Here is a 144,179-nt window from a genome sequence, read left to right on the forward strand (position 1 = left end):
AAAGCTGATGGATGACAATTCGCTGTTTGGGGGATGTTTTCCTGCTGGAGATTTTTGGAAACAAATATATTTATATTCATTCAAAAATGAAACACAACCCCCCATCCTGAATGATTCACCCCATGAGTCAGGGCACAACAGCAGCGTGGCCGGACAGAGCCTGCAGCGCGGCGAGGAGTGATGCCAGCCTGTGCCATGGAAGGATGAGCTGGACCAGGCAGAGGAGCCGGGGCACAAGGCTCCTCAAATGCTCCCTGGATTTAAGTGGTTAAAATAATTTGCCCATTTTGCCTTTAGGATGGAACCTCCTGAGCCTCCAGGCTGGCTATTGAAGCAACAGGTCCCTCTTTGCCAGAAACGGTGCCCAGGAAGTACATCATGCCATGGCTTTGGGCAAAACCCCCCAAACTGGAGGGAGGGCAGTTCTTTGCGGGGGGGTCCTGGGCAGCCCTGGGTGCAGTGAGGATGGAGACCCCCCCTGCCCCCAGCAGCACCATAGGCATGTGCTGCTGGAGGGTGACTCTGGTCCAGATCAGAACCTATGGAAAATGTGTTGGCGTTACCCATTTACTTAGTCAAATACATTTAGAGTGACAGAGCATGACCATCACGAGAGCATAGGCTGATCCTGAAATTGTGACTTCAGAGATGTTTTCCCAGACTGGGATCTTTTACTGATGTCTGGCAGAGTAGAAAAGAACTCATTTAACTAAAAATCACTTTTTTTCAGAGCGCATCCCATACCTTTAAATCTCCCCTGTGAAAAAAATACAACCTCCAGCCCATACGAGCATCCTGGTGAGTGGCAATCTGTTTTAAATTTCAAAGAAGCAATTTCAGGTAAAACAAGAAATGCTGCTGTGGAGACCAGGTAAAAAAAAAAAACCCTCCCAGCAGAAGCAAAGCTCCCTGGCCCCAGCATACCCAAAGCATGATCCCTGCAACAGCCTGCAGTCAGCTGGAGCTACAGCAGCAACCCACACTGGCTGGCTGGGTCTTCAATTTAGCATGTCCCCGAAATAGCTATAGATGGCGATTTGTATTAAGTTGTACAATTGAAAGCTACTTGTGTAAGAGGATTGCTTTCGGATACATGCATTGAAAGATTTGCTTTAAGCACAAGGCAATTCAAGTGTAATTGCAGGAGCGAATCCTGCCCAAATTGCTCTCAGAGCAGCTTCCAGATGTCAGATGGACCCAGGAGGGACAAGCAGGCAGGATGCAGCCCTGGTTACCATCCTGCCTGGTATTCGGGGGCTGTTTTCCCTCTAGCTGCTGAGCAGGGGAAATCATGATTTTTCTAAGACATCTCAGCTGCCAATCCCCATGGGGATGCCGCAGCATTGGCCTCAGTGCAGGTCACCCACCTTGTCCCTCCTCCAAGCCCCACTGGTGGTGGCCCCATCAGCCCTATCTCCAGGGCTGCAAATCAGCCACCAGCACCTGCTCAGGACAGACTCACTGCGGAGCCCTGGAACACAATGGGGAAGATCAGGGAGAAGGATGGAGGGAACGTGGGGACACAGGGAGGATCAGGGAGGGACCACTTAGAACACCAAGTTATTTCAGCTGAGCCAAATGGCCCGTGGAGAGGCACCGCATAATGGGGACAGCAGCAATTTGTGTGCCCCAAGGGGGGCTGGGAGAAGAAATAGTGCTAATGCTACAACGCAGAGAAAACACACAGACAGTTTTCTTTAGGGCTCCCCTAGGATTTCCAAGGGAAGACACTGTCAGGGTTTTATGGAGCATTTTACATGAAATGGTAGTCACCACAGCAGCCGTTAAAGGCAGCAGCCCCAGGGCTCCTCCGGCACAGGGGCCACCTCTCCCAGGGCAGCACCAGCTGCTACCAGGACTCACCACGGATGAGCAAGGGATTGGGGTGAACACTAGTGATTTATGGCTGCTTCATCTATCAGGGAGGTAGATGCAGGATAGAGGTATCTAGCCCAGAAAGGTGGAATAGGTGTAGAAGAGCTGGCATCCGTTGCGGGGAATGTAGTGGGTTATGATGGACACCAAACATGCCAGCCCAGAACTCCACCTGCGCCCATATGCAACTGATGCTCCAGGGTTAACAACAGTCCCACAAAAAGTTCGTCTTGCCTAAGCTGCTAATGACCTCAGTTAACCTAACCCACAGGAGCTTGGTAATGAGGAGGCAGTGAAATACTTGTGGACCTTTATTTCTTACGGCATGAACAACTTCCCTAGGACTTGGCTATAGGAAGGCCCCCCATGCTCTACTTATAAGAGGTCACACAGAGGAACAAGGATGACAGTAAACCCATAGCTGATCAGAAGACAGGGAAGACCACTACCTAAACACACAGCTTGTGGCTTGGGAGATGCCCTGGGACAACTGCTTGGGCTGGCAGATGTGAGCCAGGTCTTCCAAGAGTCTTGCAGAGCAGAGCTGGTGGCTGGAGAGGTCTTTGCACCTACTAAACATCTGTGTTCAGGTAGCTGCATCTCAACCCTGATATTTTTACTCAAACTGCATTAGTTCTGCAAAATAAGCCCAGAACACATCAGTTTTTAACTCAGAGGTGGTCCAACACTGGGAATTTCTGAGAAGGCACCTTCTCCACATAGCATCCCTCCCATCAGAAGCAGGAGTCAGAGCACAGGTCTCACTAATAAATGTATTTTTTCCTGTTAACAGCTTCAAATCTTTCAGCACGGAGCATCTGAACTTTCCAGTGCTGCTAACCTTCACCCCAAAGCCCAGATGGGAGTTAAATGGTGTCAAACATGACCAAGAGAACAGAGGAGTGACTGAGCAGAGGATGGGATCACCCCTGGTGAAGCCGTGGTGGGAACAGGACAAATCCTTCTCCCCAAGGGGAAAGGAGAGCATCCTTTCTTTAGCCTGTTTCTTAAGGAAATCAAATCCCTAAGACTAACCTCCCATGAGGATTTAGGAGGTATTTTTTGAAAATATGGTCAGGAAAGGAAGGAAAAAAGTCATTCTGGAGACCTTGCTTGAAGACAGATGCCCACCACTGACCCAGATAAAAAAAAATCCTCACCCAGAGTTTCCAATGCCTTAATGAATCCATGTCTTTCCTCCACCATTCACTGAACAGCAAAATGTATCACCAAGAACACACACACGAAAAAAAAAACCCACCACATTTTCTGGTGGAAGAAAGCAACAAGCAGGTGCCCTCTCAGCTCAGCTTGGTACTCACCAGCTCCCATGAATAGGGCTGTAAAGGATGAAACACATGGACATGTCTTAGCTAAGAAGCAGCATTAGCAGCCCAGATCAAATCTCACCATGACAATGGCCTGGCTCACCCCAATGGCAGCTTTCAAGACAGGCCACAACATATGGTGGCATGGGCACAGGATCTCACCAGCCTGGCTGGGACACCCAGCACACCAAGCTCAACCTCCAGCCAGATGCAATCACACAGCGTGGACACCTTGAGAGTCCCACGGTTGGACTTTGGTGATGCGATGCACACAAAGCAGCAACACTGTCATGTCAGGTTTCTGTTACAGGAAGACCAACAGATGGCTTGAAAACATCCTGTCCCTCCCCAGGGCTTGCTGGTGCCACGTGCGTCGGTCTTGGCATTGGCCTGAGGAAGCTTGGTGACCTCTCACCACTTCCAACCTCCATTCAGTGCTTTAGGGAGAGGAGCCAGGTGACTGACCTGTTAGAGCAGCCTCCCATCAGCCAAGCCCTCTCTATCGTCCATGGATACACAGATGCTCTCCCTTCCACTCCACATGCTATCAAGAAAAAAGATATTCTGCAATGTTTGTGCTTTTGATCTCCTTAAAATCCCTTTAGCATCCCCTCTTACAAAGTCTCACACAGCAATGACAACAAAGGTGCTCTAGGGAAAACTACTTTATTTTCTTTCTTCTTTGGAAACACATTTTGCAGTTTAAGAAATGAGGTTCTTTTTCAAAAAATAATCACAACCTCAGGAACAGTCCTATCCACAGTGCTGCAGGTGCTGGGCATCGCAGGCTTATGGACCTCGCCATTAAGGTGGGACTATTGTGAACACCTCTGATCTGTGTTCCTGGAGTTCAACAGAAGAAAAAAAACACTCAAGCATCACTGTGTTTTAATTCCCACCAGCGTCTGACACCTCTGGGTCTAAATTAAAGCTCTTTCTGCAGCAGATTTGGTCAGGCTCCTCAGACTTCAGCTGGAGCAGGTCAAGCCACCATGCAGCAGACTGAGGTAATGGGGGAGCCCCATTGTCCACTGCTCTCCCACACAACAGCCTGTTCACCCCAAAAGGCTGGCTGGGCACAGGGAGAGAGGAGGAGAGCGGCCAGCACTGCCCCGTGCCTCAGGGGCCGCCAAAGCATGGAAGCCATTGGCAGAGGTGTGGGAGGCTAGCTGAGAAGCAGTAGCATTGTAGCCTAGTTCAGCCATTTTGCAACTGAAGGCACAGCTGGACATCGGGGGTCTCCCCCGGGTGTTTGCACACTGATCTTCTGCAACTCATCAGGGACTGCAGCCGATACAGATGTTGCATAAACAGGTTGTCAGCATGTGAAAGTGGGCATTTTCCCAACAGAAAACAACTCACTCCTCTCTCATTTAAATGCAATTTTCCAGCCAGGTTGCAATACCCCCAGAGTGCCAGGCACAGCCCAGGGTCTCCGAGAGCAACATCCAGGGACATGTCACTGGACCTCGTGCCTAGACGTCATTTCTCCAAACTATAAGAGTTTGCTTCTTGACAAGAGATCTCAACCAGATTCAGTTTTCATTTACATCAGATTACCACCTCCACCCAAACCAGCAGCGACACTGTTGACTTGCCTGTGTGGAGCGAAGGGAGCCATCCACGTACACCCAAGCCCGTACAGGTGGGAAACCTGTACACCCCACAGCACATCCTCACCATCAGCAGGACACTGGACACACACAGCAAGAGCATAACAGGGCTTTGAAGAACTGTATGCGTTGTTTAGGGCTGCTGGGGGAGTAGGATAAAACTACTCGGAAAATATTCATTGCTAAACCCATGAAGCTGGAAAATATTTGGAGAGATATCAGAAGTTGCAGATGATATTAAGAGCAGTGCTATTACTTACACCATTCCCAAGCTTCAGCTTCTTGGGTTTGGGGTCTTTATAGGAATTGGCACCAGTGTTTAAAATACATAATTCTTTGTTACTGTCTGTACAATGACACTTCCAGAAGGGCTCAGGCTTTTAGATCTAGACCCTTCTGCAGTCCCACCTGCACAGATCCTGTGGTGTTGAAATCCCCTTGGCACTTATCCTTATGGATACAGAATGTTTTGCTGCAGAGTTGGATGCCACCAGGTGCCGGGCTCTCCTCGCAGCAGGGCACAGAAGGCAAACAAACACTCCTCCTCCACATCCAACTCCAAACACTCTCCGCTGCAGAGACCACAGCCACTGCCTCCCTCATCATGCCGCCAGTTCAATAAATTGCTGGCATGCACCATTTGTGATTTATCTTGAGATACAGAGCATTATAAATATTTTCATCCAAGAAGCCCTAAAAACAGGAGAGAAGGGTTAAATAAAGGCCTTACCCTCCTTGTCAATATCAATCAGAAAAATCTAGGTGATATTCAAAATCGGTGTTAGCCCAGAAATGGAGACCAAAAGTCAGCAGCCAGCCAGCCCAGAGTTCAGCGAGAACCAACATAACCTCAGCACCCAGAGATGTCTCTCACTTTATTCTTCCGCTGGTATCTTATGTCCACGGGATCAAATCCCCTTTCTCTGGACCCAAACAGCGCCCAGCGAGGAGTTCTGGCTGCATAATCGACTGCAGTGAAAGCCTTGGACCCGCCGCTCCTCTCGTGCTCTTGCACCAGCTCCTGGAAGCGGTCGTAGTTGATCCAGGTGCACCACTCACCATTGATCTTGAACTGGAAGGAAAAGAAAAATGTTACCAAGCCAGTGAGCAATGAGGAGTACCAAATACCACGTTTATGCTAAGACAAGCTGGGTGCATATTAAATTGGTTACCCAGCTGTAGTCTTTTTTAATTTTCTAGCCACATTAAGGTCCAGGGTAAAGCCATCCAGAAGCTAATGTAGAATAACTGCTTTAACAGAAAAAAAGAAATTCAGGTGGACAAATACCTAGAACTTACTGTTTCTGAGCCACATTTCATCCAGGGGTTTGACAACATACACAGATACAGGATGACCATTTTTCTTACAGCTTTAGTCATTTAGTGCTGTATACCAGCAGATAATCTCCATGAGGGTTTCACTGTTGTGTGCTTTGCCAGATCCTTCAAAGTACCAGATCCTACCACCACTTCAGCCCCACTTTGCCATGGTTCACCCTAAAGCCTTCCCAGGTGTGTTGGCACTTGCCAGGTGTCACTTACACCTGAAAGACCTTGGTTTGGGGAACTAGAAGAGCCCTGGAGGAAACATGTAAATTTGAGAACAATACCCAGGTACCCCTTGATGAAGGGACCTTTCCAAGGTCAACCAAAGCCCCTGTTCAGAGCGTGTGACACCAACTCCAGAGCAGCCACAGCCAGGCAAAATGGTACGGGAGCAACACCAGAGCAGTGCGCTGCAGAGATTGGGGTGATTCTTGAAAGGGGCAAGAGGACTGTGTTTGGGAATGGGGGAAAATAAAAAGGTTTAATGACACGAATCCGCTTTCCATGTGAGAATTTTAAGAACTGCTTATTTTGACAAGCTGAAGCTGCATTTGTCTAGCAGACCTGCTATGCTAATTTAGCAACAGACTTGACTGAATCCTCAATTAGGATTTATCTGAGCTAAGAGCTTCTTATGCACTTTATCAAAAAAAAACCCCAAACCCCCAAAAAAACCCCAAAACCAAACACCCAGGGAAAACAGACTGACTCCCTGTTTTTTTCAAAAACCTGATGGCTATGCATTTAAAATGGCACTTGACTCTCTGCCCAAGAGCTAAAAGCTTTTTTGGTTGGAAAAACTGCTGACACCTGCAAAATTTTGCAATCAAACATTGCTAATGCTGATCTATTGCTGCCTGCGTAATTACAGCGAATTCTTGCAGGAGTCGTCTTCCGCACAGAGTGGAGGTGTGAGACTGCAGAGTCCTAACAGTGGGGAACAAGTCTCACCATAAATAAACTCACCCAACGTTCATTCTTCATATGCTAAGGTGGAGGCCATGTTTCACCAAGGCGACACATCCTTTCCAGTGTGCGCGGCCACAAGTAAAGCAATAGCAGAGGAGACAACCTATCACCTGTAAAGCAGCAGGTCCCAAACAGGATCCAGGCTCAGGAGACCTGAACTTCCCTCCCAATGTGTGTGGAGGTGCTAGGTGACAAGTTCACACCATGCATAAGACTCCCTGCTCCCCCCAGATTTGATTCACTAACACCGAGCAAATTTTCACACAAATTAAGGGCAAAAAAAACCTAACCCACAGGATCCAGCAAAGCCTTTAACACACATGGCACATGGGAGAGTTGTTTAGCACACTAGCTGTTGAGCTTATTCCCATGATTGGTACGGAGCACTCCTAACATGTCAGACGGGTCCCTAGATAGCCTTGAGGACAACTAAGAGAAACCTAGCACGTGAAGAACAAAAAAGCCGCTGATACTGGAACACAACTGAATAGGCAATTCAGTAAAGCCTATTTCCTTGAAAACCAATGGGATGCTCTAACCTCAGGATGAAAGGGGGAGCTTGCAACAAACTGTTAACCCTGTGGTCAAGAGTGGCTCAGCAAGAGCACCAAAGCCACAGGAGATACTAGTGCCACCCAGACCAGCTGAAACAAGGGTATGGACTGCAGCCACCATGCCCAACCCAAACACTGGCATAAATATCTGCCTCTCCAGAATCTTAAAGCTAGAACTGTATGAAAACAGCCTATTATTACCTGCAGGAGATAGAGAACTATTTCTAGAGTATTTCTAGAAGAAGACGCGCTCAGACCGTTGCTGTGTCAAGCCAGTCAACAGTGATGCAGCTGCACTCACAACCGGTTTAACTGGCAATAGGTGGGTAAAAAACCACCATCCTGTGAATGGGCTGGCATCAGTGCTGGTGCTCTTATCATCCACAGCAGCTTCAACATCAGTATAACACTGTCACTACCCAGCCGAGGGCAGAAGCTGTCTCATACAGGGATGAGAGTCTGACATGAGTTTCTGGGACACAATCAGATGGTTTCTCTCTTTTTAGAGGCAAACTATTCTTTTTTCCCCCGCTCCATCATGACATGGCTGTATGTCACCACATCAGCTGTTCTTCCATGGAGTTAGTGACCTTTAACGTGGCTAGCAGCAGAAGGAAATAAAACCAAAGATCTCCCAACACCAATCCCAAAAAGTCCCCATCACCTGGAGTTGGGCATCAAAGCTTTCAGAGGCCACTGGACGAAGCGTGCAAGCACGCAGCTGGCCCGAAGGTAGCATCCCCAGACCTGCTGGCTTTTGGGTTGCGCTCCTGAGTAAGGTGGGATGCTGAGAGGTGGCTTGGTGAGTGGCTGGAAGGGACCTCTGCTCTCTCCTCCCCTCATCACTCACTCCCCTTAGCATAAAGCACTACGCACGCTTTCCTGGGGATAAAACCCTCCAGGGTTGCATAAACTACGTGCATCGCTCTGCATCCTGAACTTTGGCTAGGTCACCAAAGTGAGATTTTAAGCTATTTAATTTTGACTCCATCTGAACATGCAGCTCCTGACACAACAGAGCTATTAAGGCTGGGAGCCACCTGCTGCAGACTAAGGTGACAACACCATTCCCACCAGAACAATCAAATGAAGGCTGTCTGGAATTCATTAAAAAAGCAGATTAAATATTAAATATTGTTAATAGCACAACAATAGCACAGCTGTAAAACATGAAGAAATGGGAGCAATCCTTTAAGCGTGTCATGGAAAGCAATTACTTCTGCTGAGGAATAAAAACTAGACAAACATGGGGTCGGGGAGAACAGCCTCAATTGCCCACAAGATTTACAGATCGGATTTTGACAATTTTGTGATTATTCCATAGATAACAAAAGATTTAAGACTCAGAATACTTTCACAGCATCCATATAACAGGTGAGCCAATGTTAAACACCAGTGTTATTTCAGACTAATATGGTCAGGTTTTTTATTGAATTTTTCACTACCTGGTTTAAGTCTTAAGGTGATAAATTGATAAATACAGCAACAAAAGACAAATGGCTGAAACCTTGTTTTTTTTAAAGCTAGCATCATAAAAAAAGTAATAAAGCTCCTTTGGCTGGCTCTGAAGCCAGGCTGTGTTGTCTGGAGAGGCAAACTCGCCTCCCCAAGGGCCTTGCTCAAGCAGTGAGATGACACGGGAGCCACCACATGCCTTCCCCTCAGAGCTCATGCTCCCAGGGTCCCCAGGCTCCAGTCCCCACGGTCCCACCACAGATCACTCTCTACAGACGTGGCACCAGTCCACAGCAATGCAAAACATGCCTGATTTCTGCAGATCCTACAGCCAGGGCAAGGAGCACTGCCCTGAGCAGGCATTAATGCTGGGAAAACAAGAGGCAGAGGAAACAAGGAGAAACTCGTAATGGCCTTCAAGCCCAGAAAAGCAGATCTAAGTGTGTTGCTGGACCACCACTGGGGACATTTGTCAAGGGGTTACACACCTCTGACAGGAATGGCATGGCTTGACTAGGGGAGCCACAGGGCAATGGTGCAAAAGGACGGAGCTATCTGCATGGGGTTGTGTTGTCCATGGACATGGCCAATCCCTCAAACAGTCTATAGCAAAACTAACATATATACTGCAAAGACAATCAGAAGCCATGACTAAAATGGAGAGCCAAGTTACCTAGGAGCATCAATAGAGCATGGCTAACACCTCCTTCTTCTCTTATAACTCACAAGAGTGGATATGAACAGGAAATTTCTTTAAATTATCTTTTGCAGTAGGTTTACAGCTGCTCCAACTGCAGAGAGAATCTTCTTGCTACAGAAACCTATCAACATTCATGAAGAAGAGCCACGCTACATATTTCTTCTCTTATCAACATATTTGCATAAGCAATTTGGGGGGGGTAAAACCATATGCATATATTGAGGACAATATAGTAGTACAACTTACTACATTCCTCCAGACATGCATAACGGCCAAGAAAGAAACACAGGGTTTATATGAAGGGATAAAACATAGAAGAGAGGCAGAGATGGTGACACATGAAATGCTAACACTGAAAAATGGAAGTCAGCCAAAAATCAATTAGTTTGTCCTAACAAGGATAATGTTATATTTTCTTCAGAGAAAAACACACTGAAACAAGGAGGCTCCTCTTCATCCAATCCACTCTGGTCTTTCTCCAAAAAAAAAAAATAATGTATTTTCAGGAAAGGACTAAATAGTATGGGCTACATAAGAGAATAAAAGCAGAGCAGTAAGGCAAAGCCTTCTGTGGCTCCTTGCAGACCTCATCCTCACAGAGCAAAACTTGGGCTGGAAGGACAGAATCCATTCCTGATGGGGAGAGGACCCATGGGAAACCTTTCTCCGATGAGCTGTGTTGCAATGCAGCATCCCTGAGGAGCAGAGGGAAGACTGGGAAGAGAAATCAGGGCTTTGGGTCTTGCAACAGCTACTCTTTAATTACTCAAGGACACGAAGTCCAACAAATGGATTCTTCCCCAGGTAGATGCCTGAGGTTTAATAGTTACGTACAGCAGTTTTATGCATAGTTTTAAAAACCACACACACACACACAAAAAAAAATCAGTCAGTGGTAAGTAGGGAAAACAGCGCACACTTCAGTTGCAGGGAGGCACAGAAACTGGTGTAGCATCATACAGGAGAGCAAGGAGAGCCCACGGCTCCTTTGATGGCTTTTCTAGTTATAATTTCCAGCATTTTAAAACCTGGCGTTGCCAAACATTTCAGTCAACACTTATTTTGGTTTGCACATATCATGAGACATTAAAGGAGCATTTTGCAAAAGCAAGTCTCAGCAACTCAGCTTTTATAAGGCCAGCAGGTCCAATGCTTCCTAGTCCACACTTCTGTCCCATCCTGAAAAACAAGTTAAACCCAACTGCCAGCTCTGCTCTTAGACATTCAGAAATTAAGTATTCTCCCTGCCTGAGTGTTAAAATCCCATCCAAGCAACACAAGCTGATGGCTTGTGCAAGGGCTCTGTGCTGCCAGGGTGCCCCACTCCCCATCTCCTCTCCCCACCGAGTGGCTGGATCCAGCACTGTCTGCACAGCCCCTTCCCAGCTGCTACCTGCAAACCAACCCCCAAGTGCCAGTGGCAACGCTGCTGCCCGTGGCTTTGGTGACCCAGGGCTGCAAGACGCATTCAGTGTTGCAGGCAGGGGGTTGCTTCCCAAGAAAAAAAACCCCAAAAAAACACCAACCAAAAAAACCACCAAAACCCCCAAAAACACACCCCACCAAAACAAAAAAAACCCTAAACCCAACCAAAACCAAAATAATTTTGTGCACAAAGACTTTTTTTTTTTTAACAGGAAGTAATGCATTCAGAGCCTGCAAACATCACAGTCCCTGCACCACCTGAGCATTTAAACATACAGAGGGATTTAAAAAAAACTCACTACTATACTCCATTTACATTCTTTCCTGAGAAGAAAACTTATCTTTGAATTATCTTTGGAGAAGCCGTCAGGATATCCTCAGTCTTTTTTCAGTGGCTTTCCTTGAAATACTTTCTTTGCTGAGCTTAAATATAGTCTTTTGCTATTAAGAAAAAGCATTGTTCTGGGGAGATGGAGTATGGCTTTGCACACAGGTCTTAAGCAGATTTATTTATTTTTAATTCCATGCTTACATATCTATGGTCCTGAAACTCAAAAATTTGTTTTCAAGTATCTGTACAGCCTCCTGCCAGCTGGTCAGATGAGCTCACAGCCCACAGGGTCACTGAAGCCCACTTGACCCACACAGGCACACTACAGGGCTTATATTAAGAGTATTTTGAGAAAAAAAATCTGTAGTAGAAATGCTCCTCTCCTCAGAACCCCTGGCAGCAGCTGGAACAACTCAGCAGCATCAAAACACTGCAGGTTTCATCAGTCTGCAATGATATATGTGAATATATAAACAACAAAAAAAAATCAATCCGTCCTGGCTACTTTTTACACTGGGCACAACTGGTCATGTGACAGGGCAGGAGTTAACACCCATCATCCCTTTTATTTCCTCTTACATTTTCACCAAAGAGACCAGGGGACACTGACAGACCCCAGGTCTGGTGCAGCGTATCTGTCCTTAATGTAACAGCATAAAGCTTGCAGAGAATCGCTGTGATCCACATGCACACGTTTGGTGGGGTAATGTACACATCTGGATTTTCTACAATGGACAGACAGAAGTCTCAAGAACTGTCTAGATGGTGCAGCTGGGCTCTTGCAGGCTGCAGGAATTTAAATACCGCAGCAGCCGAGGCTGTGCGTGACGCCAGGACAGGTAGGTTCATCCCGCTCTTGCCATGGCTCACCTGCCAGTCTTTACCTTTATGATTCCCCTTCTGAAAAATAAAATCACATCTGCCCACTCCACTTCACTTCCCAAGGTTACTTGGCTTAGAAGCATTTAAGACTGCTGGTACCCAGAACAGGAGATGTCTGAGTAGCGGGTAATGCAGTGTCAAATGTGTTACTTGGGACTTAGTTACCACTCCAGATTTGCAATGCAGAACCTTTCAGCTACTGGTTTTCTATCATTGGTCTCCACCGTCAGTCACTTCTCTGGGCACAACATCAAAAAGGCCACTGGAAAAATGATCTTGATGGCTCCAATCCTGAGCTCCTTAATTTAAATTTGAAGACAGCCCATCACTGCAATAAACAAAACAGCTTTTGTACTTTCCCACAGGGTATTATTAAACAGATCATATATAACGGGAGCGCAAAGCACTTACAGTACCCAACTGCTCTGACTATTTCCACCACCTGCCAGTATGAAGCTCTCCAAGTCAAACAAATAATTCATTGAATTATTGCACCTAATAATTGTTTCTCAGCTAATTAAGGCTCACAATAATTTAAGGCTCCCTTTGTTTGACAGTGGAAGTGACTGAACGGGAGTCACTCAGGAAAAGCAGAAGAAATATTGTAGATAAATTAATCTTAACAGGGTCATATTGCCTGTTAAAAAGCTAAAAAAACTTTTCTTTTTAATTACCACTTGTAACCTCAGGCTTTAGGGGGAAGAAGTTAAGATTAAGCTGGTTATTAAGTTACAAATGCATGCAGTAGAAGGTAATAACCAATCCAACAGGACAACAGGCACGCAGAGGTGAGGGTCTCACTACATCCCATCTCTGCAGGGCTAAAAAGTCTGCACAGTGACACCGGGCCCTGGGAATAACCAAGCTTTAAACCCCTCAGCAACTTTGCAGACAGTATCTATGAACAGTTAACAGTACCAAAAGTTTCTATCAATTTTTAGATGGAAACAAAAAGTAGCCTTGTAGTTATACATTCAGTGACTTAAATAAGTGCTCATTAGCAATCAGACACGTTAAAGTAGATGAAATGCCTTCCAAAGCTGGCAACTAGAATGCCTGGAAATGGTATTTGCTATTTTGTTTTCCAAGAGAGTGGAAAAAAAAAGGTAACACCAAACCAACGCTGACCTGACCCATGAGGTGCTGGGCAGGCTCCGTCCCTCACCAGCGCTGTATCGCCCTATGGCTGTGGGACCGTTCCTCTGCAACTCGTTAGCTTCTATTTATTACATCTAATATTGTGTGAGTTATTCTAAAGAAAAGACTCATTGTTGCAGTTTTTTTTTAATCCCTACCTGCTGCAGAGCAGAACATCTCATCTTTTAATTAAGCCAGGACTACATCCAGACAGTTTTAATTCCGATGGATGAAAACCAGATTACTTTAGCACAGCTGTGATCTTCTTTTAATAACTAACAGATCAAGCACAGCAGAGCCACCTTCCTATTTGGAAGGAGGCAACGGAAAGAAAAAAACCTTCAGAAAACATACCATTTCATACTCACGCCTGCACTAAGGCTGTTCTTGGGCTACTGAGACACCTTGTCCTCAGCTGGGGAGTAACCTATCCCCTGCGTCTGCTGCAGACACAGGGATGTTGCACCTATTCGGTGACCTTCTGACACAAAGCAGCAACCCAAGTTTGTTTTTCCCCTTGCACTATATGGGGTAACTGATGGCTGAGCAGGCAGAGAACATGATCCAAATTCTGGATCTGGGATGCTGGATTGCAAGGACAGCTTACACTCTCCAAATGATTTGCAAGGCAGGAAGGAGATAAAATGTGATGGACTATTTTTCTCTAACACAACCCTTGTTAGTCAATCTGCAGCTGGTAGTTAAGTGCTTCCTTTTCCTCCCTAAATATAGATGAAATGCTCAGCATGGAACAACTTCAACGCCTTTCACCCAACCTCTTGAGCTTTCTGCAAGTGCAGCCAGGGCACACGTGAAGCCTTCACATCCCATCCAAGCCCCCCTGGTGCTGACATGGGCAGTGTTGGAAAACCCAGTGGGAAGGAAAAGGCTGATTCCCTCTTTGCTGGGAAGATTTCTTGGTTGATGGAGAGTGATGAGCACCAGGCTACTATCTCCCCAACTCATTTCAAACTACCCATGACACTTACCGTACCCTCAGCACCACATTCTGGTTAAGGGAAATGAAATGATTACAGGGACCTTCCTAAAAGCATCAGCCTTGGGTCACTTTGTGGATGCCAGGCTCACCCCGCCATGTTGCAGAATGTAATGCTAACCCAGACCACATCCACCAGGGAAATAATCCAACTGGTGAGACAAGGGAGGTCCGGGACACAGGGCTTCATTGGCACCACGAGGGAACATCTAGATCCAGGGTATGGACTCAGATCTGCTTGTAGAAGTCAGGTGCATCCATTTATTAAGGCAAAAAAGGATGATGCCAGCCACTTTTCTCAGCCCACCAGCCATTCATTTCACCCTGTTAACTGAGACATCCAAAGAGAGCAAAAAGTAATGGGATTTCAGGACTATTCCCTGTGCTATGCATGGCTAACTGACACAGAAATCAATCCCAGCATTACAGGGAAGAGGCAGGGATGCTCACACGTACTAGCAGACTTGGTAAGGACCAGACCGAGCAGCAGTGCACGATACAAACTGCACTAACAAGAAACTAACAGCTGTAAAGCAACAGGGAGAATGGGGCTGGAAAACAACCCCCTTGCAAAAGCAAGGTAGATATTTAAATGAACGTAATAGGAGATAATTGGCAGGCAAGCATTTCAGCACAATGGAGCAGGTGGTAAACACACATAAAGCAAATTCAACAAAGTGGGGCAGAGGGTTTTATTCTAGAAATTACAAAGATGCTAACTTTCATTAAAAAAAAAAAAATCTTTGCTGCAAGGCAGCTGCAGTACATTCTCCTTCTTGGGCACTTCTTATGGTCGTCTCGAGGATACATTCATTGTTGCAACCCAGGAAAAGCAGCCACCTAAGGTCTCTCTCTGGAAAAGGTTACTTGAATTAACTGTTAAATTATAAAGTTGCCGCTGTCTCAATATCTCAGCCAATTAGTTCAAAAGTGCTGTAATAAATTAGATTTTTTTGTACCATTATGTTTATAGGATTTGCTACAAAGCAAATATAATTAGTCAAGAATTTAGCACTATTGCTAAAGAAAAGAATCAAAGAGGATGGAGCCAAAGCACACCAGCACCTCTCAAGGAGAGATGGAAACCAGCACACAGCAGGGAACGGAAAGCTGGGAGGAGAATGCAGAAAAGACAGGGAAGAGGAGCTTTCCCACCCATGGGAACACAGATCAAGCCAAGGGAGGGCTGCACGCAACCCTGGCTGTCCTCACTTGTCCTTCAGGCTTAAGCAGCTGATACACAGTTGGCCCCCCAAAAAAGTGGAAATACCAGTAACTTATGTTTTTTTCAGGTTGTGATGAGCGGGGCACAGGTGTTCTCTGTGTTATTTTTTAGGGCTCTGTGAAGGGTAACTGGAAAACAAACATTTTGCTGTAAGGTTTAAATTTATGAGACTTTTTAAGCTGTCCTTGAATAGTGCAGGAGTGCCAGATCTAAAGCCTCCAAGGTTAAGTGGGACACATCTCAGTTCCCGAGACTCACCAAGTCCTGAAGGCTTTCACAAGCACCCCACCTGTAACTACAGAAATCAGGAACCCACTTCTGGTCAGCAGTGAAAAAAACACCCAAACCCCACAACCAGAAAAAAAAAAAACAACCCAGGGGTGTGTGTGTGTGGAAAAAGTCTACACTTGGAAGCCTAGTGGTAGATTTTTAAGACGCTGAAGTATCCCAAAAATGCAACAGCTCCTGTCTCTGTATCACCTCTTGATTTCCAGAGAAAAGAAAATAACACTAGACACACAAACTGCAGTTTCCTCTACCTAAAAATCCCTTTTTCTGCCTAAATCCCTGGCCTTAAGAGACTTCAGAGCCTAAGTCCTAAGCTATTTTTCATCAAGTAAGCAGGTGCCAATCAGCAATTCTGCATAAATCAAGGAGCAGAGGCTGCAAGCAACATGCATTATTTCTCTGACATTTCCAGACTCTCTTGTATGGGCTGGCATTTCAATACTGGCATTTAAAATTATTAATACGATCATTGTTTGAACACCTCAAAACTCAGACCTAGAAGAACACAGTGAAATAAATCACATTTCCTAAGGATTTTTATTACTGTCTTCCTGCAACTCCTTAACTTTTTAAATATACCTTTGATTTTGCAATTACTCACTACAGTTTGATTGTTCCCAGAGTACAGGTTTTCTGCAAATAATATACACTGACAAATTTTATTCTCCACTGGAGCCTGAAATTCAGAATTAAACATAAGAGAAATAAATTTATTTTTTATTAGTTATTTTAGTACCAAGTATGGATTGTTTCCAAAAGATGCCCTCTCCTAATGGCTTTGGAAAGCAAAGCAGCTGTTGAATTCCTCCTGGGCTGGTATCAATCTATTCTTGTTACTAACAGTGTTACTTAAATTATGCATCAATAAGTTAGGTGGCAATCTGTTTCCTTTCTTTCCCTGGGCCCTTCACCTTAGAATGGAAAAGAATATTTTGCATTCAAGGATTTGCTCAGGCACAGTCGCCAGTGGCAACAACCAAGACTGAGACGGTAAATAAAGCAACTTTAAGGTGAGTTAAAACAAAAATACTGCCAGGTATCCCATTTTTCTTTGTGTCTTAACAGCTGTTTCCATAAAACTGCAAACTGAAAAAGCAAGCAACAGTTTTGTAACTGTGCAAAAGTCTTCAACAATGAGATTCTAATAATTTTCAAACATGGATTTAAAATATTTTGCATCTTTTGCAAGTGGTGATTTTAATGAGTTATTCCCTGTGCATACTGTGAATCACCTTGCATGGTAAGCCCTACACCACCACTCACTAAAACCAGCTCCCATTTAAGCAAGGGACACGAGAGCACCCTTGACTTCAGCAAATGCAAGCAAAGAATATGCAAAGAGCAAAATCATCACAATTAGCATAATAAGTAGCTGCTCCATCAGTTGCCTAGCTAGCGCATTATTATACATTTCTGTTTTCTTTCTATTAAGCTTTTCTGAAGCTCAGAAAGCCAAATTGTACTTGATATTTTTCATATCCTGCATCATTTAAAATTAAATTTTGGGGTTTTTTTCATTTTACTTGTATTTCAAATTGTGTTAACAGTATTTACGAAGGAACCCAAGTTTCAAACAAAACCTTTTACGCACACACAGGCTGCTGAGACATGCTTGGCCTGCGAAGCACTCCAGTAGCATAAAGGGATGCTGGATTAGTGTCAGAAAGCAGCACCACTACCTCTTCTCCATCATTAGGATGGAGAACACGTATAATTGTTCTAGTTACTCCATTTGTCCTGCAAAACAGTTTTGCAGAAAGGCAGCTCCAGTTCAAAAGGAAAGCATCCTCTGTTAACATCCACATATCAATGTCTTTTGCCAAAATTATTTTTCCAAAGGAAGAAAAATACATTATCTTAACTCCAGTTGAAAGGAAGGAGGTCTACAGTTCTGGTAGGTATCACAAAGATCCAGAAGAGGAAAAACACAGCCCTAGCCTATTCTGCTGTAAATTCCTGAGCAAGCTGTCTATACCGCTGAAAACCGTCATGAAAATATAGAATCAAGACAAAGCCAGCTGACCCACCTAAACAAGACTTGTTCTTGCCTTTTGCAAAATGCAAAGCGAGCGTGACAAAGCACAGGAGATACTGCACTGAACTCCTCCTGGAGCCATTAAATGCTTCTTGCCTGGACTGCCACAGTAGTGATGTGAGTTATCACGACCGGCTGCAACCTGCAGCGGCTTCAGTAACTATTCCACAGCGCTCTCTGTAATACATGCTACACTTTTTTTTCCCCCAAAAAGGTATCCAGCTAACTAAAGACAAAATGCTTGGAACAAGGCAATTGTGCAACACTTCCAAGGAGAAGATATGGTGCCTGGTCTCACATCCTGGCACAGTCTCACCTTCTTGTGAGCTATTAGGAGACAGTTTGAGTGTTCGTGTTCACATGCGATTTCATAGTCGGGGATGAGGTCGGCCAGCTCCTGGACGAAGTGCACTACCTCCTCATGCCAGGGGACATTGGCCATGGTGAGGTTGCTGGCCGAACTTTCACCGCAGTACGTCACACCCTGAGAAGAAACACAGGAACAGTCACTGTCAGCTTAACCTTTCGCAAGCTCAGGCACATCAGCCACACCAAACCCTGAAAACAGTCTGTTTTGCCCCCACTTCACAGTGTATCTTATGGAAAGGTAACAAATTTGGAGATGGCATCGAAAATCGGTCTCTGTCTCAGTGACACATCACTAAACTACTGTGTGCCCAGGCTTCCCCAGCAGTAAAACACAGGTGTCCTGGTTTCAGCTAGGATAGAGTTAATTTTCTTCCTAGTAGTGGGCATAGTACTGTGTTTTGCTGATTCCAGGAATACGAAGAAAGTATCTCTTCCTCCCTAGGGGCCTGTGTCTTGGCTGTAGAGAAACTGTCCCAGAAGGTCCAGCAACTCAAATAGGATATATCCTACTCCCCACCTGTACAGACCAGTATCTCAGCCATTAGGAGTCAACGTCCTTATGCTCAAGAGAGAGGATATAGAGGATACACACCAAGGGGCACCCTGTGGTTTTACCTGCGTGATCACAGAGGGGACATGAGGAAGTGGGATGGAAAATCTACCTCGACCCTAGAGGCACGGGTGTGTGAGTTGCAAGGAAAAACTATTACAAAAAGCAGTTCTCCCAGGAAAATTGCAGCTCCAGTTTCCAGTGAGCAGTTCCCCACACAGAGTAAGAGGGCTAACTTTACTTCCGATCTTAATCAAGGAACTCTTGATTCACATTTACAAGAAGTGAACAACGAATACTACAATGAGTATTAGAGGGGCCCTGCCTCCAGCCAGGTGGAGGAAAGGGACAATTGGGTTTACTAGACTGTGTGGATTCGATGGCCTGGCACATCAGACCCACAGGAGTATAAGGCTCTAGTGGACACCAGTGCACAGTGTACCCTAATGCCATCAAGCTATGGAAGGGCAGAACCCATTTGTATTTCTGGAGTGACAGGGGGATCCCAACAGCTCACTGTATTGGAGGCTGAAGTGAGCCTAACTGGGAATAAGTGGCAAAAGCACCCCATTGTGACTGACCCAGAGGCTCCGTGCATCCTTGGCATAGATTACCTCAGGAGAGGGTATTTCAAGGACCCAAAAGGGTACCGGTGGGCTTTTGGTATAGCTGCCCTGGAAAGGGAGGAAATTAAACAGCTGTCCACCTTGCCCAGTCTCTCAGAGGACCCTTCTATTGTGGGGCTGCTGAGGGTCGAAGAACAACAGGTGCCGATGACTACCACAACAGTGCATTGGCGGCAATATTGCACCAACCAAGACTCCCTGATTCCCATCCATAAACTGATTCGTCGACCGGAGAGCCAAGGAGTGATCAGCAAGACTCGCTCACCCTTTAACAGTCCCATATGGCCAGCGCGAAAGTCTAATGGAGAGTGGAGACAGTAGACTATCGTGGCCTGAATGAAGTTACACCGCCAGTGAGTGCTGCCGTGCCAGACATGCTAGAACTTCAATACAAACTGGAGTCAAAGGCAGCCAAGTGATATGCCGCAATTGACATCGCTCATGCGTTTTTCTCAATCCCTTTGGCAGCAGAGTGCAGGCCCCAGTTTGCTTTCACTTGGAGGGGTGTTCAGTACACCTGGAATTGACTGCCCCAGGGGTGGAAGCACAGCCCCACCATTTGCCATGGACTGATCCAGATGACACTGGAACAGCGTGAAGCTCCAGAACATCTGCAGTATATTGATGACATCATTGTGTGGGGCAATACAGCAGAAGAAGTTTTTGAGAAGGGAAAGATAGTCCAAATCCTTCTGAAGGCTGGTTTTGCCATAAAACAAAGTAAGGTCAAGGGACCTGCACAGGAGATCCAGTTTTTAGGAATAAAATGGCAAGATGGACTTCATCAGATCCCAATGGATGTGATCAACAAAATAACAGCTATGTCCCCACCAACTAGCAAAAAGGAAACACAAGCTTTCTTAGGCGTTGTGGGTTTTTGGAGAATGCATATTCCAAATTACAGTCAGATCGTAAGCCCTCTCTATCAAGTGACCCGAAAGAAGAACAATTTCAAATGGGGCCCTGAGCAACAACAAGCCTTTGAACAAATTAAACGTGAGATAGTTCATGCAGTAGCCCTTGGGCCAGTCCAGACAGGGCAGGATATTAAAAATGTGCTCTACACTGCAGCCGGGGAGAATGGCCTTACCTGGAGCCTCTGGCAGAAAGCACCAGGGGAGACTCGAGGTCGACCCCTAGGGTTTTGGAGTTGGGGATACAGAGGATCTGAAGCCCGCTACACTCCAACTGAGAAAGAGATATTGGCAGCATATGAAGGGGTTTGAGCTGCTTCGGAAGTGGTTGGTACTGAAGCACAGCTCCTGATGGCACCCTGACTGCTGGTGCTGGGCTGGATGTTCAAAGGGAGGGTCCCCTCTACACATCATGCAACTGATGTTACGTGGAGTAAGCGGGTTGCACTAATCACACAACAGACTTGAAGAGGAAACCCCAGTCGCCCAGGAATCTTGGAAGCGATCATGAACTAGCCAGAAGGCAAAAATTTTGGAATATCACCAGAGGAGGAGGTGACATGCTAAGGAGACCCCACTGTATAATAAATTGCCAGAAAATGAAAAGCAATATGCCCTGTTCACTGATGGGTCCTGTCGTCTTGTGGGAAGGCATCGGAGGTGGAAAGCTGCTGTATGGAGACCTATACGACAAGTTGCAGAAACTGCTGAAGGAGAAGGGAAGTCGAGTCAGTTTGCAGAGGTGAAAGCCATCCAGCTGGCTTTAGATATTGCTGAACGAGAAAAGTGGCCAGTACTTTATCTCTGTACTGACTCACGGATGGTGGCAAATACCCTGTGGGGGTGATTGCAGCAATGGCAACTGGCAGCACAGAGGCAAACCCATCTAGGCTGCCGCACTGTGGCAAGATACTGCTGCCTGGATAGAGAACCTGGTTGTAAAAGTACATCACGTAGATGCTCATGTACCCAAGAGTTGGGCCACTGAAGAACATCAAAACAACCAGCAGGTGGATCAGGCTGCTAAGACTGAAGTGGCTCAGGTAGATCTGGACCGACAACATAAGGGTGAATTATTTATAGCTTGGTAGGTCCATGACACCTCAGGCCATCAAGGAAGACATGCAACATATAGATAGGCTCATGATCGAGGGGTGGACTTAACTATGAACAGCATTGCACAGGTTATTCATGAATGTGAAACATGCACTGCAATCAAGCAAGCCAAGCGGTTCAAACCTCTCTGGTATGGTGGGCTATGGCTGAAGTATAAATATGGAGACGCCTGGCAGATTGATTATATCACACTCCCACAAACTCACCAAGGCAAGCGCTATGTGCTCACCATGGTGGAAGCAACCACCAGACGGCTGGAAACATATCCCGTGCCCCATGCCACCGCCCGGAACACCATCCTGGGCCTTGAAAAGCCAGTCCTGTGGCAACATGGCACCCCAGAAAGAATCGAGTCAGACAACGGGACTCATTTCTGAAACAACCTCACAGACACCTGGGCCAAAGAGCATGGCATTGAGTGGGTATATCACATCCCCTATCATGCACCAGCCCCCGGGAAAATTGAACAATACAACTGTTAAAGACTACCCTGAAAGCAATGGATGGTGGGACATTCAAACATTGGGATACACATTCAGCGAAAGCCACCTGGTTAGTCAACACTAGGGGATCTGCCAATTGAGCTGGCCCTGCCCAATCAAAACTTTTACACACTGTAGAAGGAGATAAAGTCCCTGTAGTGCACATAAAAAAATATGCTGGGGAAGACAGTCTGGGTTACTTCCCCCTCGGGCAAAGGCAAACCCATTCATGGGACTGCTTTTGCTCAAGGACCTGGGTGCACTTGGTGGGTGATGCAAAAGAATGGGGAAGTCCGATGTGTACCTCAAGGGGATTTGATTTTGGGTGAAAACAGCCAATGAACTGAACTGTATGATGTTAATTCATATATAATACTGTATGTCATCTCTTTTATGGTTGCTATATGCCACATCAATGTTATTACAGTAAGAATCGCCCAGCTTAATGAAGATGAACTTTGATGAAACCGAGCAAAGTGCAGTAGTGTTGGAATGAGAACTGGCTTCAGCATGCAGCAATCCAACACCACACACCACCTCTCCTGCTCTGAAAGACTGTGATGACAGATGGAACCCAAAGTCATGGACTAAATGAATTCAATGGACATTTTAGAAGGATGGCCCATAGATAAAGGGAATGATATCTGTGTGTATGTATCAAGATAGGGAAAGTGGTGGTGATTAATTAGAATGCATTGGAAAGGTAGGACCTGGGCATGACATAGATGGTATAGAATAAGGGGTGCATACTGTCCTGGTTTCAGCTGGGATAGAGTTAATTTTCTTCCTAGTAGCAGGCATAGTGCTGTGTTTTGGATTTAGTATGAGAAGAATGCTGATAACACATTGATGTTTTAGTTGTTGCTAAGTACTGCTTATGCTAGTCAAGGACTTTTCAGCTTCCCATGCTCTGCCAGGTACACAAGAAACTGGGAGGGGGCACAGCCAGAATAGTTGATCCAAACTGACTAAAGGGCTATTCCATACCATATGACCTCATGCTCAGTGTATAAGCTGAGGGCAGCGATCATTGCTTGGGAACTGACTGGGTATGGGTTGGCAGGTAGTGAGCAATTGCATTGTGCATCATTTGCTTTGTATATTTTTATTATTGTATTGTTGTTATCATGACCATTTTACTTTATTTCAATTATTAAACTGTTCTTACCTCAACTCATGAGTTTTCTCACTCTTACTCCTGATTCTCTCCCCCATCCCACCAGGGCAGGGGGAGTGAGCAAGCAGCTGGGTGGTGCTTAGTTGCTGGCTGGGGCTAAACCATGACAACAGGTTAGTCTTTATCCTGGAAAATAGCTTTAAAAGCATTCAAATGGAGGATGCTTGTGCTCCTGAGCTACCAAGGGACCTTGGAGAAGTTCACTTCATTTTGAAACACAACATGCCTGGAAAAAATTCTCACAACCAACCAATGCAACAAGTCAGTGTGACACTTTTAGAAATAACTGTCTTATGTGCTGCAGAGGTAAGGACCCCTCCCCTTCCAAGGCAAGACTGTGATTTCTGCCATTGTCCTCTAGTATCCATACAAATAGCTCAGTTGGTTATAACATGGTGCTAATAACGCCAAGTTCACAGGTTCAATCCCTGCTCACTGCAGGGGGGTTGGGCTCGATGATCTCTCAAGGTCCCTTCCAACCCAAAGCATTCTAAATCTCATTCCAGGCCCTTGTAAAACCATCCTACATGCCCTCCTCCCTAACTGTGCCAGGGGAAGCTCCCCCAGCCATACAGTGCTGGCTCTCTCTCCTTCCAGCTGTTCAATTTAATTATGAGAGAATTAAAAGCATCTATTTTAGCTGCAGACAATTGCTGTTAAATGCCCCAGATCAAGAGCATTTTGGCAGTCAAGATGAAAAAACAGTCTGAACTGTCTGACAGTTCAGAACTGACACTCTGAAACCCATTTTTCTGTCTTCCCTGTGGTGTCCGTGCAACTGTAACCTGGGGTGCTATGAATTCAACAATGTTGGAGATTGAGTAAAACGCTCAGCTCTTTTCACATGATCATTTGGATCCAGAGATCTCAAGGATCTCTACTGGTCATTTTACAGGAAAAAATAAAATCCTCCCCATGTTGGTGTAAGAAATGGGCATTTGCAAAGCGTCACACATCCATGCACAGATAGGCTGGGCAGAGTCCCACCAGGCAGAGGTGCCCAGACCAAGCACTGGCAGAGATGTGGCTCATTAGGAGAAAGGTATAGATGCAGATGCTGGCAGGGTAGCAGCAGCTTGAGCCCAGAGAAACAGCAGGGGTGGAGGGGGGGGAGTTATCTTCAAGTGTGCAAATCACCCTTCTCTTCTGTGCATGCACAAAGTGTATGATTCTTGAGAGCACAAAGAGCAAATCACTAGAAAAAAAATTAAATAGTGCAAAAGTGGAACAAAGCAGAAGACGTTTGTGACCTTGAGGTCTTTTGGAGACAAGTGCTAATTTTAGGTTCAAACCAGAAGGATGGAATTGGGCTTTAAAGGTGCAGAAATGGTGAATTTGCACAGTCTGGTGCCACATCACCCATTCCATTCTCTAAGACCTTTGCTAAACCAGAAGCATCTCCATGGGGATGAAAGCATCTTCACTGGGGGCAAAAACAGAGTTCCCCCCAAAATAACAGGCTTTACTTCTGCCCCTCTGCTCTAAGCTGTTTTTCTGCAGTAGTCAGGAACCTAATGATCCTTAATGAAGCCAGCAAGTCAACATCTCTGGGAAGGATGTGCTCTTACCCTCCTTTTACAGCCTGGAAAAAAGGGAGACAAAGATTTGCATGGGGCCATGGGGGAAGCTGTGTGGGAGGAAGGATGGCCACCCTGGACAGCATCGTGGCACTGCTGAAACCTCATCTACCTAATCCAGCCTGCTTCAACCCTGGTCTGCTCCTCTCCATGGCAGCACTGTTCCTCCAGCTTCCAGTTAGGACAAGGCTTACAAAACTGTAAGAAAATGTCAAGGCTAGAGGAAGGTGCTGCTCCTTGTTGTTTATTCACTCCTTGGGAGGCACAAGTACCCCAGTTGCTCAGCAATGAGCTTGCTGTTTAGAGGTGACCATAGAGCAGACCATGAGAGCTGGTTTGCTGCTGGCTCTGCTGCTACCTCCAGCAATTTAAGGTTCCACCAAGACCCTCAATGCCAGCATGAAAGGATGAACACGAAGCCTCACATGGCCAAGTGCTTCTAGAAACCAGGCAGAAAACTCTGTTCAGCCTCCTCCATCTAGCTAAAGAAACACAAGTCACCAGTTTCTAGGATTATTCTTTAATTCTCTGTCTTGGTATCAGCAGCTCTGTTTGTATGGAGGTCTGCAGGCTGCTCACCAAATGCCTGTTGGGTGGGAGTGGCAGCTTTTCCCCCAAGACCTCAACTACAGGAAAAAGACAGCTACAGCAACTGCCAGGCATTCAGCGCTCCAGACCCTTGTTAAAAAACAAACAAACAAAAAAAGGAGATCAGGGGCACTTGACCAAACTGCTCAATATCCCCCCTGGATATTGAAGACCATGAACTAGATACGAAGATAACATTGGCACAGTAAAGCCAGTGCAAACACAGTCAGTAAACACACAGATTATTTTTCAGGGCTGAGTACATGAGCAAACACCCCAAAATATAAAGGCATTTGTAAAAACTCCCTCCAGCTCATCTCACTCTTACTATCTTTTGCTTAAATCAATTCAGTAAATACTGAGAACTGTTTGGAAAAGAGTCCATCTCTGCCTGCACCTTCCACACACACAGAGGGAGGGTGAAAATCCAGGCTTAAGTTGGTGCTGTAGAAAAATTCTTATTCTTATTTTTTTATTGAGTAGAATAGACTTGATGACATTAAAAAGCAGCTTGTGTTGTTTTGGTCAAAGGCTACCAGAACAATTGAGGAATTTCTATAATCCTACCACTCCACAAAAAGTCCGTGCTGCTTTGTGAAACACTGCGAGCTGAAGTAATCACCCCAGAGCGAACATCCACAGGAAACATTGAGGGATTTTTTTTTATGATTGATTTGCACCGATTGCGGATCTCCCACTGACACCGTCTGCCAGCCAAAAGGACATCACCATTGCTTACACACCCCCCTAAAGCCCCCATCACACCTGATCTCCCCTGACTTGGCAGAAGTAAAGATCACACAGTACTGGCAGTGCTGGCATGTTGTATCTGCACCCAAAAAAAAGCTAGTCCATGGGGTGGGAAGTACCCAGCACATGCAGGCTGATGTGATGAGCACTATGAACATCCCTTGGGCAGAGCATGGAGAGAAGTTTCCCACTGCACATCAGTCTGCAAAGCTCTGTAGCTCACTAGTGAACAGGCAGGAGCATGAGTCTTTGGGGAAACAGCTTTTCTGATCATTTTCTGGAAGCACACACAAAACTAGTCACTAATTTAGAAATGGCATTGTTCAAAAGACACCTTCAATCTCAGATTTAATTGTATTAAGTCAGCAGAGATAGTAGGTTCTTGCTCCAGCTCCCTTCCCAACCACCCGATACAGCAAACAGACCGAAGGAGGGCATGTCAGAACAGGACATGCATTTCTGCTGTGCCCTACACAAAGCCAAGACACAAGCACTGCTGGTTTGGGTGATTTGCTTGCAACAGAAGCTGAGCTCCTCCAGGTCACTGCAATACCCATCCCCTGCAGCACCCAGCTCCATGCCCTGCAACAATCACTAGTCAGTGAATGCAACCCCTCAAGTTCTCCTACACCCCACTCCACCCAACTTCAGCCTCACCATTTTGAGATCAGCAGCTCTTAATTTGGAGATTTTATCACTTGAATCTCTTGAATTACTGATTTAGTCTTAGCCATGACCTCAAATTCACTACCACTTTGCTCCATCTTTAAGTTAGTAAAATTCTTATAAATCAGCTCAGCAGTATGTGGCTTGCTGAGATGGAGTTTTGCTTATTTGCTTCCACATAAAATTCATTAAAGGCTCATCCAACTGGTTTAACCTGTGGTATTGCAACACAGGTCACAAACCCACCGGCACCCAAAAGGGCAAACTCACACAAACAGCTTTTCTTCTAGACAAAAGCCCAACTCCTCTATACTTCTCTAGGTGGTTTCATCACCTTTGCTCTTTGGCCAAGTTATTTTATTCCAGTCACAAAATCCCATCAAGCACCGATCTTTAAAACAGAGCGCCCACAATTTTATGGATAATTATGTTTTGCGTTCTCATGTTTTTCCTCTGTGAAGAACACTTCTACTTCTTTTAAACAGCATTTGCATCCACGCTATTTATGGTACCTGGTCCCAGCTGACACTGCATTCCCAAGACCTAATTCATCTAAAGTTGAGCACATCATGTCCAGCAATAAACAGAGACAGATACTTTGCAAACACTTAAAATTAGATCAAGGTGAACCATGCAGTGCTTACATAGGGCTACAAAAGAAACAGACTCATGCTAATTAGAAACTGTACAAGTTTTGGAAGCAATTACTTTCTTGCTGGTAAATTTACGAGGGACATCCTCTATTAATCTGCTCAAAGGATATTAGAGCTGTGCACCGTAACTCAGAGTCAGCATGGAAACAGGTTGACTGTGTACAACTGCAGACAAGTCAGGGGAGTACATTAATTTTTTAGCCCAGCTCTGGAAGTCTGAAAAAGATTTTAAGTTCTTGTATTAGAGCCACCATCCACGCAAATAATAGGATATGTATCTCCAAAGTTCAGCTGTATAGACACAGCTCCATATAGCAATATTTTCACCATGTTCATTATACAGATTATGATTTGAGCAGCATGAAAAATGTATGACTACAGAGGGGGAAAATTCTTAGGAAGCTCCACTAGATGATCTTAAAGGTCTTTTCCAATCTAAATGATTCTATGATTCTATTCTATGATTCTATGAGTCACTCTTTTAATAAACTTCAAAGATATCATTTACAAGCAAAGAAAGCACGGAGGGAAATGGAATAACTAAGTGCTTGGATGGCTGATTAATTCACAAGCACAAATCAATGAAAATCAGCTTAGCAGCACACCAAGAGAAAGCACATCAGCTTTCAACTTTCCCAACTTCTTAAAACTTGAGTTAATTAACAGTGCTGATACCACTTAAAAAATGTGAACAGTTGATTCGGGCAGTCGTGTTATGTTTTTCAGTAACAGACGAAGACAGTTATTAAGACATCAAGTATTAAAAAAGGAAACCATTCTATTGTACACCCTAAGCTCTTACACCAACTTCCCTGCAGTAGCAACATCATGATGCTGCCTCTTAATTAGTCATTAATAAGGGTGCTTTTAGCATCCTAATCATGACACATACCTTTGGCCAAATGCTTTTCAAAGCTTCTGCATTTCAAGGTATCTCAGCTATTCTCAGTTATGCCGGTATGAATCCAGAGCAACCATGCTGGGCATGCTCTGGATTTCTGTGCTGCTGTAACAGAGCCGAGCATGCACAACTGTATTTAAGCAGCACCTTGTGCCAAGATGATTACTGCTGCAGCAAAACCACGAGAAGCACATTTCTTCTACTGTGATCTGGCTCCTTGCTGGAGATCTTGACAGCCAGCAATCATTTTAATCCATAGGGCTATGAAGGAAAGATTACTGGGGACCTAAATATGACAGCACTTTGTTTCTCAACTCTGAAACTCCAGGCTTCCCAACTTAATTATCAAACAAAAGAGTTTTCTTAACTCCTAGCCCACAATTTATAAAATCTGTTTAATTGAAGCTCATGTGAATTAACAAAAGAGCAGTGTCAGCCAAGCTGCTGAGTGACAGAGCCACTGTTTAAAAACTGGGGCAGCCCTGACCTGAGACAAATATAAAAAGCCTCAAATGACATGTTGATAGATTGCACTCTCCGCAATAAAAATGCTTATGATCCAAGCATCAGCATTGTCCAAATTATATACACAAGCTCTCATGCACGTCCACTCCTCCCTGGAGAGGACTCAGGCTCATTGGTTGTTTTTAATAATCACTTTCAAGTTGATTTAACAAAGGACATTGGTTTATTTGTGTCAGTTAAATATGAAAAGCAGGAATGGAAATGGTTAGTTACACAGCATAACCCAAATATTCAACACCAGCTCTCCAGATGCACCACATGTACAGCCACATGCAGATTGGTGCTACAGCAGCCCATAAATCTTCAGTGGCTCCCCTGAAGTCAAAGGAACTCCTCCTGTAAAAGCTAAACTCTGAAATGCTGCTCGCAGCCTTTCATTCCAGCTCTTCAAAATGAGCCATATAGATATCAAGAGAGAAATGGCCACTGTTAAATCACTCACCCCCCTGCTCCTTATGCCTCGTTAAAGAGAGACTGCAAAGAGAGAGGCAGGAGGAGTAGAAAGACTTAGACTGGAAGGCAGGAGGTGAATTTTCAGCAAGTGACCTGCTTTGCTATGACCCACTCTTACCCTGCCTCAGTTTCCCCATCTGCAAAACACAGCAAATGGTGCTAGCCCTTCTATTGCAAGCAAGTACTCAGGGCCACGGACATAAAGTTATTATTTACAGATTGTTAACTGAGCACAGCAACACTGGACCATCACACACAACCAGTCACCATATGCTCTATATTTTCTACAGCTTCCCTTGGTCATGTCTAAAAGCCACACAAGCCTAATGCAATCTCCATGCCCTGAGCTTCTTTTGGATACTAACCTTTATTGAAACACAAAAAATAGACGAGAGTAATACATTTACACCCAAGCCCAGTGCTGGACTGCAAAAATTCCTCCTCAATTTCAGAAAGGTATTTGTATCAACACAGATTTGGACAAAAGACTGACTTTTCAACAAAACGTGCAGCAGGGTCACTTGAAAATTCAAAATTTAATCACTCACCTATGTTTGCAGTGAAACTTGTTACCAAGCCTTACTATGTACTCACAGCATGAAAAAAACCACTGATCTCAAGCTTAACTCCTCAGACACATCTATTAGTAACTTGCAAGCTTTAGCTAGATCAGCAGAAATAGCAAGCTGGGTTCCTGCCTCTGTCACCCACAGATACTAATAAGGAAAGAAGCAGCTTTCAGCAGACACTGCTCAGGACCCACCCAGAGGCAGCTTTCCATGGCAGCCCAGGGCAACTGGGATTTATCCAGCAGAGTCAGAGCCCTCAGGTGCCTGACTGCCCTACAGCTCTCCAGCATGATGGGGAGGTGGTACAATCCCATGAACAGCCCCATCCAGCCCTGCCACTGCCTACCCTGGCCACCTTGGAGCGTCCACACCTCGTGTCTTGTCCTTGGGAAATACAGGCAGGCTATTAGACCCACAGCTCGCAGTTTGGAGAGAACAGTAAGTGGTCAGTAGTTTTTTTTTTTTTTAGGCATGGAAATTATACATTGTTTGGATTTATTTTATAGCAGGCACTAGGACAGGAGATTTTTAACTTCACCGTTTCTTCATCTAAATGCAGACTGGAATGGCAACAAGACTCTGAGTAGCTTTTTGACAGGTGGGGGCAATAGCCTCTTGCTGCATGCAATTAAAGACTCATTAAAGCAGAGCACATTTTCCTCATTATTTTAAGCACTTAAATAATCTTTACTGTTTAATATGACAAGACAGAGCAGACTGGGACAGATACTTCCCTCTGGTCCTTCCTTCCAGACATTTACTTGCTATTTTAATTTCATAGCAAAGCTTCAGACACCAAGAGCAGGAGCTGCAGTCCCAGAACATTGTCCTTAACACTGCTGGACACTGAGCCCATGCAACAACACGAGCTCAGCGCAAGGGTGCTGCGCTGGAGGCAGAGCTGCAGAACAATCAGGGACAAGTGCTTTCAGGTGGCTGAAAACTGATTTCACAAAGGCTTGAGGAAATTCTGTGCAGTGCCACAACTCTCATCTCCACTCTGCCCGAGCCCTGCCCTCAGACAGCACCATGGTATGAACAGCCTTCAAACAAAGGACAAGCCAGGCAAGCTTTGGGGTTTTTTTTTTTTCCTTTCTTAAATTGAAACAGAGAGAAGCAGCAAGGCTCTGCTCAGGCAGGAAGCCACACTGCTATTGAGGGCTGCAAGATGAAGCTTCACTTTAGCAAATAAAGACCACTTTCCCAGGGATGTCATTCCACTTGCAGCTCTGACCACAGAAATCAGATCTCCCTCACCATTGCAGAAGCAGTTCTAGAAACCAAAGCCATGTTTGCAATGCTGACCACTTGACATGCACACTTGCATACACACAGCCTTAAAGCTACTGACAGTGCAGAGAGGACACGTGGACCCAGCCACAATTAAACATGCAAGTGTGCCCAGCTGCTTCGTGGTATGTCTGCAATGACCGAAGGTGCATACTGGGTTTCTGTGCACTCATCCAGCCTTGCACCAACATGACCCTGCAGCACACTCCACTCGCATACGTCTGAATGAGTTCTTTAGGACACACGTTTCTACTTCAAAATCCTTTTGCCCCTTTGGTTTAAGAAAGAATACAAATTGCAAAATACTGCATGTCAACACAAGCCTCTAGCTTTTAAAACAAAGAGGGTAACATTGCAAAAAGATGAGTTGCACATTCTAGATGTTAAATATAACAATCAACTTCATGCAACTGTGACAGTGATATTACAGCATTAAAACAGATAAAGGCAATAAATAGAATTGATGTGTATTTAATAACCACATGACTGATTCTTCCTTGGGTTTTACAAAAGGGTAGTCAAGGCAAATTTCTATTGGCTTAAGTAAGAGAACAGGGTCCCACAGAGTTACACTGCTGTAAGATACTCATGTAAATGAGAACAAGTATTAAGCCCTGCAAGAATCTAAATCGCTATCCACTCCACCCCATGAGCCTCTCCAGAGCAACAGGGGATTAGCTACATTCATTGTAAATTAAGGTCATTTATCTCAAGTATTTAACCAGGAAATCCCACTGAGATGAGCCTCATCTTCTGGCAGATGCTTTGCAGTGTATCTTGTAGTATTTTTTTGTTTATTTGCTTTGAGCAGGACCTGGTCTTTGCCTTTTTCACCTATCACACTGGGGTTCTGGAAAAAAAAAAAACACGCTAAGCCCTATCCACATGCCAAATAGATTCTCCAATATGCTTCGAAGGAACACAAGAAATTACTTTTAATCAAAAATATCGAGTCTTTTGGGGGAAATTCCCAGGTCACAAACACTGTGTGAACACTGCAACTGCTGGGCCTGGACTAAAGGCCACTTATGCACTGGCAGGAATTTTTGTCTAAGTACAGATCAATAAATACATAGAGTGCATGAAAGGGAATACTGACAGCAATAATGAGTGCTAGATGTGAACACACCTCAACCCTACCTGCCTTCCTTTGGGTCAGAATTTAACTCCTGACTTTATGTAATATTGTATCAAGTATGACTTTGAATGCTGTGGGATTGTATCTATATGATTACTCTGCTTACATACACTTTGCCTGCACTGTCGTGAACTCCTAGGCTTTGGGGGGCAGGGTATGATGCAGCCCCTCTTTTGCTGTTCTCCTTTGCTGAGAAGAAGATCTGCTCACCTTTTATTCCAGAGAAGTGAAACATCGCAGGGACAGAGACCCTGGCTCTTTGCTTCACCCCACAGGTGCACAGGGAGAAGCAATGAAGCCCCTTGAAGCATTCTTGACTCCAGTTTGCTCAACAGCACAGCTCAGATGCCTCTAAAACCACTGCAGCAGCCATCTGCACCACCAATCCTACCGTAAGAAAAGGCTGATCTCATGGGTAGGGTATTGGACAAGAGCTTTGCCAGCCAGGATTAAAGAAGATCAGATGAAACAAGCTGTCTGCAGAGCACACAGCTGAATGCAAAGGAGGGTAACCTACTAATTCAGTTAGGTCAGACCATAGGGTAAGGGTCTGAGTACAGGCACAGCAGCAACACGAACATCTCCAGCAGCATGGGGGGCACACCACCCCACCAGCAATCAACATTTCAGAGAAGGACAGCCAAGTAAGGAAGCCGTCCTTAAGACGACGTCCCCTCTGTCAGCCTCTCCTGCTACCCTGCAGCAACACAACTCATTGTTCATCAGCCACTCCAGAACACACCACTTACTCCTTCTGGCCAAGAAAAGGGAAAAATTGTTTCCACACTTCAGGTGAGAAACCATGTAATCCCCTCACATTTCAAAGTCACAGAGAGTGCAGCAAGAGGAGAAAGCTATTGTGCCTCCCTACCAAGCCAAATCTTCTACATTTTAGAAACACTGCTGTTCAGCAGGAATTGGCAGATGAAACGATCCAAAACAAGTAAGGCCACTGACTGGGCTAATACTGTATTTAGTGTGAGCTGCTTGTCATCTGCAGAGCACCCAAGTGCCCACCTTTTGGAACATTACAATTGCTCCAAAGAGGCAAGGAAGAAAGGCAACTTTATTAAAAAAACCCCTGCTCTCACATAAAAATATCTCCCAAAAATCTGTGAGCAAGACCTTTCGTCCAACTTAGGGTCTACTTAAACACAACATAGTGTCAAGAAAATCCCCTGCTCCACAGAAGCCATCACAAAATTTTGTGACTTTTAAAAGGGATGGAAATGCCATTTAAACCCCAAATGTTGTGCCAGCACAGAGCTGCACCACTTGTTTCAGACAGCAATTAACATCAGTTCAGCTCCTGCAGCAAACGGGTGCACCAGCAACACTGCTCACAACAGTGTGCTTCATGCTTCAAGTATATGAACCCTGCTTTCCTGTCTTTGAAATTAAGATAACGGGACAGTGCAGCTCTATTTAAAAGTAATTAAATGAAAAACAATTTGGACACTATTTCAGAGCCTGCTGGTGAATGAGGTGGGGCAGCACCCTGACGATTAATTTCTGTTGCTGAAGCTGAAAAGGAGTTAGTGTGTTTTCTTGTACTCAGCTGCTCGCTTCTGTCTTGCAGGGCTTAGCTGCTGTCAGACTTGCTGTATGGTTTTGAGAGCTTTGGAAAATGTTCCTCCTTCCATTAGACTGGAAGCAAAGAACAAACTGTAGAAGATGTTTTTTGGGACTTTGAGTGTACAGATCGCAATGAAGTTGTGAAACACTGTACTGTGGTTTGTAATGAGAGCTGTAACCAGGGAAAGACTTTTCCCACTGCTCCCAGCCCAAGTACAGCAACTAGCAGAGACAAGGGAGAGAGATGGTGCATCCTTTGAAAAGGCTTGAAACCCGAGTTTCCCTGTGTCCCTGACTACTGCTCTTGGCATTAGAAAGACGAGACACGTGCCAACTACAGACTGCTTTTGTGGCCATAGTATAGGCACAACGCTAAACCATTCATGGAAGAAGAAACTGAGGCATGAGATACTCCGTCCCTTAGCTTGAAGACACCATGATCTGACAAGGATCAGCACCCTGGTAGACACTTCTGCCCTCCAGCACTTGCAGAACTTCACTTACCTGCTGGAATATTTCTGAAAAAACCTACATTTAGATCAAAGCATCCCACTTGCAAATTTAATTAAGTAACATTAAACAGCATACACTTTTTTTAAAAAAAAAAAAAACCAAACAAAACCTGCAAACTTACACTAGTATTTGTTCACAAAAAGACCCAAACCCACCCAACAGCACATGGCCAGCAGGTGCCAGGTACACCCCTCTGCCTTCCTTGTCTTGCACCCCTTTGAACCCCCTTTGCAGCTGTTGTTGGCAGGTACACAAGTGATGCCGAACGCCCAGTTACAGTACCATGCTACGTGGTTTTGGGGAATGTCATGCAGCCCCTCCTCTCTGCCTCAGTTCATACTTTCGCAAACAGGGTGAAGTGTTCAATAGATATCCCTTCCTCAGAGAAAGTCCTCACCGTCTGAGATCTGAAAAGCATTTTGAAGCACTTGGAGTGCAACAACAACATTTTTGATTGAAGCAGTCTGGGCAGAAGCCTGTCCCAGCCAGAAGAGTATCTATGACCACCATGGGAATACCTCTATGACCACCTCTTTTCTCACCTATTTCCCTGGCAGTCTGAGGCATGATTTTGCCAGGGAAGAGCTGTTGGGAAACCACAACTGCAAGGCTGAATCCATCCCCAGGCAAAGGGAACAGCAGCCCTCTGCCTTGGAGGAGACAGATGTTCACCCTGGAGAACGCTCAGGGGAATCTGCACTCAGAAACATCGATTAATTTACACCTGACTCATTTTAGTAATTAAAGTCACTACACATGACAGAGCAGTCCAAGTAGCATGTACACTACAGCCTCATACTCAGCACTGGTGTGCACACTCAGCTCTGCCTTCCTTGCACACTGGAAGAAAGGACCTTGGTATTACCAGGCTGCAGTAACAGAGTCAGGAGATGCAAGGTAGGAAGGGCCCCATAGGAGCACTCCTACTGCTAGGTTGTACCTGAGGAATATAAACCAGTCTGATACACATTATAAAACTGAGGCTTCTCCGACCATACTCAAAATCTTATTTTGTACCAAACTATCAACTTCAGCAGCACATTCAGAGAGAAAGAGACCTCTCAATACTGATAATATCAAAACCTTTGGGTTTTGTTTCATAAGGAAATTGCAGCAAACCCCAGGTTTTTTCTTCAAAGCAGTAGTAAATAAAGTTTAAAAAAAAGGAAAGAGAGAAAGAAAAGAGAAAAGAGAAAGTCCAGAAGTAATAGAGCTGCGAAAATACAGACCTGAGGTAAACGTGCTGGTCCGCAAGGGAGTTGCTGGATGAAAATGCTGATAGTGATTCTTTACAGAACACTTTGTAATGTGCCTTTTTTACATTCCCTATATACTAAATTGATTAATACTAAGATAAAGCACCTCCTGCCCTGCTGTTAGTAGCTCTTCCAGTTCCAGAGGGTAGTATTCCCCATTTTGCACAGCCTGAGAAATACCGCATCAGTAAGCCAGACATTACCTTTTTCCTCAGCAGAATTCAAGGCCAGGATGGGAAGAATAATACCACAAGCTACCAGCTTGTCCCAGAATATTTGGTTTAAAATGTTGGTTGACATAAAAGAAGGAATATCTGTTTATCAGTGTCTGCTTTCATGAGAAATACAAAAAACGACCAGAGGGTTATGATTCTGTTGGGCAGAAATTGATGCTGGCTGGTACAAAGCTTGTCTTGTGTAACACTGAAGACTACTCCAAATGCACACATAGAATACTAGAAGCCTGGCTGCCTGACTTTAAAAGCCAGAGATAAGTTCCTTATGCATCACTGAAATCTTTGGGAGAAATGCATTTACTTGTACAAGTTTAAGACTGGGGCGGGGTGTGTGAAATAGGGAGGAAAACAGTAAAATACTGATGGAAAAAAAATAAAATAGCTCTGTGCAGCTCACCTTGACCTCAATGAAGTCTGGTTTACCGAGGGATATCAGGTCAGCATAGGCTTTGAGTTCATCCACATTCCAAGCTTTCACCAGTGTCAGCCTATAAACAGTGCGCTGTTGCTGAAATAAAGGAAAAGTTACATTGGCAACATATTCTGACACAGGGAGGATGTTCCAGCCTTCCATGCAGCTTCAAAAAAAAAAAAGTTAATTTATTCCAAGAACCCACAGGCTAAAACAAACCAGATCCAAACCAGGAGCCACCTCATTTGTTCTTTCAAGAAAGCTACTTGCAGCATCTGTGAGCTGAGCCACTTTTCACTGTACAAAGACTTATCTTTCCTCTATATATCCCAGGCACTTTTTTTTTCACAGAAGCTTTAACTTAATGGGAAAATAACCAAGTTTATCTCCGATTTGCTTCCTCAGGCATAAAATCTCACCATTAGTTGCTACACAGTTATTTTATTTCCTCCAGCTGGATCATCTGGCATTGGTGACTTTTGGACAGGATGAACAAAAATAGATAGACCATTGTCTGCCCCTGTCTGTGAACTCTTCCAGCACATTACGTACAATATCACACAGAAAAGGCTCTCCCATGATCAGTTATGCAGAACATTTTATTGGAAGCACAAATTGACAACTAAAATCACAACTGGGAAACATCAAAAATACCCTGCTTATGACCTAGCCTTATAAAAGTGTGGTGCAAACCATTAGGAAAACCACAGTAGATGCAGTGCTAACAACTACGAGAGCAGCATCCACGCCTCATTACCCTCTGCAGCAGGACAGCTGGATTTCTGCCTGGCAGCATCCCTGCACAGACCTGTCCTCTCCATCCCACTGCTGAGTGCTGCAGCTCCTCATCACACCAGCATGTCTCCAAGATGCCCAGACCTGACTTACAGCAGACAGCACTGGGAACTTCTTTCCTTGGAGTTACTGATTTTCCCTCTAAGTGCTGCTCACCAAAGTTACTGGTGACAAAAGGACTTCTACCAGCAATATAAGCACTTGGCCATGGAAAAAAAAAATCCAGTTTCACTGCTTACATCTGCTTGTTTCCATCTTTCCCCTCTTATTCCCTTCATCTTCCACTAATGTTTTATTTCACTTATCTCTGGAATTTATTTATAGAGCAATCTTCCAGCAAAATTGTTTTTTGAATTAAGTCATTTTCCTTCCTTTGGACACTGTAGACTGTAAAACATGACAAAAGTACCAGTTTAGCCAGATCAAGAGAGCACCGTAACAAATCCACAGCAACCCAAGACTCCATAGCTGAGGCCAGGCTGTATCCAAGGGCTGGGACTTCACAGTGCAGCAAGGGCTGGAATCAAATTCTCCCGCTCCAGAAAGTCCAGGCTTAGACTGAGGTTGAGTTAAGAAATTCTCCCTTACCTATTGCTCATGACATGCCTGTGGCACAAGGTTATCTCAAACTTCAGTGCCACGATTGGGAAGCATGCACACTATTCAGTTTATTACATTTTTCAACCTGGAAGGGTAAGCTAGTAAGGAGATCTGTTACTGAACTGAACTTTCCACCACTAAATCTCAGGCTGTTTCCCACTGTGATACCTCTGACAGCATCCACTGGCCGGGGCAAACCAGGGATGTATACTGGGATGCTGAGTCCCAGGCCAAGGCTATTAAAAAGTTCATGCTACTACCCCTCCCCAGATAAAACCAATACTTCCTAGCACCAATCCCCAGTCCAGCCATGTTTTACTTGTTCAGAGCCTCTGACCTACAGGCCACATGAGTTTTACCCTCTGTATAAAAATCAAAACATCACTTACTTAAAACACATTTCTATGTCTTCCACAGGGCGGGGGGAGGGGGGGGCGGAATTTCTACACCAGTTTGCTATGGAAGCATTCCAGATTATTTGCTAACAAATAACTAAAGGACAAACAAATAAAAACCAGGAGCATCTTCTTCCTCCCACTAACATCTGAACACAGCCAGGGGCAAGTCTTTAGGGTAGATATGTACAGTGCACTAAACCCTATGCAAGCAGAAGCATCACAGTGCACTCATTGCCTGTTGCCTGTCATCTTGGGAACCCAAAGCACCAGGTAAACCTGCAAAATTCTCTGGGGGGATAAACATGAGCAAGGATTCGATACCTACAAGGAGTCAGTGTCTTGAGAAAGTAACTAAAAGTAGAGCTTCTTTTAAAAAGAGTCTGTGGAGAGTATCTTTAAGGAATTATTGAGAGAATTATTACTGAAGGCTAAACATTAAGAGAATTAAAATAGCTGGCCTCTACTTTACCCGTTGCACATAAGCATGTATTGGCAAAAGAAAGGTTCAAGAGACAACAGGCAAGTATGAAATCAACAGTTAATTACTAAAGAGAAAAACAATGAAGGAACTAATACAAAAAATAAACATATTTGCCAAATAACAGGGAAAGAAGAAACCAGCAGGAAAAAATCTAACAAGAGGAAAAACGCCAATACACACAATGCCTGTCAATCGTCTGAAGTGATTAGATACCAAATTAATCAAGAAATGTCTCCCCAAAGGTCAGCTCACAGTGGTAAACAAATGCAGGCAGCTTCAAGGCAACAATGAATAAAAGTCATATTTTAATACCAGCCCCTACCGAAGTCTGGTCCTCAGACTGGGAGGTCAGGTCCCCAGTACAATCCTTGGAGCAGGGAGTCCACCATGAATTGAAGCCCTTAGGGGTGTCTCTTTTTTGGCAGGATGGTTTTGTGCTAAAAATTAAGAACATATTTCTGGACATCTCTGTCATGCATAGAAAATGTAGCTTGGCAATGAGGACACAGCAAGTGGGATAGTGCATCCTGTTAAATCCAGCATGAGCAGCATCACCACTGCTGGCTGAATACTCTGCAGCAGTGGAGGATTAAAAAAAGGGGGGAAAAAAAAATAAAATCTCAACCTTAATGCAGAGAAATAAAACACAGGAAATCCATTTGTGGGATTAAAGTGTTAGGAAAAACACTTGATCTTCAGACAGCAGATACTTGCTATTTGGGGAACCTGAACACAACATACAGATAATGGGAGACTGGATGAGGCAGAAACTGGTCTCAAGTGCTGGAATTAAGGGTAGTGAATGATATCAGTGGATGTGTGGAAAGCTCCTATAGACTAATGAAAAACATTTATACCTAGCCCAAGTTTGAGGTGGACTCGCTAGAGCTCTGCACATCACCTCTGCTGAGCAGCAAGGGCAAGATCTTTGGGTAACCGAAATGCTAGCAGTTCAGGAGGACATCTGCTACCATGGAGGACACATGCGTGACAAGTATCATTTATTGTACTGCCACACTGCTTGGAGCTAGCTTAGAAAATGCCACCAAGTGTTCTCCCAAGGTTCGATTCCTTTATGAGATCTCCACAAAGAGAAAAAAAATTTTCTAAAGGCTGGAAAGGACCACTCACAGAAATAAAAAATGAATAGCATCTTAGCAGCAAAAATTGAAGTCAACTATTGGAGGGAGATGACTCTGGGAGTGCCACGCTATGACTTCAGAAGACCACTCTGTATTTTTGGGGTTCACACTGGTTCACCCCTCCATCCCTGCTGACAGAAGAAAGTGCCAAACACATCTACACCCATAGGAGACCACACTGGAGGGCACTGCCTGCAGCTCATGTTTCTTGCCAAAATATAGTGGAAGCAATATATTTTTAAAAAATCCAAGTCTATTCTATTAAAAATGGATGAAATCAAGTTGCAAAGATTAACATATACAATTATTAAAGAAGAAAGAAATACGCACTTGGTTCTTATTTGCCAGTCCTCGGCCCTGCACTTATGGCCATTGCCAGGACTTCTCTCCTCCCTGGGACAGCTCTCCAGGAGGCAACACAGAGGAAGGTTTCTTGCTTGCTCTTACAAATGCGGCTCAATCCTTAACCCTGGGCTTCATAAACATGAGACTGACCCTATGGAGCCCTGCCTCTTCCTGGGATGACAGGCACAGCCTCCAGCACTTGTCAACTTTTTATACACTCCTGGGTGTGTCCCAAATCATCCCACCAACTGCCAGAGCAGATAGGGAAGATTCATTAAAGGCCACGAATTACTGACAGCAACTGGAAGAGCCGTCCCGCTTCCCAGTGGCTGACAACTATACAAAGGGAGGTTGCAACATGAAAGTTGGTGGTGTTTGCAATGTGGAAAGCTAGCACATAGCCACCAACAACTGCTTCTGGCTCAGAGCAGGGGGACATACACACAGATGTGACCAAAACCCAACTGGACCAGCAAAAAATTTTGCAAAAATACAAACATTTGCAAAAAATCTTATGTTGGCAGAGGATATCCATGTGCAATGACCACCATCAAGCAGTCTGCCAGCCCTCCCTCCCCTTTCCTCTGGTGTCTGAAGTCCAGTCACTTATCTTGCAAGCCAAGGTGAGTGGGGACACCCTCTGCCCAGCATCTCTGGGCCCCAGCAAGTGCTGGGACCATCTCACTTCTGCCCTCTCTAATCTAAAAAAATGGTTTTTAGGGACTAATCCCTAATCATTCTCCATGCTTTGTTCTTTTAACTAACAGTTTGTTCTCTCCCCCACTTTGGAACTGGGCCGAAGCATGCAAACACTTCTGGGAAAAAGATATTTATTTTACACTCATTCTGCAGAGGGACTAAACATAAAATGCCACCAAAAACTGGTTCGAAACTCCAGCTGACAGGCTGAACACACGAGGAGCGCTGGCAGAGCTGAGTAAATGCAATACTGCAAGAACAGTTTTGTGGAGAGGATAAAACCTTATCAGTTTACTTTTATCACAACATTTTCTAACATACGTTAAGTACAAAGCTTCAGCGAGCGTTACTTCCTACAGCAATGAACACCTGCATAAAGGGAGGTGTTTTCTCCTGTTTAAATCTCATTTTTAATACTCTCCAATAGACATCCTAGATCATCTTAGAAGTCTAACTTTAAAGTTCAAGTACTTCATAAAACTAAAACTGCTACAAGAGAATTAAAAGGGCTTTTCCCCCCATAGGGCAGCACTAACTGACAAGCAATAACTGCAGTCTCTGTGTATTATCCATCACTTCAATAACTGAACTATCACAAAAACTGTATTAACTAATCATGACTGGTGTGAAAGAAACAAGTAAAGAAACTAAAACACTGTATCCCAATGCCAAAGGGATACAGAAAAAAGGTAGAAAAATCAGAAATTAATATTGTGACTCAAGAAACCTCTTTCCAGAGGGGAACATCTTTCAAGCACTGTCTGAGCAGAGAGAAAAGCCACTTTTTTAAAGTGGTAGAAGGGACAGATCAAAATTACTAAGGGCCTAATACCACAAAATGTTATATACAAGTAATCCTTACAGACTGCTGGCAGTACAAATACACAATCCTGTTTTATTAATGTATTATTTGTATTTGGTTGTACAATAGGGCCCCAGGAGATCCTCTTATAAGCACTGAAAAACAAGAACTAAGAGCTCAAGCTCCGAGAATTTAATGATCTAAACCATCAGGATATAAAACCAGACTGCAATGCTTTATGCCCCACATTTCCAGGAAAAGCAACCATTATTCACTTCAGGTAGTCATTAGAATAATGTTAGTGGAAAAGAAAAAGTTAATACGATAATGAGCCTTTTGAACAGGTGGAAGTTGAGGGAGTGGAACCCCATCTATTCTATGCCAAAAACCTCTTTATGCAGATGATCAACCTCCCAGGCAGGGGCAGTTCCAGGGCCCAGCAGGACCATGGGTGGCAAAGGCAAATAAGAGATGGGAAAGAAAACAAGAGAATATGGCCTCATAAATAAATACCTGGTGGAAGGAGTAAAGCGGATGGAGCCAGACTCTTCCCAGCAACACCCAGGGAAAGGACAAGAGGCAATGGGCACAGACTGAGGCACAGAACACTGCCTTTTTAAATGAAGTTTCTACATGGAGGGTGGCTGAGCACCAGAAGGGGTTGCTTGGAGAGGTTGAGAAGTCTCCATGCTTGGAGTTATTCAGCACTCAACCCACCAAGCTGATCCTGCTCTGAGCAGGAAGGTTGGACTAGACAACCTCCAGAGGTGCCTTCCCACCTCAACATCTCCCATCCTGCCCACCCAGGAGTTGCAGATTTTGCTCAAGTGTCTTTCAGGAAGAGAACTAAGGGCAGCATGCAGACCACCTCCATGAAGAAGGATAACAAGCAGCAGCTTTTAGAGAAGGTTCACTTAGATCAGCAAGCATCGGCACAAAACAACAATTTGGGAGGGCAGCAGACAGCACACACTGCAGCCAAGCAGCCTAATTACAGCCGGAGTGGGAGCCCTAGTGGCTATCAGATTATAATCAAGGGAGATTAAATAACCAGCAATTCAGACCTCAGCGAAGAGCTGAGAGCACAAGAGAGAAGAGCAGTTGAGTATGCTGAAGCAAATCTATTAAAGGCTGGGGAAGTCAGAATAACTTTTCATAGTAATACTATGAAAGACATGGAGTTCATCAGAGCAGTTATATGGCATGATGCCTGCAGGTCTGCATGGAAAGCAGGATGCATCCTTGCTCCAACGCAACCCTCTGCACCAAGTATGCTTATCCAGCCCAGGCAAGAGGAGAGCATTCAGCAGCAATCTTCAGCCTTTTCCTGACTGAGATCATGGCTGAAGAGCACGCTCTACAAAGAGCTGACTGCAGAAGCAGAATAACTGACTATTAAAGGGTTATTTTTTCAGTTGTGAACTCTCGAAAGCCAGATAAAGCCTCTTTGTCTGCACTCCAGGCCCAACCGCTCTCTTCACGGGGCCACAGACCATTGCGCTGGACTTCTCAGTGCTTCTGCTCCAATCTGCAGCTAAGCATCGGAAGAGAAGTCATCTGTCTCTGCAAGGTACACAACTGTTGCATAGCTGTGGGTCACAGCGCACTCACCATGCAGGTGAATAAGGGCTAAGAATGGAGGAGTCAGGCCCTGCCAAAATCTCAGCAGCGTCCCAAGAGGTTAAGTAGCATCACTGCTGGGTTCCTCCAAGCGCCCACATGTGTTCTGTGCCCCAGGGAGCAGCATCCCTGGAGGACCACCCTTCTCTGCCAGGAAGTCCCCTCTCTGTGCCAAAGCTCAGGAGTCAGCAATGCTTTTACTCTTGCCCTTGGTAAATCAGTTGACTCAGGAGGAGACGCTACTCTGACAGAGCACATCATCATAACAGCAACAAGCACAGGTCACAACGCACACCGGAAGCACAAAGCCCATCCTTAAGAGCTGCCGAGTACCACCAGGAAGGGCTTGTGCTGCTGCTTAAGGACAATTAGCATCAGGTTCTGCGAGTCCTTCACATTGCAAGATGTTCCTTCAGGCTAGTGCACAGTGCTCAGGAGCAAAAGGACAACGTGTTTCTGTGACCCTGCCCAGTTCTGATGAACTTCTCCAACTCTCAATCCACAATCTTGGGTATAAAAGGCAGCTAATGGGAGGCTTCTTTGTCCCACAACAGGACACTGAGCATACGGGTAGAAACTGAGCAATTTTATGCTAACACCCCTCGATTTCCCAAACCTTTGCTCAAGTTATCACAGCAGATTTCTCTAAAATACAGCACGTGCAGTTTCTTTGGGATTGTATGAGGTAGTTGGTCCATTAAAGGCACTTTAATACAGAATGTTGTCCAAGAAATATCTTAAAGGAAGGAAAACCAATGAGAACCACTTTGGCACATACCACACTATGACTCGTTCCCCCAAGTCTTTAAAATCTTACTCTTTGGAGGACACATAAAGGAACACCAGTGTTGGCAGCATGCTCAAGAAAGATATTGCCCTTTCTCTCTCTCATCACATTCTGAAAACTATGTAGCAGCTGTCACCCCTTTATAATGGGGTCTCAAAAACACAAGTCAACAGGGGCCAGATCAGGCTTCTGTTCCCCAAATGCTTGAGGACAAAGTAGACTTGAGGACAAAGGAACGAAGAACCAGCCTAGGGAAAAGCAGTATTTTCCCTTCCAGCAACTCTTGCTAAAATGTTTCCAAGCTATCCCAAAAAGCATTACATCCCCTGAATGCCAGAACAGGGCACAAGGAAAAAGATAAACTCACAGGGTAAGGGAAGGATACTTACTATTAAAAAAAAAAAAATTCATTAACTGGACCTGAGATCCTGGTCTCTCACTTAGTAGACAGAGTCCAAAATTTTTGTCTCAAGAGTGTCTCATGCCCTGGTCCCAGCAACAGCATTGCCCCATGGCCAGAGCTCAAAGTCACGATCAGGGCCAGCAGAGATGTGGTTCCTTTCTGCTGTCCTCCACAGGGCAGCCAAGACTCAGGTGAACCCATGGACAAGTTGCCAGGCTGCTGCACACTTGCACCCCTCCAAAAGCTCATGTTGAAACACAATGCCAGGCATTGTGGCAGCTCTGCAGCCCAGCTCAGAGAGCAGCAGGGCGACACCCCTCAGCTATCCTGAGCCTGGCACAAAGCCCAGCCCTTGGAGCAGCACACAGCAGCACTGATGCTTCTGCCTGTTTCCAAGGCTGTTACATTTTTCCTTTGAAACCATCCTAAAATTTTCCTAGTCCAATAACATTTGCAAGTGAGCGTTTTCTGCGTGCACATATTTTGCCAATGGCCAAATCTCAAAGCCAAACCACTGAACACACCTCAGACCAAACACGAGCCCATGAGGTTACATTGCTCTCCCGGCATCTGCTGGCCCAGATGTTAAAATAAAGGATTCACATAGTTTGACAAAGTGTTTCAATAACCAAGGATTTGGCCTGCTTTTTTTTTTTCTTTTATCATTTCTTTTTAATTCCCTCTTCCTCAACATTCACCGTTTTGTAGATCAGATATAATTATTCTTTTGTAAAACAACCCAGGTCTAATTTCAGCAGGAAGAGGAACAGGTGAACATGTCAACTGTGCTGTAAAGAGCACGGTGCTGGATTGACAGATTGATATAAGTTCAGCTGGGGCAGGGGAGCATCTCCTTTCTCCAGCCAGGGCAGGGAGGTGTCGGGAGCAGGACTGGACCTCTCATGGGACTGGAAAAGACTGGGAGAAAGGGCAAAGAGTAGAGAAACCTCCTCCCCCAAACCATGCACTGAGGTCCTACCAGACCCTTACCTTGGATCATGTCACTTCAACTTGCTCTTTTGATAAAGCAGACTAACAGCGTCCTACTGTTTGGAAATGAACACAAAACCCGGATTTCTACTCACTAGCTTAAGTCAGATATTCTGAACACTCATATACCTTCCTTAGATATAGATAAAATAATTTTATTGCTAGAAAATGGCATTTCATTCACAGACGACAACGTAAATCCGTATTTTGCAGCTAATGAAACTCAAGTAACAAAACCAATACTGTCAATAGAAACTCTGCTTTGCTTAAATAGAAAAAGCTCTCTTGTGGGAGAAGATATTATGGTGCAGACTCTGAGTAGGAATCGCTCACTTTCACACAACTTCACAGGTCCTTTGCAGGTATTAGATGAAGAACAGGAAGCCACTTCAAAAGCCAGCTTCTTAGTTTCATTAATATTTCGTATTGCCTTCAATGAAAGCCTTGACTTGCAAACTGACTTCATGACACATTTTCAGAGCTTCCCAGCTGGCACGGACCCACACTGATCATGATATAAAACAGCCTAAAAACTGAAATATATGTGCAATCCCGCAGCTCAGTGTGGCGCTGCTGCTCTTGGCAGGCTCCTTGCTCTCGCGCAGTGGCAGTAGGCAAGCTGCCCTTTCCAAGCGACAGCCCTTGCGAAGGGAGAAGCCATCCTCTCCAAAGACTCGATTTGGTTCCCTTGTTCAGGTTATGCAATGCCTTACTAAATGAGCAAGTCCTGAATAAAGACATCACAGCAATTTTCACACTTTGAAATTACTTGTCACAGGGATGCAATCAGAAAAAAAAAACCCTGCAGCCAAGTATCTATTCACCATATTCAGTAACACACATCTTTATGCATAAAACCCCATGAAGGATAAAAGATCCAAAACACGGCAAAATGAAATCTCAAATGCCAACACACCCCAAGTTTCACAGGTTTCCAAACCCTTCCAGTTCAGCCTGGAGACAAGAGTCTCTGTAAGAGGACTGGAGATCACCTCTGCCTCTCCCAAATCCAGTACTGCTGACATCCAGGCTCCCAGAAGTTCTGCAGATGAGCTGTGGCACCCATCACACTCCAGGAGAACTTCATCAGGGAAAGACTCAGTGCCCTTGAAAGGACAGCAGATTAATCTATTTTTCTGGCAACCAGGACCCTCCCATTAAATAAAGGGCTCATCACTTCCTTCAGACTCATCTATCACTACACAACCAGCCCTGAAGACAGGCACTGGAGAGATGATATCCTGCTAAAAGTCACATTGCAAACACCTGAAAGCACTCCACTGGGCAGATTTGCACAGCAGAGGAGGTTTTTTCCCCATCAAAGATTAACTCAGCACAGAACACAAAAGTTTTCAGCTTCCCTTCTTCAGACTAATACAGTCATTAAAGCAAAAAACCTGAATAGGTTATGCTGCGTAGGTATCTACTAAAAACATACATTGTTCAAGCACTTGCTATTAATACACCAGTTTAAAGCAAGTTGAGGCTTTGTCTTCATTGCTAAAAAAGGCACATATTACCATAGGATAATGAACACATTAGCTACTCTGCTGTAAAACTAGAACAAAGCTCAGAACTTTGATTTTACTGCTAGAAAAGTGAGAGCGCTCAAAACCCAGCATTTATCTGCAGATCTGCACCAAAGCCCTCGGTCCTTGCCCAGGATCTTACAGCACAATAGTTGTCCCATGTCCGAGGAGAAAGCCAGCCTCACCACCACCCCTCTCTTTTTAAAGCAGCAAGCAAAGACCCTGCACGCACCAGCTCCAGCTCAATATTCAAGTTCTAATGCCAAAGAAACTAGGATGTAAGGTTGGAGGGTTTTTTAAGAAGAAAAAAAAACAACCACACAACTTTAAAATGCCCCACAAACCTGGTACTATCTTTTCATGCAAAAGCCATTCCTGCTCTTTGCAACAGAATCAGGTAACAAAACCAATTAGGAGGTGCATGCATCTAACTGATGAGGGACTGGTCCTACATCTCATCTTGACACCTGGATCCCAATTCAGTCCCCTTAGACAAAGATCAAACTCCAAAGCAGATTGTAATTCTTTCAGTTTTAATATACTTGTGTAAAACAAAATTGTCTCTATAAAGTATTATTATTCTGAGGTGCCAAGTCTGAAAGCCATACGAAATTTCTTATTCTTCTAGAGCATTGAAAATAAGATGAAAAAAACTGTCACAAATAATAATTACAAAAAGATAAAAGTTGGACTTTTGGTTTGTACCATTTTTTTTTAAAGACAGAAATCAGTCAACATAACTGTTCTTGTATCATACAAAATCTGTTTGTATTGACCAGCTTTGAAACTCTGCCTTGAAATAAAAAGCTAATCATGGAGTAAGACAAGCACATCAGTTCTAATTCCCAGGCCAGAATTTTAAACTGGAAAAGGCCCTCAGCCTGTGAGCAGTCCTGCTGATGTATGAAGTACAACAATAAGCGATCCAGACTGGAAACCAAGGAGAAAAATAAATCAAATTTCATTATCTTACCATCCTAAACCAGCATCCTAAGTCACATTCCCCTCCATAATCATTCTTCCTGTACTTGCCACCTATTGCTTGTAATCTACTTTAATTTCTAATGAAGTGTGAAGCAATAATCAGTTTATTTAGTTAAAAATCTCTAGAAACAAAACAAAGTACAGCAACAGTTTTGTTCTGAGCCCTAAAAACATTTTTCTTAATGAAATCCAGAACCATGACTGCTCCTCAGCCATTTTCCATGGGCTTGCTTTTAATACACTTACTCTTGTAAATCAGCACCAACAATATTCCAGTGATTAATTCTTTCTTTTCAATATTTCTAGGGCAGTTTCAAGGAATTATCATGTAAAACATACTGATGGAAAAAAGTCTAGGGCAACATAACTTAAAATAGAAGAATAGCATTAAAACAGATCATATAAAATCATCAGCAAAAAAAAACCCCACACTTCAAGCTTGCCGTAAAACAGACCACACAGTCTGACGATAATTCATTTCCTTGGGAAAGAGAATATGTTTAACACCAAACAGCGAGAAAAAGCATTAGCACAAGCCTGGGTAGCACTCCCACTGCACCCCACGCCAAGGAGTTGTTACAAGTAAAGATGGGCTGAAATCTGAGCCTAAAGTGAACTCTTTGGCAGTAACTAAACAGCCCTTACACCAGGATAAAAGCCTTCAAGCAACGCTCCAAGTTTGTGCCCAGGTTCCACTGACTTTGAAAGGACTTAAACCAGAAGCTTGACAGGGGATGCTCTTGTGACAGCTCCCAAATATAGGCAAGACCAGGACCTTTTCTGCACAGGCATTTTCCAATTAAGCACTGCAGCAGTCCTGCAGGTCAGAGCAGCAGCTGCTGCAGCAGCAGGGACCTGCCATGCAGGCACCAATTGACACGCACTTTGTCTGGCTCTAGCTGCTGCTCTTCAACACAAAATGAGGACAAGCACAGGAGCTTGGCCAGTGGCTGACCTGCTTGGCCCCTCTGCTCCATCCCATCTGCAAAACAGCTCCTTCACCAGAGAGGTGCAAAATCCAGGAGGATCACTTACTTGCTTTGATCGGACCATAAAAATTATTTTTATTTAAGCCGGCATCTCCACTTCTGTCCAGGCCAGCACTTTGTGTGCAAGTTAACGGAACAGGGTAGACACACTTTTGTCAGGTCATGTGTGGGGAAGAGAAGAGGCATTCAGATCCAGCCCTATGATGGGGAAAAGCTGAAATCACTCTCTGGGACTTCCCACAGCCTCCTTTCATTCCACATTCCCCAAAAGAGGCACATGTCCCAGGTACAGCTCCACGCTGTCATGTGCCTCTAGCTCCATGACCTGGTGTCTCGGACCTGATTGCTTGGCCAAAGATGAGGGCAGCCTGTGGTACCTGGTGTGATGGTCCTGGAGAGACACCATTTCAAACATCTCACATAATAGTGCACAGTTGTAACCCTGGCAGTGCAAGAAAGTCAAGAGAAGGACAACATTCAAAACAAACTAGACAAGGAGGGGAGCCCCAAAGAGGGGGATAAGGAGTAAAGTTTGCTTTGAACAGTAATGATTGGGGAACTTAAAGAAAAAACTTGAATGGCATTCATTTGGGGTGAGGGGTGGAGGATGGGGTGGGGGTGGGTGGGGTGGAACCACCACAAAAATGAGGGATAAAAGCAGTTTAAAAACAGACCCCAACTTCAGCCAAACGCTCCTCGCTAAAGAATGAACATTCACCAAAGCTTCTTCAGATCCAGCAGAGGAACCCAATCTCCCCCACATCACCTGCCAGGTGTTCAGCATTTTTAGGCCATCCCAGCAGTTATTTATACATACAGCCAGGGATTTGGATGCTTCCTTATTGACCTCTGTAGCTGGAAATCTCAGTCAGGAAAACAACATCCCACTGAAATTTTGCAGGGCTCTAAAAGAATATTGCTCCAAATCAGTGCTTTTTGCTCAGCAATGGGGATACAGGAAGGAAGAATAAAATGCATTTTAAACCATCGTTATTACAGGATTATTTAAGTGAGCAATTGTAGGATAATGAAAAATGAAGAGGCATCATGTCTAAGGTGAAAAGAATCCATGATTTGACAAAATGTCAGCACTTTAACAGGTATAACTCACAGATAGCAGCAGCCAGCAATGCAGACACGATGGACACATGACTAATGGCATGGCACACAGGCTTGGCCGAAGCCTAGGAAGGGGATACTGTATTTAAGAGAATAAACTGACACTCATTATCTCAGGAAACAACAAACCAGCAATGCAACTTCAAGGATCAAATGATGAAAGCAGAGATGAATCTGCCATAAAAACATAATTACCTTGTTAAAAAAAAACAAATCACTCCTGCAGTCTGCAAAGCAAGGAATTTATAATATTCTTCTTCTGGGTTTTGTCCAAATCATCTAAAAATAGAACTGAAAGCCCCACCATGATTTGCTGAAAATCCTGCCCATTTCATTTAACAAAGAACAACATAAACAAGGAGTCCGAAATAAATTTCTTTCTTATTGATTAAACAATCCTTGCAAGACTACTGCTCTTGTAAAGCCCTAACTCAGGAGTTAGGCTCTAAAGTAACAAACATTATAGAAAGGTAAATAAGCTTTAAACATTTTAACTGCCCATCCTATTAAACAGTCGAGCTCCAGCTTGAGCAGGGGCCTGAGAGCACTCCTGCAAGGTGCTGGGACAGAGTGAGACATGCCAGGAAGTGACATATGGAGAGGAGACATTCCCCATCTGAGCATGCATGGCAACAATGCTCTGCACAGGCAGACTTGTGAAAGCAGTCTCCGAACAGCACCTGGATGATGCTCTACAACTCACAGGGTCTGGAGATCAATCCTGCTGCAAAACAGCTGTTTGTCAGCAGCTGCTGTTAACCCCCATCCAAACACTTCTCACTAGCAGCTACCTGAGTGTTCAGGTGCAGCACTGGGAGCCCTTTAGCAGCTCCTGCAGGCTTTGTATCTGGCTCTTCTTTTTGAGCAGTTAGCCTCTGGGCTTTAACCTCAAGGAGCTGGACTCCTTTCAGTTCCCAGGTCCCGGTTTACAGCATTACTCCCTACAGAGCAGGCAGCAGTGCTTGGAACTCCTCAGCCCCTGCCCCATCATTTCCATCTGCTGAGAAAGTTTACCTGCCTGGCTACCCCAGTCTCACAGCCCAGGTAGGTCAGCATCGCAGAGCAGCATCTGGACAGACTGCAGTCTGGCTGTTCACAAGCATCACTTCTGCTTGCAAAGGAGCTGCCACTATGTTTCTGTGCAGCACCTCTGCTCCCCTTGCAGCCATGCAAAGCTACATCCAGCAATCCACTGCATGCAGCCATCTCTCCTGTCTCAAAATGATGAAAACCACTACAAGCTCTTTTACATCTCCTATGACCATTGGGTGACCCATCACAGACTGCACCCCTGATCTGGACTGCTTACACCTACTAGGGGGGACATCCAGCTGGTACACCAGCTCTAAGGAGGTCAGTCACTGACATTAGCAAAGTTCATCTCTTCTCAGCCCCACTCCTGTGCTTGATGTGCTCTCAATTGCAGAGATGTGAGCATGAAGTTATGGCAACCTAGTATCAACAGACGAGAAGGCTGAGGTACTCAACAATATTTTTGCCTCAGTCTTCATCAGCAACCTCTCTCCTCACCCCTCCCGAATCGACAGACCACAAGATGGGGACCAGGGTGGTAAAGCCCCTCCCACTGTAAGGGAAGATCAGGTTCGAGAACAGCTGAGAAACCTGAATGTACAAAGTCTATGGGACCTAATGAGATGCATCCCAGAGTCCTGAGGGAATTGGCTCATGTAGTTGCCAAGCCACTCCCCATGATATTTGAAAAGTCATGGCAGTCAGGTGAACTCCCTGGCGACTGGAAGAAGGGAAACGTTGTGCCCATTTTCAAAAAGGGAAGAAAGGAAGACCCTGGGAACTACTGTCCTGTCAGCCTCACCTCTGTGCCTAGGAAGATCATGGAACAGATCCTCCTAGAAGATATGCTCAAGCACATGGAGAACAAGGAGGTGATTCGAGACAGCCCACGGATTCACTGAGGGCAAGTCCTGCCTGACCAACCTAGTGGCTTTCTATGAAGGAGTGACTGCATCAGTCTCTCTGGACTTCTGTAAAGCCTTCGACACAGTCCCCCACAACATCCTGCTCTCTAAACCAGGGAGATGTGGATTTGATGGGTGGACTGTTCAGTGGATAAGGAATTGGCTGGATGGTCGCATCCAGAGGGTAGTGGTCAATGGCTCGATGTCCACATGGAGACTGGTGACAAGTGGAGTCCCTCAGGGGTCCATACTGGGACTGGTGCTGTTTAACATCTTCACCAATGACAGACAGAGGGATCAAGTGCACCCTCAGCAAGTTTGCAGATGACACCAAGCTGAGTGGTGCAGCTGACACGCCAGGAGGACGAGATGTCATCCAAAGGGACCTGGACAAGCTGGAGAGGTGGGCGTGTGTGAACCTTATGAGGTTCAAGAAGGCCAAGTGCAGGAGGTTCAAGAAGGCCAAGTGCAAGGTCCTGCACCTGGGATGGGGCAACCCCCAATATCAATACAGGCTGGGGAACAAAGGGATTGAGAGCAGCCCTGCGGAGAAGGACTTGGGGGTACTGGTGGATGAAAAGCTGGACATGAGCCGGCAATGTGCGCTTGCAGCCCAGAAAGCCAACCATATCCTGGGCTGCATCAAAAGCAGCATGGCCAGCAGGTCAAGGGAGGTGATTCTGCCCCTCTACTCTGCTCTGGTGAGACCTCACCTGGAGTACTGCATCCAGCTCTGGACTCCTCAGCACAAGAAGGACATGGACCTGTTGGAGCGCATCCAGAGGATGGCCACAAAAATGATCCGAGGGCTGGAGCACCTCTCCTACAAGGCCAGGCTGAGGGAGTTGGGGTTGTTCAGCCTGGAGAAGAGAAGGCTGCAGGGAGACCTTATTGCAGCCTCTCAGTACTTAAAGGGGGCCTATAGGAAGGATGGGGACAATCTTTTTAGCAAGGCCTGTTGTGACAGAACAAAGAGTAATGGTTTTAAACTAAAGGAGGGTAGATTTAGACTGGATATAAGGAAGAAATTTTTTTACAATGAGGGTGGTGAGGCACTGGAACAGGTTGCCCAGAGAGGTAGTGGAGGCCCCATCCCTAGAAACTTAAGGAGCCTGCTGTCAGTGGTACATGATTAACATTACCTGAAACTCCAACATCTCGAATTAAAGCTTTCTTTTGGAGACAGTCTCTACAAAAAGCCTTCAGATCTTCCTACTTTCACAGAAAGCTGGACTCTTCAGCACAGCCCTACGGGGAGATAAGGCTCCTCAAGATTGTTAAGCAAATTTCAACACACAAAGCCAGAATGAGATAAATGCAATGAAGCAGACACATTTTTGTAGGTCTGTAAATATCTGCATTAGTGCTATGGATCATCAGCTCTACAGTTCCAGGGCTCATCACCACCTATACTCTCTATGCTCCTCTGTTTTTAGAACTAAGCAGTTAGAGGAGATCATTTACAGTGCATCTAATATCAGTTCCTCCAACAGATTTATGAGCAGCCAAGTGCTGTTTCGGGATAACAAGAAAGGGAGAACCCCAAATTAGTCAGCACAGTAATTGCACCCGACCATTGCACTTAGAAATGGCTGAACAAATTTGAGAGAAGCCAAGCTTACCCAAAGGCCTTAATTGTGTAAAAAAATGAGAAGTAAGTCACCTTTGATTTGCAGTTTGCTTTGTCCTTTTGTCACTGTTACTAATCACCGGCTTCCTGTATTCAAGTATGTACAAGACAATAAACTCCCATGAATTTATGTGAAAGATGCTCCAGCAATTTAGCAGCTTCAGAGGAGACTCTGAATCCGTGTATTGTAGGTTCCTGCATTTCTTACACTGACAAATCTAACAGCAGTTTCATCCAAGGAGAAAATACAGGACTTGACTCTCAAGTGCACAACTTGCAAGTCAACAAGGATCCAGGATGGGTAACTTCAACAACTATGGAAACAACAGATGGGGCACATGGTTTTGGAGGTCACAGACTACCCCAACTGACACAACCATCACTTACACCCACTACCAAGTGTCCAAAGTTACAGTTACCCAACTTACAACACCATCTCCCTTTGGATTTTTAAGGGGGGAGCGCCATACAAAGGAACAGAGCCAAGGCACAAACATCTACATGCCACAAGGAAAAACAGCACTACTTTACATGAGCTGGTTTATTGCTTAGTCAATCAGACAAAGAAAGTTTAGGGTCAGATTCTGCTCTTCCTGGCACTCATTCAGGTGACCCCAAGAAGCTGAAATGGGAGCTGAGGAAGACTACCACTGACAAGCAGAGCACTGAAGACACAACCATTCCTTGAGCTCTATTAGCACCTACCTGCTGCAGGATCCTGCCCTAAAGGATAACCAGAGGAAGAGACCAAGCCCTCCTCAGCTGCTTCAGCCCCAAACCAACTAAATTAGTTCAAATCACCTTCAGCAGCAGTTTGAGCCAAGCATGCTGATCTCACCCTGAAACAGAGGAGAGCCTTCCCAGAGGCCACCCCACCAGATGACATGCAGCACTGAACAGCCCTGGGGCTCCAAGTTCACTTGTCACTTCAGCTACTTCGGCAAGCCTGGACCCAGCAGCCTGGCCTCTGTCATCCAAACACACCTGCACTACTCAGTCCATTGTAGCTAACACCTTATGAAATAATTTCTTACCCCTCCAAACAATAAGTCTTCATGATTTTATTTAACTGGCAAGAGTCCACAAATACGTTCCCTCTGCTTCGTTCCCATAAAATCCATTTTCTTGTTTGCCGTGTTTTCTGCCTCAATTATACACTCACTGTCTGAAATGAGAAAACAGATCACTCTTGCAGATGCTTTGTCAACCCATCTTTCTTGAAATGTCAAATGAATAGATTCAATGAACCCAATAAACTCCTATCTGAATCATCATGCTAGAGCCAGTGATACTTGGTCAGTGAGTAGAGAAATCCAACAGCTAATGCATTTAGCAGAATGGAATATTATGCAATGCTCTGCACAATCCCAATCTATGGCATTTGGCCCAGTCACTTAAACTTCATAGACTTAAATAAAAACATGTTCTAAAAATAAAGTGCAGATACAAGTTTCCTTCACCTAGTTGCCACAAGCAGAACTTTAGGCTCGCTCTTTCCTTTTTAAGAGTTGACATAAAAACACACACATGCTCTGTCTTCTCAGGGTGCTTTTACATGAAGACTACAGCTCTATTTCACAACTAAAGAATGAAAAAGTGAGAAGACATACCCAAGACCATGGAGTCTGTTGGGGTAGCTGGGAATTCTGGCTCCCAAAGCCAAGCCCCAGGGAACAGAGCAGCCCTTTACTAGTGATTGGGAATAATAGAAGGGTTGGAAGGGGGAATAGAGACTGGTTCGAACAAAGTTCTCTAAAAGCCAAGTCTGGCATCTCTCATACAGTCTCTAAGGAAGAGCTCAAGGCAAAAGAAACATCATGTTTAATAAAGGGTAAGAATACCAAATGCATCTTAAGTGTTCAGTAGCAGAAAAACTAGGTAAGCTAACTAATGTGTGCTAGTTAAGGAGTGAAAGAGAAGGGTGAGCTTGGAAGAGGAGAAGGGCCCTCCATTTCTCCCATTTACACTTTATAGGTCAGAGCCCATTTCCAAAAGACATGGGAAGGAGAAGTGCTTTCTACCAAACAACAAGGAGGGCAGCTGGGCAGTCTCTCTGCAGCTCTAACTGCTCCCCTGGCAAGAAGCAGCAGCAAAGAAAGAGCCCACAGGCCTGGCTACCCCAAAGCACCAGGCAGTAATGAGGGGGGGATTGATGTGGGATAACAGACAAAGCATTGGGCAAGTGCTAAGACAACACAGATTTTATCCCCACCTCCGCCTCAGGCTCGCTGGGTGGCCAGAGACACTTTGCCTTCCCCTCCAGCCTCACTATCCTGTCTTTATAAGACACAGAGTAACAACCATCAGCTTGGAATAACATTATTTTGATTGTTAAGTGTGTTTATGAACATTTTTCCCCTTTTCTTGCCTGCAAGCAAACCAAGAGGTACTGGAACAGACAGAAGAAATAAGATTTCACTCCCTCTGAAGCCAAGAATCTCACTGAAGGTTCATTTGGATTGCTGCGTGCTGTAAGCTAAACTGAAAGGAGATGATTTGTGACAATAACTTGATATTAAACATCATACCTTTGTAACACTCATCATATTGCATTTCAAAAGACTTACTCCAGAAGTCTCATTAGCAAAACCATTAAAACAAGCACACAGCTGGTGGAGAGCATTTACTGTGCAGAAGAGTCAAATTCTTCTAAATTTATAGTGGCAAAATTGATTACTGATTCTAACATCTGTTGCAAAGTTTACATTTAAATTCTCCTTAAAAAGTCACTTAGAAACATCAGACTATGCTCCCCTCCCCCAGTAACCACATAAATAATCTCCAGGCAAATCAAATGTGCTCTTTTCACAAAAGCAATTGTTACTGTCATATTATATAATAAGCACTAAAACATGCTTAAGATGTTAACTCAATGTATTTACACTAAGTTTGTAATCACATAGAAGCCAAGGGTAACTTTGAAGAAAGGATCACACTGGCGGGGTGGGGAAGGGGGAAGACTAAAGTAAACAGCACCAGGTGCAAACCTGAAAATGTTTAAATATGCAAGCTGGCATCCTCATCATCCAGAAATGTAAAAGGAACTACCTGTAAGCAGCGCGCAAATGCAGAACTGGAAGATGGTAATAGATGTTTTTATACTTCACACCTTTCTCTGGACAAACCATCTCTAGCACCTTCCAGCAAGGAGTACATGGCAACAGGCACCAAATCCATGCACTGTCAAATATGTGATATCCTAGGACAAGCAGAGCTAAGAATTTTCCTTTTTGGTTCTTTTATTAATAGGAAAAGACCGACAGACAGAAAAAGAAGTTTGCTACACCTTGCCCACAGAACCATGACCCTGTTCCTGTATGAAATCTTAATTCCCTTGAAGTAGGAAAAAAAATCTGAGGGCAAGGTTTTACCCAAGATCTAAGGCAAGAGTTGCATATGATGTCTAAAGACACAAGTCTAACTGAACTTCAGAAAGTGCCAATAAGCTGTTTCTTTTGCCTTTTTTTTGACCCTCCTGGAAGGACAGGAAGGATAAGGCTCTGCTTCATCATCAGTTCCTGCAGTGCCATAACATCTATTAACCTACAGGGTTTTTTCCCCCCCCATTTGCTTTGTGCATGGCTCCAATCCGTTTAAGAGAACATTGGCACGTGTCCCCTGAAAGTTAAAGCAGTTCAGCAATGCCTACTTGGTGTCTGGCAGCACAGCAAGTGCTATGAGGTACAGCGTATCAAGCAGATTGGATGGGATTTATCATGATTAAGTCAAGAAGATACAGATAGAAAAGGTCACACCACATCAAGGCTGGAAGAGTGCTTCTCAGAGAACATGAGTGACACCAGGGACCTTTTTCCCCAATGCTCTTCAAGCCGATGAACGTCCATGGAGCAGCTGCCACTCACTTCAAGACTTGTCTTACACTCTGAAGAGCTGGAAAAAAGCATGCTTAGAGATATTGCAATGGAGGTGTTGAGCCACAAACAGGGCATGTTCTGCTGGTATGTCCATCACCATCTTTTCTCCAGTTATTTTCAAAGTGCTTGGGTAGAAATCTGTAAGGACTTTTGCCATACTAGGTCACTGTATCTCCACTTCATTTATCAGCAACTCAGTGGGGTATTCCTATTTGTCTCAGTCAACATCCCTATCACTTGGGAGAATACTTGGTGATTTATGGATGACAAGAAGAACAACAGTTTTCAAAATTTCTCAACCTACAGAATCTGGTCTAGTAACACTGAGGGAAATAGAGCACAAAGTCAAAACACAAATGGATCACAAGTCTGACTGCTGACAGATGAGAGCTCAAAGAACATCGGTTCCTTATTTTCTTGCTCAGCACACGTTTGGTTAATGGCATTTTTGGAAAAAAGCATCAACTTGATCATCAAACTTCAAGGGATGGAAAATCTACTTCTTCCCTCCTGAGCTTCTGGACCCTTGTCATTAATTTGTACTTCATTTCTCATTTGGATATAGCATTGTGAAGAAGCAATGGCTGGAAGAAATGCCTTTCAACCACTGGAACAGAGATTTCACATCCTTATGATGAGAATAAGGATTCACATCCTCAGTGCTTTCTCCAAGCACTTGCCTATCAAGTCAAGTCACCTCTCAATCGTTCTGATGAACTCAAGGCTGTCAGAGGATGAGACTACAAGACTTCTCAAACATGATGTTTGAAAAGGGCACATTCTAAATTGCACATGTTAACATCTTTCTTTTCCCCCTCTCAATTTAATTTGGAGGACAGAAGACATTACAAGAAACAAACGGAGCCTTCTGGGAGCCTACCTGCTGTTTAACAAACTCCTCTCTCAAGAAACATTTCCCAGCATAGAAAATTTAACATGAAGATCATCTCAATGAGAGTCACTCTAGAAAGGACAAAACTGGTTCCAAATAGCAGCAGACAAAGAGGGGGTTTCTTGCTGTTTGTTGCAGAAAAGCATCAGAAAAGATTGGTTTTCTTTTATTCCTGAACTTCCTTTGAAAGTGTTGTAGCAACTAGTCACTAACGTGCTGTATGACACTGTCGAATTATACTGGGAACAATTCATTAAACTCATTCCTTTATTAAGGGCTCAAGAACTTTGCACAGAACTTCAGTTAAAATAATTATCAGTGTAACTACCTCTCACTAGGACAACTAATTTGAAACTCATGTCTCTGCTCAGGCCCTTCCATTTCTATTTTTAACAAGAATTAGCATGCTTTTTGATGGTAGGAAAAAGAACAGCCAAGAAGAATATCCTCACTCCTTTCTCATCTAGGACCATGTCCTCTCCTCTTCCTTTCTCCCACTCATCTGTTTGAATTATCACCATCTTGCAGCAGGACCTGTCTCACTACCCATCCCTGCAGCACTGAGCACAGAGCCCTAGGGACAGCCAGCAGACACACAAGCAAGTAGGGTAACAGTGCAGGAACAGCACTTGCCAAACAACACAAGAGCAAGCACAGCAAGGTACAACTTGTGTTTTTAAAAAAACTCCTTTCACCCATTTCTGTTTATTTTTTAAATGTGCAGAGACCAAACCTATCCATAATTCTTATTAGCAGTGACTCATGTCAGCTGCAACACCAGCTTGTCTCCTTCTCAGGAGAAATGAATAAGCTTGCATGGTTTGTCAGGCAGTGTGAAAATGTGTGACTTTTATTTTGTTTCTAGATATATTAGCATCACTTTCCCAACACAATGCATCAGCACTTCCCCACCTATTCTGAAAGAGGAGCTGTATTTCTCAAGAATCAGCAAATGAATTAGTTTTCACCACCTTTCATTCATCAGTCCTACAGAACAGTGCTTAGCATCACACATGAACACCAAGCAATGTGCTCAGAAGGAAAACAGAAAGGTGCTTCTGCCCAGAAGCAGTTCAAGATAAAACCTAACAAACAACAGCTTTCCCAAGACTTCCTCCTGTCCCCCACATGTGATGATGCAATACACAGCTGAGCAGGGGCTGGCAGAACAGTGCATTAGCAACCAGAGCAACTATTAATTGGCTCTTGTGTTATCAGTGTTTCAAGGACCCTTCAAAGTGCAGTTGGTTTGAGAAGAAAATGCACCTGCTAGCTGATCTTCTTTTTCCTCTCCTCTTCACCTTGACCAGAGTATTTTTAGCTGTATGGACAGACTTGCCAATACTTTCACCTTCAATTCTTTGCAAGGAAATTTCTGACAACACACAGCAATGAATGAACCATATCTATCCAGGGTCAAGAGACACAGAAGGAAAGAAATAATGGGCAAAAACAAGTTCCCAAAATACTTTTTCCAATATTTTTGCTTTCAATATTTTAGCTCCTCTTCTTTCCACAGCCTCCCCTACTCACACAGAGAACTTAGTAAGTTTGTACCTGATTTCAGTAAGCTCAGAGTTTGGCCTGAGATTTTGCTTAAGATCAGCCAGCCCACTTAGTATGCTAACAGCTTGATCCAGCTACTCACATGCCTTTGCAGAAGAAAGTATCACTCAATTACACCAAGTCTCCCAGATCTATGAATGTAAGTACCTTTGGCAGAAAACGATCCAACATTGTCATCTCAGAAGGCAGAAAAACTTATTATTCAAATGAAACAGTCTCTCTTGTCTGTTCATCTCAGCAGGTAACATATTAACTTCTGCCAAATTGGTAAACAGCAGTACTTGCTCCCATCAGAGCACAGTATCAGTAAATAAGAGAGGGAAAGACATGCTCATGAAGCACTATTCTTATTAATTCATATAATGCTGGGATCACGAGTGCTTAATTAATTACTACAAAAACTGTTACACAGTAGACTAAGTTCTGAGCTGACAGCAACAGACATGATCCCATGGGCCTTCAGGTCACTCTTCAGCTGTCTCAGATGGACACAAACTATACAAACCACTCACAGTGTAAAGGGTCACCCTTGCTATTATACTCAGATCTACTGTTTTGGGTCAATCTTCCAGAAATAAGCAGATTTCTACGTAGCAGGAGGGTGACTTAGAGCTAGTAAACTCCAGCACACACATTTGAATGTCCTTTATGTACTGCAATTTCAAGGGAACCTTTGAGAACCAGTGCAAAGTGCCACATGGGGATTTATGACTCTTCCTAGGCTTCCCTGAATTTCCAGTTTTCCTTCAGCAGTCTGCGTGCAGTATAAACGCTTCATTAGGAAATCTATTATTTTATAATCTCTTCATCTCTCATAGCATCTTATATTCACAGCAGAGTTTACTGTCCCGTTTGACACACATTCTGCTCTCTTTTTGTCATTAAATTTCTCCCCACATGGAAAACTGATCAAACTTGCTGGACTTCATACGCCTTAACGTACAAAACATGTAAATATGCTCCCAACACATCCAGAACCCATTCCTCAGTCCACCTTAAGCCTCTCAAGTCTTCTACTTTTGTCCTGAATAGGTAAGGTGCAGAAAGAATGAAAGAATGTATTTTAAAATATTTTTTAACTGGGTACCTTTTCAGACAAGGCCTTTAAACTGTCTAGAAACCTCTGCCAGAAATCCTTGAAGAGGGGTCGATCAATTCTCTTCAGGCTCTCTTTGGTGCTGGCATCCACACTGACATACAGCTGCGTTACCGGCTCAAGGTTCCTTGGAAATAAAAAGGAGAAGGGAATTGTTGTTTTCAGACATTATTGCTAGCTGAATTTGTGCTTTCCTACCAAAGCACACATAAAATACAGTATCTCCAAACAAGCTGTTCTGCTGGTCCAGTAGCAACAGGAACTATACAGTATTTACAGGGAAAACTATCGAAGTCCAGTGGTTCACCTTTGCCAAGTGACCATCATCTTAACAGCAAGATGTTACAACCTATTTTCAACCAATAATACACCCCAAAGCTAAGAACGTCACATACAGAGGCCTTCGCTGACATTTTAATTTATCTTTTCCTCACTGAACTGGAATATATTTCACTCCACTGTAGCTGTAACACATTCGGAAAGGCTTCCCAAAGCAGGCTGCCAGGGGTTCACACAATGCACTGAAAGGCTCACCACAGCCCCCATGGTTAAAAAACATAAAGCTCAGCCCCTTCCCCAAGTTCTATTTGCCCTGGCCCATGAAAAAAAAAATCCCATTCAACACAACTACAGCCATAATTCAGCCAGTTTCTACCACTAGACACATTGAACTTACCTGACCTGCAGCTGGCATCAGTAAAATATTTTTTTGAAGGGAAATCAAAGCTGTTTAGAAAAATAAAACCAAGCACAATCCCCCAACATGTTCTCCTTCCACTTCCAAGGCTCTTATTTCAGACAAATCCTGCAGTATAGTCTTTCTGGTCACATAATGCTGGTGAGCACAACATCTGTGAGCCCAACACCAGTAACTTCTAAAAAGATTAAACCTCCTCTGCTGTATGAAGAGCCTGGGTCGAGTCTAATCCCTTCCATAAACCCCAAGGATATAAAGGAGAAGCAGCAATGCTGCAGTCCATTAGCAAAGGGATAATGAAGGGCACTGAGAGGAACAACCTAAAACAAGCTCCCTTGTCACAGACAAAACTGATGAAGCCAGTAAGTGTAACACACATCCACCCCTCATGGCATCTTCCACCTCTGTGTCTCCAAGAGGGAATGACAGCATCCTAATTGTACCACGTACTCTTTAGCTCGGAACAGTTTTAGGACAACATTTTGCAAGCATTTTTTGTGAAGCCTGTTAATGAGCAGGCTATAGTCCTAGCTTGATTTGGTTCTTCATAGAAGATGATAAGAAATGAGAAACTATTGTTCAGCTTCCAAACAGTGCCACCTAAAAATACACCAACCCCCTGCCCTCCCCAAAGGTGACGGAGTGACAAGAACTATCCAGAATGAGACTGAGCAGAGCTCTTAAGAGTCCAGAAAAATCCACTTAACATGGACACTCAAACAACCTATCTAAACACATTCTCTCTGTATGTATTTAGACAGAAGAATGAGATAACCCAGAATGAATTTAACATTTTAGGTTAAAAAAAAACTGTTTCATAAACCAGCTTGTCTGGACTGGCAGCCCAAAGCCACAATCTCCAAAAATGACCAAATGTTCTAGGCGTAAGTAGATTGAAGTATTCAGTTTCAAAGAATATAGCCAAAATACTCTTTTCTTTACTTAACGCTGCATTTGCCTAATTAAAAGGGGCCCCACTGAGGAAGGAGCAAGTGTTTTTCAAAACATGAGCTGAGAAAAATCATCTCTTCTCTGAGGATCTCAATCCTAAGGACAGGCAAGAGCCAGACTCACTCTTATACTGGAGAAAGTTAAGGAATTAGAAGAGATCCCAGGGAGGAATTTGTGCCCCACATTGCTCCAAAACAGAGCAGTCCACCAGGCTCTGCCATGGCTGGGACTGGAGCCAGGACAACCTCATGCATGCTCTGCCTAAGAGGAACAAGGAGAAAGGGCAGTCATGGTTCTAACCAGCAGCAGGGAGAAGCAGAGCATAAACTGATGTTCCTGGAACACAGCTACATTTCATAATTAACAGGAAGTTTAGTTGCACAGTACAAGAATGGATTTTCCAACATTCCTCCTTAATTTTTGGTTGTAATTTCCAAGCTAGCTTAGACAGCTGAGATTGAATCCAGGAGATCAAATTCACAGCATTTACCACACATGAACTCAGGCAGAAATCATGACCAAGTAGCATAGCACAACTCAAGAGCAATAAATCGAGTTCAGGTCACCAGTCATGAGGTGGTTTCACAAGCCAGATGATATAGTCAATGATACAAAGAACAGAAACATCAATATAATAAAAATGAGCATCTGCTTATGAGCAATAATAAGCATCTTCTCATTATTGTTCCTGATGCTCATAAATGCAAACACATACGCAAGGGTTCTTGTTCATAGCCACTGATCAGAAACAAGATCAGGAAGAGGACAAGAGTAGGTAACTATTCAATACAAGCTCACGTGCTATAAAACCCGCCTTCACTTTATGAAAACACACATGTGCCTGGAAGCAGATGAAGCTGCAGTCCAAATACAAATGGAGGAAGAAGAGAGGAGGGAGGAGGGCACAGGCAGCACCATGCTGAAGACCCAGCCAGGGGGTCTGCAGAGCCAGCCTCTTCTAAACCCAGCGAACACCCCAGGCCACGCTCCCCATTTGCATGCTGGATGCCAGAGGTCATGCTGATTGTTTTAGGACTAACTTTTAGACTATAGCTCCCCTCTGCTGACAACGGAAAAGCGAGCTTGGTGCATACTTCAAGTCCCATATTAAGCAAATCATTTGCTTTAATGAGCCAAAGATCAGTTGCAATTTTTAAGACAGCAAGACTAGCATTTTATCACTTTCTTTTTTGTTTCTTTTTAAAAACATTCAGCAGATCCTAAAAAATGCAGCTTCAAAATATAGTGTGTGCTCTCTTTTTAAAATGATATTTTTAGGAAAGAGCAATTTCTGTCTATCAGGCACATAATACATGACTTAAAGTAACTTGATTACACAATTATTCAATCATTTGGAATGCCTTTGTAGTGTATAATTACTCACTCAAAATATTGCATGCTCTCCCCCCTCACTGCCATATTCAGACCATGAGAAGGAAGTGAAAAGGAAGCTCTACCAGAAAGTGCTAACATGGAGAGGCATGGGCCTGAAATGACAAGCTAACCAACACACCAAACCACCCTGTGTACAGCTCTGCTAACATGTTCACGTAACTCCAGGGTTGGACTTTGTCAGTGCTATTAGCTGACAATGTTCTGACGAGTTCCAAGCTACCGTGCAGCTCACACCGCGTGCCACATTTCCTTGCTACATTGCTTCAGATTTCGTTAGAAGCAGCCTAGATGCTCAAGAACATCAGAAACAGGGATTCTTTGCATTTGTAAAGACACTTTCATCAGCATTCATTAAAACATTGTGAACGTTTCGCTCAAATCCCCCTGAAAGAGAGGTTAAAAACTACTGATCCCACTTTTGCAGATGAGTGTGTGTTTATCACCTATTCTTATCCTGCACTCTGGGTCTTGCTGGAGATGCTGAGATGTACAGATCTTTGGTTTGAGCCATTACGGCTGGGCTTATGGAGTTAGAGCAAAGATCAGACTGCAAGAGAAGCACACAAACCAAAAAGGCAATTTATACATTCAGTCTCCTGCTCTAGCTGTCAGAAACACTCACACCAGTTATCCATGTCCCCAAGCACAAAACACAGCACGCTCACTGTTCTCCTTCCCTCGCACCTCCAGGAGGTACTATATTACATTCTCTTCACTTTCAGAAGTAACCACACGTTAAGAGATACCGAAAAGAAAATCAAACTGGGGGAGAGAAAGAGATGAGAAAAAGCACAGGGATATTAAGATTAAAATGAAATAGATGCCAAATGGGCTTTTTTATCATCAGTGCTCGTGCAGAGCTGACTCTGATGAGTGATAAAATGGAATTAAAACACAGGTCAGCACTCAAATGTTTTTACTACGGAGATATTTCATCCAGCTCTTACCTAATCTCATCTGGGAACTGTGCATTTGTGACCAGGAAGCTAGAGATGCTGTGCTGGTGCAGGAGCTTCACGAAGCGGTTGATCTCTGGGTACATGATAGGCTCTCCCACCAGCGAGAGTGCACAGTGTTTTGCTGTCATTGCTTCCTCAAAGCGATCTGCTTTTACTCCTGACACACCTGCAAGAAGAGGGAAAACAGGCTTAAATCAACTAAAACCCCCTCCCAAACCATGCATCCGTACCTAAAATACACCCTGGCACACAGAAGACTGAGCAAAACCAGCTGGAAAGCTCCTGAACCAGAGGGGATACCAGGCCACAGCCAGTGCCCACTGAGCCAGCTCTGCAGGAATCCACAAAATAGCATACGCCCAGACACACGGAGCCTGGGGCTTTGCATATCCTATTAACTACTGCAAGCAATTTTCTAATAACATTTGAGCCAAGCTTTCCATTGCTAAGACCTCAGTGATGCTGCCTGAATGCTGAGGCAGAAACACAAGAGCCAGTTTAATGCCACTTCAAGCAGGCATCTTAAAAAAAGCAAACCAGGTTACATCTGTGCCTGCTGCTGACCCCCCATGGTCCCCCAGCCCCATGAAGACCAGCTCCCCAGAGGAGCTGGGCACACTTCACCAAGCAGAGCACCAACAACCAGGTCTGAATCCTTATTGGCAACCACATGAAATGCAACTCTACAGAGGATGCATTCAAAAAGAAAACCCAACAGGTGACACTGTCCTGAACAGCAAGAGACTTTTCAGAACGAAGAGTAAAACACAAGGACCTCAACCGTAGCATCCACGTAAAAATGCTATCTGCAGGTTTAACCAAACTAAGTCACATTTATTACACCCACAGGAGTGTAGGGGAGAAGCAAATACTCCTCCAGCCCATCCATATCCAACCATGTGCTCAGGACCCCGTATGAAGTCATCTGACTACAAACAAGCTTTTGTTCCAAATATGTCACTTCACATTTCCTTGACATGCCTTGATGTACTCAAATAATATCTGAGGTTTTGGATTGGGGGTTGGTCTGTTTTAAAAAAACCCTAAGAATTGAGTTTGAAACCAGGTCCTCAGCTCAACTCTCGTTGCCTAGACGCTGGAGCTCAAGCAGTACAGAAAATTACATGCTATGCTGCAAAGCCAAGATAAAGAGGTGTTTGTGGATATTGCTTCAGCCTCACACAGAAAAGCTGGTTTGCAATCAGAGCAAAGCTTAGTGCATTTTTAAACCAGCCAGGCTCAGTCCTGAATAAGTGACAGGACTAATGGTTATTCCACAGAAACCTGACAGTACTAAGTGAGAACTTTATTTGAAAAGAAAGAAGCACCTCAACCAGACACTGAGATTAAAGGACTAACTTTTGTATTCCTAAAGCTACTGTAAGACATTTTTGGAATCAATTGATTTCCCTCTCTCAGCATCTTGCATTGGGCTATGATAATTACCATGCCAGCTTTATAAGTAGACAGAAAAAAATGCCAACATCATGTAAAGTTTGAGAGCAACTTTCTCAAAACAGTTTACAGCAAATCTGGCATATAGTAAATACACTCCAGAGGATGGTAGAGGTTTTGTATGCAATCCTTTGACCATATAAATGACAAGCTAGACAGGGATAAACTAAACAGGATTAGTGGGTATTCCACAGGGCACATGAACTCTCCTGTACTTTTGGCTGCCATACCACTACAGCACTCAACCTCTGCTCCTGTAGGTGAGCCTCCTTCTGTCTTCAGTCAATGAACTTCAGCAAAGTCAGAGCCTGGGCAGATTTTGTACGGCATGCAACAGGTCCAACACAGGGGCAGGAGCTTGGAGCCATAGGAACTTGAGAAGCCTCTGCAAGAGATAGTGGCATACAGCTTTCAGCTCCTGCTGAGCTCAGATCTCAGCAGAGCATGCAGCCAAGCCTCCTTCAAACAGCACATCTACAAGAAGGGCAGGAAGGAGGACCCAGGGAACTACAGGCCTGTCAGCCTGACCTCGGTGCCAGCAAAGATTATGGAGAGGTTCACCTTGAGTGTGCTCAACAGGCAAGTGCAGGTCAACCAGGGGATCAGGCCCAGCCAGCACAGGTTCATGAAAGGCAGGTCCTGCTTGACCAACCTGATCTCCTTTTATGACCTGGTGACCTGCCTGGCGGATGATGGAAAGGCTGTGGATGTCATTTACCTGGACTTCAGCAAAGCCTTTGACACAGTCTCCCATAATATTCTCCTTGGGAAGCTGGCAGCTCATGGCTTGGACGGGCATAGTCTTCGCCGGGTAAAAAACTGGTTGGGTGGCCGAGCTCAGAGTAGTGGTAAATGGAGTTAAGTCCAGTTGGCAGCCAGTCACAAGCGGTGTTCCCCAGGGCTCTGTTTTGGGGCCAGCCTTGTTTAATACCATTATCAATGATCTGGATGAGGGGATTGAGTGCACCCTCAGTAAGTTTGCAGATGACACCAAAATGGGTGGGAGTATTGATCTACTCAAGGGTAGGATGGCCCTGCAGAGGGATCTGGACAGGCTGGACCGATGGGTTGAGACCAACTGTATGAGGTTTAACAAGGCCAAGTGCTGGGTCCTGCACTTGGGTCACAACAACCCCACACAATGCTACAGGCTGGTGGAAGAGTGGCTGGAAAGCTGCCTGGCTGAAAAGGACCTGGGGGTGTTGGCTGACAGCCAGCTGAACATGAGCCAGCAGTGTGCCCAGGTGGCCAAGAAGGCCAACAGCATCCTGGATTGTATCAGGAATAGTGTGGCCAGCAGGAGCAGGGAGGTGATTGTCCCCCTGTACTTGGCACTGGTGAGGCCGCACCTGGAATACTGTGTCCAGTTTTGGGCCCCTCAATACAAGAAAGACATTGAGGTGCTGGAGTGTGTTCAGAGAAGGGCAACAAGGCTGGTGAAGGGTCTGGAGCACAGGCCTTATGAGGAGTGGCTGAGGGAACTGGGGTTGTTTAGTCTGAAGAAGAGGAGGCTGAGGGGAGACCTTATCGCTCTCTACAACTACCTGAAAGGAGGTTACAGTGAGGTGGGTGTTGGTCTCTTCTCCCAAGTAGTTAGCGATAGGACAAGAGGAAATGGGCTCAATTTGCACCAGCGGAGGTTTAGTTTGGATATTAGAAAAAATTTCTTCATGGAAAGGGTAGTCAAGCATTGAAACAGGCTGCCCAGAGAGGTGGTGGAGTCACCATCCCTGGAAGTGTTAAAAAAAACAGGTAGACATGGCACTTCGGGACATGGTTTAGTCTAGTCTACCCTTAATTGGTTTAGTGTGGACTTGGTAATGTTAGGTTAATGGTTGGACTGGATGATCTTAAAGGTCTTTTCCAACCTAAACGATTCTATGATCTCCTTTGAAAAGCTGATTCCAGCTGCTCTGCTACTGGTGCATTTTAATTTGGGAAAGAAAAGCATCATCTGGCACATCTTCCTAGAGAGGCTGGTTGTTGACTTCAGGCACTCCCTCTGGAAGTACCCATACACCAGTCATCAGAAGTGCCTGGGTGACTGGGAATACAAGGAACCTGTTTTATCCATGCTTACAGCAAGACACACAGGTAGTCTTAGGATTTCCTCGTTCACGTCATGCATTTTTGTTTGTTTTTTCATTCTTCCCCAAGTTGAACCAGGGATGTATTATCAGAGATTCCTACTTTCCCTTTTTTGAATTACATCTCCATTCTGTGTGTGCTCTTCACAAGGGCACAGAGATTTACTAGTCACTACCTAGAAAATGAATCCATCAAACTACTTCACACCTTCCCACCTTAGCTCCCTATCAGTAAGATGTGCTCCATCAGTTACTCTAAAAGAGAATTATGTGACATTAACTAACATCTATGGTCTTCAAAAACAGTACAAACTATGGCAACAATAAAAAAGAACATATCATCATCTCTAAAATCATACATAGGGACTTTTAAGGATAGAGGGCTATCCTCTAGAATATCCTACAGGATAGAGGGTCACCAAGAATTATTCTGTTCCTTCAAAGGTGACCTCATTTTCACTCCAATGTGTGGAATTAATAAAGCATCAGGTTAGCTCACCATTTCCTTTGGCACACAGAGATGTCTGTATGTGTGTACCTGAATGCAAAGCTGTGGTACTGGTATTAGAAAGAGCACCAGTTTATTCAAATAGCTTTGGGTATTTTCTGAGCAGCTTTACCAGACACTCAAGAGCCTTGAGAGCTAAGACATTTTCCCCATGCTCCTCTTCTCCAGTAGCCCAAATAGTATGGTCTGCTCTACACTGGGGGTCAGTGTTCAAACATCAACAGACACGTGCAACACCCTGCTAGAAGCTCCTCCAGACTCCCTGTGGCTGCCCAGCCAATGCTGCAGAGTCCAGCTGCAACCTGTCCCTCCCTCTTCAACAAAGCAATCTAGTCCATCTCACTGCTCAAGCCTTTGGGTGGTTTGTGGGTTTTTGGTGGGTTTTTTTTCCCCCCCCTTTTAAAATCAATCATAATAAAATCCCACCTACTATTTGTGGAGTGCTGCTAAGTTTGCTGGAAATAGACAGTCATGTTTTTTGCCCCAGGCACTTCCAACCTGGATGGAGTACAGCTCTGGCACGGCACACAGAGGACTTTGATCTGCAAGACACTGCGCATCTTTTAACTCTCCCTGGCTTCAGCTTACCACACAGTGTTTCAACTCAATTTTGCTTTCACTGATTCTACTCTAACAATATTTTCACACACACCTTAGGGAAGCAACAATGTAAAATTCTCAAGATGTAACAGCGAGCTACTGGGCTTTTCTTACTGATTTTTCTTCTTCTTAATAAACCTTTTGCTTTTAAGCTCCCAAGACAGGAAGCATGTTGCCATCTATCACTCTGAAAAAGTACCACATCTTTTCTTTTTCCACCTTGCAGTCCAGAGCCTTTTTTTTTTTTTTTTCTTTCTCCTTTCATAGATCCAGGTCAAGGGTAACTGTCCTGAGGATGCACATGCAAGTTTCAGGGAATATTTACAAATTTGTTTAATGGAAAAAGCTCCAAAAAGAGAGAAATGGGATGTTGTTACAGGCCTCTTGACACTTTGGGATTATTTTCAGATGCTGCCAAGTCCATCTATAATCTTTCCCTCTCCCCCTTTTGGGAAGACACCAAGGGGTAGTAAGGGAAGGAGAGGGTTATTCCTTAGTCTGAGTTTGAGTTTAAACACATTCCTGCATGCTCAGCTTTCAGAAAAAGGTAGGACTTTCAAGCACCTGCAAAATAACTTTTGCTTTTCACTTTTCTTTAGTGCAAACGTCACAGATTTCTGCCATACAGGAGCGACACTTTGATCACGCTGCACCAGTAGTGCACAGCTCGAGGGCAGTTCCTGCCTTCACAAGTATACCCTCAATACTCCATCAGCAGCTGCATGCAAATCCAGTCATCACTTTAAACATGTGACTTCTTCCTAATCAAATATAAAATTACTGTTTTGAGTTAAGTCCTGCCTCATAAAAAGGAGGGATGTTGTTATTGTTTAAGCCTTTCAATTTTAACAATCATAACAAAAGTCACAGAACTACTGGTTAGAAGGGGCTCCTGCAGGTCTCTAGTCCAGCCTCCTGGCTCAAAGAGGACAGTTACCAACACTGGGCCAGGGTGATAACAGTTTTAAAAGACTTGAAAGCCTCCAAGGTTGGAGGGTCCCCCACCAATCTGGGCACCACCTTGGCTGAACAAGCTTATTTGGATGTCTCACTTGAACCTCCCAAACAGAAACCCAAGTCTGTTGTCCTTTATTCTGCTATAGCAGGTGGGACTCCCAGCATGGACTGACATGGGGTTGTAACACTCTCGTACAGAACCTTCCACTTCTTGCTGAACTTCACATGCATCTGTTGGCCCAATAACTGCGTTTGTCACAGTCTCACTGAAGTAAAGCTGTGCCACCGAGTGTGCCTGCCACCCTCCCTAAATTAGTATCACCTGCAAAGTTGCTGAGCATGTATTCAATATCATCATTCCCATCATCTACTGATGGAGATATTGTACAACATAGGTTCCTGGATCAACCCCTGAAGTACTCTGCTTGTTACCAGCCACCAAACTGACTTCAAGCTATTGATCACAATCCTTTCAGCATGCCCAGCCACATTTCAACTCACCTAAAAGCCTGGCTATCCAGAATAGACTGAATAAAAGAGTATAGAGTTTGAAAAGTGCTCGCTGCCTTAAGCATTAAACATGAATACTCTTGTTTATAGCTATAATAGTCTTCTATGGTTGTTACAGTCTTCCAGACAAAATCTGACATCCTACATGCTCTTCACTCATGCAAGCCACCTGTACGCAAATTCGTGCTGTGCTGGCACTGCATCCCACCAGCTGAGTTAACAGGCAGCCATGAAACCCTGCAGCAGCTCTGGCCCAGCCAGTCAGGCAGCACTGCTGCAGGCATCCTGCCTCAACTCACAGCACTCTTCCCCACACTGCCCACATGGCTGCAGTGCAAAAGAAACACCAAGGCTAGAGAATAAGACCTGCACTTCCTTACAGACTGCCCTGCCTCGAGCACTGACAGCTGTGCTTTGCTTAGTCTAAAAGAAGATGCACTACTGACACCAACTACCTCCTCCACTGACTCCTCTCATCTCACTACCTCTTCCCCAAAGAAAGCTTCCACTATCAAATTAACATAATTTTTCCCTATCCCACCACAGCACCTTCACTGCTTTCCCCTGGATGAGCTCTAGAGCTGTGATCCAGTCCACCGGACTGCATGTGTGCAGCAGGCAGAGTGCTGGTTATTCTGGCTGCTCCCTACCAGTTCAGCACAGGAGCTCCTAGGGAGCTGGCTTCCCTGGAGCTGCTGGTCTGAGAGTGCAAGATGATTCGAACCAGTCACTTGATGAAAATGAAGCTCATGAGGCCCTAACTTGAGTTATTTTTCCACCTGTTATATAACTCCAGTGAATGAGACTGAGCAACTCTGCTGTGCTGACAGAAGGTTTTTTTGCCCGTCACATTTTTAATCCATTGGGTTCTCTCTGTGCACAGCCAACATAAACAAACAGGTTCCCAAAATGACAGCCAAGACGAAGGCTCATCTTGCACATTTTATGGATGCTTCATTCCACTCCTGCTGCTCGCACAGCCTCCACTGTCAGTTCAGAAGAGCAGAGTCCTAGACCTGTTCTGCCAAGCTGGCCAGCCTTCCCAGCACACAAAGCTGACCTTGGCAGAGTAACCAAGTTTATCACTTTTGTGAAAAAAGAAAAAAAGCCAGCCATCTGTATATAGATACATAATGTATAAATAACAAACTCACAAGGAGTTCCTATGGGAAGCAAAATACAGTATTTTTCAGAGGTGCTGTGTAACTGCAGCTTCAGTCACAAACAGATGTACTGAATAATTCCTGAACACAATAATACCCTGAATGCTACTGCTCTCTTATTAATGAGAAAAATGCAATCTAGAAGTTTCAGAGCTAACACAAAAGCTCCCAGGGGATTAAGTATTTCCAGTGTATTTCCTATCAGGTTAGAGGTTTATTCCTTTTGCCTTCTACCTGCCTTCACTTCTACATAAGAATCAAGATTCTTCATCATCCAAGCCAGCTTTAACCACTGCTGAAACCTCTATGCACACTGAGGGAAAGGATATGACAACTACCAAGATACACAAGAGGCAACTCCACTCTGCTCCCTCAAGGCAGCAGTAGATACCGAATGGCTGACTCATCTCAGAAAACAATAAGCGTGCCACAAAAGTTTCTTCTCACTTACCCATCTTTCAGATATTATTAGTCTCATGCCTCCTTCCCAGTATTTCACAGATGACCAGAACGTTTTCATCTATGCTTTGAAGATGCTACTGCTGGTTATCTTCCAAAAGCATCATTAATGGAGAAGAAGTGGGAGTAGTTACCTTTGAACTGCTTGATCATATTCTGATGGTTCTCAATAGCCTCCTGCAAGATCATTTCAGGTTGGTCCATCTTCCATCGCCACTCTGTGCCCACTGGATTTGTATGATGTCTGACAGAAAAAGAAACAGAGTTATTTGTAACATACATGGAAGAACACATCTGTCACCCTGGGGACTTTGGTGTTGTTTAATAATACTAAAAGCAACAAGAAATTTTCAGCAATATCCTGCTTCTGACACAACTTTCAGATGTCATCTTTGAACACCATTCTCATTCCTCTCTCCTTCTAGGCCCCTGGTCTCCCCAGAAGAAAGAATGGACCTTGCAGTTTTAATATAAACTTAACATACATATTTTGAATCAGGTAAAAGGTTTCTAAGCTCAAATGATGCTCTGCAGCCAGAAAGACCTCTAAAGAAAGGAAAACTGGTTCTACCCCCTCTTCTGACCACAGCTGTGCAAAGCGCTAGAAAAGGAAGGTCCTAAGCCATTTTTAGTTCCATTGCAAAGGTACCAACTGCTACCCTGAGAAGGACAGGATTTGTTTCTAACCCAACCTTTGTGTAATGCTCTAGTAACAAGACAGATGAGAGCAGACTACTTCAAACTATATGAAGAGACTAGGAAGTCTGCAGTATGCTGGAGATGCATTGCTGGTGGATCTGGTTAACCTCCCAGATTTACTCAACAGGGGCCTCTCATCACTTCTGAGATCTGCTAGCTACCATGTTACTGAAATCCAAATGCAAAAAATAAAAATAAAATGTTAATTTCTCTGAGCCAAGCGGGTTGCAGGATAAAAAAAACACTGCTCTTCCATCTGAGGGAGAACTTGTGTCACATTGGATTAGGAAGCCAACCTTGCCTACCCAGAAAGCACCACTGTACCCATATTTTGTTTTCTTCAAAAAGAGAAAAAGCTTACCCAGGCAAATCCACCCAAGCACCTGGAACATATATGGAGTTTCTCCCCATTCCCTATTTCATTAGCATGAGAGGATGTTACAAAGCCATTGTAAGTCATCTGGAAAAAAAAATGCATCCTGACCAGCAAATGAAATATTAAAAGCAACTGCTGCGGTACCCATCATGCTTGCACCTGGTCAAACACAACCCAGAGAGAGCCTGTACAAGGGCACAGACCCTTCCCTGGTGAGAGGTATTTCCCACTAACCTTGCTGCACTTCAATTGGTAACAATCTGGGACAATTCAGCCTTTAAGTATCATCTTAAGAAAATCAACAAGTTTATGTGCTTGCACCTCCTTGTTCTCTCTCTCCATCTTTTCCTGCTTTTTTCTAAAATAGGCTACAAAAGTTCCTCCACTTTTCCCCTACCAATGCTACTGCAGTTCACAGAATAATTAATAGAAGAGTAGCATATTTTGCAGTGTCTTTCAAAAACAGCACTATTGGATTAACATAGCTCTACACAAGAAAACAAGATCAAGCAATATATACTCCTGAAACAGTTTTCTGACCAGCTGATCTCTGTTTCCTCTACCACTCTCCATCATCCCTGGAAGTCAGCCAGAGACAACTGTGAGGTTACCTGCCATATTCAGCCTTCCAGCTACACAGGCATTAGGACATGATGCCCAGCATTTAACTAAAAGAGAAAAGATAGAGGGAAGCACTGTCACAGAATGCAGTGGCTGGTCCAGCGCTTACTGAAGACAAGCAAAAGACTCCCACTGACTTCTCCAAGTGAGAAAGACCTGCAGCTCCACACTTTGACAGTACTAAAACCCACAAATTCTAGACCTGGCATGAAGAAAAACTGCCCTTTGGCCCAAACATTTCCTCATCCACTTCAAGAGCAAAGATTCAAATGCTGCTCTCAAACTACTTTACCACCTCAAAGATCCTTTAAGCTAAAACAGCTCTGCTTTTTGAATTTCCCTTTTTTTTTTCTGTCTGCCAATATGGAAAGTTTTCTGAATGCCAACTATAAAAGGCATTTATAAAACTCTTACATATTTAACTACATAACTTGTATCTTGTATATTTAATAGGGCAAGTTGGCAGAAAATCAATAGGCTCTTGATGCACACTGGACAGCTATTAATTATTAGTGTCTAACAGTCCTTGAATTTTTAACACATTTTAACTGTTTAATAAACATACCAGGTCATGTCTACAAAGCAGCTTATTTGGCAAAAAGCAGTTTCTCTTCTAATGGCGGGGGGGGAAGTAATGTCTTGTGGCTGACGAGACTGTTTCATACTCCCTGGCACAGAGAATGTCACTGTTCACCTTCCCATTCCGCTGCAGGCTCTGTGACCCTCTGCATTATCTGCCTCACCAGCTACTCAAGTCTTGAGCAGGTAATTGTGCATTGTATTCTTTCCCTTCTAAAAATAACACAAGCAAAAAAATCTCACCCAAAACCACACACACCATAAAACCCCTTATTTTATTAGGGATTCCAGCTGTGAAACAGGTTTGATTTGATACTTCAGAGACAAGCCATCACAACCACAGAACCCCACCACCATGGGGCAACACAAGATTGCATGAACTGTGATGGGGAGCTCCCAGCTCGCTCCTAGTCTCCCCTGGCTAACAAGACTGCCTCCAATCCAGCCTTATTTGCATTCTCATCAGAACTGTGATCTACCAGTATTATTTACCAACATTACCAAAGTGTTCCTGACAGTCAAACCTCTGTGAAGGTATATTCTTCATTGGGCAGTGCATTCCCCTCCCCAATCACTTGTGTATTATTTTAATAAATCAGCTTTTGCTTGATACCCTCTTTAAAAATGGTTGCGCTCTTCTGTGAGCAATGCTTAGTATTATGAATTCTTTCAAGAAGCTTTGAGGGAAAATTCAGCACGGGTATTAAGTATTATTTACTGCAGCGATCAAGTGATAGATGTTGATACCTGATGGGGAACATGAAGGTGAAGAAACACTGGTGGCAGTGATCATGTAACAACAGAGCATGTGGTTCCCAGGAAGGAAAGAGCAGAACAAAAACAGAGTTCAAGAAAGCAGCCTTCAGTGAACCCTGAGAACTGGCAGGTGAGATCCCAGAGGAGAAGAGTTTAAGAGCAAAGGAGTTCAGGAGAAATGGCAGTTTTTTAAGCCCTATTAAGGCAGAAATGCAAACTGCAGCAATAAAAAGCAAAGGTATGAAGAGCAGCAAGAAACCAGTCTGGCAGAATCACAGGCTCTTCTGCAACCTTGCAATCCTCCAGCTGAAAATAAAAGGAAGAGCACAAGAACACAGTCATAATCAGAAAGGTCACAGCAGAAAATCAGATACAACTAGCAAAGGACATACGAAAGGGCTAACAAGACAGACATTCCTATAATGATGGGAGAAGTAAGAGGAAGACCAAGGAAAAAGCTCGTCCAATGCACAAGGCAAACAACATTTAATGTTTCTCTGTGATGACAGGAAACCCATTTGCACCTTTTCTTCTACTTTCTCCTGAGAGCAATGGGAAGAACCCAGACTGGACTAGGAAAAGGACAGGTTAGAGATATTTAATCTAAATGAATTGTTTTCACTAGGATAGTTAAACTCACCCTAGAGCATGTTGGATGAATTGGCTGACAGTATCAGAGTTGCAAGCAATAAGCTGAAAGTTTGTGAGGAGTATGTGAAAGTGATTTAAAACACACCATAAAAGTGCACATGCAATGACCACTTTAGCAGGAGCTGAAGATTTCTATACCAGCCCCTCTTAACTTCCAGTTCCTCAAGGACATACTGGATTAAATAAGCGTTTGTGAGCCCCAGAACACAGCACTGAGATAGGTAACAGCCAACATGAACATGCTGAGAACATTTCATGCCAAGACCATCACTGGTCCTTGTAGGCAAAGGGATAGGAGAAGAGGTTGAGCTTTTGACACCATCTTACCCAATATTCTCATAATCTGTCCAAAGAAACACTCTGTAAGTAGCACTGCTTTGTAAGAGAGCACAAATCAGGGTGGAAAACTTGAATCAAAGATTAGCTACCACTGGTTCAGTAGGACACTAAATCTATCCCAAAAGGCATCTGCAGGGTTGTGTCCTGGACTGGTCCTATTCAGCAGCTCCCAAGTGTTGAATGAAAGCTCAGGAGGCAGGCTTATCACATCTGAGGTAGAACCAACCTGGCTGGAGATGCAGACTCAGGGAGGACAACATGCAATTAAAGAGATCACCACGATGATGGTATTATATAACCATAACATGCATTTGACTGCAAAAAGCCTTGTGGTGGGGATAAAGTAAAGGCTTCAAGTCTCTCAGATTTACTTTCTACAAATCAAATGACACTTGAAAAAGAAAAAGAGAAGTTTTGATAGGAACAACAATTAAAAGATACCTATCTAGACTGCTGTCTGAGGAAGAGGAACACAATGTTTCTATAGAAATTTCCTGTTAAATAACAGAAAATTATTTTTTCATGTTGCTCTGAGCAATCTTTTGTTAGCTGTAGGAATGAGATACATAGAGATTTATTACAAATAAATTCAGGAAGAGAAAAAATGGTTTTCAAAAGGTGTGGAATTATTTCTAAATGCTAATAAATTTAAACAATTCTAGAAAAGAAAAAATTGGGGAAATAATGCTGAAGTCAAATGTTTGGGTATCTGAACATCCAAAGAAAACTCTCACTTTAAAAATGACAAAATATTCAGTATTTTCAGAAGAAAATGTGGAGTTTTCTCATGGTTTAAAATCAGCTTAAATAAAAGGATTTTTTAGAAACAGGTGAAAAAGCCCAAAATGAATTGATGAATTTTAGATTAAACAAAATAAATCAGCCCATAACTTCTACATTTTCACTAGGAGTACATTGCAGCTCACTAACTCTCACTAACTTCCTAAGGTTTTTCAAATCAGCTGCTCAATCAAAATAAATGTAGTTTTCTGCTTATGAGATTAGTCATATTACAACACCTGGCAGCAACTTATGATAGTATCTATTGTGAGGACTTTAGAGCAGTTTGGTTTTGCCAGTTCCTCTAAGCTGAGAGAGCACTGAACTTCAAAAGATTTTTAGAAGAACCCGCTTCTGGTACTGGCAGTGGTACCCAGCACTAGTGAGGCTGCACCTCAAATAGTGCATTCGGTTTTTGACCCCTCACTACAAGACAGACATTGACATGTGGGAGCATGTCCAAAGAGGAGCAACGAAGCTGGTGAAGGGTCTGGAGCACAGGGCTGATGGGGAGCAGCTGAGGGAACTGGGGTTGTTTAGCCTGGAGAAAAGGAGGCTCAGGGGAGACCTTATTGCTCTCTATAACTACCTGAAAGGAGGTAGCGAGGTGGGTGTCCGTCTCTTCTCCCAAGTAACAAACACTATAGGAAAAATTTCTTCACTGAAAGGGTTATCAAGCATTGGAACAAGCAGCCCAGGGGAGTGGTTGAGTCACCATCCCTGGAGGTATTTAAAAGACATGTGAATGTGGTGCTTCAGGACATGGCTTACTGATAGACTTGACAGTGTTAGGTTTATGGTTGGACTCAATCTTTTCCAACCTAAATGATTCTATGATTCTTTTCTACCTCTCACTTATGAAGTCTTAAGGATAGAAAATGCCGCATACTGAAAAAACTACATCCCAACTGTAAGAAATGCTCACTCTTTTTAGAGGAGCACAGTTTCTAGAAACGCAGGCAATGCTGAGCACCTCCTAGAAGTCTGCCCTGTGCTTATGTCAATATACTTCATTCCTTCCCAGCGAACTACACTCAGCAGGCTCAAAGATTATTTCAAAACTAGCTCGCATATGAGCATGTACAAGGCTGCTTTCAAAGCCCATGATCACTTCATCACATTACTGTAACTGGGTACAAAGTCAGCAACCATCTGTAGCAACTATTAAGACACATGTGAGCATTTTATAGCCAATAATCTGGTATATGGCATTCACTAATGCTAATATGGCATTCACTACTGATGCCATAAATATGTAAACTAATAATGACAAGTACAAAAGCCTTCAACAAGTCCAAGATCAGGAACACACACACTGCTATAAGGTGAAGAGCATAGATTTCGATCCCAGTGAGTTGCTGGCAGTGTACTTTTTCTTCCTATCATAACCCTTTCGCATAACAGGAACAAAAGTACTGCCCACTGCACAGTGTAAGCTGGGAATCCTCACAGAGCAGATACTACTTTGGGGACTAAATTCATTTGCAGTGACCTTACCCCCACGATTCTGTGCCCGATTTGGCAAAAGAGTGTCTAACTAATACTGAGAGCCACCCTGAGCAAGCGCACCCCATTGCACAGTACTGAGCAACTGATGCAATCCCATCCTGCACAAACAGCAAGCACCAACAGCATCGCCAGTGCCGTAGCAAAGCACCAACGCTCCTGTGAGGTGGCGCATAAGCTCCCAGCCAAGACAGTCACCATGGTCTGCTCCCACCTCACCTGATGGACCACATTAACATTTTCTCCTAGAAATGCCTCAGATTATTACAGTGCTGGCACAGCAGCACATAAAGGCACCAAGACTTTTTTTTTTTTTTAACCACTGACAGGGGCATGAACTAGCTATATTCTATGCTGTCCTGTCCCCCACTCCATTTATATGGTTACTTCAAGAGCTCCTGGAAGACAGACAGGCCCAAAGGATAACAAACCAGTGAAGAATCAAATCTGAAGAAAACAATGAACCTTGGGTCACAATATATTAATTCTGTAAACAAAAAATAACCAAATCGAAACACCGGAAGAAGAGAGTATTAACTTGGCAGAACAAGGACAGGAGGCTGGAGATGCAGGGAGACTTTCTGAGCATTCAGGCTCAGGTGCTAAGTTTTACAAACCTGCAGTGTCAACTCCTTTGATAAAGTATTTCACATTTCCCTGAAGAATTTAGCCTCTGGAGTGAAGTTACTTAATGAGAACAAACCTTTGTTTTAATCTGTTTTCAGTTTCTTCCTAATTTTTTAAAGACCTTACTATGTACCTCTCCTATGGGAGATTAAATAATATCTTCATTTTGCAGGGTTTACTGTGATCACTGGCTTTTGGCCACACACTTATTTAGATCATCCGAACAGAGCTTCAGCTCTTGTTTACTGTACAAGTTAAAGCTGAAACCTTCAAAGTACAGGTATAAACATCATAAAGTTACAAAAGAAGAAATACGAACCAATTTCTTTACAGGATATTTCACTCTGTCTGGTCTGCCTCCTCCTCAGATGCAAGAATAAACCCTATTAATTTAAACCTTATTTAGCTGTTCCATCTCTCCACAATTACTGATGGGGCTTTAGACACTCTGCCAGAAAACGTAATCAAATCAGGTTTGCCTGGTCATTGTGCCGCAATACACAGTGTCAGAAAGCCTCAGTCCCCACACCTGCTCTAATTGATTAAAAGATTTGGTCACTTGCACATTTCTATTTAGACAATTAAGCTAAAGAGACACTACAAACACAGCAAGACCAGCCAAGAGTAATAATGGATAGCAACAGGCTATTTTTGTAGGTAGAGTTATGATTTAGAGATGTTACAGTAATTAAGGTGTTTCTTTCACACACACACACCCCCTCCCCCTTGCTCTTGATGCAACAGCCTCAGGAATTCAACACAGCATGATTGCTGCCTTGTGGGGGGAACACCATACAAATGAATGATCTGCTTTTCCTGCCCTCCAAAGAAGCTGCCATGTTATAAACCTGCATCACCAAACTCTCAGCCAGCTCTCTGAGCAGGAGAGGTAGGGAAGCACAAGCCAGCAGTCATACACATACAAGGGGGCACTGGCAGGCTTGGTATCTACCAGGGACATACCACTTCCAGGAACAAGGAGGAGAAGGAAGGTCTCCAGTGCAGAGTCAAGCTACATCTTCCACAAAAAATCCTAACTTTCTGAGTGTGTTTGGATGCTGGCTCCACCCATGATTCCTGGTTCAGGGCCAAAGTGTGTCAGTCACGACCAGCCAACTACAATGACATCCAATTCCCAGGGAAAGCGGCTGAACTACAGCATTTCTTGCTGAAGTGAGGAAGAGAAAACAGGCTCCTTGACCTTTTCCTCAGCAATCCTAGAAGAGCGGCAGTGGTTATGCAGTTGGAAACATTGGCAGACTCTACCAATGTCAAAATCCTGAAAGAAGAGATCAAGAATAGCAGCAGTCTTATCTGCAACTTCACGTGCGGAGCTGCACGATGAGACCAGCAAGGCATAAAACCTGTATTAAAAACATTTTGCCAACAGCAGATCAAAACTATCACTTCATATCTCTCCAACAGTACAGATGGTAACTGCTAATAAGAAGGTAATATGCTTATCCTACCCAGCCACCCAGTGCCTGTGATTCTACATTTAGTCTCACATGGTTAGGAATCTGCAAGGCATGGTGGGTTTAAAATACAAAAAAAATTATATATAGATAGTCCTGGCTGCAGGGTTTGTGAACTGTGCTGACATGCAACCAGTAGGGAGGAGAGTGGGTATGGAAGTCTCCTCTGCCTGCACCAAATTAACCTGACCTGGCACAGCTCACAGCCACGTGAAGGCTGTAGCAGCCCAGGCACAGGGTCTGAAAAAGCAACCAAAGCAGAGAAAGCTTCTTTCAGTTCTGCTTTATGTCAAGCTTAAACTGTACATAAAGTGAGGGTTGGGATGAGTCTCAAACTGAGCCTCCAACTCAGTAGAGGTCTGAGAAGACAGACAGCTACAGTCCATATGGAAGAATCCAACAACTGCAACACATTTTACCTGCAGAAGGTAAATAAATGAGAATATTTTTCAGCACAGTCCCCTGGAAAGCTGTTTCTTTGCATCCAGGTTGTTACCATTAGTAAAATAAGCATTCTAGCATCTGTTATCATTAGGACTACTGTTTCCAGGAGTCCTCTTAGAAGTGACACAGGACAGCTACAGGATGATGAGTTAGAGACACACAGAAGGTATCACACATGGCAATTTATCCAAATTACCACACTTTTCAATTTACTCGTTTGACTTCCCTGACTCAGTCCCATACTCCAGACACAGGCTGCTGCTAAGAAATACCAGAGTTGGGTCATTTTGAAGGGGAACAGTGTTAAATGGCCTGCAGTGCAATACTAGGAACAAAATGCCTTGTTCTGGTGATGTTATTGCTTTCTATTTGGTGTTTATGTACTTTCTGTGTAGGGACAGAGGGATAATATGCATGGCAATCTTCTTCCTACCAGTACAGTCACCACTGCAGAACTAAATGCACCATTGCTAGCTGATACATTGGAAAAAAGGAATGAGCAGTACATTTTTCTTCCCAGTCATTAGATTGCTCTGTAGAAAAGCAGCAAAACTTGCACATTAAACATGCTATTTGCAGTGTCCTTTCAAGCCAGGATATGAAGAAAGCCCATCCCCATCAAGACCACCAATTAACATTTTGGTATAGACTCCCAAATGCAAACTTAACAGGATGACCAGCATCTAACACTTATACTTAACACTAACATGGGACAGCTTCAAAGTGCCTTCAAAATTATAGCAGTCCTTTTGCACTGATGCTGTCATTTAAATATTCTCATGAGGTATTTGAATTATTAAAACTTGTAGACTATGAAAGACAGAAAATGGTACTCAGAGGAATTTGACTGGTTTTGCATGGAAATATTAGGATGTTGGACATCCAGGCTTAGGGATGGAATAGGTGTTACTGGCAGCCAGCCCCCTGGGGTAAGCATAAATACCAAAGGAAGCACAGCCCTCATGGTGTGAATTAGCTAGCAAGGTAGAAGACAAAATAGGTCAAAGAATAACCTCCATGTCCCACCACTCAGTACACTTTCACATCACTGCTTTTATTTCTGCTGAGCCTCTTTATTTCAGTCTCCCTCTCACCAATCCCATCCTGCACACCGCCAGCCTAGCAAAAACCTCCCTTGGAAATCTGGGCATTTTGGCAAGTAAGCAGTGCTAGAGCAGCTCACAGTTCAGGTCCAGGCAAATCTCATTTCCTTTAGAGAATTAACAACAAAGTAATTCCTCCAAGAAAAGGGGTCACTTTACTGACTAAAATGGGAAGTCATTTATTAACTACTGGTTTAGGAAGGCAACAGTTACCAAGTCATCACTTTTCACTCACTGAGAATGCAACTGAATTGGTGGGGGTGAAGGTACTTTAAATAAGAAAAACGGTCCAATTTCAAAACAAAAATACTCACACTGCTTAGCACCTTGATGGCATTGCACAACATGAGCCAGCCCATGCTCTCCAGAGCACCAGGAGCCATGGGGAGTCTCAGTGAGTGATCTCTAGAGGGAACCAAACCTCTGTGAAGTGCTTGGAACGTGCAGGAGTAGGAACTGCAGGGCAGTAGATGGAGAGGTGTCTGTCTCCTGCCTCCCCGATTCCTCCTTCCACAGGTCTTCAACTATTCAGAACTTGCTGTGGCCCAAGACCTGGCTGCACAGGAGACTGTTCTGGGGGAGGTGGCACTTGGGAGCCCTCAGATCCTCTTCAGCCTCTGAGCTCTGGAGCCCACCCACACAGCTCGCCCCCTGCCATCCCTGACCCACAGGCTCCACAGCTCTCAGAAGGGGAGGAGTACAGGTAGGAAGGGGGAGCAGTGCTGCTCCCTTCCAAACCCTTGGGCACATAAGTAACTCTGCTCTAGGTTTGAGGAACAGGAGAGGGACAGAATTGAACAGAGCCCCCATCCCAAAGCAAAACTGCATCAGTATTTTACCTCCAGCAAAAGACGCATTTGTTTGCACAAGCCAGGCTCGGCGTGGCCTCCATGCAGCGGTGGCTCTCAATTCCATAAAACGTGTGTTTGTAGCAGCCTCCCCTGCCTCGAAGCATCGACTAACAGCAGAGAAAGACATACAAATACCAAGAAAGTTAAAACACACCATCTGTAACCAAACTGAGTGCAAAGCTTTGAAATCTGCTTCCCAGTCATATTTACAGTTTCCAGTCACTAGTAACTTCAGTGTTCAAAGTCACCTGTGACAGACATTGCAAGCGAGGTCACAGCTGTGGAGCAAGTCCGAATAATGACAGATGCAGAAAGAAATTCATAGCATAGATCAGTGTACAGTCTGATTGTTTCTACATGTTATTACAGAAACAAGGCATTTGTGACATCAAATTTACAACTGTTTTAGAGGAGAGAAACTTTAACTTTAATCAATAACTTCTCACTTGCAACACCACAGTATAACAATGTGCTTTATTGAAGCTTTTAACTGAATCAGCCAACAAAAGAAAGCAGGTGAAGCCACTTAAGCTGCAAGAAATATTATTGTAAAAGCCCACTAAAGAGTAACAAGGATCAATTTCAAGGTTGCACTACTGAACACTCAATTCTTTTCATTTGTCTAGTAAAGTATTTCTTCTAGCACTAAATTAAATAAATACCCTGACCTTATAAACCCTCATTCACACCAGTTAGTGGCTCCAGCAGGACACTGCTCTTTCCTTCATATCAGAACCACAGCAGCCTTCCCACCAGGACGTATCTCCTATTTGGCATGCAAGTTGCTTGGAGCAAAGACTGTCTTTCATTATTTCAGTTAAATAATAATAAGTGAGAATGAATCTTTACTACTGTCAAGAGAAAATTTGAAATATGACACAGTAACTTTTGCTCTACCTGAAGAGTCCTGGTGATCCAAGAGGAAGTCTGACTGGGCAGCAGGGAAAGAATATACAGGTAACCCCTAACATATGCACAGCCTTGTTACACAGTTGGGAGATTAAACAAAATGGAAAATGCTGTTTATTCTACTCATCCCTCAAACAGAGATTTCAGGAGATTCACAAATTCTAGGACAGCAAGTTATATTCTGGATTCCATAAGACAGGCAAATTAACAGACTCTTCCTAAAATCTGCAGGGTTTATGCTCTTTTCCAGAATATGACAGAACACAATCATTTTAATCTGAGATATGGCTATGAAACCCTACCTACTACTAATCCTTCTAGCCTTGCTCCTGCTTTCTGCTGATACAAATCTCAAACAAGCCTCCTGAAGATATTCACATATTGGTGTGAATGAGTCAAAGCCACTGCCTGTAACCAATTTCAGCTCAATTTATTAGAACACTTTACATTCAACTCCTGCTTAAGCTAAAAATAGTATGGTCCTATCTAAGCACACAGAGCTGCTATTTATTTTGTGAAATGGCTTTCAGGGCTGCATTAAATTCCATTTCTTTAATAAAAATAGGTTCTCTGGTTTTCTCTCTCAGTCACAGCATTGATGAAGTTTGACAAGTTTTTCTTTAAAACATTTCATGGCCTCCTCTGACACTAAAAACGATAGAAGAGAGAAATATTTGTAAGAGTAAACAGTAGAAGCATCAGTGGGATCAGTACATCTCACTAATATTCATGACAATACAGTGGTGGGCTCTTTAAACTGTTCACAAGAACAAGTCTTTTGATGAGACAGTTCATTGATACCAGGCATTTCAGTAAGAGAAGCCACCCACTTTGATGATTGCCATTCAAAGAGCTCTTTTCAAAAATAAACGAAGTTAATCATGCAGCAAAAGAGAGCTGAGAGACCAAGGAACTGATCACTGCCACAACGCAAGAATTAGAGATGTGCTGGCATTTTCATGAGGTGATGATTTTCATAGTTCATCACCCCACAAATGCTGAAGGCTTTTAGTATGTTGTATTAATGTTACTCTGCAAATGTATAACATTACAGACCAGCTTTCAACTTCTGAGTTTCTTGGGGACCTGCAAAGGACAGCTGAAACAACAAACATACTGAAGTGGCTGAAGTTTGCTATATAGGGCTCTGTGTCTCTGCTGGGAACATTTTTAAGTCTGCAAACTACTTGAAAATATGTAGGTTTACATAGCCTACAATATACAACTGGAGGATGACTTTTTTCTTATACATGTGTACATAGACACACAGACATATTACACACAACTATATACATACACACACTCCCACAGAGTAATTTTTAATAAGTCCTAGCATTAACAAGCAACAGTTACCTCACTATCTGACTCTTACCTGACAAATGCTGAAAACCAGTGGAGGAGCACTGACTGTCACAAACCAGATATATCAGTCACAGAACAACAGGTTCAAATGGCCTTGTGTGCCCATTTGAGTGTAATGACGGATTGTGCTATCTTTGTTTCAGAAGACCTCACACTGGTGATGTAACCTTCCCACTTTTCTCTGCAGTGTTCTGGTCCTGCCATATATTTCAGTAGGCAGAAGATATTTTAGCAGACAGCAGAATAACAGGAAAAACAACAGAAAATTATGTTCCCAGCTCTTTGCTATGGTTGCATTCTCACTCTTCGCAGCAGGATTTTAATAGCTTGAAATGCAAAAATACAGCTTAGAATATGAAGTTTGTTTTCATGCAAGTAGTATCAGTTTTAAAGGATATTTCATCTGGAAGTGTAATACCTGAGTAAGTCTCCAGCTTTTTTTTTTTAATTTATAAAATGACAAAAAGAAAAAAGAGCATACCTTTGTCCATCGGCAGAGCTTGACCCCAGAATGGCTTCCAATCAGCTTGTAACCTGAAAACAAGAAATAAATCAAACCATCAGTTTTAACTTACAATAATTGATGCACAAAGCATATCAGTTGGTATACAAAATTATTAAGCACAACTGTCTCAATGCTGCTCTTTCCTTGTTGGCCCAAAGGTGACACTACCAACAAGATGTCAGTGCCCACCCACAGCACTCCCCATTTGATGCTGGGGGCCTGTACATCAGAGAAAAGGCTAAGGCCACTCAAGGGACTTCGGCCAACTTGAAACCATTTTTCTTAATGTGAGATTTATTTATATTCCGCAGTCTTGTTTGAATCAACAGGGGGTGGCCACAAGGCTTTTCCATATAACAGGATGGCAGACTAAAAAGTCTAGCCAAGCAACGTGAGACATCTGCACTGACCCCAAGGGACAGCGTGTAGGAGGAAGCAGGACAGGGAACAACAAGCATGTCCCTGGCCCTAAGCAGTCACCCCAGGATCAACTCTTTCCCAGGACCAAGAAGACACATTCCCACTGCTCCTCAGCAGGTCTGACCAAGCCTGGAGAATGACATCTGACTTGCAGCGCAGCTGTGAGAGTGAAAGAAGAGAACTGAAATGCAGGGCTCAGCTTGAACCCAAACTTCACAGGTTCACCAATTTCACCAATTCCATCTCCACTGGCCATGGTGGAACCACAGTGAGGGAGATGCTCCTCTGTGCCCAGAGCAAAGTTGATTTCACATCACTTCCCTGTTCCGCAGCCAAGATCAACACAATTTCATTTAAATTTATTGGTCCAGGAGGATTAATTCCACAACATTCATTAAGCACTAAATACTATTATTACCCAAACTGCTCGAGTCAGGTTATTTTCTTCTTTGAAAAAAGTGCTTAGAGACCAATATTTCTGAAGGATTAAAAGTCACTTCAAAATCAGCATAAAAATAAGATGGATTTGAGAAGCCCTACTGTGTCACTCACACAGCAGAGTTTATACATCAATGGCCTAGTTGTCCCCAAGCCCAGCACATCTCAACTAGCTGCTTCAGGCTGATGTTTATATTAACACTTCCAAGGGAAGTCAAATTTTAGGTATCAAGTCTCCTTCGTGCCAACCAGCATGAACTTAGCAGGGAAAAAAAGCCTTCTGTTCAGCAGAACTGGCCTTCACCTCCTACAATGAAAGGTGGCACAATAACCCTGCCCTTTTCATTTGTCACTGTGCATCTCTTGCACAGCAAGGTCCCAGAGAAGTGCCACTGCACCCCAAAGTCCCCTCCACCTCCAAGGACACAGAGCCAGCTGGGAACTACAGTGACAGCAGATGCCACAACAGCTGCACCAGCTGAAAATCAAACCATGTGAAGACACACATGGCTAACAAGGAATCTTACAGCATATAGAGCACACTGCTCTAGTCACTCTGCCACTTAAATCCAGCAGAGATCTGCCTGGTCTCCTCTTTCTTCTTGACCTGATGTTTTGTTCCCGCCTCCTCGCACTGGTTCTAAGCTTGCTAGGGGGTTAGGACATATGCAATTTTAGCCTGATCCTGTCACCCTGAGGTGACTCTGCAGGAGACTGTACGAATGCTTGGGCCAGCACAGGGAAGGTGACTGGCAGGAGCAAGCAGTAGGGATCCTCTGTTAGATGGCAAAGGGGCCAATTGCAGATTAAGAGAGCCTTTGGCAACTTCAATGTCCGACTGCTCCCATCTCCTGAGCCCCCTCTCCCCCTCCAGCTCAGTAGGAACGGACAATATTTCAACCTTTTCCTCCTTAAATGAATAACTCCAAGGTTCACATGCATTTTCAGAGTTAAGCCAATATAGCAAGGAAGAACAAACTGCCATAAGCCAAAAAGCCTCGGTATTTCACAGAGCAGATCATCCAATCCTTTCCTGGAGAAAGGCATCACTGTAACCCTAGTCAGCACTTCTGACATGGAACTGATAGTCTCCAAAGCCACATGCAATATTGGGGACACCTTTATCTAGGACTGGATGAGGCCCAGAAGACCTTGTGGCAACTTCTGACTGATACTTGTCAGAGGCACAGCCACGTTACACACAACTGCATTTGGCTGCATCACATCATCTCCTCCCACCCTGGGTCTGTCCTGCCTATTTCTTCTGCATTTCTTTATGAACAGGCTTGTCCAGCAAGGTCTAATCCCAACCAAGACCTCCGTGCACTGCTAGAATTCATGTCCTTATGGGATTTTTTGATGAGCATGGAAAAGGGTGATACATTCCTCTTCCCTCTAATATGGCCAGACTCTTTGCTGATGTCAACCAGCACAGCCCTAGCCATATATTTTTTCCATTTTTCAGAATCCAACATTCATGTAAGATTATTCTCTCACAGATCACTTGTCAGTAGAAGTAATATGGTTGCTTTAAAATGGGTTTTAGATTAAAATTAAATTGGAAATAGGACATGATTGCCCAGATCTGCTACTGAGTTGTTTAAGAACAGAGAGGAAGCAGCTAAACTGAGAAAGCTGCCAAGCTCTGGAGCCCAAAGCTGCAGCATTTTCTCTTTAAGTTACTTAAATCATCTTCCACCATGTGGAGCGCCTACAGCTTCCTACAAAGGCCAAGAAAATTGTACACATTCAACATCAAAACAGTCTTACAAACTTCAGCCAGCTTTAGTAATGAGAAGGGGTTTACTCATCTTGTTTGCTGCTGCCAGGAGTCACAGCTATGGTTACAGGAAGAAACAGCATATAGTTGCAGAACTTCTTAAAAGCACTGTACGAAGCTGCTGAACTCAGGCCTTTACCACATAGGTAACTCTGGTAGAAAGTGTGGTTACCCTGCTAAGCCATCATGGTGAACACTGGCTGTACCATGCTTTTTCTGACTTGGAAATTAGATAAAATATCAGTGACCAAGGCCAAACACTCTTTACACATCTACTCCAGGTGAGCAGAGTCCTTCCACCTCTAAAGCCTGCTTTGTCAAGTACTTGCTTTACTGCTGGCTAGTAACAGAGGCAGCAAACCAATTTGGGCTAGAAGAGTACAAAGGGTTAAGCAAGAGCCAAGCAGCACTGAGTTTCAAACCCAACATGGGAGAAAATGTGTTCGAGAACCAGAACTGAGGAGACCCTCAGACTGTTTCCACATTTCAGAAGGGCTGTTCAGCAGAAGCTGCGAACTCAGACTAGCTCATCTCTTCTATCAGCTTTGCCACAATTTCACTTGGCTCTGCCAAGGCAAATGGTGGTTGAATCAAATCTTACTGATGGCCCAGAAATCTGCACCTATGTACACCAGGACTCACTGTGAACATATTCACTTCTTTGCTCTTAAGACATACTACTTGCGAATAATAACTAAGTGAATATTTGGATACAACACCTTCCAAACAATATTTGTGTGTTGTCTTGATGGGACTCTCCTCACAGTCCCTAGGTATCTTCAGATACTAAGCCTGAACAAAACCAATCCATTTATTATTTCTACAGCCCAATATTCAAAGGATTCCTTAAACAATAAGCAAGCTCAAAGTAATCAGCTCAACTCCTGACTAGAGGCATAAGAAGATCTATTCAGAAGTCTGTGTGTTAGTTGATCTTGCTCTAGATGATAAATTTTGAATGACCTAGAAGCCTGCCAGACTTCACTGAAACTGTCATTTTTAACTATAATAAGACATGAGTTAAGCTTTTAAACAGGCCTTTGGGTGAAATGAGTGTTATCAGGCAATAACACTAGGCTGATAAACGTTTGGTGACTGCTTGCCCTAACAATCCAACTGGAGTTTAATAGACCACAGACTTTTAACTAAAGAGACAGCCAGCACTGCAGATGGTGACTGCTCCATTGTCTGAGGCAAATCAAAGAATCATAGAATCATTTAGGTTGGAAAAGACCTTTAAGATCATCCAGTCCAACCATTAACCTAACATTACCAAGTCCACCACTAAACCAATTAAGGGTAGAGTAGCAATTTCATGTTTCCTGGCTTGGTGGATGGATTATTTATAATGAAAGTAAAAACTAGGAATCATTAAGATCGGAAAGGACCTCTAAGATCATCAGTCCAATCATCAACCCAACACCACCATGCCTACTAAACCATGTCCCAAAGTGCCACATCTACCTGTTTTTTGAACACTTCCAGGGATGGTGACTCCACCACCTCTCTGGGCAGCCTGTTTCAATGCTTGACTACCCTTTCCGTGAAGAAATTTTTCCTAATATCCAAACTAAACCTCCCGCTTGAGCCCATTTCCTCTTGTCCTATCACTAACTACTTGGGAGAAGGGACCAACACCCACCTCACTACAACCTCCTTTCAGGTAGCTGTAGGGAGCGATAAGGTCTCCCCTCAGCCTCCTCTTCTTCAGACTAAACAACCCCAGTTCCCTCAGCCACTCCTCATAAGGCCTGTGCTCCAGACCCTTCACCAGCTTCTATTGCCCTTCTCTGAACACACTCCAGCACCTCAATGTCTTTCTTGTATTGAGGGGCCCAAAACTGGACACAGCCTCACCAGTGCCAAGTACAGAGGGACAATCACTTCCCTGCTCCTGCTGGCCACACTATTCCTGATACAAGCCAGGATGCTGTTGGCCTTCTTGGCCACCTGGGCACACTGCTGGCTCATGTTCAGGCAGCTGTCAGCCAACACCCCCAGGTCCTTTTCAGCCAGGCAGCTTTCCAGTCACTCTTCCCCAAGCCTGTAGCGTTGCATGGGGTTGTTGTGACCCAAGTGCAGGACCCAGCACTTGGCCTTGTTAAACCTCATACAGTTGGTCTCAGCCCATCAGTCCAGCCTGTCCAGATCCCTCTGCAGGGCCATCCTACCCTCGAGCAGATCAACACTCCCACCCAGTTTGGTGTCATCTGCAAACTTACTGAGGGCACACTCAGTATGATGATCCTTGATAAATCATATGATCATTGATAAAGATATTAAACAAGGCTGGCCCCAAAACAGAGCCCTGGGGAACACCACTCGTGACCGGCAGCCAACTGGACTTAACTCCATTTACCACAGCTCTCTGGGATTGGCCACCCAGACAGTTTTTTACCCAGCAAAGACTACACCCATCCAAGCCATGGCCTGCCAGCTTCCCAAGGAGAATGCTATGGGAGACGGTGTTAAAGGCTTTGCTGAAGTCCAGGTAGATGACATCCACAGCCTTTCCTTCATCCACCAGGCAGGTCACCAGGTCATAGAAGGAGACCAGCTTGGTCAAGCAGGACCTGCCTTTCATGAACCCATGCTGGCTGGGCCCGATCCCCTGGCTGACCTGCACATGCCTGTTGAGCACACTCAAGATGAACCTCTCCATAAACTTTCCCAGCACTGAGGTCAGGCTGACAGGCCTGTAGTTCCCCAGGTCCTCCTTCCAGCCCTTCTTGTAGATGGGCATCACATTGGCAAGCCTCCAGCCATCAGGGACCTCCCTGTTAACCAGGACTGCTGATAGATGATGGAGAATGGCTTGGCAAGCTCCTCTGCCAGCTCCCTCAGTACTCTCGGGTGGATCCCATCTGGCCCCATAGACTTGTGACCATCCAGGTGGCGTAGCAGGCCATTAACTGCTTCCTCCTGGACTATGGGGGCTCCATTCTGCTCCCTGTCCCTGTCTTCCAGCTCAGGGGGCTGAAAACCCTGGGGATAACTGGTCTGGGTATTAAAGACAGAGGCAAAGAAGGCATTAAGTACCTTAGCCCTTTCCTCATCCTTAGGGACAACGTTCCCTGCCACCTCCAGCAAAGGCGGAGATTCTCCTTGGCTCTCTTTTTATTGTTGATGAACTTGTAAAAACATTTTTTATTATCTTTTGCAACAGTGGCCAGATTGCGTTCTAGCTGGGCTTTTGCTTTTCTAATTTCCTCCCTGCATGACGTAACAAGATCCCTGTACTCTTCCTGAGCTGCCTGTCCCTTCTTCCAAAGGTGGTAGACTCTCCTTTTTTCCCCCCAAGTCCCAGCAGAAGCTCCCTGTTCAGCTTTGAACCTAGTTTAAAGCCCTCTCAATGAGTCCTGCCAACTCATGGGCGAGAATCCTTTTCGCCTTTGGAGACAGCTGATCTCCATCTGCTGCCAGCAGGCCCGGTGCTGTGTAAACCTCCCCATGACCAAAAAAAACAAAATTTCACTGATGGCACCAGCCTCTGAGCCACTTGTTAATCAGGTGAGTTTTCCCATTCCATTTAGCATTCTTCCCTGCCACTGACAGGATAGAGGATACCTGTCCTCCCAATTCTGCAACCAATCGCCCCAGTGCCCTGAAGTCCCTTTTGATCGCTTTAGGACTTCTCTCTGCAACCTCACCACTGCCAACCTGTACAACCAGCAGCAGGTAGTAATCAGAGGGCCTTACCAGATCAGGGAGTTTCTTAGTAACATCCCTAACCCGGGCCCCAGGGAGGCAGCAGACTTCCCTGTGGGATGGGTCTGGACGGCAGATTGGGCCCTCAGTTCCCCGCAGGAAGGAATCACCTATGACAATGACCCTCCTTTTTTTCCTTAACAGGGGCAGTCGTAATGCGTGAGGCATTGGTTCTGCGAATGGTTCTGCAACCATTTAAAACTACGTTGCAGCATTTCAACTCTGTCATGTAAACAGTAATTTTAGAAGTCCATTCTCTAAAACTCAAAGAATTTATCGAGGGACCCTACTGAGCTCTCAGCTACTGCAACAGGAAACTGCTACCTATATACCTATGTCATGTTCCGGGATATCAAGGTATTCTGGTTGTGGTTTTGCTAGTTTACCAGTGCTCTACACATCACAAGTCTTTCTAAGCTCCTGAACATGGATGAATTACGTGCATGTAAGCAATTGTTATTGTAGTTTTGAAAGCAGAACAGATTTCGTTAAGATAAACCAAATTTCTACAAGCACAGCTGTCTGTATCAGAAGCAGTATCATGATATCTGCACAGTCTAAAAAATGCATCTGTCAGACAGCCATACAGAACACCTTTCAAAGATTGCTGACTATCCCAATGTAGCAAAATGTCCAGAAGAAAACCCAAAGGCACCTTCCAGTACAGGTCTCTACACCACCAAAAGTTTGCTTCACCAGAAGACTTTGAAAGTACAAAGCAAAAGATTTAATTACAAAAGAATAAATCTTTTTTTTGATTGAAATTTGATTGAAATTGAAATTGAAAAAAATCCCCAAAAGGTACAAGAAAAAGACTTAGCCATCCTTCTCTAAGAGTACAGTCACCATAAGCTTTGTAAAAGCCAAGCTGATGTCACATATGCTTCACAAACTCAAATGACTTTCAGAACTCTTTTCTTCTGAATAATACACAGCTGGCAAATCAGTGTGGTTCTATCAAGCAATATCCATAAATAAAAGCCCTCTGGTTTGAAGCACTGATTATCTGTTAAAGTTGAAACTCAGTGCAGAAAGGGGAACTTCACACTAGGAGAATGTTTACAGGGAAAGAAGTTTCCAATTTCCTGCTGCTTTGCAAGAGTGCAGTTTAAAAAGGCCAGAGCTGAAGGTCAGCAACACAGCAGTAATCCATCACCACCACTTTAAGGACCATTTGAAAGTTGTAACACAATTGCTGCACTTGAGTCAGCCCAAAAGACAATGTTCTGACTAAAGCTAGAAAATTAATAAGAAAAAAAACACAAGAAATGCTGTTGGTGAAAGGAACCTGTTCAAATTATATCAGCATTTTATACCAAAATAGAAAGAAATGAAATCTGGGCAATGGAATTTTTCAGATTGCCCAAGCACAATAGGAGAAACCTCCAGTTTCATTCCTAGCATTGCTCAATCTTCAAGAAACCCTTGCCAAGCCGACCAAGACCTACTCTTTAGGTTTTCTCTTTTTTTGAAGAGAAAAGTGCTCTTAAAAAGTACAAAAGGCTTGTGATTTGCAGAAGGACTTGCTTCCATGGACTCAAAGCAGAAGTGAGGACATGAGAAAGGATTACAGGACTGTACCTTGTATGCAAAAATACTGTTGTTCCAAAATGGATGGAAAGTTTGGCCTTTCAGTGGAGCTGCTGCAATGCTGCTTCAGATCCTTCTCATAGTACACAAAACAAAGAATATCTTGAACATTTTTAATACATAGTGAAAGCCTACTAAGGTTAATGAAAGAAATACAGCTACTTCAACAGGCAAACCAAACCTAACCTAGTATCAAGAAAATAAGACTGGCAAAGTTCAAGGGTGGGAATGTGTGTACAGAAGGGTTAAAAGATGGAATTTTGGTCCATGGATGGACACTGGGTGAGAAGTAGAGACACACGGAATGCAGTTAGCACAAGAGACAGATAATTTATTGTTTGAAATGCTGACCATAGAGATAAAAAACTGAGAAATGTTAGGGAGGATGTGCAGCTGTGAAGATACTAGCTCACTATTTTGCTTGCTTTGCAAGCACCCTGTTATTGGCTTAAGCATAGTCGATACGTGACTTCTGAATTATGGTAATATGCCACGTGAACAAAGCCCATGAACCAATAGACGGGATGACTATGTTGTGTGCAGCGCGCCTGGCCAGCGGGCACACACGCCATACGCTCCCTTTGTTGCAACCAAGGCGTGTTTTCAGCACTTGCTGGCCACGTGTGTTGAAATCTGTTTCCTCTGCCATATAAATACCAGGATTTCCTGAAGAGGGGTGGGCAGGTGTACGGCGAGGTCACCATTGCCTCCGTGGGGACGTGCACGCAAAGCTGGCACCTACCGACCACTGGGCTGAGCTTGACAGTGCAAGACGGCACAAGATTGTACGGATGGACCATCTTCCTTACAGTCCTCAGGTCAGTAAGACTATTGCTTTGCTAAATGCTTGTAGTGTAGTTAATGAAGTCTTTTGTGCTGCTAGATAGTCTGTGTGTGCGTGCCATTCTTTCCCCGGGAATCCTCGAAACCACCCTAAAACAGAATGTCAGTAGCAATAAATAAATTCCAGCTTCAACATAGCTGATCATAAAAGACCTAAAAAATTCTTAAAATCTGGCTTTCCACTTAAACCCAGATGTCCATTTTAATCCAAGAGCACCTCTTCCTTTGCAGCATGGAATTGCCTGGGCAGTAGGAATGTAAAACTTCCAATATTCAAGTGCATAATTTCTTGTCTAACTATGGATTTGATAAAAACAGCCAAAGACAACTGATATTGTTACCTACATCAACTAGTACTGAAGAAAAACCAAAAGAAAAGCCTTTTTGTACCTGGCACCTTTGACAAAGAGTAACATGGTAAGCCAGACCATTTGCCGAGTTACTGCTAAATGTTTGCCATGAACACATCATGTTGGTGACCTCCACTAGTAGCAGCCACAGCAAAGAATATCTTATAGAAGTGAGGCCATGGGTATCAACAATGCAGCAGCCCATCCCATTTTAATCCATTCCCCAAATCAACGTCAAGCTCTTGAGACCTCCTCTCACCCAAAGCAAGATGGAGAAAAGATGTCCATTCCTCAGCCCAAGTAGTTACATTAACTTCCACATTAGCTTTGCCATCCCAAGAGAAGAACAGCTGCTCCCCTATGCCTAAAAATGGATCTTTGGGCTTGGCAAGCAAACATCCATCACCATCCACCAGAACAATCTTAAGAAAACAGAACTAACCATCCATCTCCAGAAGTCACCTTCCAACTGCTCTCAGGCACTACATCCAAGATATAGACCTGCAAGGTAAAAGTCCCTCAAATGTTCTGAATAGCAAAAGGATCCCTATGCCTCCATCTGGGAGGTTGGGAAGACACAAGCTCCACTGAGGAGGAGAGCACATGCAACTCACATTCAGGCTGTAAAGCAAGCAGGAAAAAAAAAAAAAAAAAAAAGAGACATGATGGGACTCTTGAACCAGCTGTCTCACAGAAGAACCAGTTTCCCCACAAACATATGCCCTGCACTGCCTCAGCTCCACTGCTAGGGCCAAAGCAACAGCTCCATTGTCAGGACCCTGGGCTTTCCCCTCACACTCACCTATTCTCCCATAGAGGATCTTCGGGTCCCTTCAGTGCCTTCTGTAGCCCTGTCTCATATCTCCAGCTCCCCTTGCATCTCCTACCTATTTTGACTGGGCTGATGGCTGGGCAGGAGACAGCAAACGCATGCCTAGCCTAGAATCTCATCCTTGCCAACTGACAGTAACCAGCTGTCCAAACAGGGTGGGTCATAACTCAGAGGTCATATCATTCAGTGAGGAGGAAAAGAGCTTCAGTCTCTCTTTATTCATAGGAGAATTCTCAAGAAACCTGCAGGAACTTAACATCTTTAAGAACGGTACATCAGTGTCAACTTTGGCTGAAAAGTTTTAGTGGAAGAAGGCAGCCAGCCTGTACAACCATCTTCCTCAAGTACCCAGAATGAATACATAAAGAGTAAGAGACAGAAGTACAAGCTGCTACAGACAAGATCTCTTTTTTTGTTTGTGTTTTATTGAGTCTCTCTTTTTCAGTCATTCCAGGCACATTTCTTTCTCCACATTCCCATTTGTATGAATTGTCCCCATGCTTGTGTAGAGTGTCATGTTATAAAGAAAGGACAGCAAATTTTACCCTTGCCTGAATATATCTTGTATTTTGTACCAGTTTAAGAGTTAATTTCAAAGACCAATACTTTCCAAAGCCCTTCCAAAACCTAAAAAAAAAAAAAAGGATGCACTTCTAATACAAATGCATTTATGCTTATTTTCCTCTATTATACATGGGGTAATTCCACCGGCTCCAGTAGCTACACAATGGAAAAATCAGAAAACCAAGTTTTCCCCATCTACTCTGCTCCTGATAAGCTGCTATATCTGCACTAGCGAATTAGTATTGCAGTCAGCTCACCACCAGCTCTTGGCAGCTTCCACACTATGGGACTTCAGCATCTTCTGCTGCCTGGATTCTTCCCCTTTAACTGTGTATTTGCTGTTTATACAGACATTTTCTAAGGAACTGCAAGAAAGTTTAGTAGGCTTAGCTGTCTGGTTTTGGTCACTGTTTTTATTCTGCTTACTAAGATAATTTTCTATTTTGCAAACTAATTTTTAACCTTCCCATGGCCAGTATTTGCATTCTGTGGTACATTTCAGGGACTGCACCAGTGTTATTAATCCCTGACCCAGCTGTGAGCTGCTAGTGCCACCTGGAGTTTAATAGCTATACATAAAGAATGCCAAATCCCAAAGATGCATGCAAACATTTTAGCGCACAGCCTGCAAGAGTATATATCCAGCAGCATCAAACTCTGTGCAACATCTTTTCACAGTGGATCTCATTTCCAAAGTCCAGACGCTCAAAAAACTCAGCACAGTGAGCCAGCTGAGATGGTGAGCTCAGAGCTGCAGGCACTGGAAACCTCAGTCCAAGAATGGACAGCAAAAACCACCAAGTACTTTTAAAAAAATATTCTCAAACAAGTTTGGTAAACACTTGAAAAAGCCCAGTCTTCAATATTTTTTTTCTGAAGTCAGCCTCCTGATTGCCCATACGCACTGAAAAACATAGATCAAAGCATGTCTTTCTATCAACCATGAAGTCAAAGCATAAAAACAAGCAGTTACTGAAGCAGCCCATACTATTTCAGATACAAGATGTCTCATAACACCAGTTGCCTTTAGATACAAGTAAAATAGAGGTATCCTGGACACCCTGGTGCTAAATTGTAGGCTCACTTAACCAGTAAAGACAGAACAATCCAACTGGACTGCAGCAAACCTGTGGTAGCAGAGACAAAACAGAATAATTTATACAATGTCGGTGGGGTCAGTCTTTGGGTATCATTAATCCATTCCCACTGTGTTGCCTACCACAAAAAGCACAGTTGTATGTAGTAGTGCTACAGTAGAAAAGAACAAAACAAATAGTATGTCAGAAATATATGGTATGAGCAGTTTAAGAAACCCAGGTCCTTGGAGTCTCTTAAGCAAATGATCCGCTCTTCAGGGTTTTGAGTTTGTTTTTCCTCTGTTTTATTCCTGCACATTTAAGAGAAGCAAAAGACAACCTGAAGCTCTGCTAAATACAACTGTAACTTGATAGGGATGAAACCGGCTGTCACTGTGCAACATCACCTTTGACCTCCGAATATTTTGAGAAGTTAACTGCAGTATAAGCACGATTCCCCCAATTGCCAGCCTTTTCTTTTGTATTCAGCATGACAATTTGTTTGGCTTTCAGTCTGACCATCACTATCAATAAAACATTTGGCAAATCAAAGAGCAGTGAAGACTAATGATGGTTAACAACCCAAACAGAGCACAGGTCTTTGCACTACTGCTGTACTGACTTTATAGCAGCAGGAAACTGTAAAAGATAATCAGTATTTTTGTACTCATAAAATAAGCATAGCTGATACAGGGGACACTGAAAGAACCCCCATGGATTCACGGGGGGGGGGGGGTTGGTTGTTTTTTTTTTTTTTTTTTTAGAGCAGCTTTCCTATTAAAACAGCAGCTTGAGACTCCCTCTAAAGCTAAAGAAGGATTTAAATGCACTTCCTGAAAAATCAGTGAAGGGCCCAACAATTAGGAGCTCTGGAAAGGCAGACTTCACTATGTACAAAATCCTCCTGGTACCCAGTCCAAGCAAAAAAACCTTTTAGCCCAGCAGGGATAGTTTCAACCATCTACAAGAAACTGCAGAAAGCAAATGGGAACACGTTAGGCTGTATCTACTAATCACCACAGGAGACATTAACATGAAATTTTGCTTCTATTTTCAGTTTATTTCATGACTTCTACCTAAACAGATGAAATTACTGAAGCATTAACACAGCAAAATGGTACCACTGCAAATATAACAGAGCCAAGTACTTCAACTGTCAGCCTCTCCCTCTCTCCAGCTGTATTCGTTACTTAGAGGCACTGAGTTTGTGCTGTATTTGTTTATGCAAGCCTGAACAGTGATGGAAAGGGAATCAACATTTTCTCACAACACAAGATGGGCTACGACTTTAAAAAGCGACTATTACAGATCATCTTTTATAAAGGTATTTGCAACCAGGCAACTACCCTATATAACCCAATAGCTGAGGTTATATTTAGCTGAAATTCAATGCCAGTGCTAAAATACAACCATTGTTTAAGCAATATTCAGTTTACCTACAGGAAGGTAAGTTTGTCTGAAGGTGAACCAAAACAAAAAAGGCAAGCATTACAATAGTCTGACAAGATGCTGTTCAAAGGCAAACTTCTGTTATGCAACTACAATTTAAAAGAACAGCTTTCTCCTGAATCACAAGTACTAGTTTTTACTTCTCTTGGGCTAATTATGCCCTCAGGGATAATCTTGAAAAGACACAGAACCTACACCCAAAGCAATCAGTTGTTGCTAAATAAATTAGATTACCTTTTGACTACATTGCACTTGTTATTTTGGGGGGAATGCTGCTGAGGGAAGGAGGGAGTTGTTTTATTGCCACATAAGCCTGTCTTGGTGTGTTATTTGTAGAAAAAAATATTATATGACGTGAAAAAAAGAAAGGCAGCTTCTCTTCCCCACTGTTGAGTGACCATTAAAGAATTACATGAGTAGCAGAGGAAAGGAGGGGAAGGCTGTGCCAGCAAGAGGCAGTTGTAACTGTAAGGATACAGACACAATAGTCTAAGTCTTTGAAACTGCAGATTTAAGTAAGTAGATCCTACTAGTTGATCCAATGCTGGTACTATCCTGAATGTCAAAGGAAGAGAGAAATACATACCTACTTATCTGGATAACGAATTTCTGTCCCTGGAACATCACAAGGAAATCTGAGTTCTTGGGGGAGCTTGCCTTTGTGTCAAAAAAATTATGGTAGGAAGGTGACCTTCCCTCCAGCACCGTTTTCATTTTTCAAATGACCACTTTTTATATACCATTAGAAAGGTACTGTTTCATTCATTCGTTCCCCAAACCTGAATGAATGCAGCCTGGGTCTGAAAGCGAGCCAGTGCAAAACACAACTGGGACTACCACAGCACAACAGGGCCCTGCACCACAAAAAAGCCAGAGCAGTGTACTGAGAACAACACACTACTCCCCTCTCAGAAGTCAGTGCCACAGGCAGTCTCCACACACCTTCTAGGGTTCTTGTGTCCCAAAACAAAACCTGAGATGTCAGGGGGACTTAGTGCACCCTTCCATAAAGTCAGTGGCCCCTTTAACCTCTCAAAAGAGCAGACAAGCATGCTCACCTCCCCACTGCCCATTTCCAGACAGCCATGCTTCCAGCAGCCCACTCCCCCAGCAGCCCACTCCCCTAGCCCTGCTAGCCAAATCCACCTGTCCTCCAAACACCCTCGCAGGCAGACAGAACAATTAGACTTCTGGATCAAACAGACAGTAATAACTAAATAAATGAATAAATAAAAATAAAAGGCTGTAACAGTGCTCCAGCTGTTCTGCATTACAGTGCAGTGTAACTGCCACCACATTACAGCCTTCAGAATCAAAGCTGAAAGATGTATTGAACCAGCCTCCTACAATCCCTCCACTGGTCCCAGCCAGCAGCACACCACAATGGACATGAAGAGGAGGCAAAGTCACTGACACTCTTTGCTAAGCCTTTGCTTTATTCCTTCAGACTACAAATTTAAAGATTGGCTCTTTATTTTATAGTTGTGCTAAGGTTAATGAAAAAACCCAATGACCAAACACGTCAGAGTTGACGGGCAGAACGCAACACCGGTCACCTACAAAAGCTCAGGCCAGAGAACAGCTGAGATCCTGGGGAGCAAAGGTGCTGGGATCCCACAGCTGCTGGACTCACACAGAACATAGTTAGAACTTCAGAGCCCAGCTCTGTAGCAAGGTGCCTCCACTGCAATAACCAGAAGTGCCTTCACAGAAGCATCAGGAGAGATACTAACGATTTAGCAGGCAAGAAAACTGAGCACACTCTCATCCTAAGAAATAAAAGAAATGAGACTAAACTGCCTTTAGTCTCCAACTGAGCAGCATAGGGGAGCTCACATCACCCTTCTCCTGGCTCTGCCACTCAGGACTGAGGCTTCTGAACTGCAAGGTTGTCAGTCTGGCTTTTCTCATGCTTGCCCTTTGTTTTAAAAAAGGCATTAAGTTCATTAAAACTGTTCTCTACAGCTCACAGGAGAACTGCTGATCTAATCATCTAGTGGATTGTTACAGTTAGTTTGAACTACTTCCTTTTCTGGAAATAAAGTTTAAGTAACAAAATCAGAGTTTGAAACTGAAATAAAAGCAAGGGACTAAGATGCAAAACAGACACAAAGCTGATCCTTAAATATTGAAAAACCTACACTGTGGGAGCTAGAGGCATGTGGGACTATCACCTTCTCTCTCAATGTATCTTAGCAGATACATTAAACCCTGCAAACTCTTGATACACTCTCCACACATTATAGCATGCATCACACAGATGCATTACCTAACTTTAGCTTCTTCCCCTGGAACAATGAGGTACAAACAGCCCCTGCCTCTGGGTAGAGCCTACCATGACTAAGAGTGCAGAGCCGTATCTTTAACATAAGGAACACCATCTTCCACTTGTTCTGTTAGAAGTCTACCACTAAGACTTCAAAGCCTGGTCTACCATCTGGTCTTCACAGAACCTCACCTTGTTTTGTGAGTGCTTCTCTCAGAGCCGGGGTAATCATCTCTCTCTTTTCACCCTCCTTCCTCCCAGCATTCTCTCGAGTCAAGCTCGTTCCAACATCTCCTTCCTCGAGCTCATGTTCTCTCTGTTTAAAAGACAGTGCATTACAACCATTTAGGTTCAACCATGACATTTTAAACACTGTGGCACAGTTTAGCCAGAGACCTGCTAAACTTAAAAGTGACATGAGTGCCCACACATGAATTCTTGCATTCATGTAATCCTGCATCCTATCCCTCTTCTCATTAGACACTGACCCTTCAGTAATTTAGGACAGTAAATTTAGAAAACAAAAAACTCCACACAACACACAAGATTTGTTCTGCTAACACAGCAATAAAATTCTGTAGGACATTTTAAGAAACAAGGTATTTGAATCTCGTTTGAGAGTGAGAGGGACTCTAGGATTTAAACCCAAGTGTTTCATGATTCTGCAATAACCTCATCTCCCTGCAGAACACAAGCCAGACAGAACAAGCCATTTTGTGCCTGACACGCAGTTGCCTGGAGTGAGAAGCCGCTATTGTCCCAGTTTTTTGGGGCAGGTCAGGGAAGAAAGCCACATCACTACAATGAGTTAGACAGCCCAGCAGTTTACAGAGTAGAAGCTGGCTCTCCACAAGTCACCCATGGCAACAGCCATGTGCACCACCAAAATTCAGTGATCACCAAAGGCTCTGCAACAAAAGGCTGTTCCCTCCTGCCCCACAGTCAACTCCAGACAGATGAGCTGCAGCATCCCACCTACGTTTGGCTTCCAGCAGACACTGCTTTATAGACAGTTACATCTTTGGAGCTTACTTAAAACCAAATGCAGGAATATCACGTATTAGCATAAAGTTACAAGCAGGAGAAGCAAACCCTAGCACATAAGAAATTGTGAATCCCCCGCTGTATAAGTGTCACTTCTGAGACTTTATGGGTATTTATTGTTTCATGTCTGCACAAAGAACCATGGAAGTGTAAATAATTACTTTGATATTTCATGCAACTTGTAATCTGTCAGTCCTTTGTGGCTTTTTTGAAATATTAAAGGAGTTATGGATAAACAACAAACAAAAACCAACAGAGGACATTTTGTTTTCACAAAATTGAGGGTATTTCATATCCAAGCCTCTTTTATGCCACAGACATCAAGAAGATCATAGAAATGCTTCCAGTCTGAGTCTCCCCACCTTTAGCATCACTAAGAAAACCAGTGCTCTTGACTTGCCAAACTGTGTTCTTCACAAACAGGGAAAGTAATCTAGCCGTTCCTAGACACGCAGACAGATTTCTTTTGTACTTGAGCAAAATTTCAGAAAATAAAGGTACCCCAGAAGAGGAAAAAAAAATCAAAAGACCACATAGACTCATAGGTTCACAAACAAAACAGAGTTCCTAGTAAGCACTTTAGAAGGGAGTAAGGAAGGTAAAACACTTAGGGACAGAGGTTATCACCATTTTGAGTAAGTCTTTGCTCCCAGTTGCAGGAAGGTTGTGCAGGAAGGTATTTTCTAACAACCAGTGACAAAACATGGTCCCTACTAAAGGGGAAAGCTGCTTCCATCTTCTACTTCCTTTCACTCAGTTTGCTGAGTTTTTAGGCAGGATTTCATTGGTTTCTAGAACACTTCAAAACCTCACTCTATTAAGTACTTGTCATTTGCTGGGTTTAAAAACTCATTTCTTGAGACTTGATCTTCATTTATCAGCAACATGCTTCAACAGTAAAACATTAATATTACTGGATAAGCCTCATGCATAAGGAAGGAGATGAAAAGAGATAAAAACCTTCATCTTTTAACTATTAAGTCTTAAATAAAGAGCTTCTCCTCCCACAAGCTATCACTTAACCCAGAACTAGGCCCAGCTGTCCACTTAAAAAGGAAAGGCACTATGTTGGTATAGATTTGTTAGCTACTTAAAGCAAAATGCTACACAGGATTTATGAGTGGACACATCCTGGCCTATCTGCTCTACAGTGTCATTCCAGGTTAATTCTCCCTAGAAGAACTACATATGCATTATGGAGCACACTGTAATATTAAAGATGCAGCAACTGACTTAAGTACAAATGAGACATCCCATCCAAGGCAGCCTTCAGATACAGAAAAAGTTCTTCTGAATTTAAAGGGTTTGCATTTCTACCTGCCTGTTGTGCCTGTTACTGCAATATTCAAGAAAAGCACCTAAGCATAAGAAGAACAAATAAAATTGCCTTACTGGCAGGGCAAAAACATTTATTTCAAGAATCATTTTTCCCCCTCAGAGATGATAATAGTCTCCCCCCCATCCTGATGTGAAAGCCTATAAACAAAATAATCATTTGTTTTCTCTGAACTGTAATACCTGACTTGTTCAGTTTGGCAAGTGATTGGCTTCAGATATTTCTTATGGGACATTGAATTCACAGCCCTGAGAGTTTTACTTATTTGCTTAATAAACCTTTCATATCTATTATTTAGAGTTTGAGCGGAGAGAACAAAGTTAACTGCAAAGCAAACTTTTCAAGTTCTGGTGATTTAGCAGAAAAACCCTGTAGTAGATTTTCCATAACAAATCAAGCAAGTAGTGACAAGAGCCAGCTTTTCATGCCCTTGAAATACTTCACTGCCTAAAACTGAAGAGTCATCCCATGGTCTGTTCACAAACAAGAGAACTCACAGATGATAAAACCTAGGAATATACTCCAATTTCTTGGCACCACCAGGCTCAGCCCAGCTCTTGCTGCAGCCTGCTGGAGGGTTTGGGTTTTCAGTTTGGTTTCTTGGGTGGTGAGTTTTTTTGTTTTGTTTTTTTTTTTTTAATTTTATTTTATTTTTTTGCTACTGCCATCAAAGCAGACCTGAATAAAAGCAACTGAACCTCACGTGTAAGGACTTAGGATCACCTCCTCTACAGGTGAAGGCAAAAGAAAAAAAAAAAACTCTTCCCTTTTATTGCCCTACAGGCAGCACAGACACAAGCAGCACATACTTTATGGGCAGGCAGGGGAAGCCCATTTTTGATAGGTCAAGAGCAGAGGGTGTCCAACAGACATGTGCAAGAACCTCAGCATTCCCCGCCAAGGCAGAGGTGTTGCTGCCCCTTTCACAAGTCACAGTTCAAGTGTTTCAAGTGATTTCCTACAAATATGCCGACAAAATTCATCCACAGCCACATTCAGATACAGTCAGACTGTCCAACAGGACATGCTACTGCCACTTGTCTATGAAGGACTCTCTCCAGGATGTCAAGCTGCTCAAACAGCAACTCTCTCTGAGTTTTCTGGTTTATTACATCAAATGCTTTTCAAGCGAAGATTGCGGGGGCAAAGGGGAGGAGAGAAAAAAAAAAAAGCAGAGTGGCAAGTTCACCATAAACTTCCATACAAAAAAGTATTCCCTAAACTACCTTAGTTTAGCATTTTTAGCCTCATGACTATTTATTGATGTGCCACAGCTGAAAAAAACATGCTTACCAAGAAGTTTTTACTCCTGGAAGGAAAATGACACCCAATTTTGACTGAACTTCTTTCCTACTTAACATCCCAGTAGTCAAACAACAGGGAACCCCTGGCCTTGTCATGATTTACAGCCTCATCCATCAAAAGGCTCCAGGATCTTTTAACGAATGAAAGACACAAACATTAAGAAAACTGTAATACATCAGGGGCTAGAGCCAGGACTAACAGAACCAGCACTAAGGGAAAATGTTGGCAAGGCTATCAGGAAAAGACTGCCTAGCAGCAAGAAATATAATTTTCCCAGGGTAGTCATTAAATGAAGTATTAAAGTTCATGAATTACATGAATGAAGAGTTAAAGTCCACACCAAGCAGAGCTCTGGAAGCAATACTCCAGTGGAAAGAGGACAGCTAGAAAAGCTGACTTTTACCCTAATTCAGGTCCAGCTGTCAGCGGCACCATATGCAAGAACCATGTGGGGTTTTTTCCTGAAAGCTGACTAGACATCAGGCTGTCCATGGGAATGGCTCTCATTTCCTTACAAAACAACCTTCCTGCAAGACTGAAACACACAGAAAAAGAACAGGACAGGGAGCAGACCTGCACAAAGATACTCTTGAACACAACAGAAGAGAAGCAGAAGACTGCTAGTGCACTGTGGGAGCCTTTCTGCTCCAGGTACAAAGCTCTGGCTGTCACAACCCAAGTGTAACAAATAGAGATAGAACTGCAATTTGCTCACTCCATGGAGTAAACACTCTGCCAATCTTACAGCGATATAGGATACTCTAACCGCTGTCAGTAATCAATAAAAACAGCTTTGAGCATTTGCAAGTGAGCACAAAGATGAATACTGGAAACTTGGATTGAGTAACCAGTGAACCAAACACCCCAACAGCAAGAAAATCTTATTGAAAATAGCTACTAGAGTCTACATAATCACAGGCTACATACCCACTCCATACATCGCTGCCCAGGTAAGCACAAAAGCCTGAACTAAAGCAAAAAGCAGACATGGGTTCAAAGCATGACAGCTGAGAGATGGGGAAGTTGGCAATCCATTACCTTGCCATGACTGAAACAGGAGGTGGCTTGATCAAAAGCAAGTATCATGGCATGTGTTTTCAAGAAGTGTCCCTAAAATGGGGAAAGCCCCTGAGAAGTTCTGACTGATACCGACAACAACAAAGCAGCCCACTCTGAAGTGAGAATTTTTTTTTTTTCCTCCTTCCTGGAATAGAAACCTTTGTGAACTTTCAGTAATGATCTGGAATTGAAGATCCACATCTACATTACCATGCTGTAGAATAAGAGGAGGTCCCTCACATTATTCTGAGGCAGCAGGTACTAGCTGCCATCCAAAGAAAAGATGCTATTCAAACAGACCTGCAGCTCAGCCCCTGCAGAGGTAATCCCGCATTTTCTTTTGTTTCAAAAGTCAATGCTGAGATTTTTGGACATACAGAACAGCATTTTAAAGCCTAAACTCACACACAAAGTAATGCCAGAAGACTTATTCTGCTATCCAGCTGAGCCAGTCTGAAAGGGCGCTGTGCATCTTCTGTGAAATGCAGGAGGGTAAGTGATCCCATCAACATCCATTTTCTTGGAGGTTCAGCATTGGCCAGAATCCTCAAGGACAAAAAAATTCCCAGATCACAACTCAAAAAAAATATATCTGCAGGGCTACAGTGGGATTTAAGAGTGCTTCACTGAGCTATAACATCACTGCTCTGCTGTAGGGAAGGTTTTTACAAGGTGTCATTAAACCACAACTCCATTTCACATACTGCTGCGTGATTCTGCTGACATTTGTTTGATTTGGGAAACTTCCTTGGACACACAATAAAGACAACTGATTTTCAAAGGAAACAAAAGAATCAAAACTAAAAATGTGTCTGTCTACACCCAAAAATTACTAGCTTATATTTGAAATTTGGGCCATATATTCACATCTTTATTCCTTTCTTCTGTGCTACGATAATCACAACTGAAATCTGGGTAACATGATTTAACAAGTTTCCTGAAATGAAATGCCCAGCCTAAAACCAGTAAGATTTCCCACTTCAGTCTATTCTGCTTTCTCACACACAGAGCATGCAGCACACATCCTTTTATAAGGTCTTGCCATATTCTGCAGATTTTTTTTTTTTTAAGTGGCTCTGTAGCTCTGTAAAAGACTTCTCCACTCCATCAGTCCTTTCTTTTTGTTAGTTTAGGACTAAAAGGGCATTCATTCAACACCAATCCTTCAAATAGTCAAGATACCATGCATGCATTTAAAAAAAGAAAGTGTGATGGATTTCGATTCTGCAATCATTTGCTATGTTTGAAGAAGCCTCCAGTCAATCTGAGCCAATACCAGCCAGAGGTATATTTCCTAGTAGCAATACCTGTTGTGGAAAAGCCATCCCTTCCAAGCAAAGCTGGCTGGACAGCAGACTCCTATCTTGTATTAGAAACCCTGAATGCCTTTCACAGAAGGCATCCAGTGCATGCTAGAGCACTGACACCAGCAAGCAGCAGCCAGTTCTCATATCCACCTTAGAGATGCAGCTTTCACTTGTCTTCAGTATTCTTGTAACACAGAAGAGCATCTAACCATGAAAATGTTAATACAGATTATAAAACACTAGGCAAAGTGTTGAGCAGAAGAGCTCCACAATTTTCTGAGGACCATGAGAGTCCCAAGCACAACTTCCCAGTTGGGTTAGTCTCCCCAGGAAGACCATTTTGCCAAAGACTACACGCTGGATGATCTTAAAGGTCTTTTCCAACCTACACGATTCTATGATTCTATGCAAGCTCACAATCAGCAGAAGTCAGCGCTAACTAGAGAACAGCATAGGAAAGTCCCTGTTTCCACTTTCTCTACCTGCCTCCTCCCTGAGTGGAAGCTGCATACAAGTCTTCCAAGCACCCAAATTAACATTTTTGGTCTGTAGCCCATTCAATGATACACATCAACCAGCTTTTCAGAAATACTAGGTGAGAGGCCACCACATTATTATAAGAATACATTATTAAAGTCAAAAGGAAATTGCCTGGTTTCTACCATAATCAATCTTCATTGACTGTAAGATAATGTAAACGAGTCAATTAGGAAAACAGACCAAGACAGATATCCAAGAGCCTTGCAGAGCATCCTTCAAGACCCAAAGCCCCACTTCCCAAAACTGCAGACCAAAGAAGAGTCAGAAATGACTTGGTACTTCATCCTCCCAAGGGGGTCACAGCACAGCTGCTTTTTCAGCAAAGCCTTGTGCTTCACACCTGGGTCTCTTCTGCACACTTGTTTACTGTAGATGATATGTAACAGCACTCCTCTTTCTAAAACTACCAACCCATTGTTGTTTTGGTAGTGCTGATCATCACAGGGACTCAGCCCAAATGAGGTCAGAATGAACCCCTACATTGGGATCACTTGCTAGCACAGATACAGACCCAGACTGCCTTGCCATGAACCACTGGCACAGAGGCTCTGGCCATGCCAGCAGCAAAAAGAAACATAATTTCCTCATGCTTAACTGTGCATTAACTTATTAGGAGAAAAATCCACAGCATGGTAACTTACACACATAAGTAGTCTGTGCAATACAAAACCAATTTAATGTCACATTACAGTGTCCAAATCCTTCTGTAGAGCTGAGATAATGCTACTTCCATTCTCTTATGCCACACTCTTCTGTTCAGAAGGCTTTTAGGAGAGGCTCCATCTCTTCTGCATATCCACACCACCTAGCAAAATGCAGTCTCCATCTCAAGCCAATCCTCTGCAACCAACAGCAAAAGAGGGATGTCAGAGTATCAGCTCTGACATGAACAAGGAAAGGTAGATACCAGCCCAAGTATCAGCAAAGGAAGCAAAGTTGTGGCTCACCTTATAACAGGAAAGAAAAAGCAGCTCCCACTGTCCCTAACTGGCACTGCCATTCACACAGAGGGGCAGGACACTTCATCTTGATGAAGATGTGTGCTTTTGCAGTTGAGAGCCACTTACAAACTATACTGACCACTGGGCAGTCACAGCAAATAAGAAGAGGGTTTGATTGGAGACTACATGTGGACAGGCTTACTGCCAGCTGCACTGCTGAATGACCAATCTGCAGGGTCTGTCTAGCAGAACATGGACACATTTACTGTACCTCATAATGCCTTACCCAAACAACATATTTATTTGGCAACACATGCTGCGTTCCCATAGGACATTCTTGTGCTACTCTCTCCTTAGATACAGCAACAACATCAACAGGCCACTTCCTCCATGCTTCTCCCAATAATTATTTGCTTCTCCCATCAGCAGATAATTACTCTGCGCATCGATTTGCGGACTTCTGTTCAACTGTTATTTGGCTGGCAAGAACCTTAAAAAATGCACAGGAAAAATAAACACCTGAGAAATGCAGCACAAAGTTTGTGAAAAATGCTAAGCAGGTGGGCTGGACTGCTGCAGGCTAAACCCTGATCATCTCCAACAACAGATGGTCAAGAAAAGGTTGCAAAAAAAAAAAAAAAAAAAAAAGGAAGCTCAATACTCAAGGGGACTTCAGACTTCCAGAATTTTTTATATCCATCAGCTCTGCTTCACTACCCATTTACTGACTAATTTACAACAGACTAAAGAACAGCAAGGGACATGGGATCTACCACCCAGGGCAAAAATAAGAGTCTTCATTCATAGATCTCAAAGCCCTTTACAAAGACTCATCAAGAAAGCCAGTATTATACCACATGTCAAAGACAGAATGTCCAGCCAGAGGTTACCTTTAAAGTGTTTTTATCTTTTTTCCCCTCTTTTTCCTTGGGCACTCCCAAGTCTTACATAGAAAAGGCAAGCCTCAAGATTTCTTGTAATGGTGTTTATGAATTGTAATTCTTTTCAATAGCCAAGGTTTAGAGAAGAAAGATTTGAACACAGAAAAGGGGAATAGTAAAGTGTCCCTGTGACAAATCCAGATTTTAGTGCTATAAGTAGTCTCCAAGCAGTTAAATAGCATTTCTTAAAGCTAAGCTTTAAAATGTAGCTACATTTTAAAATGTAGGATCACACTGAATTCTGAGCCACAGTAGCAGAGGTCAAAATCTAGCCCAGAGACTGAGATGTTGCAGATAAGAGCACATGTTCCCTATAGGTATCTTTCACCCATTAAAAGTTAGAGAAAGTTTTTGGAGAGGTCTAAATGTGCACATTATTTTTAGCTGTTTCTAAATCTGACAGTTAAGTACCCCAGCCTTACTCAATTTGGTTAAAATATGGCTAACAATTCCTGCATACTCTGAAAAGTTTCTGCCTGTAACAAAGTTGCATACAACACTTTGTCTGTAAACCTTACACCTTAAATACCTTACACCTTAACACTCACTGACCCATTTCAAATAAAACTCCAGCCAACTTCATTAAAAGTTTCTTCACCCAGTGTCAGCAAGGTTTGGTCTTCCATAGCAGTCATACTCTCACAAAGGGCTCTTAGGAAACGTTGCAAGCTGTGTGACTTAAAATCCCAGTGGTGGTAAATGGCTAATGTAGGATGACTTTTTAGGGAAGCGTGCCAAAGGAGATCAGGAAACCTTCCCTGTGGCAAATGGACATAGAAGTAAACAAACTTCTTTAACATACTCTCTGCGACATATTTTGTTTCCTGTAAATTCAGTCTCAGTCTTGCTCTCTCGCACACACCCCTCCTCTGTATTTACATTGCAAATGTGACTATCAGCATCATTAAACTTTTTATTTTAGAAAACAAGAACATTAATCTCAAAATTGTGTCAACAAAATATACCCATTTGATTACTTCCCAACCCATCCAAAAAAATTAGGATGTTATTATTACTATTATTCATGCCTGCAGTTTATAAATATGAAGGTTAATAAAGCCATTTCATTCCCTGGGAACAAGTCTAGATTGATCTTTCTAGTTTATCACAATCTCCCAGCTGTGGGAGATAATCCACATCAAGAAATGGTGTCCCTATGATTAATAGCAGTCTTGCAGGCCACAAACATACCCATTAGCTTTCACATTATATCTGATAAATACACTTCAGGGAAGTAACTTTGGAGGACAGGGGAAGTGTGCCACAATTGTAAAACTTACGAGTCCACTTACTTATTAAATCCACTAAGAACCACCACTGCCTTCTGCTGCTGCATAAAAGCAATTTGAAGAACAGGACGAGGTTCTCAGCCTAAAAAACAAGCAGCTGGAAGGGTAAATGCACAGAAAACCCAGACTTTAATCCAACTAGCTGTGCATCATCCAGCCCTGCCTGGCACCACAGCCTTGGATCTTCAGGCACCTGAGAGAAGCAGCCTTAGACCTCCCCAGCCCTCCTTCAGGCCATGGCCACATTACCCACTGCTGAACTTTCATGCCTAGCAATTCCCTTCATGAAAGCATAGGCATTATCTGCACTGACATAAAGGTTTGATTCTAGTTCAGGACCCTAATAAGCATCACCTGCAACTATATGACCTGCAGCAAGTCCCAAAAATTTAATTACTCAGAAAAAAAAAAGGGCTGGATTTTAGCAGCTATGAAGTAGTCATCACCATATAGTATGAGATTTAGTGACCAAAGTGTAGAATTCACCTTTGTATCAGCCATCATTTTATACATTTGAATGATTTCCTGTTGCCACCCAACCTTGTGCTAATTTTTCTGCTCAGATTCAGTGTGCAGAAGGCACCATCACCTTGAACTGTGTATCTTTACCCTCAGAAGCTCTTTAAAAAAAAAAGTCTATCTCTTTTCCAAGAGACAGTATGTAATAGCTACAACTCTACTAGGAAGAGAGGTTCATGCATTTACCTTGAAGTCCTGAATCCATCTGCCTGATCCAAGAATCTGCAAGAATCCAGTACCTGTCTCAAGCCCTTTGACAATATTTTGTAAAGTACAATGAAGCTGCAGCATATGGGGGGGAAAAAAAGCTGTAAAACAAAACTCAGCCTTCATTTCCATCAAGTCAAGCAACAGGAGATTGATGCAAAATTAAATTAAGATCACCTGCAGAGATGTGAGGAAACATTTATTAGATACACTCACCTCCACAGCCTCACCCTGCCATCCCATAAAAGGCAGGACAACAAGGAATCATGACTGTGACTGCACATCTGTCTTATCTGCTAGTGATTCTCACACATACCTGCAAAAGAGGTCAAAGCTGGACCCTAAAACATTTCAAATTAGCTACATTGCACAAGGCAGAACCTGCTATTCTATCTCCCATATGCAGGAGTTAATACACAACACTGACATCCACAAAACCCATGCTGAAAACCGTTAGGCACATTTCAAATCGAAGTAACTCTGCATATGAAGAAGTGTCTGCAATACAACCCTGAAATACACAAGTTTTCTTCAAACTTGCTATATGCATAGTTCAGATACAAAAACCCAAAGTACTTGCATGTCTTGGTAGGGATTACTGCAAGACGACAGTGATTACATCAGTGTAAAACAAAAGTGTCAGACTAACTTTACACAGCTCAAAAACATGGCTAAAGGGACAACACAACTCATCTGAGAAAGAAAATTTCTCATCACACAAACTCATAGCCACTAAAGTGAGGATGTGACTTCAACCAACAGGTACTGGATTTAAACAACTATATCTTCCTACCTAGGAGCAAGAGAGCCTGATCATGATAAGTTACTTTCATAAATGCAGATCATCCTGCTCTTTCATACCAAGTTTTCAGCATTTATTTTCATTATAACTGCACCTATGGGATCATTTTACAATTCAAGTGCTTGCATAAACCTGTTGCAAGTCAATGCACACATTCCCCAGGAGATTCACCACCCAGACAAAGTAATTCTTTCTCCCAGCTAATGATACAGATAGCCATCAGTTCAAGCTCCCTCATGAAATATTTACACAGCTATATACTGCCATCACTCTGGAAACAAAACCCCCATTCAAGAGAGCTGCGGATTTACATCAAAGTCACCGAGGGCCCTTTCTGCTCTGGTTACAGAAGCATGAAACCAGAAACTTAGATTGCAGCTAGGCTGATCAGCCATGCAGAACAGGAATAAAGGGGCCAGTAATGAGAACTGCATCGTTTAAGGTTTCAAAATTAATCAAAAAACTGGGACATGACTACAGCAGCACAGTTCAGTGGCATCAGCAACAAAGAAAGGCTGATCCACAGTTTTAGGGCCTCCCATCTCACCAGCTGACAATAGTTTGTATCCAAAAGGGCCAGGACACTTCTACAAACAGTAAGAGCACACTTCCAGTCCCACACGGACACTTACACTCTCAGGATTTAACTACTTGCAGAGGCAAGAGGGCAGCATTCAGCTGTCACAGCAGAACAACTGTTTGCCATCTCCAAGGAAAAGGCAGCAGATCAAAAACTGCAGCTTACAACTCCAGATGAGCATCTGTGCTGAAACAGAAGCTGTCCCTCAGATCAGAGGGGCTACTTAGGTCAGAGCCATGAGAACCTGATCTACACAGAGATACTTAGTAATTTGTATGTACAACATGCAGGCCTCTCACCACTCAGAGCAATGAGAAAGCTAAGGCGAAAGTAGTTAATTGTTTGAATCATACATCAGCCAAAGTCATAGAATCGTTTAGGTTGGAAAAGACCTTTAAGATCATCCAGTCCAATCATTAACCTACATTACCAAGTCCACACTAAACCAATCAAGGGTAGACTAGACTAAACCATGTCCCAGAGTGCCACATCTACCTGTTTTTTGAATGCTTCCAGGGATGGTGACTCCACCACCTCTCTGGGCAGCCTGTTCCAATGCTTGACTCAGAGAGCAATGAGTTGTCACTGCCTATGTATAAAACCATACCACATTGACTTCAGCTGTGCTCACTACACAAGCAAGGAGCATGAGAAGCTAAGAGCAGGAAGTATTTTATTGCTGTGCTCACTTTTTGTTGGTAAACTGGACTATGATATGTGGTTTTCCTACTCTTTGATCACGGTGTTGCCACATTTTATCAGTCAGTGAAAACTCAATGCCTAATTTTTCATAAAACTACTGGACAACAGCACCTCCCTTCCCTGGTCTAAATCATCTCCCAGGGCATGCTGCTACAAAAAACCACCCCACAGTTCCCTTTTTGTCAGTGACCTCTAGTGGTGAGCACATGCAGGAGGAAGAGGACCACTTCACAGCACAGCTACACAGGGAGAAAGACTGATCCTTTCTCCCTCCAACAAAGAAAAGCCAAACGGTTCATCCATCCTTCTCTTGCAAGCTGCAGCACACAAGTTGATACAAGCTCAGAGACGGGAGTATGCACACAGCAGTGTGCCTTGCCCCCAAGTCCATGGGGCCACCCTCCTAGTGTCAGTGTTACAAGCAGCAAGCAGGAAGCATTTTGCCTCTTTCCCCCTCCCTAAGGTGAGGAACACAGATCCCCATGCTCCCCTGGTAACCCCCTTCCCTCCTAAACATGCAGCCTCCTGTGATCCAAGGCCTGACTTGCTGTGCCCCAGCAGCATCACCTTGGCTCAGACTGCTGAGGAGATCATTAAATTTCAGGAAAGAGCTGTGAGAAGCCCACACTGTAGAGGCATGCAAGATAAGGAAGGTGTAATTACAGACAGAGTTAGGTTTGCTGAGAGGCATGTGGATAGCAGCTCAAGGGTTCATGAGGAAAGACACCACCATAGGAGGATCACTAAGGGGGAAAAACAGTCAGCAGACGGCACCATAGTACATCACAGGACCATCCCAGCGCTAACTCTTCCCCTGCCAACTGCACGGCCAGCAAATAGGGTGCTGGGCACACTAAGGCTTAGCCTAGTAGCTATTTATATCCTCACTCCTTTTTGTGTGATACCCAACTCCTTTATTTGGTTAGATCTTGTTTGCAGACTCTAAACACAGAAAACAAAACATGAACAGAACCACACAGAAACAGAGATAGCAACACCCTGAAACAAAGCAGGAATCATGGTTGTCTTTTGACAGGCTCAGCACAGGTCAAATCAAGCTTGCTGGCTTGCTCTGCAAGCATAGCACCTCATCTTAAGGCAGCAGCAAGCAAGACAGAAACTCTTGCTTGTGTGTTACCACTCCACCAGCAGCTCTGCTCCCCATCACAACACATGCCAGCTGACGTACGCATGGGCAGGTCTAGTAACAGGATTTGTGTTTAGACACTGGACTGTGAATCACAGTGGCAGAAATGTACATTCAGATCTGGATGTTGGCTGTGGAAGTAATTTCTCTCACACTGAAAATAACAGGTTACCATTGCAGCATTTGCTCAGTGAACAAGTCACAGTTAGTCAGTAACTATATCCAACACACCTCCAAGTATGGGTTTTTTTGAGAGAGGTTCTCCAATAGCTCATATTGTGCTCTCCCTTTAACTGGACCCTACAGATTCAAATCCAGCAGGCAATATTTTAATCAATTCAACTGATCAGTGACAAAGACCTGGCAGTTCTAACAGTAGTACCTTTGCTTTCTTCATGTGGCTCATGATATTGCCAAGATCTTCAACATCAAGAACAGAATTTGTGCCTCCAGCTTCCTCAGCATCAGCCTCCTCCTCACTACTGGTTTCAAACAACTCCTCTGCCTGTGTAAGAGATCAGAGAAAAAAAAAATTAGGGATGTATCTGAATGTTAAACACAAGACCTTCATCTGTGCTAACCAGTGAAATCAGCTCTCACAATCAGTAAAAAATAATTAAAACCAAGAAATAGCCTACCAATAGCCTATATAATGTATATGAGATGCATTTAAACTTGGGGCTTTTATCAGCATGTATTTTTAAGAGTTCAGTAGCACACAGACTGCCTGAAACTCAGTCCAGATATCCTGCCTCCAGACTGCTATTTTCCTCATGTGCCTATCTGACCACGAGAGGTCCACACAGAGGAGTCCAACTCCCACTGCGTACTATGATGATCTGGAAGGCTAAATCCCTTTAACTCCTCCAGGTGCTCCTGCCTGAATGAACAGCGAGTAAAAGACCTGCTTTCCAAGTCAAACTCTTCACAGAGCAGAAAAGTTGTCTCCCTTTCTGTATACAGCCAAGGTATAGCACAACAGCATTGGTGTAACAGCAAGACTTACTCCTCTTGTTTCTGCAGCAGCCAACACACTCAAACGCACTCAGCCAGAAGAGCCCCTGTTTTCCTACAAAATTCAACATAGCCATAGGAATCATTTCCAGCCCACAATAAATGGCTTGCAGGGAGGATTAAAGTGCCATAGCAGCTCTGAGCCTTGCGCTGTAGAGCAAGGGAGAGGATTTCTTATTCAAAACCTGCAATCAACGAACACTCCAAAAAGACATACAGATGATTACAGGCAAACACATTCAAAGGAAATACAGGACTTGCTCAGGTAACACCCCCCCAACTGCCTTTGGAAAAACCTTGGGATGCAGGCAAAGCACCTAAGCTTCAACAAGTTGAAGTGGAAGCAGGTTAACTGTTCACAGGGAACTAAATGCTTCACTTGACCATGAGACAAAGCAAAGACTCCGATGAGAAACCAGACTGGTTCCCTGGAGCATCTGTCACAACATATACCTTCCCCTATTCAAGGGGAGGACTTCCTCATCATACAAATGCCATCTAGCCTAGGTCCATCATTAATGCTTTGGTCCTTCTTTTTGGATGGCTTATTCTACCTGTTACCCGCTATGGGATCTCATCCCTCTTCCCCCTGTGCTCTACAAAGTATCCAGCTCCCACAGGACCCCTCTGGGTTTCGGAGGAAGGAGAGAATTCAAAAAGTGCTCAAGGGGCACTAAACCAGAAACAAGGCCCCGTGGATTTTGTCTCTACCTCAGTATTGTTGTATTCTGATGCCCTGTGTTCATGATCTGAGCTCTCTTTGCTCTGCTTCCCCAGAGATCTGCACTTCCCTTTCTTGCAATTCCCACTGCAGGGCTTCTTTTCCCCTCTGCAGAGTGCCTGGAGCCGACTGAGGAACTTGGCTTTCCAGGCTTCAAAGTCAGCCTCAATGCTGCCATGCTTGCTCTGGGCCACGTTGCAGTCCCCCTCAGCACGAGTCATGACACGGCTGGCACTGAGCATCCACAGCCATCTGTCAATATTTCTTCCAACCTAGAACAGGATGAAAGTTAGAGGGAAATTAAATGAAGCCCAAGTTAAACAAAGCAGACAATTAAGAAAGCAAGGACCAAGCCTGGAAACAGAGCTAGGACAGCAAAGCAGGGACTTTGGTCTCCCTCTCACCTGCTGACTCAGAGCACGGCCACAAGTCAGTCTGAATACAATACACCTTCAGGCTCCCATCTGAAAATACCTCTGCTATCATACTGATGTGGTAAGAGATGAGCTCTGGGTGCAAGTTTCTTCATGCAATGGTTGCTGGTCAAAATGTCCACATGTATAACACATTTCATGTGGCCCCAGCTATACAAATATAACAACCTGGTGACAAGTCATGCCGTTTTTCTGACTGAGATGAAACTAATTACCAGGCTAAGATATTGTCATATTTTACATCAGGAAATAAAGCTAAAGTCCACACAATACAGCAAAGTACCTAAGATAAAGGCCCTCTAAAGTAAACAGCAGCAAGTGAGAGGGTTTACAGGACTGTACCCTCATGCACCGATATAAATCTATCAAACCTCAGTAAGGATTTACCAAATGTATTACCATACCTTGCAGATTAATGCAGTGCTTATGGGAGTCCTTTCCTATTCAAAAGGGCAGCACAATTGCTTCAAAGCTGCACTGCCTGTGCCCTAAACCCAGCCTGTAATCAAGTCTGCACAACAGCTGCAATTCTCACACAAACTACCAGTATCATTCAGTTTTGTAGCATTTAAGAAAGGTTAGCCTTTCAGAGGAGCAGAAGTCAAAGGAAGGTGCACAGGACATACTTACTGTGTTGTAATGATCAACGTAAACTGAGTTTCCCAAGCCAAACACAGCATATCTCAGGCCTTTCAGATACATTTTGCCAAAGCGGAAGTCATTCGCAGCCTCTTCTAACCACTTGCAGAACCACGCTGCACTCTCAGTTGGCTGTCCATCTGTGTATGTAGCTACCAAGAACACACAAATGTTCCTGCTGGTTGTCTAATAACATAAAGAGAACAGAATAGAAAAGATCATGCATTTTTCAGAACACATTACATCAGGAAGAGAGCTGTAACACGTGGACAGTTGCAAGAAGTCAAAAGACAAGATTTTTGCTAAGTGGGTTAAGAATCTTTGGTGTGGGATGCTGCAGATGATAATTCCAATGGTGGTGAATGGCCATCCTTCCTGCAAAGCCATCCTAAACTAGCCAAGGGAGATCAAGCTGTCTTCCCCCTACCTAAGAGAGACATGGTAGTAAACCAGAACTGGACACCTACCTTCCCTACCCCAATCAACAGCTTCTTGAACAGACTCCTGCAACGATAAAGTCTCCCATGGATTCAAAAAAGCAACTATCAATATTTACAGAAGAAAAAAAATCATCAAGGATTACTCAATACAGATATGCTTCCCAAGAAGTTTCTAAGTCTTTGAAGGCTGCAGAATTATCACTATCTACCTGTTCTGGTTTTGAACCCCTCCCAGGTGTACACCATCAGAGACAGAATAGGGGAACCTGGTACAGCCACTGTCACATAACTCACACTGAAGTTACAGAAGTAGCTCATACAAAATCACTGCCAGTATCACAATATTCTACATGATCCTTTCCTAGTAATTTTCAGAATTCAGGTATTTTTCTGCTGAGGGTTGATGGGCTATACTTGCTTACGTAGAAAGGAAGCAGAAAGAAGAAAGAGCCTCCACAATCCCAGGAAAAGCTTGTATTTATTATTCATACTTATGAGGTACCTACCTCCTCTGCTAAACAATCATCTGGATCATAGTCTCCCATGCTAATGACTTCCACGGGCAAATTAAGGGAAAAAACTGCCTCAGCCAGATCTTTGGCAAATCTCTGAAAAAAAAAAAAAAAAGAAATGTAGAAAGTTATCAATTACTTCAACCCAACTATGACAAACATTAAACAAGCCCTGCCATGGCCAACAGTCACTAGATGTCTCCCAGCATGGGAAGAACAATGACACATGAGAACTGGACATTGGACCTATAATTCCTCACATTTAAAAAAGTGAAGTACACTGGCTGGAAGAAGAGAGTTACATGAATTTTAATGACTAATGATTTTACATGCACACACACAAATTAAATTTCTTTGAGAAAGAAAGCACCTAAACCAGCAGTTCCCTCTAACAAGACCTGCTGGCAAATTAAGAGTATATTGTAGGAGTAAATTTTAAGCTTCATAATCAATGTCTCTACTGTATACCCCACTTAAAGGGAGTAGAATAATTGTTACTTTTATATAATTTTCAATTATCTTTCATGTCAGGCAGTGACTTCTAACAAATGTTCTGATGAACTTTCAGGTGTTTACACAGTGCAGTGTTTCTAAGGCGAGCAACATACTTGAATCTCAACAATATTTCAAATCAACTTCAAGCATGCGAAAAAAAAAGTAACTTAATACCTTTGCTGTGCCAGTCTGAGACCCATAGAAAATCTTTACCCCAGCAACATAGACCTCCTTTGCCTGCAGGGTGGCATATCCATTTACTAGTTTGTCTTCTATTCCTTCAGAAGCTGGATTCCTATTGGATTTTTCAACCTAAGAAACAAGCACTATGTTTCATCACAATCCCTTTTCAAAGTGATGTTAACCCCATCTTCCCAAAAGCATTATAAATACATGTCCTGTGACCAGACTCTCAGCACTACACAAATGCAACAGTCAAAGCATTTTAGCTTCTCACACCTAGAGAAACACACGAGTAACTATTTCTCTGAACTAGGCCATGCTACAGTAAACTCATCTCACACACTGGGGAGGTAACAGGATCCAGCTGAACCCAAGAACCTCCCAACTCCTGCAGCAGAACTTCACTCACCTGCAGGAGGAGATTTTAAATTCCTGAATGGCCTAATCCCACTCCCATTGTAAACCCAGTCTAACCTTGTCATTAACATCACTGGAAACATGAATCTGAAAACACTAGGCACCAGCAAAGTGATTTACTTGAAGTGACAGAGCAACCCAGGCCAACACATTCTCTCAACAAAGAGTGAAGTGTTCAGCTGAGATCTGCTCTAACATCAGAGCAACGAGGGTGTTTTGTTACCCACAAACATAAGACAATCCAGACTGAGGATTATAACCATCAGATAACTAAACTACATTTGGGATTTGCAACAACCTAGGTGGGCCCACAATGAAGTAGCACATTTCACTGCACTAGCAGGTACCTTTACCTGGCAACTACTCACTTCCACACAGATTTTTGGGGTCTTCTCAGACAGAAGTGCTTACATGTTAACTCACCTTCTTTCTGGTTTTGGTGGTGGTGAACTGAGTAACAATCCAAATGCCAATCCCAAGAGCAACAGCAGAATAGATGTAAAATCTGTGCAGCCATAAGGACACCGTGCAAGTATAGAAGAAGTTCCACGTATCCATTGAGACATCTAAATCTAGATTATATCACAGATTTAGCAAAAGCAGATTCCTACAGTATAAATTTAGAACGAGTGCACAAAAAAAATAATCATACAGTACCCACAGTCTCATGCCATTAGCTATTCCTCAGGCTCCGCAGAAAACAGCTTTTGGCTAAAGACAAGACACTACAAGTGAATCAAGGAGCCTTCACCTCCTCAGGGGTATGTCAGCTGAGTTTCATCTGTGCAGCCAAGCTTACGTTTTAGACTGTCACACAGAAACTCTGGGTTGTTCTTAGATAGGACAGGTTCCTGTTATAAGGAAAGGCAGAAAATACTTGTGCTGCACAAGTGTCTGAAAGTAAAAAGCCCTTGTGAAACATCCATTGTATCATACTGGCCTTAGCTTTGCACAGACCCAACACAGAGCACAGATCTCTGGAGCTAACAAGCTCCATTTCAAGGGGGAAATCATGTCCACAGAGCTTGCTGCTGAACACAGCTCTTGCTTGTATGCATTAGATGCCATGCTGATTACAACAGCTTTGACCCAGAGTTTCAAGGTCAAACTGAAACCTGTATTAAATTGAAAGTACTTTTTCAGAATTCTATCATGTAAATGAGGTTTGATTCAGAACAACCAAGATTTTTCAAGTTGGTTCAGAACATTCAGGGTACATAATGTTGTAGCCAGGAGCACGCTTGCGCACTGCCTGTGATTACCTATTCCATATGAAACATTCAGGACCTCGTATAAGGCTCGTTTGTGACACTTATTGACTGAGAAACACAGACAACACCCCTCCAGTCCTGTTGGATCTTGCTTTTGCAGACATCAGACAAGAGCACAGAAAGCAAGTATTTCCAAGAGACCGGAAACTTTGTTATCTGACTTTTCCCCTGGGCTGTTATGTACAATACCAGATCAAACGCTTGAAGAGATGCCCTTCACCCCTCCAACAGCAACACCAAACCTCCCAAAAGAAGAGAGCTGAGAGCACTTGCCATTGTGTCAGCAGCCCCAGTGCTGCCAACCCCTCCAGAGGGGCTCCAGAAACCTGCAGCAGTCCAGGTACCCCGCTCCACCTCACCCCTGTACCCCCCACTCCCCCCCCCGGGGCCTGGGCCATCGCTGGAGCTGCCCCCCGTCCCTCACCCTGTGCTTACCCCAGTACCTGTCCCTCTGCACCGCCCCCGGCCCACCCCATTTAATTCCTCCTCTGTACTCACCCCCAACCATCTAACCACCCCTCTGTACAAGCCCCTCACACAGACCTCCCATTCCACCCCCCCTCCAGTAACCACCCCACGGCTATTATTCCCCCCCTCCCCCCGGTGATTACCCACCCCCACACACATCCCCCTCCTTCACGGTTATTACCCACACACACGAACACCCTTCCCTCACGGCTATCACGCCGGCCCTCGCACTGAACTCCCTCCCTCCACTCCCGGTCCTCACCGGCAGAGCCCCCGCGCCTCAGGCCATGTGCCGCCTCCCGCCCCTTCCGGCCGCCCCCCGCTGACTCCCCCCGTTTCCCTCCGGACGGCTTTTCCTGGAGCGACGGGGGGCGGGGAAGGGGTAGCGGCGGCCAATCGACCGGCAGCGGTGCGGCCCCGCCCCCCGGCCCCGCGCGCGCCCGCCGGTGGCGCTGGAACGGTCGCCGCCATGTCCATCTTCACCCCCACCAACCAGATCCGCCTCACCAACGTGGCCGTGGTGCGGGCGCGGCGCGGCGGCAAGCGCTTCGAGATAGCCTGCTACCGCAACAAGGTCATGGGATGGCGCAGCGGAGCGTGAGTGACGGACCGCCACCACTGGGTCCTGGCCGAGGGGGCCGGCTGGTGGGGGGGGCCGTGGGCCCGTGTGGGGCCCCGCTGGGGTGGTGGGGGAGGCCCGTGTGGGGACCTGGCTGTGGCGGGGGGGAGGCCTGCGTGGGGCCAGGCAGTGGAGCCCGGGGAGGGGGAGGCCTGCGTGGGGCCCAGCTGTGGAGCCGGGGAGCTCGCCTGGGGCCTAGCGGTGAAGCCCGGGGGGACGGTGGGCCCCGTGTGGAGCCGGGAAGGGGGAGCGTCCCGGGGCGTTGTGCGGTGCCTCTGCCCCTCCCTGGGGAGTGACATTAGCGCAATAGAAGTTCCCAAGCGCCCCTGATTCAGATCTTAGCAGCAGAACTTGTTTCTCCTTGCTAAAATCTCTTGCGCTCTTACGTTGCTGACTTCATGAGTTTTCTAACCCTGCCTTCATCTCTAGGGAGAAGGATCTCGACGAGGTCCTGCAGACGCATACAGTGTTTGTCAATGTTTCCAAAGGCCAGGTGGCAAAGAAGGAAGATCTGGTTCAAGCATTTGGGACGGATGACCAAACAGAAATCTGTAAGATGGTAGGTTTCAACCACTTTGCTTTGTAAAAGCTTGGAGAAGACTTTCCAACTGTTTTACGTAAGGGTCACACAGACATAGTAGGTTGGTTTGTTACTGGAAGGTTTTCATAGAATGCAGTGCTGCTATAGATGAAAGGGTTGGTTGTTTGTTAAGAAATGGGTAGAAAGCAGTGGTAATTCATGTTGATTAGTCTTAAATTTTATATGTGCATCTGGCTGGAAAGAGTTCTGAGTGTTCTTTATAACATGCAACTTCTGTACACTGATGTTTATGGACAGAGAAAAAAGGTTAACCAGCACTGAAGAGTTTCTCACCTAAGATATATTATTAAGTATGCAGGGAAGGGAAAGGAACAGTTGCTTACTTTGGACAGTTCAATTAAGTGTTAAGAGCGGATTTAATTGCTTAGTCCTTCTTGGTAGGATGTGAACTGTGGACTTGTTGTGGGTGATGAGTGTTTCAGTGGTGGTTTTTTTCTCTGAAATCTTTCCAGTGTTGTCTGTTGTAATGATGAACATTATTAATATGATTATTCTTTTTCTGCGCTTCACATCTAACCAAACCATCCAAGCAATTGTTAAATTTAACACAGTTGCTAGGGTTTTCAGCCTTTAGTCAAATTTGTGACATTTATTAACTGATTTTTTTTTATTATTTACTGTCCAGATTCTATCAAAAGGGGAGCTGCAGGTATCAGACAAAGAGCGACACACACAGCTGGAGCAGATGTTTAGAGACATTGCAACTATTGTGGCTGACAAATGTGTGAATCCTGAAACAAAGAGGCCATACACAGTAATCCTTATAGAAAGAGCCATGAAGGATATTCACTACTCCGTCAAACCACACAAGAGCACGAAGCAGCAGGTTAGTTTTGTCGCAAAATCAGCTTCTGCTCAGAGGTGTTGTCGTCAAGTATAACTTCTCTGTTAGCAGTCGCAGAGGGATCAACCAAGCCCTGTGGTCTAAAGCCTGCAGAATGATTACTCAGCCAGCTGGCAGTTGAATGCTCGATACAAGCATCCTCTGAAACTCGTGCAGTTTGTTTTCTAACAAATCAGGGAAGGGAGAAAGAAAGAAACTAATTAAAGCAGCAACAGTGATATGCCTGGAACAGAAATAAAAATTTTATTGTTTATTTTAATTGAGGTAGTAAATCAGGCTTTGCATCTGAGCCATATGGGTTTCTGTTGTTCTGCAGTATAACTGCTGTTTAACTTTATTTCAGACAGGTTTTTTTAGTATTTGAAGTGATCACAAACAGAAAGAACTCTGCCTTTTCTTGTTAATCTATCAAAATAGCATAACAGCAAACTATCTGCAGCAGAGTGGCAGTGGTCAGTACTGAGAAATGTGTCCAAAGCTATTGCAAAGGATTTGAGGTTTTGATCTGTGCAGTGTTTTTTTAAGCAGGTGTGTAAATGCTCTTTCTTCTTAATGTCTTTACAGGCGCTGGAAGTGATCAGACAGTTAAAGGAGACCATGCAAATTGAACGTGCTCACATGAGGCTGCGATTTATTCTTCCAGCAAAGGAGGGGAAGAAACTGAAAGAGAAGCTCAAGCCGCTGATTAAAGTTATTGAGAATGAAGACTTCCATGAACAGTTGGAAATTGTAAGCAATAAAGCAGTTCTTGGGTTTCATACTTGATTTGACTACACCTGTACGGTTTACTAGAAGATGAATTAATACATGGAAGTTGTTTAGGTAAACTGCAAGTAGTTTTTAATGTCACACAATCCTGGTGATGAAAGCTGGGAAGTAGCCTTTATTATGCAGAGATTGCTGCTTCAAGCTGAGGAGAAGCACAGTGTAATTCCTCTTAGCAGTGATTATCCTACAACACTGAGAAGTTTCTCTGCATGTATGGAATGTTACTCTTATTTATTTGGTGGGTCAGGCCTGTATTTTGACAGTGGTTAATTAGTTGTTTAAAAAATAGCCTGTGGTAAAGCAAAATCTGGTATTAGTAAAAATCTTTCTGAGAACAGATTAGAATCTAGCAATCCCAACTGTCAAAAGACATCCAGCATGGGTAAATGGAACTGCAGAACTTCTGTGGAAAGATAACTTGATAGAAATTGCTTATCAACTCTGCAAAGTAACTAAACAATATTTTTTTTTAGTGAAAATGAATGTTAGACCTTGAAAAGGGACTGATGAAAGTCAAATATTGTTGCTTGACTGATGAAATGTGAAATATTTCAGGTGTGCCTTATTGACCCAGGCTGCTTCAGGGAGATTGATGAGCTGATCCGGAGTGAGACAAAAGGGAAAGGGACGCTGGAAGTGCTCAGTCTGAAAGATGTGGAGGAAGGAGATGAAAAGCTTGAATAATGAAAACCGTCCTGGAGCAGTTCTACTTTAACAACATCCTATGAAATGACTGGCATTAGCCACTCCCTTCTGTTAGGCCTTCATGTTTTTTCCAATCTCTTGCTGCCAAATACTTTCTGACACTAATCCTTTGGGATTTTTCCATGCAGTGTGGTGGTTTGGGTTTTTTTTATCATTTTACACTTGCTTGGTTTACAAATGGGTTTGCCTGTAGGAACATTTTGTGTCAGAGTTGCACTAATGAGGATTGAGTTAAGACTTGATATGGAAGTTACTCTAGCTTTGGTTTACTTTAAGAGTTGCTATTGAAGAGTGTTTGATTGATACAGTGCCAGTCATTTTTACTTTGTCAGTGTGAAGTGGAAGATTGCATATGTCACTGAGGGGTGGGTTTTGTATTTGAGGAGAGGAACCTTAAGAAAAGGGAGCTGCATTTTCACTTCTAAACAGGTGCGAAGTGTGGATCATGTCTAAAACAATCTCTTGGCAGCGTGAAAACTGACTTAGACTTCCATAATTGGCTGCTTGATAATTAGAGTACTTTAAAGGACCATTCTTAAAGATTTCCTTCACTGGATATAACAGTACTTGCTGACTTAGAAAAAATGTTCTCCAAATAACTTATTCATAAAATATATTTAGGTACATTAATAAAAGTGAATTATCATCTATTTATATATTATAGATACATAAAGAAATAAAATAATTATTTTTGTTAATAGTATAGGAGGTAGCTCTGGCTGTGGTGATGCTTTTTGTAGGCTGAAGGCATAGCCTGCATTTTGGAGCTGTTCTCATTCATGTGATAAAATGAATCTCGAACAGGCAGTGGTGGCCTCTGGCCATTGAGCTAGACAGGTCTTTGTTGAGCCGTAATTCCCTAGCGGTAACTGTATGTGCTGCTTTTAGTGTGATAGAGAACAATTCTGGCAGCTGTCCTTTATCCTCTGTCTTTTTATGCTGCTTTCTAATACATGCACAGAATTTCCAGCCAGCTCCTGAGGCACAGTTATATAGTTCTTGATAATTCTGTTAAATCTTGTTTCAGCTGTATTAAACAAATGCTTTTAAGTTGAACTTGTGTATTTCAAAGAAGACAAGAAGAGATGGCAACTGGAGAAGGAGATACTAAAAATACAAACCACCAGGCAAAGTATATATCCTTGGATGACTAAAAGCTAAACCAGCAGGAATTTAAGGAGCCTTTAGTATTACGTGCCTGTTCCCATGCTGATAGTGTGCAGCAAGTCAGGAGCTGCAGGCTAGCCAATGACTAGATCTCTCTCCCACATGAGCATGTGTTGTGTTCATTGTTTGCTGTTTACTTTTAGAGCGCATGACTGCCCATTATATGACAATTAAACAGAGCTCTGGTTTGTACTCTTGACATGACCTTTTCCTTTCTACCATTAGCACGTTGTGAATTTTCTAGAATTTAAGCAGAGAGTTGAAGTCAACTGCAGGAGGAGAGGTTTGACATGTCAGGTGTAGAGGGCCTGCGGGACTGGATCTTTAGTCAAAGGCTTCCTCTTTGAGGCTGATTTCTGCAGCGGTCTATTGACATGAGCTTGTGCAAGGTTGCGTTAAATTTCTTTAGTAGTATTTTGGAAGGACTTGCCACTATAGAGTGAGTTTTGCTGAGGGCCAGTGAAACAGAAATTCTTGAACCATTTTATCCATTTTTAAATGCTTTCTCTTGCCCCCAGGGTAACCTTCCATGGTGTTTAAGTGCTGCCTAGGAAAGTTTAGTGGCATAATTGCTGTATTTGCCATGTGGACACAGACTAAATAGAGATCTCTACATGCATGGACAGATTCCTCATGTGTGCAAGCCCTTAACTGCTTGTCTTTCAGATGGCCATCTCTTCATGCATACTTTGTGACACACTGAAGATGATAATGTTGATATTTAGCTTGTCACTGGCAATTAACACTGACCTGCAATTCATAAATCTGCAAATGAGACACTGAGTAAAAGCCTCAGATGACATTGTGTTGGTAAATACTTGAATTCACAATCGTGTAATTTCTTCATTTTCTATGTTCAACACCTAGAGCACAATAGGATGGCTGCAGGTTAAAGATTCTGAGTTTCAGAAACTTAATCTAAGCTGATTTACAAGCGTGGTGATAGGAAGGCAATTTCCATATAAAGTCTTTCTGCAAATCAAACGTTAAGGATTTTCTCTAGTAGAGGGAGCTTGATTTTATTTGTCAACTAATGTACATGCTTGCATTTCTTGTCATATTTGTAGTTCAGCAAGAATGTATGGTAAGCATCAAAATAAATATCAGCGTTGGTAGCTGGTTTGTTCTTGCCCGTTTCAGTAGGAGTGTAACTTGCTGCACAATCTTTTCCCGACTAATTAACTGAAATTTCTGAAGGTATGTATCTAGGTAGTAATAGACTCCTCTTGCCATTTGAAATAAGCTGGCAGCTTCCAGGAGAGTGCTCATAGTGTGTTTGGGTATACGTGTACACATATTTTCCCTGAAATTGTCCTTGCCCTGTTTCCAGTGCTGCTTGGAGGGCCCAGCTGGGCTGGTTGCAACTGCCATAGCAGCCTCAGTGATAGGAAACAGAGCTGGGATCCCTGCTGCCTGTCCTGCCTTTGGCTACCTCAGAGAGCTCAGTAATTGCTTATTAATTAATCTGTTGCCTGTGGAAGCAGAGAGGAAGGGGCTGTGGGCGGCGATGGCTGAGCAGGAGGTGTACGGCGTGTGGCAGTTGGAGGTGCCATGACGACAGTTCCGCAGGCGCAGGCAGGTCAGCTCCGTCCCTGCTCACTGCCCGGTGACGACTCCACCGAGCAGTGGAGCCGTGATGGCTGCCACACATGCAGGAGGGCTGGAGGGCCAAGGCAGGACTGCCAGCACCATGCAGGGCCAGAAGGCAAACCTCAGTCAGCGCGTCCAGGAGCTGCGCACCATCATGACCTTGCAAGGTGCTGCCCCTTCAGCTTTGTGGGGATGGCCTGGGGCAGGCGGGGGCCTCTTGGTTGCCCCATCATTCTGCATGGTACCAACAGTGACTTAATGTCCTCTAGAGCAAGGGAGGAAGTTTTTCACGCAGTCACGTGAGGAAAAGCTCAGTCAGAACAGAGAGCTGCTCCCCCAGCTGCGTGAGGTGGTGCAGGAGGACATCCATTCCCTGGGCATTGTCCAGAAGGTACCAGCAGGTCCCATCTGCTGTACACCCGCCTGTGCTGGTCCTGCCGAGCCAGCTCCTCCAGCGGTCCTCTCCAGGAGCTGGCAGTGCAGGGCAGCAATAAGATGTGACCATCCTCTGGCAGTGATGGTCTCTCTGCCCCTCTCCTGCCCACAGTGCAACAAGCTCACCGTCTCGGAGGCTTGCGGAGCGCAGAAGAACTTGGGCATCGCTTTGGCCAGGAAGACGGTGGAGGTAACGGCAGGGTCCAGTGCACACAGGCTGCTTGCAGGGGGCTGGGGCTCCAGGGATGCTCGGAAGAACAGGGTGCACAGTGGAGGGACCTGGCGCTGGCACAAGGACAGCCCCAGAGGGCTGGTGCAGTGAAACACAGGGTTTTCACTGGCGGTCCCATGGGTCCATTTCCACCTTGGGACCCATCCATGCAGATCCTTCTTTAGCTCCCTGAGCAGATCCTTTGCCCCAGCAGAGCTCCTGGGCATCCCACCTCACATGTCCCCGGGTCTGCCCAGGTTCCTGTGGGGTCCAGCTGCATCCCTCAGAGAGAGATGCTGTCTCTGCCCTTCACTGCCAGTCCCAAGGTTATGACCCGGTTACAAGTCTGTGGAGATAGAGGCACTGGCCCAGCTGTCTTTGCCCAGGGCCTCTTGCAGGGACAGAGCAGTGCTACTGCTCTCCACTACCATCCGCATCTGGGGCACAGATCGATTTTATTGACACCCAGCCTCGGGTCTGCATTACACAGAGTCCCTAATCCCGATCTGCCACTGCTGTCAGCAGATGTTGATGCCCACCTCTGCCTTACCCCAACCAGCCCCCCAGAGCAAAGCTCTCCCAGACTCTGTCCTGCTCCAATGTCCTGGGGCAACGCCTTGGTGGCCCTGGCTCTGCTTTGGGGGAGGTTTTCCAGGAAGGACCCTCTTCTCCCCCGGGTGCCCAGTGAGCCCTGCCTCCAGCCTGGTGAACTCTCAAGTGCCCATCCAGGTGGCCCAGGAGAAGCTCCTGGCCGACATCTTTGACCGGGTGAACACGTGCAACATGCTGCTGTACCAGATGAGGCAGCGGAGGCAAGCGCAAGATGAGCTGCAGAGGCGGCTGCAGCTGTTGCAGGATGCTGAGATGTATGACAAGCAGCACCAGGCACAGGTGCAGGTACCCAGAACACTTTCTGGGGGTGGCAGCACCTGCGGGGGGGCTTTAATCCAACCCCCATCCCTGCATTCCCAGGGTGGGTGCTGAGCTTGGCATGCGGGCTTGCCACGTGTCCCCCCCCCCTCTGACCTCTGCCCCAGGTGATTCGCCAGCTGCAGAACAACATTGAGAAGATGCTCACAAAAGTCCACACTGGACAGAAGGTGACTGCCCTGTACCTGGCAATGCAGGATGTCCTGAGGAAGGTGAGCTCCTCCTCACTGCACCATCATCCCACCCTCTCCCCCTGCAAAGGCAATGAGATGCCCCAGGGGTTGTGCTGGTGGAACGCCTTCCTGGCTTGGCAAGGTCCTCCTACTCCCCTCCATCCCCTGTCACAGCGTGCAGGGGACCCCTGGGGGTTGGTGGGGTGACACGCTGTGGCTCCTTGTGTCCCAGGAGCTGGCCCACCTGCCTCTGCACCTAGACCTCCTGTGTGGGATGGCCAAGCTGTACCATGGGGAGCTGAAAGACATGGAGCTCATGGCCTTGGATGCCCTCAAAGCTGCTGATGTAACCAAGGTGAGATGGTCCAGGGTACCTTGGGGCCCTCTCTCATCCTCCAGAGCCCACAGACAGCACCACATGCCTGGGCTGGTGAGCCTTCCTGCAACAAAGAGCAAAAGAGACTGAGCTGGGCTTGCTCACAGCATCCGAATGCCTCCATAGCTCCTCCTACATCTTGCTCTTGGGCCAGGCTGCCCTGGGGCTGGGGACAGCCTGCCAGAAACACAAGCCATGGTGAGGGCAGCATGCTGCATCCTCCAGCCCTCCTTGCCCAGTTTTCTTCCCAGCCTGTTTACACAGGGGGGGTCATTTTTAACACTGGCCATCCCAGAAGCTCAGCTGGCTCACAAAGGTCCATTCTAGCTTTGGCAGCCACTTCTCCCTTCTCTGATATGCTCCAGGAGGACATGGCCAAGATGGAAACCCAGTTCCTTGCGGAGAGAGAGCTCAGGTACCAGTCCCTGGCCACCCAGAAGATGCACATTGACAGACTCTGGCTCAAGGAAGCAAGTGAAAAGCATCTGAGAGCGGTGAGCTGGGGGGACGCGGTTCAGGGGGGACGCGGTTCAGGCAGGGCTGTGGGCAGATGGCAGGCATCAGTGCCGAGCCCCCCATGGGTCAGGGGGGTTGCAGGACCAGCTCTCCCAGGGTGCCAACAGCTCTGGGGGTGACAATGAACGTCCTTGCAGCAAGCCAGGTATGAGCTCACCGTGGACTTCCCGACCCTGCACCCGGAGGAACTGCTGGGGGGTGAGTGCCTGGTGGGGTGCAGGGAGGTGCGACACGGGCACAGCCACAGGCATCCTTCCCTGCTCCTTCCCTCCCACCCCAGACACCAACCTGGAAGCCACCAAGTCCCAGATGGAGCATGAGGCCTGGGTGACCGAGAAGATGGAGAAGGCCAAGGCTGCGGTGCAGTGCTCCCGCCTCTGGGTAATGTAAAAACCCATCTCCGGTAAAACCTGGGGCTGCTTGAGCCCTGGGGAGCTGAGACCCCTCTGCTTGCCTTGTTTCATTGCGGGGTTAACTGCTCTCCTCTGCCCCTGGAGCCCTGCAAAGCCCATCTTGTGCGGGCAGGGATGGAACTGCTTTACTCCATGACATGAGCTTGCAGCGGTCTGTGGTGCAGAAACCTTCCCGAGGCCACAGCCCGGATCCTGTACCCTGCAGGAGCCCCATGGGCTGAGTCTTCATGCTCTCCCCCGGCCAGGACATCCCCGGCAGGCTCCTGGCACAGCAGAAGACCTCAGTGGACCTGGATCAGTATGTCAAGGAGTGCAAGGAGAAGAAGCAGGCACTGAAGGGGATACTGAAGGAGCTGGAGCTGAAGCAGGCTGAGCTGAAGTTTCACCAGCCCCACAACACAACCAGGTGCTGCTGGCCTCAGGACAGTTGCGCCAACTGGGCCACAACCCTTGGCACAGGACATGTGCATCACGAGTGTCCCAACAGGGCCCCTCTTTCTCTGTCCTGCTGCAGCCGCCCACCCCTCCTACACTGGGAGGTTTCCTCAGCAGGGTGCTCCCCTAACTCTGGTCCTGGCAGAGGACCCAAAGCTCCTGCTGTGGCAGCAGGAGGACCCTTGCTCCTTGCCTGGTGTGGGAAGTAGTACCAGCAGCATGGATTTGGGTTGCAGGCAGCATCTCTGCTCTGCAGTTTGCGGCAGGGGGGACACAACCTGAGCAGCTTTTGCAACAGATTTGGGGTGTCTCTGCACCCCTATGCAGTTGTATGGATGTGAATGTCATTGACTCCAGGATGCTGGAGGAGGAGCTGAGGATGAACCTGCAGGGGGAAGAGGTTCGGCTGGAGCAGATGCGAGCCCAGATGCTGAGGAACCAGGAGCTCCTGCTCAAGTTTGAAAATGGCATCGACAACCTCTTCATCCATCTGCATGGTATCACCATGCCTGGCCAGGTACCCACGTGGCGCTGGGGTGAGCATGGCCCTGGACGGTGCTTGATGGTGCAACAGCACAGTGCAGTAACGCTTGGTGCAGCCACCATCACCCAAAGTGGCTCATTTTCCCCACCAAGGTTGTTCTCTCCCTGACTCCAGGATGATTCTGTCAAGGCCAGGGGGGTGGAGGAGAAGCTCCAACACTGTGAGCAGAAGCTGCAGTACCTGCTGCAGCAGGTGGCCAACCTGCCCCCCGACAGGCACAGCCCTGACGAGGACAACGAGGTGTGTGTGGGCTCTATCCCTGCTGTGGTCTTTGGGGACCCACACAGGGCTCTCCCAGATGGCCCATCCCAAGCCATCCTCCCAGCTGGGAGGATGGAGGTGGCCCCAGGGAAGAGCCATGGAGCAGTTCAGCTCCAGGTGACACTGGGCAATGCAGGGTGTTCCCCGCAGGGGGACATCGAGGTGGGTCACCCCTTGGGTTGTAACACCCACCTCCCCTTCAGCAGTTAACCCAGGGTGTCTTTCACAGACTTTTGTGAAGGTCAGAAGTTTTCTGGAGAAAACAACCACGAATGATCCACAGAACCTGAAGATTTCCTTGGAGGACATAGGCAGTAGGGTCCAAGGTAGCAGAGCACAGCAGGGACTCATCCCACAGCGACTGTCCCAGCCCCTGCCCACTGGGATTTCTGGGCATCCTTGCCTGTCTCCCACTATCCCAGCAGACTCCAACTCATGAGTTACCTCCAGACCTTGGGGCTGACCTTGGCTGTCTCCAAGGCTTTGAACATAGATGGTGGTTTTAGGTAGGGATGTGGGAGGACGAAGGCAGCCCATGGGGCAGTGAGCCTGCTCATGACAGCAGGGACAAGGAGAGATGCTGTGGGGCAAGAAGGGAGACCCTCATCTTCAAAAACACCTGGTTGTGAAGAATAACCAGTGCCTGGCTCTGCCTGTGGCCTCCTCCTATTGGATGCTCTTGGAGGAGGCAATGAGCTTTTGCAGCTTACCACCTTTTTTTAACAAAGTGGGAGCTGTACCCACCACCCCGTAGCTCCAGGCCTTCACAGGAAGCCCCAGCAGTGTTGGGGATGGGCCACAGCAGTGATATCACCAGGTCCTGCAGGTCACCCTGGGATGCTGGGGTGGAAGAGCCAGTCAGCAGTCCGACTCGGGAGAGCCCTCATGCCACTAGCCCTCCAAAACCTGTCAGCTCTCCCTGGGGACACGGGCACAGCGGAGGTGGCCCTGCAGACCCTCCCCAGCCTGCTCCTCTCTCCACCAGACCCGTTTGATTTTGCTGACAAAGACCATGGCCTTGTCCTCACCCGGGAAGACATCAAGAAGCAGGGGCTGCAGCTGATTGAAAGCAAGAAGAAAAGTGGCAAGAAGAAGTAGCGGTTGCTCCATAAGAGCTTTGGATGCCCCAGACCACCCATTATGCTTTGAATGCCTCAGACTGCCTGTTGTGCTTTGGATGCCCCAGACCACCCCTTGTACCCTTTTTTCCATCAGGTTTAATAGAGCACATCTTTTTCATTCCTCCCAAGCCTGTGGTAAAGCTGGAACAGGCGGTCCTATGTCACTTCTGTCACCCAGAATGCATGGGGGTCAAACCCTGAGGGGTGCTGAGCTGGGTTTGGACATGGGCCCATCCCCCTGCCCCTCATCTGGCTGCGCTCCCCACAGAGGTGGAGATCAGCTGGGGTGGGGACAGCTTTCCCGGACAGAGCAAAGCTGGGGGCAGGCTTGCTTTCTTCCCCTTGGTCCTGTGGGCCCAACACCTTCCTGGGACCTCTGCCCCCTCCCATGACAGCTTTGTGACCCCAATGGGCTGGCATCTGTCTGAGGCAGCTGTGGGGAAACGTGGGACAGGGGCTGAGACCTGTACGGGTATCAGACCTCAGGGTGGGTGTCTTCGTGTCCGTGCGTGGGAGCAGAAGGACAGACCCTGCCTTGGAAAGGGAGAGCCAAATTTGAGATGAAGACCCTAGCCTGGGGCTGTCTGACCTGTCTGTGGACCCTTCATGCCTCTTCCCTCCCCTGGTCCCTGCACACATGTCATGCAGCTCCTACTCATAACCCTAAACTCAGAGCAAACATCAGGCATTACCTTTGGGCTGCAGGGAGGTGCCTGGAGGTAAGGTCTAATACAACATGACGTAGCAGAGCATGTACACCAAGTCTTTGGCTCCAGGATGGGATCCCCAGCCCTGCTGATGGGTCACAGACACCCAACTGTGGAGGCCATGTGCCTCTACAAAGGCACTCATAAAACAGTGCTGCAAATAGATGGTGCTGTTTCCCCAAGTACAGCCAACACTGAGGGCTTCTGCCAGGGACCTGTAGTCCTAGCTGGAGACCCAGGAGAGTGGCACCTCGCCCACCTCAGCAGGGGGACATCAGCATTAGACCAAGCTTTCACTGTGATTTCTACTTGGTCACTGTACTTGATGCTGACATCACTTCTGACATCATGATTGGAGGGAAGGAATGGCTGTTTCTTCCAAGCCTCTCAGCAGACTTGTAGGTCACACCAAATGTTCTTGGTGGGTTTTGTGTGACTACAGGTATAGGGATTATGTTGCCAAAATACAGCACAACTTGTGTTTTTTAAAGGAAGCTCCAGAAATAGGGTAACATGCCAGTGAACCCATCTAATGGAGCTTCCCGGAATCAATAGCCATATAGGCAGGCTCTTCTGCAGTTAAAGACCACACTATAACTAAACCCATTCATCTCCTGCCCCTGTCCCATTCCCACGTGCCCACCACAGCCAGGGTGTGTGTGCTGGGGTTTGGTTCAGGGAGTCCTCTGCTGTGAGGAGATGCCCAGCCATGGCAGCAGAAATCTGAAAATAGTCTGCAAACCAGGGGGCCAAGCAGACAGCATGGGTGGATAGAGCTGGACCACCCTGACACTGTCCATGCTCAACACACTCAGGGTTTGAAGAAACTTATCCAGGCCACGTTGGGTAGGCTATGCTCAAATAGGTGTCATTAAGAAACAGAATACCTGCACACCACCACCCTTCCTGCTGACTTGACATCTCTGCTGTTGGTGTAGAGAGCCACCACGCTGATATTGGGATTGGTGCACCCCAGACTTTTGGTGCCCACCTGGCACCCTGGGGCAACACAGTTGCAGGGATGGCAGTATTGACCAGAAATCACAGATAATCTGCCCATCCATGGGCTTTTGTACAAACCATCCATGCCTTCTCTCTTTCAAGGCTGTCTACAGCTGCTGCCAAAACAGTTTTGACTACAACAAGGCTGTAGGAGCCAGCATGAAAGCTGGTGTTTCCCTTTACAAGGTCTGGTACAGCAGAACTGTGGAGCATCAATTTTTGTCTCAATTGGCTTAGAAGCAGCAGCTCCAGGACATGTCTATTAGACAAAACCACTGAATAAATATGAATGGTTTGAATCCAGTTGATAAAACAAAAGAAAGACTCTAGCTTTATACACCTAGCTATGTGGGGAATGGTTTCCTCTTGTGATGTCCTCAGGACTTTCTGAAAGGCTTCCCTTCCTCTCTTGGTGATGCAGAAATGAGCATACACCCCAAGGGTGCTGCAAGGAGAAGCAAAGGTTTTCATCTCTCCTCTTACCAAGAATGCTGGCTTGAACAGAGGTGAGCCCACAAACATTTGCCAAAGTCTCAGGTAGCCAAAAAACCTCCTTCTCAGCAGTGACATCACCACATCTAAGATCCAACATCTGTTGGTCAGGGATTAAGAAGGTCCCAGTTCCAGGTATTCTGATAGCCTGAAGGCCAAGGAGAAGAGAAGGAGCAAATAATAAGTGTTTTGTGGCTCGTAGAAATGAAGGATGACTTTTTAGAGCATGGTGGTGGTGCTTTGTCCCTTTTGCCTTGTCCTTATGTACGGAGGAGAAGAAACACTGGAAAGCTTTGGGGAAGACCTCCATATGCTGAGGTGTTTCCTCTCCTTCCTCTTCAGCCTCTAAAAGGTATTTGGTGAAGAGCAGAGCCAATATCCCTCAGCTAGACTGGGGGTTCCCATCATTTGGGATAAACCCTGAAAAACGCTTCAAGCTCTTGGTCTGGTCTTTCCACTCCGGCTGTGGGGAACAGAGAAGCTACAAAACGTGTTGAAGACCTCTCTGCTAGAACTGGATGGAGAATCTGGTCTGTGGCCCATTTGCCATCTGCAAGGTAATTCTGGGATGTTTTATCTGCCTTTAAAGGATGGGAAGAGCAACAGCATGCAGTAGCATAGGGGTTTCAGGTCTACTGAAATCATCAAGTCACGAGCGGAGGATAAAAAGGCTACCTGCTTCATCATGAGCATTCGCTGAATGCATTCGGACACAGCATCCCAAATTCTCATCACATCTGCAAGGCAAGGGGAAGGCATGTCATCCCCGTAGCCAGCAGCTCACAGCCACGCAGTGTGCTCCCGGCTGGGTGGACAGCACTGGGTGCAATCAGACTGGTTGCTGCTGCCTTACCTAGACCCAGGAGAAGTGACAGTGGAAATGGATGTGACAAGTGGTGAAGAGGTACGAGAGAGTGGGAAGAAACCAGAGGCAGTGTCTTGGTTTCTGGATAAAAAAAAAAAAAAAACCCAAAACCACAAAACAACAACCATTGGTGCCCCAGGAAGGCAGCAGCAGTGTTAGGAGCAGCACCTCCTGCCAAAGTGACCCCTGAGCCATACGGGACCTCCCTGCCTGGGGCAACCTGCTTGCAACAGGCAGGGGAGCTGCATGGGGCATCATAGGGCACTGCCCCACCCCATAGAGACGGTGGGACAGGAGAGCCATGCGGGGGAGTCCCCAGGCTGGGGGTCACCCCATGCACACATCCCCAAATGCTGGAAGAAGAGGTGGGGCTGCAAGGGGCTCTCCAATATGGGGAAATATAATGAATAACATAAGGAATAAATGGATAAATACAGGGAATGGAAGGAAGGGCTGGTGCCAATTGGGGGTTTCATTAGATGGCAGGCGTGGGGTGGCACAGCCCAGGGAAGGAGGGGAGGGATTTCCTTTTCTGCCCTGAGAAACGCTTATTTCCTTCCACCACAATTACTGCCAAATGCTCGACGGGAGCTCCAGCACAGATGCCTGCAGCCAGTGCCGGTGAGAAACCTAAAATAGGATATCGGAGGCTTTGCATCAGAGTGTTTGCTGCACGGAAATATCTCTGCCCTGGGAAGGCTGGGTTTGAGTGGGTTTGGGGTTTTTTTATTTTTAAAGATGTGATCAAAATCACAGGGAATGAAGTGCAATGAAGGGTAGACACAGGCTGGGACTGTCACCAGAGCCTCAGCACTGAGTTTTATCCTCGGGGGGAAGGGGAAACCAGGCTAAATCAGCCAGTTTGGGGCCAAAACAAGAGGATCTGTTGGCTGTTCTGGGAAGGAAGATGCAGCGTTGGGCTCTGCCTTGGAGTGCTAGGAGCTGCAAGGGTGGGATGCGGGAGGCAGGTTCACGCATCCCAGCCTTTGAGGCAAGAGCTGCTTCCACCCAAGGAAGCACAAACATTTTCCATTTCTATGTTGATGTTAAGAGGGTTAACATTTGTGATGGTGATTTTTTTGCCCCATAAATAGCCTGTATTGGCATCACAATCCAGAGGTGAATTTCAGCATCTTTGTAAAATGAAGGAGGGAGCAAGGTGGGACTGAGGCAGTGCTGGTAAAGGAGGGAAGGACCCCATGGGGGTGGTTTCCTGCCCCAGCTCTGACCCACAGCAAGGGGAGAAGATGCAGCAGGCAGTGGATGGGGCTAGCAGCTCCCCACAAGGCAGCTTTTCTCCATAGCAGAGTTGTTCTAGTCTTCAGACCATTTTGGTGGCCTCCTCTGGACCCACTCTACCAGGTCCATGTCTGTCTTGAGTTGGGGACCACAGAGCTGGATGCAGTGCTCCAGGGGGGGTCTCAGGAGAGCAGAGCAGAGGGGGAACATCCCCTCCCTCAACCTGCTGGCCACACTGCTGGTGATGCAGCCAAAAAGACGCTTGGCTTTCTGGGCTGCAAGCCCACATTGCTGGTTCATGTCCCATTTGTCACCCACCAGTATCCCCCAGTCCTTCTCTGCAGGGATGCTCTCCATCCCTCCCCCAGTCTGTGCTGGTACTGGGGATTGCTCCAACCCAGGTGCAGGACCTTGCACATGGCCTGGTTGAACTTCATGCGGTTCACATAGACCCACTCCTCCAGCCTGTCCAGGTCCCTCTGGATGCCACCCCTTCCCTCCAGCATATCAACAGCACTACTCAGCTTGGTGGAAAATCAAAACTGGTGTGTCTTGGGTGATGCAGAGACCAGAGAAATGCAGAGCCTGGCCTTAGCTCTCTGCCAGGAACACCTGGGGAACCCCTTTGAAATGCTTCAGCCACTTTAGCAGAGAAAAATAATACAACCAGACACTCAACAGACTTTTATCATCCACTCAGTGATAAATGGTGGTGTGGGGATGCTTCAGCTCTCACTCAGGAGCTCAGTGGCTCTGACACCACTCTCTGTTTGGGAGAAATATTGATGGGAAATATTTTGTGCTCTGTGATTCAGAACACAAGGAGGAGAGGAACTGCTGAAACTTCCATGCTAACCTGACCAGCTTGATCTTACTTTGGAAAGGAGGCAGCTGGCGCTCATCCCAGCCCAGCCATGCTACAGGTGACCAGAAGCAGCCAAGGGAGCAGTGGAAAGCAGAGCCCCTTTCTAGGCTCCTTTTCCTTTGAGACTGTGAGGCAAGGGCCCTTCCATGGGGGACAAAGCCTGCCCAAGGTCTTGCTGCCCTTGCAGGCAGCTCTGCCACACAAGGAGAGGAGGAAGGGGCAGAGGGGTCTAGATGGTCCCAGAGGGGCTTGGAGCAGACCAGAACGGGGGGCATGGAAACCCAGGGAGGGTCTTGGAGGTAGCAAGCAGAGGAATCCAGAGAGGATCCAGGCATATATGGGGAGGGGGAAGGGAATTGGAGGGTGCAGGGGGTGTCACACAAGGGGTGTAAGTGAGCATGGCAGGGACCAGAGCAGAGATGAAGGTGCTTGGTGGCGGGTAGAGGTGCTTGAGCACAGGGAGCAGGGGGGGAACCAGATGGGAGCAAAGCCCTGCAGAGGGGAACAGATCTGGGGGGGGGGGGGGGGGGGGGGAGCCAGGGAGAGCCATCGGGCACCCCACCCTGTGCAGGGCTGGATCCATCCAACAGCACTGTGTGGAGGATAGTGGGGTGCAGGGGGGATTGCAGGGAGCAGGGGAGGGTAGCAGGGTGCAGGGGCAGTGTAGTGGCAGGACAGGAAAGCAGGGTACAGGGAGGGGTAACAGGGTGCAGGTGCATGAAGCCCACTGGAAGGCAGGTAGATCCATCCCATCCACACAGCTCATCCATCCCAGCGCCACTCTGCCCACCCCTCTCACCCCTTCACCCTGCCAACTCCTGGTGAAGCCACACTGGGGTAACTGGGCATTGGTACTCGCAGCGGAGGCCCAGCCATGCTGAGTGCCCACGGTGTCTCCCAGCAGGGCTCACCCCACCGTGGGGGGTGCGAGGATGCCTGGGGGCAGCACATGGAGGGCAACTCCATCCCCTGGCTCAGGCTCCTCACTCTGCCCCCCCGGTTCCTGTCACAGCCCCAGCACCAGCAGTGCCCAGGGCCATGGGACCCCAAGGCAGCACATGAGATGGGGACAAGCCAGTAGCGTGCAGGGGGGAACCTCATCCTTGTGTCCCCCCTCATACCCAGAACTGGGTCCCACGGGGCTCTCCCACCCCACCCCAAGCTGGGTGCCCCTGTGGGTGCAGAACAAACCCCCCAATATCCATTTTGAGCCTTTGCCAGGGGAACAGGAGACAGGAGCCAGATGCCACAGGGCTGGCCACCGTCAGCCCCCGTCCTCACCTGCCCGGGGACGTGAGGTGCCCATTGCCTGCGCAGAAGCGACTCGGGGTTGCAGACAAGCTGGGTCAGCCATATTTATTGAGAACGGTTGTGGAGGGATAAAAATATTTCCACTATCTCTATAAGAATTTATAAACCTATACTCTGCTTATCCTTTAATAAATGCCTCTATGACCGTCATGCAAAGGTAGGTACTTCTGTAAGAAAATAGCAAGATTAAAAAAAGGAAAGCACTAATACACCCTGCAAGGCCCTGCCCGTGGGGTCCCTGCCCCCGGGGGCCAAGGGACCCTCCTGCTAGCACAGGGTCATGGGTGGCACATGCCGGACATTGCCCCAGCACCCTGCAGCACCCATCCCAAGCCTTCGTCGGATACAGCCCCCCATCAGCCGAGCCACCTGGATGCAAACCCCTCACCCAGGGGTGAACTGCCCTGGAGGACCCCAACTGGGGTGGCCCTGCCAGGGAGGGGAACGTGTCCCCCTGCCAGCAAGCTCCCAGTGATCCCACTGCTCCCAGTTCTGCCTCCATCCTGCAGCCTCACTATCCCCTTTCATCTTTCCCTATACCCGGGGGGGGAGCAGGGAGCTGGGTGGGGTTCGGGTCCATCTCCCCAGGGATGTCCTGCAGCTGCTGGCCAGAAGGTCAGGCCAGGGCTTGCCCCAGGGACATGCAGTGGTGCTTTGGGGAAGCAATGCAGATGGGGACATCCTGGGGGGGACACAGGGACACAACATAGTACTCTGCGAGAAAGCAACACAGATGGGGACAGCCTGGGGGGGGGGTCACACTGCAGTACTCTGCAGGACAGCAACACTGATGGGAACATGACAGGGGAACATGGGGACACGCAGCAGTGCTTTGCTGGGAAGCAACATGGATGGACATCCTTGGGGGACACACAGCGATGGTCTGCCAGGAAGCAGCAGGGACAGGGACATCCTGGGGACACACAGGGACACCAACAGACAAGCAAGTGGCACAAGGGGCTGAAACACCTGTGAGGGACAATGCTGTTGCTGCAGGTTGGGAAGCACCGTGGCACAGAACAGTCATTATTGCTTTAGAGGGCTAACATCAAAGGAGGGGGGCAGACTGAGGCCCTGGCCTCTGATTTGGTGTTCAAGGGACTTTCTCTGGGGACTGTGATTCCCCAGTGCTCCCCATGCCATGGCCCTCCCCACTGCCCAGGGACATGGGGAGCTCCCAAGGGGTGATGCTCAGTGGAAACAGGGTCCCTGCTAAGGACGCAGGGCTGGACACCACCAAGCTTCAGTCCCTCCTCACACCGGTGCTGGCATGGAGGCAGCCAAGGGTCTGAGTGCCAGCTGCCATCCTAGACAGGATGGTGGCTGCCCCTCCATCCCCTTGGTCACCTGTGGTCCCCAGGTGCTTCCCTCCCTCCATGCCAGCCAAGGCCAGGGAGGAAGAAACCCTGTCCCACGCAGCAGGGCAGCTGGGGGTTTGTGCAGCTGGGACCAGTCCCCCCCTTTCCTCTTCCCTTAAGCCAGGGCCAAGCTGAACATAAAGGCTGTAAGCAGGCAGCCCGAGATGACATAAGGACAAGGGACACAATGTGGGGAGCAGGCTGGCCAGTGGCCCTCCCCAGAGGTGCGGGGGAAATGGGGAAAGCCAAAGCTTGGGGGACAAAGCTGTCCCCAGCCTGGTGGGGCAACCAGGGCAGCAATCTAGCTGGGACAGAGGCCCCCCAGGCCAGGTGCCCTGTCCCCTCGCTGTCCCCATGGGATGGGCGCTGGCTGGTTGATAAGGCGATACCACAGCAGCTTAAGGTGGCAGGTGCAGTGTTGGTACCAAGTCTCGCAGCAGGGCTGAGGCAGGATTGAGCGTGATGTAAACATTTCTGATCTGGGGGGGGTGGGGGGGTGGGCGGGATGAGGAGGAGGAAGAGGGGGCTAGTGTGAGTCCTTCATCTGCTTCTGGATCTTCTGGAGCATCTCCTGCATCCGCCGCAGCTGGAAGGGAGCAGAGCAGGGATCATGGCGGGGCACTGGCACCCCCAGCCACACCAGCTCCCCCACAAACATATTTGTGTCAATTACACCAGGCAAAGTGGGATCACCAAGAGCTGTGGGCTGGAGCAGTCGGAACCCTCTGATACACCTCCACCACCTCCTCACCCCAGCCTGAGGAAAAGCAGCTGCCAGGATGCTGCAGGAAGGGTGGCCCCTCGCAACTGTGCCATCACTGGGACTGGGGACATGGGGGAAGGAGGGGGATGTTCAGGGAGGGGGGGTGTCAGCCCTCCCCCACACTCACCTCCTCGTCCTTCTCCCGGATGAGCTTCTCTGTCTCCGCATCCGGCACTGGGGGGATGACAGGGATGGGGAAATCTGTCCCACTCTCCCGTGTCAGCTTGCTGTGGGCAGAGAGAGGAGGTGAGGATGCTGCCACAGCCCTGCCAGCCCCCCACAGGGGAAAGCCCCCCATGAGTGCTGCAGCCCCAGAGACCCCAAACCTTGCAGGTGCCCAGCACCCGCCTGCACAGACCCTGAGCCATCCTGGTTAGCATTGCACTGGGCCTTTTTCCAGACGGGGGGGATATAAGCAGCTCCAGGTATCCCCCCCAAACCTCAGCACGCCCTGACCTGCCATGCACCAGTTTGGAGAGGACCCAGGGAGGCACCACCACAGCAAGGGGTGCGAGGGACCCCCTCCCCCCCCCCCCCCAGGGCACAGATCCCTGCCTGGTTTTCTCCACACTGTCCTATTTTAGGAAGCATCCCACTGGGTGCTTTGAGCTGGGGTTGGGCTCTCCTCGCCCAATATTTTCTCTGCTGCTTTAAAACATCTTAAACTCAGCACCTCCCTTCTCTCCCACAGGAGCAGCCCCGCTGCAGGATAGGTTCCCCAGGTACCCTGCCACCCAGCCAGCCCCAGGGATGCTCCACACCCCTTTTCCTGAGCATCAGCTCCCATTCAAGCCCATCCCTGCTAGAGGGAGCTGTGGGTGTTCCCCTGGGGCCACCCCACCGCACAGGACAGTGGCACAGCTGAATCGATGGGTTCTCCCATGCCAACGGCAATGGGGAGGGACCAGCTCTCCCAGCCTGGTCCCTGTGGATGCCACGTGCTACCCCAGCGGGTGAAGGCATGGCTGGGACACCGCCACCATGGCTGGCAGGGGTCACGCATGCTACCACGTGCCACTGCCACGTGCCACCGCCACGTGCAGCCCCTCCACATGCAAAGGGGTGGTGGACATGGTGGATGTTGCATGGACAGGCTGGGCCGCCCCTTGCCCTGCAGGGGCCCATTGTGCCGGGGGGACTGTGCCAGCGTTCCACGGCAAGGGATAGGTTTTGGCCATGTTTTGAGCTGCTTTGGAAATCGCTGCCTGTTGTCACGGCTCCTCACCGTGGGGGGACCCAGGGGGAAGCGCATCAAGCTCCTTCCATCCCTGGCAGCAAGACAAGGCTTGAGCTGGGCACTGGCAACAGGGCAAGCAGCTTCACCAGCCCAGGAAAGAATGTCTACTGCTGCCTCCTAAACCCCAGAATCGCATCCCCTTGGGAGGGCAGTACCATGGGGGTGCCCACCCTGCAGCCCTTCCCTTGGGCAGCCTTTGCCTGGGAAAAGCTGGGTGCCACCAAATGGTGACAGGTTCCCCCAACCCCACCTTGCCTGGGTGAGCCGGGGTGGTGCCACCGGCACACTGCATCCTCCCAGCCCCACCAGTGGTGCCGGCACCCTAAGGGCAACTTGTGTGGGCAACAGGTGGGTGGCCACAGGGCCAGCTCTCCCCGAGAGTGGCTGCCCAGCCCTTGCATGGGCACAGAAGGACCAAGACAGGGTTGGATACCAGGAAGTACTTTATATAGGGGTCAGGGAGATAGGCAGGGGGAGGAGGATGGCAGGGGCCAAGCACAGCCCCGGCCAGATCCTGGCTCAG

General features: G+C 45.2%; 4 protein-coding genes across 5 annotated transcripts in view; 2 read left to right on the forward strand and 2 right to left on the reverse strand.

Moving 5' to 3' along the window:
* Positions 1 to 5,621: 5,621 nt before the first annotated feature.
* LOC104023982 (S-adenosyl-L-methionine-dependent tRNA 4-demethylwyosine synthase TYW1) lies at positions 5,622 to 120,927 on the reverse strand. Its single transcript, XM_075719762.1, has 15 exons — positions 120,793 to 120,927; positions 119,944 to 120,081; positions 119,269 to 119,370; positions 118,314 to 118,508; positions 117,240 to 117,521; positions 115,897 to 116,019; positions 101,988 to 102,111; positions 86,456 to 86,508; positions 83,692 to 83,810; positions 73,031 to 73,140; positions 65,146 to 65,323; positions 61,147 to 61,282; positions 36,462 to 36,572; positions 18,457 to 18,624; positions 5,622 to 5,888 (listed from the first exon to the last, which is right to left on the reverse strand). The coding sequence occupies exons 1-15, from the start codon at positions 120,925 to 120,927 to the stop codon at positions 5,667 to 5,669; spliced, it is 2,196 nt and encodes a 731-aa protein (XP_075575877.1). The 3' UTR covers positions 5,622 to 5,666.
* Positions 120,928 to 122,576: 1,649 nt separating this feature from the next.
* SBDS (SBDS ribosome maturation factor) lies at positions 122,577 to 127,927 on the forward strand. Its single transcript, XM_075719679.1, has 5 exons — positions 122,577 to 122,705; positions 123,157 to 123,286; positions 123,954 to 124,154; positions 124,737 to 124,901; positions 125,496 to 127,927. Exons 1-5 carry the CDS (start codon positions 122,578 to 122,580, stop codon positions 125,622 to 125,624), a joined length of 753 nt encoding a protein of 250 aa, XP_075575794.1. The 5' UTR covers position 122,577; the 3' UTR covers positions 125,625 to 127,927.
* A 575-nt stretch (positions 127,928 to 128,502) lies between these two features.
* LOC104031547 (coiled-coil domain-containing protein 183) lies at positions 128,503 to 133,794 on the forward strand. The gene is made up of 14 exons (XM_009483569.1): positions 128,503 to 128,569; positions 128,672 to 128,793; positions 128,950 to 129,027; positions 129,778 to 129,945; positions 130,086 to 130,190; positions 130,384 to 130,506; positions 130,893 to 131,021; positions 131,181 to 131,241; positions 131,324 to 131,424; positions 131,702 to 131,862; positions 132,219 to 132,408; positions 132,550 to 132,675; positions 132,926 to 133,022; positions 133,682 to 133,794. Exons 1-14 carry the CDS (start codon positions 128,503 to 128,505, stop codon positions 133,792 to 133,794), a joined length of 1,641 nt encoding a protein of 546 aa, XP_009481844.1.
* Positions 133,795 to 142,182: 8,388 nt separating this feature from the next.
* The window catches only part of SEPTIN4 (septin 4), an 8,336-nt gene continuing 6,339 nt past the window's right edge, over positions 142,183 to 144,179 (reverse strand). For both annotated transcript variants that reach the window (XM_075719413.1, XM_075719412.1), the window contains 2 exons: positions 142,547 to 142,646; positions 142,183 to 142,242 (listed from right to left, as the gene is read on the reverse strand). In XM_075719413.1, coding sequence (XP_075575528.1) covers positions 142,183 to 142,242; positions 142,547 to 142,646 — 160 coding nt within the window. The remainder of the gene's footprint in view (positions 142,243 to 142,546; positions 142,647 to 144,179) is intronic.

This window comes from Pelecanus crispus, chromosome 12, assembly GCF_030463565.1.
Source record: "Pelecanus crispus isolate bPelCri1 chromosome 12, bPelCri1.pri, whole genome shotgun sequence".
NCBI classification, from domain to species: domain Eukaryota; kingdom Metazoa; phylum Chordata; class Aves; order Pelecaniformes; family Pelecanidae; genus Pelecanus; species Pelecanus crispus.

Coding starts and splice junctions, on each gene's coding strand:
- SBDS (XM_075719679.1), top strand. CDS start 122,578: ATGTCCATCTTCACCCCCACCAACCAGATCCGCCTCACCAACGTGGCC. Junction 122,706..123,156: donor ATGGGATGGCGCAGCGGAGC/GTGAGTGACGGA, acceptor CTTCATCTCTAG/GGAGAAGGATCTCGACGAGG. Junction 124,155..124,736: donor ACAAGAGCACGAAGCAGCAG/GTTAGTTTTGTC, acceptor ATGTCTTTACAG/GCGCTGGAAGTGATCAGACA.
- LOC104031547 (XM_009483569.1), top strand. CDS start 128,503: ATGCAGGGCCAGAAGGCAAACCTCAGTCAGCGCGTCCAGGAGCTGCGC. Junction 128,794..128,949: donor CCCTGGGCATTGTCCAGAAG/GTACCAGCAGGT, acceptor TCCTGCCCACAG/TGCAACAAGCTCACCGTCTC. Junction 130,507..130,892: donor AAGCTGCTGATGTAACCAAG/GTGAGATGGTCC, acceptor GATATGCTCCAG/GAGGACATGGCCAAGATGGA.
- LOC104023982 (XM_075719762.1), bottom strand. CDS start 120,927: ATGGATACGTGGAACTTCTTCTATACTTGCACGGTGTCCTTATGGCTG. Junction 119,371..119,943: donor CTCAGACTGGCACAGCAAAG/GTATTAAGTTAC, acceptor TTTTTTTTTCAG/AGATTTGCCAAAGATCTGGC. Junction 116,020..117,239: donor CAGAATACAACAATACTGAG/GTAGAGACAAAA, acceptor TCTCTTACACAG/GCAGAGGAGTTGTTTGAAAC.